The 144,179-nt window shown below is 38.8% G+C and overlaps 2 protein-coding genes across 2 annotated transcripts; both read left to right on the top strand.

Annotated features, from left to right (window-relative positions):
* Positions 1–36,781: 36,781 nt before the first annotated feature.
* Positions 36,782–105,039, top strand: LOC139722181 (cytochrome P450 3A14-like). The gene is made up of 16 exons (XM_071633497.1): positions 36,782–36,930; positions 37,818–37,955; positions 38,914–39,076; positions 78,282–78,286; positions 79,404–79,494; positions 80,164–80,216; positions 84,500–84,596; positions 87,093–87,209; positions 90,110–90,198; positions 90,948–91,096; positions 93,148–93,290; positions 93,474–93,659; positions 99,564–99,784; positions 100,705–100,842; positions 103,394–103,556; positions 104,902–105,039. Exons 1-16 carry the CDS (start codon positions 36,782–36,784, stop codon positions 104,989–104,991), a joined length of 1,992 nt encoding a protein of 663 aa, XP_071489598.1. The 3' UTR covers positions 104,992–105,039.
* A 7,370-nt stretch (positions 105,040–112,409) lies between these two features.
* LOC139722195 (cytochrome P450 3A24-like) lies at positions 112,410–132,682 on the top strand. The gene is made up of 13 exons (XM_071633511.1): positions 112,410–112,536; positions 115,428–115,518; positions 117,008–117,060; positions 117,423–117,519; positions 118,649–118,765; positions 120,657–120,745; positions 121,395–121,543; positions 122,888–123,030; positions 123,594–123,779; positions 124,669–124,889; positions 125,672–125,809; positions 130,009–130,171; positions 131,865–132,682. Exons 1-13 carry the CDS (start codon positions 112,460–112,462, stop codon positions 131,952–131,954), a joined length of 1,614 nt encoding a protein of 537 aa, XP_071489612.1. The 5' UTR covers positions 112,410–112,459; the 3' UTR covers positions 131,955–132,682.
* Positions 132,683–144,179: the final 11,497 nt, after the last annotated feature.

The following is a 144,179-nucleotide window of genomic DNA, read 5'->3' as shown; positions in this document are numbered from 1 at the left end:
CAAGTTAAGGGTAATGTTTTAAAATCACTTTAACTGTAACTGTACTGTAGCTGGTAAGCATACGTGTGCATTATCGTGTCTTGCCTTTCCAAAGATGCCCACATTTCCCACAATCAATAGACTTGGACAGTTTCTTCAATGTATGGTAAGGGTACCAGCTATCGGCAGGGTACATCGACACCCTGCGTATCATGGCTGTTTGCGTATAGAACAAAAAGGTATGCATGGGATTAAGTGCCATTTTATAGGTATGAAAACAGTAACAAAGAAATGAAAATCAAGCCAACAAAACAAACTAAACACATTTCAATTACACATCCACACAGTAACAACGCATGACTATGAAATTCACATGTATTACCTATGGAGGGAAGGGGTGCAGATCGTGAGGTACCCTTTTTCAGCCACGCAAAGAAAATGCATCGCATACACTAAAATTGCATAATTTTACAACAGAGATTTGGAATCAACAGAACGGTCACAAGATTTGAAACTGCAGTATTTACAGCTTATTTGAGGAAAAACTTTGGTGAATTTGTTTTATACTTTTGGAATAAACGAGCTGCAAATTCATAGGGTGCCGATAGGTGGTACCCTCATTCATACAATTTAAATGCCAGTGATGCAGTGGTTGGTTAATTGCTGACCCTTGACATATTGTATCAAGGGTTGAAGCAGCCATTCTTCTGGGAGGCTGTGCCAGTCCTTTGTGTTCCTCAGTAGGAAAGATGACCCTCTGTATTGTGTTCTGCAGGTAATTCAGTACGTTAATTCATGTTGGTAGCAGTACCAAATGTATATTTTCATGAATAGTTTCATTGATAGAAGCACTTGGCATTTTAGTAGCACTTACACTGTGCTGCAAAATGAGCAATTTAAGAGCAAAAATCAGATATCAAAAGTTCAGGCAATCAATTCCTGCATGTGGTGTTGGTTATGGGAGTGAAGGGCTAAGGTGCTTTTTAAAAGAGACCTGTTTATATTATATTTTCTTTGTGCTGAGTAAAAAGTTCCCCCTATTCATGTAAGGAAATAACGTTATAATGCATTGTACATGTATAAAACATCATTTGTATAACACCTCACTTGTATGAACATTATTTACCCTCAGGTAAACAGTGATTGAATCTGCTTCCCTCCTATTCAGTGAATGCGGAAAGACCATGCAAAGGAGGCTGCATCCCTGACCAGGCTTTGATGCAAGCTCACTCATTGACTGGAAAGCTGTGAGTTTCAGCTTTCAGGATTTACTGAAAGTGCATTATTCAAAAGATTGACATTCTAGGTACATTTATACCATAACCATTGTTCAGAACTTGACCTTACTCCTGTGGGAGGAAAAAACAACAACTTTATTTGGGAAGTGATGCTACATGTATTGTACTGTACCTGATAATTCTAATGACAACACAGGTACATTATTTTGTATGTCACCTAGAACTAAAGAGCGAACTTATTAAGAGTAAAATTTCTGTGAAGGCACATCTTTTAATCTTTACCCTGCCCCTTCATTCAAGGAAATGTACATGTATGTAGATTCTTCTCTTTCTTTATAATGTATATGGCAACATCCCATACATTTGACAGGTCTGACAATATGCAGCATGGACCAATCAATCATTTTAATAGTATATATTATAGTGTACCATAGGTGCCTAGGTCTAGTAATTGGCCCATACCAATTTAATCAGTTTCGGAGGACACAAAAATGCAAGTTAAATATAACTTTGAATGTAAAATTGTCTGTCACTTTTATTTTATTTATTTATTTATTTTTATTATTATTATTTTTTTTTTGGGGGGGGGTTAGTCAAAAAAAAATTGACTGAAGACAAAGTTAGAGGTACACTTCTTTGCAAAGATAGTTCTGGTTTGTAATTAAGCTACACATGGGGAAAAACAAACAAACAAACAAACAAACAAACAAACAAATAGCACCATGAAGGCCAGAATTGTGTGAATTGTTCTGTTGTGATCTGTAGCTTTCTTACAGGCCTGTACTACCTCCCCATTCCCTTCTGAAACAATTTTGCCCCCTGTTTCCAGATATCATGTTTGATTCACTCCTGCATGTGCATAGTAGATCTGCAGCTTTAAAGAATGACCTTCTGATCTTGGTCACTCTTGCTCCCAGTTTGCTGAGTTGCTAGTAAATGTATGATACAAAATTACTGGAAATATCATGTGTATAAAGGCATAAGAAAATAGTGCACATCAATATGTCTTAAAATTTTTACACTGTTTCCATATATGCCTGCCTTTTTTGTTCTTCCAGGAAGGACTGTTTTAACTACTCATATGTGGTCGACACAGAACATCCGCAGTCACAGCCCTTCATCCTTCTTATTGGAGAAAGCAAATTATACCCTCTTCAGGCACATGTATCTGCAGTTGTGGAGCACAGGCACAGTCCTCAAGGCATTGTGGGTACAGTTGATCTTGTCTTCAAGTTGATCTTCGTTCTAAATCGCAACTACTGGCCACATTGCATGGCGGTGAGACCATTTTAAAAGGGACTCCTGTACAAACAAGGAGGATTTGAAACTTTGGCATCCATCCCTTATTTTCTAAATTTGCCGAGTCAACCATAATGCAACCATTTATGTATCATCTCCACCCTACCCATATCAAGTCTGCATAATAAAACAGCATTTGCTTGAGAAGTACATACAATGTTATGGGGAAATAAGCACTGACCCATTAATTGTGATCTCCTCATAACAGTGACCATATTATTTCACAAGCCATTTGCCATTTGGATATTGTTGTATTTTGACTGTACACCTGTACCATGTATGCATGATAAGGTACCTTTATATTGATATTATTAGTGGTTAATGCTTCTCTGAAACATGTACATATATTCACTTTTCAAGGAGTTAGTTTTACTTATGATAATGTAGACAAGTATCGAATACAGTATGTGAAAAGCTGCTAATTCCAGTACACACCACACCCACACATAATGTGTACAAGTTGACAAGGGATGTATAGATCGCACCAAACTGTGACATTGCCATGGAGACTAGTTCTAAATGACCTCACCTGGCCTGAATATCTGTCAACAGTATTGTTGCTAACCATGATGATGCTTGCACCTGGTTCCAACCCAAGTTACAACGACTCTCTTGCTTTTTCAGGAGTTGACCTAGAACTTGGCATATGTGGCCACTATTACAGGTAAATGTGGCATGTAATTAATGTGTTGCCATGGTAATGAAAAAATCTATAGTAAATTTAACCAAGATATTGTGGATCAAACTACTTTCAGTCTTTATAATGTGAATGGTAATTTGAAAACACAAGATATAATTGTCTTCAACTGGCATCCTTCATGTATCACTTGAGTAGTGAAGATGTACCCCACGCAATTTCATCTATGTTCGAAAGAAGTGATCAAGTTCTTCATGATTATCATACAAGCCAGGCTATTGTGTATCACTTCGCAGTTAGAACTCAACTCAGGAGAAATGTGATAGCATAATACATGTACAGGTCCACAACACAAGAATTCTTTGCATTGCTCCCAGGTAGGCCAGTAGCCAACATACTACACGTCACTGTATTAAAAAATGTGATGAAATTCCACCTTTTCACTATGTACCTACATAGTACCTGTCACATGTTTGTATTTGACGTTGGAGTATGGATGCAATATTGTATTATGTTGCATGACAATGAGTAAAATGATTAGCAGTAGACCAAGCACTTTATAGTGTACCTGAAGCATGTTACTACAGATTTTTGAAAGCTTCAAGTTTATCTTGAAACCCAAATCTATGAATGTTGACATGGCATCGAATATTATTTTCATTACATGTATAATCTTGAATACTCGGTTTGTAACTTCCTTGCATTAAATTAGTATTTGATGTCAGATAACTCATAACAGGTCATTGCATTATATGCGTAATATGTTGCTGTTCTGTTTGCTACTTGATTTTGTTATCTGACTAGCTAAATTGAACCATGTAAGCACCTAGGTGCCCATTTTTGTTGTATTCCTTTGTTTATCCTGATTTTCTTGTGTTTGTGTTTGTAACTTCAATACATGTCCATATCATTGAAAGTCTCAAGCCTCATCCACCCTTATGTATCCGCTCTTTCTTGCTCACTTCATTGGATGAACTCTGTACTGCTCTTTTCTCTCAATCCTATTCTCTCCTATGTTTTTCCTGTCCTACGTGTACATGCGTATCAGAGTAATTGCCCCAGAGGGCAATTACCCCCTGACTAAATACTGGTTAGTGGTGAGGTAAGAGTAAAGATGAGGGTTAGGATTAGGTCAAGGGTTAGGAGTTTGGGTTAGGGTTAGGATTAGGTTCAGGATTAGGATTAGAACCAGGGGAAGGGTCCGGGGTAATTGCCCAGGGGGTAATTGCCCTAGACCCATGGCATGTACATGTAATACAAGTACTTTTTGTGTCTTATTGATTAGAAAGATTGGTCCTTATGAGGTTTGAAAGTGAAATGTAAACAACTTATTTGTTTTATGTTGTAAAGTATGTAATTCTGCTGGGAATTTGCACTGAATTAATTCTTCTTTTTTTCAGATGTAGGAGATGAGAATAATATGCTTACGATATAGAAAATTGGTCCAAGATACAAATTACATTGGTGTTAATTATCATACATGTACTTCAATCATTCTTAAAATCCAGTACCATACTACCATTACTGTATTGTTTTGACAACTCATGTCTATCCATTCAGATTTACAAAGTGGCTCATACAGTGTCAGATCTTGTGAATTTTCATTTTACATGTGAATGTGCTATATTACTTCCCTTCGCAAATGTCAACAGTATTATGTATACACTGTACTTTATTTCTGCAACAGACTGCCATATTAGATCACATCAAATGAGATTTTATGTTGGAACAATTGTCCTGAATTAGTGTCTCAAGTGCTAAATTTGACATGTGTGGTTTGTATTAGTGTATGTACATTGTTTGATGTGTATTTCGAGTGATGTTTGTCATTTACCGACATAAGTTTGTTAAAAAAAAAATTCCTGTTAACTAATGTTTTCATTCGGTGGTTAAATTTCGAAGAAAAGATTTAGTGCAAGGCCACAAAACTTGCTTAAGATAAAACCGACCTCAGTTGGCTTTTGGTAATCACTTTACCCAACAGTTGTGTGGTTCACTTGGAAATCGACTGTCTGTTAAAATGCTATCCAGATTTCTGAAAGCGTAGATTTGATGGTGTAATGCAGATGTATGAATTCGAAATCCAAACTGACATCGCGCGCGCGTGTGTGTGTGTGTAGTTTTTGTTTTTGTTTGTTTGTTTTTTCTAAGAGGATGCAAAACGGCCATTAATTTCTTCCCCAAGCATAATATAAAACACATGTTGTGGAGAGTGAAAATGCTACTCTTGTTTTTCCATAGCTGGGAGTACAGTATGTGGGCGAGTTTATTATGGGCCGTTTGTGGATTACATTATACTCTACATACGTAGATCTAGTAGGTTTGAGTAGGAGAGTGAATGGTAGGCATATTCCCTAAAACATCCCCTCACCTTTGTAACTATGACACTTCCAAAAAGAGCATGAACTGTGACAGAAATCAAATCAAACATTAACATTTCATCCATATAGAGTTCATCGGTAATAATGATAATAATAATACAGTATACATTGAATGTGCCAATTCCACATGACTAACATGCTCAAGGCGCAGTAGGAAAAGTGAGTTATGAAGTACAAAATTACACAAACATGCACATGAAAATGAATGACACAATCATGATGATCTAAATATATGTATATATATATATATATATATATATATATATATATATCATAATACCGTTATACTATTCTATGGTAAAAGATTGGAATGACAAGTATAGAAGTATGTTGCTGGTTTTTCTCTTTTTTTAAGAGCTCATCTTTCATACAGTTGACTACTTTGCCGACACCAGAAAAAAAAAAAACTAATCATTTTCTCGTTAACATGAAACAAGATAAGATATCATTACTTTGGATGCTGACTAATTTTGTATAAAAAGAAAACAAAATAAAAAAAAAACCCAATAAAACAAAAACAAGGAAAATGTGACTTTCGCAGATCATATTTGAGATATTGAGGTGTTGGATGTACACATTTTATGTACCGCCTTCTCAGTATTTATGGCAGTGGTCCGATGCAATAATTTCTGCGTGCATACCAATATCAGTAACACAAGGAATATTTTGCAGTTTCATTGAACAGTCTGTGTTGAAAGTGTTCTTTTTTTTAAGCAAAAAGTTGAAAAGCTGAGATTTCAGTACTGATTGTCCAATAGTCTTCTTGCATGTTACGCATCCTTGATTTCCTTTATTGTTTGTTTCGTTTTGGAAAAGTGATTTTGTAAATTCTCAGACCCATGGGGAATGTATTCACGGTATACATGTGCATGATAATTATGTAATTGATTACTAGTAAACTGCAGGTGCCCAAGGGCAACAATCTAATTTGCATATTACGCGCGGCAAACCGCTCCAGTGTGCACAGCGTGCCGCTGCGGCAAAGTTTAGCGGCAAACCGCCGCCGCTGCCGCTGCCGCAAAACCGCTCCAATGTGAACGGCCCTTAAACCGTCTACAGTTATGGTTTATTGAGAAAATGCAGATATCTCCTTATATTTTAGGCTTTATTGTGAAAATTTTATATGGTATAGGATTTTTTGTGATACAACAGACCTCGGCATATGCATCAAATGTAATATCTTGAAAATTTTTGAAATCACCCCTCCTAAAGGTAAACTGGACCTTTAACTTGAGTTTTTGGATGATAACTGCTCATTGACGTATCATTGAAAAAAAAGCGAAGTGTTTGAGTGTATATCATTGGTTGTTGTATATTACACCGTTAAGTTAAATCACCAAAGCTGTTTGATTCGGGTTTTGTTGAATTATTGATACACCACATATTAAGCCGGAATTATGCCACATTTGTATCATGTATTGCAGTAATCTATAATGTTCGGTGGAAATATAGAAACTAAATTGTGAAATTGTAACAGTTTCTAATAAAGTAACTGTGACAATGTTTTACAAGTAGCCCCATGAATACTTGGTGTATCGTGCAGGCCTGTTCCCGAGCCTCGGGAAACTGATGAACTATTGCGGGATTGGACTTTTGTTCCCGAAAGACATGGCCAAATTTCTCCGAGACATCACGCTGAAGGCAGTCGCCCTCCGCCAGTCATCGGCGGATACAGCTAAGGGCAATGTAATTGTTGATTATATCATATATATATATATATATATATATATATATATATATATATATCTACACCCACACACACACACACACACACACATATATATATATATATATATATATATATATATATATATATACAGCAATAATGTCACAACAGAGAAATGCATTAAATGCCAATCTTGATTTTAATGAATAATCCGAATTTTCGAGGATCCTTCCTTCATCAGGGATGACAGCTAGCTAGCTGTCATCCCTGATGAAGAGGAAGGATCCTCGAAAATTCGGATTATTCATTAAAATCAAGATTGGCATTTAATGCATTTCTCTGTTGTGACATTATTGCTATTTCTAGTACTGCCAATACGCGGAGCAACTACAATATATATATATATGTATATAATATATATATATATATATATATATATATATATATATGTATATATATATATATATATATATATATATATGTATATATATATATATATATATATATATATATATATATGTATATATATATCTATATACATGTATATATATTTTTTTCCCCAACATTGAAACATCCATCTGCCCCATTTTTTAATTTCCCCCTTCATTTTCACTGCCGTGCATGCCAATGTATTTATGCCACAATATTCTTGCTCTGTTGTCGTTAATGTCACCTTATGTAATGTTGCTGTGTATTTTTCTTTTTGGTTGTCGTTTAGCTTTTATTTTGCCTTGTTTTGTCTTATTCTGCTCAAGTGCTTGCAAATTGGTTGTGTTTTGTTTATGCCTCAAGCCCTTGAAAAAGACATGTAACAAGGTCGAAAGTTCGGCAGCAATATAAGGCAAAGTGAGGCAAATATAATCTCTCTCTCTCTCTCTGAAAAATGATGGATTTAGCGCCTTTTGGAAGCAATCTCTTCATAAATATATAAACTACTAGTGACATTTCATTATTATTGTCATTATAGGCATTATTATCATTATTATATAATTATTATTATTTTCATCATCATCATCATTTTGCAGAGAGTCGACTTCTTGCAGGTGATGGTCGAAGCCATGAATCAGGCGACCTCTGATCAACCCGTCGGAAACGATGACGGAGAGGATCTCCATGCCGATCACGAACACAAACGTGATGTTGCTTATCAGTCGAAGAAACGCACAAAGAATGCCTATCTGACGGAAAAGGAGCTGATTGGTCAAGTACGTGGTCGGATTGGGAAGGGGTAGTTTGCAGACACAAAACCTTGTCGGTCGTGAAGTAGTCTATGATAAGGCATCTCTTTCATAAACAATTCCTCCTAGATACTGTACCTACCTCAACAATGAAGCTACAGTACAGTGATACAGGGTCTATATGGGAATTAGACAGAAAGATCCGTCTATTCGGAGGAGTCTACGATTGCTTGTTTGTTTGTTTGTTTTTCACGTTATCTATCTCCTCCGTTATAGGAGGGGATCCGTGAATCCAGACGCAGTCTCCGCGGGACATATCCCCTACGACCAGATACAGACCGATCTTTCGGTCAATATGGGAATGTGCCAGAGGTACATGCAGAACATGACACAAATCGGGTGGCAGCGATAAGCGTAATGTCTCCTACACCTACCAATACTAAGAGATCTAAACACCCGGTCTCGCCGGTAGCGTGGGGATGCCCAGGGGCGTCACCAGCTTTTTTTTAAGGGGGGTGCGTTTTGACACTAAAGGGCTTTTTACACTTGTAAATTTTTGCTTAGTCCCGTACCAACGGTGGGGCTAAGGGGGGGGGGGGGGGGGCTTAGCCCCACCGTTGGTACGGGACTATCCTTAGCCCACTTTCTGTTTACACTCGTTTTTGCCAAAGTGAGCTAGCCCCACCGATAGTCCGGTACTATCTGGCCCTGCAAAATAGCAGGGTTAGCACCGCAATTGCGGTGCTAATGTTAGGGTGGGATTTCACGGAGCACGCGAACGATTTGCGAAGTACGCGAATGACCAAATCCAACATTCGGAAAAGTTTTTCTCCGAATGTTTTCCGACTATGAAGCCGAAAATTATTCTTGCGCAATTTGTGCGAAGTTTCCACAACGTATGTGCGAATGTCGTGTGTATCATTGCTAAAGTACAGCATGTTACGTACACGAAAAATGCCAACAACGAAAAGTTTTCAATAATCATAGGAGAAAATGTACCCAAGAAGAGGTGGAAGCTGTCTTGAGTTGAATTTTTTTCTTTCCTCTATTTCTCCTTTCTTTTTCTCTCATTTCTCTATCGTGTGCTTGCCTACATTTTTTTTTCCCAGGACTTATCTCCACTAGTAAAGCATTTGATCTTTCTTCCTTTCTTTTTTTGCAGTTCCTCCCACACAAAATCTCTATAATTCAAATGAAATTTTACATACTTTAGATTAATTTTAAGTGTATTCTGCAATTTTTTTTTGTATATCAAACATTTCTTTCTCTTTGCTAGTCTTTATTTTTTTTGTTACTATAACTGTTAATAATTGTTTGATGTTTAGATGTATGCTACGATTTTTATTTGTAGAAAACGTATAGGTCATACATCCCCCAAACGTGCGCTAAACGTTCGCGAGAATGTCTCAAAAGGTACGCGAACAGTTTGCGATTATATACGTCGTAAAATGATCGGAAAAACTTCGCAGATTTCGCGTAACATACGCGAGACATTCTCCAAAGTTTCGGAGTCTGTTTGGGGTTTCACGAACATTTTGCGAACATCGCGCGTGTCTTGCGAAGGTCTTGCGCATATGACGAGGCTTTGAAGACACTTTCAAGAACAATTCACGAGCAAATAAAAAAAAAATCAAATAAAAAATTTCAAACTCTTTTGAAATTCTCGCCGAAGTAAAAACGACATTCGCGAACAATTGACGACGCTTCCGAACCCTCACGTTCGTTTGGCGATCTTTTCCAGACTAAAAAACGAATGCTGGATTTTGCCATTCGCGTCCTTCGCAATTCGTTCGCGTGCTCCGTGAAATCCCACCCTTAGAAATGCGAGTGTAAAAAGGTCAGTTTTCTCCTTAGCCCCGGACAAGAGATAGTGCAGGACTAATTGAGCAGTGTAAAAAGCTGAAAAAAAAAATTGGTACGGGACTAACGATAGTCCTGGGTCAGAGAAAGTCCGGGGTTAAGAAACATAAGTGTAAAAAGCCCTTAAATGTAACGAGATTTTTTGGACAGACATTTGGAATATAGGAAGCTCTCAATCACTAGACTTTTACTGTTTTTTGAGGGAAAGCAAGCGGGGAACAGTCAGGACCACTTGTCGAAAACGGCAAGTCGCAAATCTTGCCAGAAGTAGCAAGAATTTCGCACTGCTGCCCGTTAACGATACTACCGACGATACCATTGTCACGAATGTGCGTGCTTTGTCTATGGAAAAATATTCTCCGGGAGGAGTCATTGTATATCGCTGAACAATGTGAGCAAAGTAACGGACTGTGCATTTCAAAATTCTCAACACAGTATGTTATGTAAATAATCTTCTTCCTCAATTAATTAGGCAAAAATTACCGCTGAACCTTCGGCGAAATCGTTTAAAAAGCATAGCGATGTTGAGAATTTTTTTTCGAAAACGAAACGGTCGTTTTCCGAATAGTCTTATATGCCAGTCGTCTAATGAAAATATACAACCTTGTACGTGAGTCGCTTCTTATCGCGTGTGTGGTGTGGTGTGGTATGTATGTGTGTGTGTGTGTGTGTGTGTGTGTGTACCTCCTTGGTACCACCGACCGCTACATGTAGTACACTCATCCTTGTTGTGCACTGGGTTCGCACCGAACACTCGTGTAGGGGAATACGTGTGTGATGCTTGCCTAGTCGACACGTTACAATGGGGGTGGTGCCTTACCCAGCGCTGTGCGCTGCGTGGAGGGACATTATTGTTTACCTAGTTTCCCACGTAGTATGTTGTATGTGTATGCGACAGAAATCTGGTCAAATTTGCAGTTTAAATGTAGTTTAAGACCTCATGATCACCGCACCACGTTACTTCATCACTATCAAGCTGTCAATTACCTGTCCACAACACGTGTGTACAAGTTCGGGACTGCACAGCAGGTGGCAAGCGACCATTGCACTCATTTACTGGTACATTATTCACCTACGAAGGAAATGCACCATTCCGGCTATAGCCATCGTCGTAAGAAGAGACGGAAAGTGGAATTTCTGTGGTTATTTCTGCTCCGAAATATAACAGTTATTTTGGTCGTACAAATGGCTACTTCGTATACACTATGGTATAGGGCCTAACCAAAAAAATGTCTCATATACATAAGTAGGTCCCCATCTGGACATTAGCTCGAATATAAGAAACAAAAGAGTGAAAAGAAATTCGCACTGTTAACACTAACAGCGGCAAACTTCATTGTTCGCGACTCAAATTTTCGTGGGCAGTCCCGTCATGTGATAGTTCTGTAGGCGCTTTGGTTGTCCCTATGCCAGCGATCGTGATTGGGTATTCTTACACTGTCTTGTCGCAAAAGTGCGTCGGACTGCTCAACAAATGAAACTGATTTTTATCGGCCTGTCTCAAAGAAGAAGAAGAAGAAGAAGAAGAAGAAGAAGAAGAAGAAGAAGAATCTCTGCTTTCTGAAACTGGATACTCCAAGTTCGTGAGACCTTATGGTTCCGAGATATCCCATGCAGAAGAATTGGGCATGTTGGGAGACAGCAAAATGTGGTCAAATTTAGACTACTTGCCATAGGCAAATCAAATCATATATATGTACCTTTCTGATAAAAAAAGTGGGTCACCGCTGCATATCTTAAGATAATTACATACACACATGAATAATCCCTGAAGTGCATGTACACTTTCAGATTCTTGGCACCACAATTTTGCCACTTGAATGATATAAAATTTGTGGCAGATTTTGTGGATATGCATTGAATTTTCACCCATTTTATGTGTTGATAGCTTCCTCGCGGAAGTGCAGTTTTGCAGATGACGGAAAGTTTTCTATATTCATGTATTACGTTTGTTCATTCATACCGTCATATTAAAACAGTGTAGTTCCTTCAGTTTCTGAACTGCTTTTCAGGGGAGTCCTGTATACAAATACATGATAAAACATTTGAGTATAGTAGACTTGATAAAATGTCATATACAAGTATAACACACCCGCACAAAACAATACACGCTTAAAAAGATACTAGACTGACAAAAATCAGCATAGACCATTGTAGACGAAGTGAAAAGAAAATCACACCGTAGAAATTAACTGTATAATTAGTGCCTACTGTATAATGACACACCTTAATGGGTGAGTGAGGATCGATGGAGTCTTGACAGTGCATGATAGTGAAGAAAGGTTTTTAGTTGGCATGATGAGCAAAATTGAAGTTGTTATCGGAGAAATTTAAGGCGGGACTATAGTTCCGTAATAGTTGTTAGAATGGAGGTAGTATATTCTTGGATTTTGGATTCAGCAACAATTCTGAGTATTGAATGGGATAGGGCAGGATGTTTGAGGTTGACTCAACCTGGTCGTAAATCGTGGTTTGATTGTATCCATGGTCTTTAACACGTTAAGATGACGAAATGAGGATAGATGTTGCCTGATACAGGGACGGAACAATGTGATCATTCTAGCATTTTGGGGAAACATGTATACTCAGGGGATGATGGAGGCCGGTGACTCACTATTGATGGAGGTGAAAAGTGTAGGTATAGAGGTCATTGACTGACACGGTGAAGTGACGTAATGATCATCACAGTGAATGGAAGGGCTTATAGTAGATGGCACGTGTGATGTGACCGTGGCCACCTACCTTAATTCGCCTCATTCGTGTCATTCTCGCTATATATACAGATATAGACAGTCGATGACCATTACTATCGCATTTTGGATCGGGTCGTGTTTTTCTTGTATTGATGTCTTTTCAGTCAGCTAGCTGGTCCAAAGAATAAGTGTATGTTTTTTGGTGTGTTTTTTTTTTCCAATGACGTCGTTGAAGCGGGACGCTAAAGGAAAATTCATTTTTGTTCGTCGATGCTCCAACCAATTTCATCATGTTGTTGCAGCAGGAGCTGCTATTGACCTTGAACGGGATGGCGTTTTTGTGAGTAAACTTAGTGCTGAAGTTCGCTCTGAATGGGCTAAAGAGAACAAAGACAAGGCAAAATTACTATATGGAGCTAGTACTGCCAAACGAAGAGCTAAAAGTTTTCTGATATGCAAAGTCTGCAAAGAATATTTTCAGTCTCGTTGTGACAGTGTAGCAGCAAGCGCAAAGAGTGACAATTCTCAGTCTGCCGGCCCATCAACTAGCAGCAAAAGTACTGAATCTCGTAGTAGTAGTGCCACGTCTGGGAGTACAACAGACACAGAGTCTATAACTGACAGAGACATTTCTAGCACTTCTACAAAAGGCTCTGTACTCTCTATATTGGAACAGTTAAAAGCATTTAACACCGAAGAATTGGCTGAAGTCGCCCAGTTTATAGGTCAAAGTCAACGTAATGCAGTGAAAAATGATATAAAACAACTTCCTGCCAACAGCGTTGAAGAATTGTGTGATTTAGATGTGAAGAAGTGGAACAATTCCAGGAACCCAGTCGTAACTTCGTTTTTGAAAGGCCTGTCAGACCCTAAGCATACAGTTGACAATAGTAGACAAGTGGACCTTGCTAAAGCAATTGAACACATTTATCATCTCCAGAACAAGAAAGCAGTTCTTCCGCTATCTTTGTCTGAAAATCTTGTTTCATATTCTGTTGCAAGGAGTAAGCTTGTTTGTAACACCAATGCTTCGTCGTCACCAGCAGGAAGTCACACGTATGTCACCAACTGGCTAAAGTCACAGGCTGCAGACCCTTTGCCCCCACCTGTTGGGGATGTCATTGTCGCATTTGACAATGATCAGGTCATAGGTAAAACTTACCACATTCGATCTGATAATAAAGTAAAATCTAGTGTCATTACAAGTGTTTGTTTTGCCGAAGTACAACCTGATGGAAATTTACAGTGCCAGGAAGACTTGAAAGTGGGAAAATGGCAAACAGACGATAATCTCACTGAGGCAGTTGGAGAGATAATAAACAATGAGAGCAGTTTTAATAAAGCTGTGGATTCGACCCATTACAAACAACTGTACTGTCTAATTCAAGAAAGACTGGCTATTGTGGATTCCCAGCAAGTGTTTAAAGACGAAAAATGGCAGGACCATGTAGACGATGAGGTCGCATCGAATGTGCAAAGAAAAGGCTGGAAATTGTGTTGGGATTGTGGAACCAATAACCTGAAGACAAAGAGAGTCTGCGTTTCATGTGGATCAAATTTGAATGCCGTGCCGACTGTTCCTGAGCCTGGTCCATCGTTTTCTCCGCCATCAAATAAGGCAAAGGAAAAAAAATCGTTCTGTGAAATTACATTTTCGTACCTCGATACTGAGCCTGGGAAAAAGGCTAACACAGGCAATGTAAATGTCCGTGCCGGAGAGCCTATTTTTGTGAACCCGAATTCTCATTCCAGTATCATTACAGTTTTCCGTGATATCGGACGTCAAGTGAAAATTTCCAAGTACTGTACAAATGGGCAGCGTGAATGGGTGGCCATTACCTGTGATGGGCTACCCTTCACAATAGCACAGAAGGTCCTTAAAGACACCTACACTTGCCAAATTTGCCACAAAGCAATCTATGAAAGAAAAAAGTACATCTTGCATTGCAAGGAGCATACAGAATTCGCTGAAACCTGTGATACAGACCTACCATACATCCTCGAATTTGACTGGGTCCTTCTTAAGATTGGCCATGGCCATTTTGAAATGAATATGATTAGATCATTTTTCAAATTGAACTGGGATGTGTTTGTCAAGGATCTAGCTAGATGCATGGGCTTTTGTTCTGAAAATGCACAAAAGTATGCGAAATCAGCTGCAGACCATCACAAGTCTTGGGAACTGCTCCAGATTTTATATCTGGGTTCAGTCGACGAGCTAGTCCTGTCATATGTAAGGGAGTGCAAATTAACTGGAACAAAGCCATCGGCAGAGAATTTTTTCAGGTGGAGCAGTCGAGTCCAGAATCCTCGCTTCAAGTATTTGGAAGAACAAATGCTTACCTATGCCACTGCAATCTTCAACTTGCGTCGTGGGATTCGATGTAACGACATGGCATTGGTACTTGCAGGTAAGGAGTGTTTTTGCTGTATCTTTTGGTATGGCTGTAGAAGACTAAAAAGCATTCTTTGTTTGTAGGTCATTTACCAAGGTTAATGGGTTATGAAACCTATAGTTACGCATTTGTACAGAAGTGAACTGCTTGGCTGAGGTGGCGGCTGTTTGAGCGCTCTTCTACATGTACTTGTTTATAATTTACGTGTTTGTTTATGCCACTAATAACAAAATCTGGCCCTTGGATGAACTATACATTAAATTATGCACATGTACAATAACTGAAGAAGCAATAATTGCAGCTTCAGACACAGAACCTTCTAGGTACAAGTTACGCTGGGACTGGCATATGTAAACGCGTAGGATCATGTACATCATGTCTTTACATGTACATTGTTGTACCAATGTATAAATTCTACAGTTCATAATTATAATATGATGGTCAGCTAATATTGTCAATTGTTTTTTTTTTTTTACTGAATGGCGTGGTATTGTTTAGATAACATAATAACATCCCTTTAATTCTATTGAACATCTTCACTTATAATACACAATCACACATTTTGAACAGTATGTATGTTGATGTCTCGTTGTACTTTTGTATGCTTGATTGTTTTCATTGTTTATTTGTTAACAGGAAGGGTGAAATATGCTCCAATATTTCACTGCAGAAATCATCCGAAATACCAGCAAATTGAAATGATCGAGCTGGCGAATTTCCTTGCTGCACCCCCGCTGCTTCAGAACTTCTTGTCCAATTACCAAGCCATCTCCACATCAGGTGACAAGGAGAGATCCGAGGATATGGACTTTGTTCTCGAAGCCCTGAATAAGAAGAGCAAGTCTTGGGTGCCAAAAGGGGTGCCTACCAATGCAGACTGGCAACGGATTTTTAGGAATCTCCACAAGTTTGATGAGGTAAAACACCAAACTTTTGCAAGCCATTTCATAGTTAAATACATACCATATACCCATTTGTACATGTAATCCTATAGTGTATACGTGCAACCTTCTTCTTTCACATGGCTGACGGAGAGCATGGAGAGGGTTGGGTTAGTTTCCACGCACCAAGACTACTACATGCACCACTCTGGTATGTCTGTCCGGCAGTGTCCCATGGGCCCTGGTATTGTGGCTTCTTTGGGAGAGGTAGCCTATTGGCAAGGCCTCGTGGCTGAAAAAGAGACTAACTGCGAGAGAACGGATGAACGTGAGACCGAACAGCGGCACAGTGGTGTGTGTGTGGTAGTCTTGGCGCGCGCAGACTCCTTTACGACCGACAGGGGCTTGTGCCTGCAACCTTGTATAGGGTGGGGTGGGAGTTTCATCCAGACATATAAATGGATGTACAAAATGTAGTCCTACATTGGGCTACTTGAATTGTGGCACAAAATGTATTTACTCGTGTTTCTTTTCAAAGTATGTACAAAATGTCGAGGAGAATTATTATGAGGGGATACAGTGTTTGTGTTCAGGGTAATATTTTGTGGAAAGTTTTGAGTACACTGTCTATGCCAAGAAGAACACCAAGTAGTCTTGAGTCAAGAAAAATCCTTTTATCATTTTTTGTAGCACTTCATGTATCTAATGTTCCTGCCCTAAATGGAATGTTTTGCATTTTCAAAGTTATTTTGTGTTATAATCATTCAAATGTATGTCATACATTTTTGTTCGCACAGTTGCGTTCAGCCGTCTATGGTCGCATGCGGAGAGAAGATCCGGATGCTGAGCAGTATGTTAGCTCCCACTTGGTTCGTGAGGACGAGGTTACAGCATGGAGAACTTGCCTTAGAGAGAGTCACTTCTTGGATGATCCTCTTACAGCTGATGCTTCTTTCAGGTCAGTCAGTTCCGACAAACTTGATCCTCAGCTAGTTCATCTGACAGAGCTGGGTACAAAGCGAAGGAAGCACTTTGCCAGCAAGCTCTATGGACTTCCCGTACACGGTGACAGTGTCTCTGAACCCGAACAAGTCTACATTACGGAAGCAGAACGGGAATATCACACCAACATCCGAAATCAGAAAAAAGAGGTCATTGCTGCTCGAGTACTTGCATCAATCGATGCCATTGATGATGAAGGCATCCAGACAATGCTCCTTTCGGAGTGGGAGACAATTAAGAACAGAAAAAGAGAAGACTTTATCAATTTCTTCTTACGAGTAGAAGAGGAAGTGTCACAGCAGGAACTTGCGTCAGCACAAGGTGAGGAAAGTGAGTGAAGATGACTTCTGTCATGTTTCAAGAGAGTATACGGAGTAGTTTCGTATGTACTGTATATGTTGCTATTGTTCTGTCATAAGAAAAGTTGGTCTATCATGATAGAGGAATGATCGTACATGTCTCCACGCACTCGTAAAGGAGTCATCTTCCACAGTCAGAGAATAGGGGAGCAACGATGAATGTTGTTATATTCAATGTCAGACTGTCTGTTGACTATTAATCATTGCAAAACTTCATTTGTGCATACTTCACATCCTTGGAAATTGTTCCAAAATACATTGTGTACATACCCGTTCACTGCACATTAACTGCACAAAGAAACGTACCGATATGTGGAAATTTTAAAACGGAGGATCAATCTTACATGTACCACACATACATGCATGACAGTGTGATACTCTATATACGTAGTTGATTTTTTTTTAATGAAAGCAAATTTGATATGCGTTATTTTCATCTTGTTTGTCGAGGTTGTATACAATGCAGTGTATTGGTCTATTTCGAAGTGTGAAGATGTACAACACCGTAGTGTCGTGTTGGGATCGGTTAGTATTTTGAGAGGTACACAGTAAGAATGACTTGCGACACAGTTCCCTTAAATTTTCAAGAGCACTTTATTCGAGAGGCGTTTGTGAGCGATCCTCTCTCAGATTCAAAGTCTTGTTCTCAGCATGTTTCACACCTTGTCATTCTCTTCATACATTCAATCACGAGGATTACACATTGGTTACTGGTTTGATACACAGTTGTAACACGCTATGAATTGGTGAATGGGGTGGCGTCTTCATGTTAAAGAGGGGTTTTAATTGGGCAAAACTTTGGTTGCTATAGGAACGAAGGCGGGACTAGTTTTTATAAAGGAGGTGGTATTCTTGGTTTGGGGGTTCAACAACATTCTAAGTATAACGTGAAGTAATCAATGGGAGAAGGACAGGATGTTTAGGTTTGGCTTTAGCCTGGTCGTAAATTAGATGGGGCTAGAAGTACATGTACAATGTATACTCGAGAGAATGATGATGAAGGTCGATGACTCACTGGTATTAACAGGGGTCATTGACTGGAGGAGGTGAACTGGTACATATGGGACGAGGTAGTGATAACTTTGTGTATCATTACACAACAGTAGGCCTACAAAGTCCATCGTCCTGATTTCTGCAATTGTGTATGATCTAGAGTGTGACTGGGCATTCATGTACAGTACAAGTGTACATGCATGGATATAATGCAAATACAGATGTTCATTACGTATTTGATGATTTTGTCTGTCGTATCATTTAAAAGTATATGATACTGCATAGTGAATACAATATGACAGAACAGCAATGAGAACATGATCACGCACTTTGTAAGGTTAACTTTTTTATGTAGATGTAAATTTATTCTTTACAGACATGTATGTTCATCAGATACAAAATGTAGTAAAGAAAATGCATTGTATACACGACTCTGAAGTCATCTTGAACTTATACGTCTACATTGTACATGGGTATATTCATGAGTACCGTTTGGAGAGTACGACATATTGTACGATATTATCTAGATATGCTCCAAATATGACTCAACAATTCAGCTTGTAGCTGCCTTCATGTTTGAAGGATTTTTGCCTTCTCCCACTACTTGACGATGCAGTTTGCATGATTACAACATGAAAGTGACTGAGAAAAAAGCAATCTTTTAGACAATATTATGATGTTTAGATGCATTGTGGTACCTGTAATATGTACATAATTTCCAATACACATTGTGTATTGCAGACATGCATTATTGTTGATTTATCAATGGGGTGCACACAATGTGCAAGTAAAATTAAAGTACTGTACACTAGAGTATACATATGCATGTATGTAATCAACGAACCATTTGGTGCTGTACCATTACCGCTCTCCTCAAAGTCAGCGTTATAAAGCACAACATTTGCTAGTACTTTCATAGTTATAAAAATTAGGCCTACAATGTACATCAGGGGCGGATCCAGGAATTACGTAAAGAGGGGGGGGGGGGGGGCGTGACTGATATTCCTGGTGCCACTTCCGGGTTTCATTTCATTTTGTTTTCTTTTTATTTCTTTTGTTTTTAATGAAAAATAAAGGGGGCGTGCGCCGGTTGCGCCCCCCTCTGGATCCGCCACTGTACATGACATTGTGTATACATGATGTATATTTAATTGCTTATACATGACAGTATGTATAATATATATAATATGATTTTTTCCACATCTCATCACTACTTGTGGAAAATGGAATTTGCATCGTTGTGGAAACAAAATCTATGAGAAAATTTTATACATGCATGCCTTGTACAACATGTACTCCAGTGTAAAGAGGAATGGTCATACAATGTACATAACGTTGGTCATTAGCCTGAAGACATAAAGTACATTTAAAAAGCTAAGTTCACCAAGTGCAGAAAATCAATACCATAATGAAATGATTTTTGTCTTTCACAATCTACTGTGGATTATGCATTAATTTTGTGTAATGTAAAGAAAGACCCTATTAATTTAGTTGTAACAAAAAAAAAATGACATCTGCTATACATTGTACTCTTAATACATTCATTGTAAAACATTGCGGTGGATTTGTCCATTTACATGGTTAGTACATAATATCAGTGTAGATGTAGGCCTACATCTTACACCTCACAGACATTTATTATGGATCTGTGTGAAGTTAGCCAGACTGTGCTTCGTGAATTCATACTTATTGAAGTTTCTTGAAGGTGAAGTTCTTTTTTATGTTAACTTATGTCTTCACAAGATACAAACACTATAGGGCACACATTGTACTTTGAGTGTACCAGTATTGTTTAGATTCATCAAAACAAACAAACAAACAAAACAAAACACGTATGATACACAGCTTCATGGTGTGCATTCTCTATGACAAGTCTGTCATACATGTATGTAAATGTGTACATACAGGCAGTGTTAGGTTTGATTTCACTTCAAGATCGTGTGTAGAACAGAGTATAAGAACCCTATACATCCTGCATCATGATTCAAGACTACCAAAACATTAAACTACAGCACTCCTTATGATACTTGAGATTTAAATTTCATTACACAACTAATACTGAGTTCTGACAAGAACGTGAGTTCCTCCGTAATGATGCCTCCACAGATTTTAATCCAGAGGAATTACATCCCTGTTTACAGAAAGCCTGAGAAAATTTCCTTTCCATGTACAGTACGTACAGGGTCTCGGGCAATGAGTCAATACAAATCCATACTCGGACAATTAAGTACACGATACAGCCACGACAGTATCAAACTACTTTGATATTGATATGTACAATGTTCTATTGACCATAGTGAATAATCTTACTTTTTGCGTGTTATATACCTGTGCTTGTTGTACAAAACAAACAATAAATCAATGGGTCAGATGCTACCTAATGATACAAGTTTCTAAACATCCTGCCTGTTTTCCCTGTGTTTCTTATTTTCATAGAATGTTATCAGTCTTTCGTCTAGGATGTGTTCCTTTGGTTCCCATGTGTTATATTTTCTTGGCCATTGCTTCCATTTAACAAAGTAGTGTGTGTTGCCGTCAATTACTCTGTCATCTTCAATAGCCTCGACAATGTATATGTCTTTCTTCTTTCTTTTCTTTTCAGTTGTTCGTTCCTTTTCTTCCATGGATTTGAGTGATTTGCTGGTGGTAGCTTTGTGAGGTATAACAGGAGATGCGAGAAGTGCTGTACTGTTTGGGGTGCTAGCTGTCTTTCTTTCAGGCGTATCGGAGGATGTGTGGGCTAGTGACTTGTTACGTTTGGACGTACTCCTTGGTGTTCTGCACTGGTGTATGGGGAGTGCATCTTCGGGGGTGGACTCTAGGATTGCATGCTTTGGTCCTGCGCGGGGTGTTTTTGGTGTCGACTTTTGTGGTGTATTGCCTCTGGCTACACTCTTTGGTGTAGTGCGAGGTATTCTTTGTGTTGAGGGTGTGCTTGAACTGGCAGCATGTTTTGGTGTTGTGCATGGTGTTTTTGATCTTGAATTTTTCGGTGTATTGACTCTGGATGTATTCTTTGGTGTTGTACAGGGTGTTCTTCGTGTTGACGTTGCGCTTGAGCAGGCAGCTTGCTTTGGTGATGTGCGTGGTGTTTTGGGTGTTGACGTTTGAGATATAACATTGCCTTTGTTTGCATTCTTCGATGTTGTGTGGGATGTTTTTGGAGTTGAATGAGTATTGAACCTGGCTGCACGTTTTGGTGTTGTGCGCGGTGTTCTTGGGGTTGAAATGTTGGATGTGCTGGGCTTTGATGCATGCTTTGGAGTTTTACAAGAATTTTGTAGCACTGACCTGTTTAGATCGTCATGGGTGGGCACTGGTGATATGGGCATTGCAAGTGGCATAGAATCAGTCAGGCATGATGATAAGAAGCTGTGCAAGTCCTCAGCTGTGCCGTCACTTGGAATAGAACTATTCATGTGGCTGCCCGACGTCTTCACAGGCGTCACGAATGTGATATTCTGCACAGGCTTACGATCAGTACTGCTGGACATCTTATCTAAAATGGGCTTAAACATAGCAAGAGCATTACCTGTTCCCCAATAAGTGACTTTCTGGTATTCATCCTGCACGAATAGGAATACTTCACACCCTACGATGCTCGTAAGTTCTTTGGCTTTCCCGAACAGACTCTTGGTTCGCTTACTCTTGGCTTCGCTCCTTTTCTGCTTCTCCTCTCGGAAGCACAGTCTTCTTCCCAAAACTCTGTGAGCAAAAAGAACACAAGAAAGAAGAAGGAAAATAAGGAGAAGAAGATAAAGAAGAAGAAGATGAAGAAGAAGGAGAAGAAGAAGGAGTAAAAAGTGCACAATCACCATAAGTCCTTTATTGTATACACAGAAGACAAGTCACAACTTTGATTCAATAACTGTTGATCTATCGTGCCTACATCAACGGCGAATAACACTACAGCTATGGATCATTATGAAATATCATTGCTAACAAAGCAACACCATTGCGATGCGTGGTAAACCAGCCAGTGATTATCTCTTACCTTACTTGTTCAAACATGGCTTCACATTCAAAGGAAATCTAAAACTGTGAGAGTTATCTTTTTTTGATAATTCCTTTAGACAGGTTTTGGGTGGGAGGGGACAGTGGCGTTTAGCTGTGAGGGGATCACCTTTTGCGGGGAAGGCATAATCAGCAGCTCTAGAGTTTAAATCCTACACACTGATGGCCTCTTTGCAGTTATCCGCAAAAAGTTTCTGGATGCCATTGGCATTGATTGGATGCGGGGGACTATTTATTATCTTTGCTCAGCGATACGTCTGATGCGGCGAGACTACGTTCAATGGATGCGCTGTCGTGAAGCAGTGCGTAAGAGTGCGTAGTCTCGCTGTATTAGACGTGTCGCTTAGCACAAACAATATACACTTTACAATTGTGTGTACTTATACTTACAATCTTTTCTCCTTCACTTTGGGCATCTTTTTAGCGTCTAGAGTGAACCTCTCTTGAAACCTCAAAGCGGGAAATACTGTACATTGCTGGAAAATAAAGACATGATACAATGTCATTTATTATGAAAAAAAAAAAGAATATATTATGTATTTTTTTTACTATAAATTTTACAGGGCGAAAGTGCATGCTAGCTATCGATCACCTCCACATTTTTGATACTATTCATAAATCTAAAAACAGGGATGCCAGCACATTAGAGATTAATGAATTAAGAGACGAAAGGGCAATACTATGATCTTTGATTTATATCGTTTTTAAATCTGTATCTACACTTTTAACCAAGGAGCTTCAAAACACGTGACCATGGTGACAGTAATACCAGATATACATGTATATTCAACACCACAGGAATAGTGCCATTGTTAAATTAACAACAGCGTGGTATTCAAATAGTGACAAGCTACTACACAGTGTCAAATTTTACCATGAAATGCCAGATGAATGTCAGCTAGACAACGCCATCACAAAATCGGCCTACCCCACCTCCACCCCTCCCCGTCCTGTCCGTGTGGTCTACAGAGTGAAACTACATAGTATCAGGGAGGTGGAAGTATGGTCCTAGATAGTCAGATCAGATAGTGGTTTTGTATTAGATTGAATCTCTTTGCAGTGTATATGTTCCTTTATTGGCGTACATGCACCAGGGCCTGATATATATATATATATATATATATATATATATATATATATATATATATACATATATATATATATATATAGTATATATATGTGTGTATATATATATACATATATAATATATATATATATATATATATATATATATATATATATATTTCATTCTTACATATCACAATTACAGCTTTATTTCGCTTAATGTTAACGTGGGACAATTATAATGGTCATGATGCTAAATGCAACTGCCAATGACTACAGAATTCATTGCCTAACAAAACATAAGTTGAATCGAACTACTCAGTATAGGTGTAGACCTCATACCTCCTCCTCCCCCCCCCCCCCCTTTCTGCGGTCACTGGATATGTGCAGTCCAGTCATGTCAGGCGATGATGATCATCGCACCCCCTGCAGCAGTTATAGTTAAAGGCTACAATCACTCAAAAGCGCTTCCTGATGACTTCTGTTGTTCTGAAAAGCAGGCCAGCCTATTAAAAGCTACAAACCCCATAATCAATAACTCGTGGTGCACTTTTTGGCTCTTTAATTTTCTTGATAATATAAGCGATGAATGAAAACGCTCATTGCGTACTAGCTCGTATCAAGATTGTTTAGGAATGACTCTCAGTTTCGAGTTTTGATTTCGTATGATCATTTCAGTTTGAAATATCCTCCTACTGATTTAACATCATAGTTTTCAAATGTAAGTGTATCACATGTATGAACAATTTAATCTATGTGTGATTAGCCCAACAAAATAGAACAAAAGTTAGCTTCTATATGTCAGAAATCATGCTGTCTTTAGATCAGGTGCACTATTTAATTCGGCAGCTCCAAATCCATGTGATCAGTGGTGATCCAAGCTAGTGTGTGTCTAGCAGATTCGATACGGCTTGGGCATTTGCTGTAAACAAAAAAGTCATTGGGGGGAGCTACCTTCACAGCCTACTTGCATGGTCAGCATCTGGTCAAGAGCAGTTTGTGGGGTCGTGACCCAAGTTGCTCTTCCCGCCCGCGCCTTTTTGGAGTTTCACCTTCAAGCCTACCACCGTGACCACGATGACTGAAGTGAATCGCCTAGTGTACATTAATTGCTACATTCACTGTCAAGACATTACAGTGTATTGCATGGAAGTGGTTAATGTCTTACCTGGTGTCTGGATGCTGACAATCACTGATGATGCCGCCGTGTAGGATACAGAGATGATAACTCTTTTGTTTTGTTTTGATTTGTTTCTTTTGTCCTCGGAATGATGTTGTCAGGACTCCATCGGTATAATCGGCGGGAAAGTAGGAAGCAAACTTCGCTTGTCTGCATGCGCGGGATGCATGTGGCAAACTGACTGTACTTCCTTTGTTTTACACCGAGTGTTATATAATAGGCCCTACTTCACCCTCCCTCCTCTCCCATGCATTCGCATTCCACTCTCTTGGAAGATTATGCGCGGGATGTGCACATGTGGCAGACTATAGGGAGCATTTTTGTTTGGCTGCCTTTTTGTTTTACATCTACTAGCAGTGTTTATTGGAAGGAGTACTTCACCCTCCTCTCCCATTCGCACTCACTTGCTTGGAGGATAGTGTGATGTATAACTTCGACATTGATTATAAAACTAAAAGCTTCATAACCAAGCTCGGATTACATACATGTCACTGTCAATGGGATTACACGTCACTTTTTCTGTCATTCGTTATTGTGAACGAACAATTTTTTTTTCGAGGTTCAATGTCAGAAGTACTTTATGAATGGATTGAAAAAATGTGCCGTGATTCTAGATGTGCTGTAAACCGTGTGAGAAAGGGTGGTGGTTCCATCCATTGACCTGTTGATCATAATCACATAATGGATGTTCATACACAAAGGAATCGTCCCATCATCATCGATCTCTCCCTATACTTGGAGTGTTTGGTCATCATGGATGCTAAATCAAGGTAGGAAAGTCATTATAAAGTACTTTGAATAATCCTCGTCTAATCTTACGCTATATAGTAACTGCAGACTCATTGATCATCCTACCCGATAAACGATGACGCAAACTGGTGTAACGCAGCGCACAGCGAATGGCTCAGTCAGCGTGTCAGTGAGAAAGCCCGTCGTACGTTGTTTTATAATGAAACGACTGGATTTTTGTTCCTGTTGCGCGGCGATCGCCGATAGCTAAGCGATAGTTTTGCGTCGATCGTCGCATGATCGCACAGCGCCGCCAGCGGCAGAATCCATTTACTTGCCTATAATGGCAAGATTTTCACTTGCCGAAAACGACAAGTGGTCCAGACTGGGGAAAGGGCACCGGCGCAGCTAGGATTTCATCTTGGGGGGGGGGGGGGGGGGGGGGGGTTAAGTATGCGAGGGAGCGAGCAAGGGGGGGGGTGTGGAAGTGCCTGTTGTCCCCCCCTCCTCCCACGGTTAGAACTAAAATTGCATTTTGATGCATGTTTTGCTTGTTTTATCGACTTGAATCAGTCCCACTTGTTTAAGGTATCAGTACATTTTGAAGTAAATTGTTATACAACACCAACGGCGTAGCCAGGATTTCATCTTAGGGGGGGCGGTTAGTCTGCGAAGGAGCGAAGCGACCGAGCCCGAGCGAGCGGAGCGAGCGAGGGGGGGAGGGTGTGGGAGGGGGGTGTCCCCCCTCCGACGGTAAGAACTTTTTGCATTTTGATGTTGTAAATGGTGCAATTTGATGCATGTTTTTGCGCGTTTTATCGACGTGAAACAGTCCCACTTGTTTATGGTAGCAGTTTATTTTGATGTAGATTATTATTGAACAATTTGCCTATAAAATGGTATAATTTAGATACACTTCTTGTATTAATTCTTTTCACTGAATACCACGAACGCGACTGAACCCGAGCGAGCGGAGCGAGCGAGGGGGTAGGGGAGGGTGTGGGAGGGTGGTGTCCCCCCTCCCACGGTAAGAACTTTTTTGCATTTTGATGTTGCAAATGGTGCAATTTGATGCATGTTTTTGCGCGTTTTATCGACGTGAAACAGTCCCACTTGTTTAAGGCATATAGCAGTATATTTTAGTGTAGATTATTATTGAAGAATTTGCCTATAAAATGGTATGATTTAAATACACTTCTTGTATTAAGTCTTTTCATTGAATATCATGAAGGCAACTGAACCCTAGCGAGCGGAGCGAGCGAGGGGGGAGGGGAGGGTGTGGGAGGGGGGTGTCCCCCTCCCACGGTAAGAACTTTTTGCATTTTGATGTTGTAAATGGTGCAATTTGATGCATGTTTTTGCGCGTTTTATCGACGTGAAACAGTCCCACTTGTTTAAGGTAGCAGTATATTTTAGTGTAGATTATTATGAAACAATTTGCCCATAAAATGGTGTAATTTAAACACACTTCTTGTATTAATTCTTTTCACTGAATATCATGAACGCGACTGAACCGGGCGAGCGGAGCGAGCGACGGGGAAGGGGAGGGTGTGGGAGGGGGGTGTCCCCCCTCCCACGGTAAGAACTTTTTGCATTTTGATGTTGCAAATGGTGCAATTTGATGCATGTTTTTGCGCGTTTTATCGACGTGAAACAGTCCACTTGTTTAAGGTAGCAGTATATTTTAGTGTAGATTATTATGAAACAATTTGCCCATAAAATGGTGTAATTTAAACACACTTCTTGTATTAATTCTTTTCACTGAATATCATGAACGCGACTGAACCCGGGCGAGCGGAGCGAGCGACGGGGAAGGGGAGGGTGTGGGAGGGGGGTGTCCCCCCTCCCACGGTAAGAACTTTTTGCATTTTGATGTTGTGAATGATGCAATTGATGCATGTTTTTTGCGCGTTTTATCGACGTGAAACAGTCCCACATGTTTATGGTAGCAGTTTATTTTAGTGTAGATTATTATTGAACAATTTGCCTATAAAATGGTATAATTTAGATACACTTCTTGTATTAATTCGTTTCACTGAATATCATGAACGCGACTGAACCCGAGCGAGCAGAGCGAGCGGTGGGGTAGGGGAGGGTGTTGGAGGGGGGATGTCCCCCTCCCACGGTAAGAACTTTTTGCATTTTGTTGTTGCAAATGGTGCAATTTGATGCATGTTTTTGCGCGTTTTATCGACGTGAAACAGTCCCACTTGTTTAAGGTATATAGCAGTATATTTTAGTGTAGATTATTATTGAAGAATTTGCCTATAAAATGGTGTAATTTAAACACACTTCTTGTATTAATTCTTTTCACTGAATATCATGAACGCGACTGAACCCGGGCGAGCGGAGCGAGCGAGGGGGAGGGGAGGGTGTGGGAGGGGGGTGTCCCCCCTCCCACGACGGTAAGAACTTTTTGCATTTTGATATTGCAAATGGTGCAATTTGATGCATGTTTTTGCTCGTTTTATCGACGTGAAACAGTCCCACTTGTTTAAAGTAGCAGTATATTTTAGTGTAGATTATTATGAAACAATTTGCCTTTAAAATGGTGAAATCTAAATGCACTTCTTGTATTAATTCTTTTCACTGAATATCATGAACGCGACTGAACCCGAGCGAGTGGAGCGAGCGAGGGGGGAGGGGAGGGTGTGGGAGGGGGGTGTCCCCCCTCCCACGGTGAGAACTTTTTGCATTTTGACGTTGCAAATGGTGCAATTTGATGCATGTTTTTGCGTGTTTCAACGAGTTGAAACAGTCCCACTTGTTTAAGGTTGCAGTATATTTTAGTGTAGATTATTATTGAACAATTTGCCTATAAAATGGTATAATTTAAATACACTAGTCTTCTTGTATTAATTCTTACACTGAATATCATGAACGCTGTCTGTTCAGCAATCAAGCAGAAAAAGCATGCACACGAGGGTGTAGATAGGGGCATATCCCCTGCCACACGAAGGTGATTTTGCGTTTTCAGACCTGAAATTCAGCGATCTGGTGCAAAGTTTTGGTGCAATACTTTTCATCGAATTGTTAAAATCACGGAATTTAGCTCTTATTCCAAATGTGCACCATCTGTGTGTATGTATAAAGTCTAGTGAGGTAGAGCTTAGGGGAAGGGGGATTCCCCCTCCCGCTCGCGGAGCTTATTGCGTTTTTATAATTGAAATAAAGCGATCTGGGTATAGCCACAGTCTACTTCTATGCATGGCGGGGGGGGGGGGGGGGGGGGGGCGAGCAGGGGAGAAGGCGTTGCATATGGCGAGTGTTATCTCCACCCTTCCCTTCCGATGGAGCTTTTGCCTTTTTAAGGTTGAAATTGAGATATCTCGTATACGCATATTTGATGGAATCAACATTTGGGAAATCACACACACACAAAAAAAAAAAAATGGGGGGGGGGGGCTGAGGGAGGAAAGGGTCGATTAAAAGGGGAATTCCCCTTATACATGAAGGAACCTTGAGTTTTCGGAATATAAGTGATAAGTCTTGTGCACTCAGAATTATTCATAATTTTTTGTAAATCTAAAAAGTGTACTTAGCTAGGGAAAGAGGCACAGAGGGGGAGGGTTTGGGAGGGGGATACCCCCTCCCAAGCACGAGAGATTTTGCATATTTTGAATTGAAATTCAACGATCTGGTGCACACTTTGAGTGAAATATTCCAAAAAAAAATATCTTATTTGATGAAAGGTTGCAAAGGAGACCCGCTTCATGTGCATGGCATACAGTATACACGCATTTTTTTTTTCCGCCTCCCAAATCCCCGGTCCAAATCTTAGGGGGGGCGACCGCCCCCATCGCCCCCCCCCCTGGCTACGCCAGTGTACAACACTTTGCCTATAAATGGTATAATTCAAATAAACTTCTAGTAATAATTCTTACACTGATGTCATGAACGCGACCGAGCCCGAGCAAGGGGGAGGCTGTGGGAGGGGGTTGTTCCCCTATAAATGGATTATGGCATGACGGTGTGAAACGACAAATTACGGGCAGCAATATCAGGAGAATGGCATAACGATTACATGCGAGCGAGCGGAGCGAGCGAGCTTGAAAATTTTGACATTTTACAGTCCAAAAACTGCCGTTTGTAGCCATATTTTTTTTCTGCTTTGGAAATTGGGGGGGGGGGGGGTGCATCGGCCGCACCTGCTGGCAATTACTGGCAGCAATATCAGGAGAGCATAACGATTACATGTGAGCGTGCGGAGCGAGCGAGCTTGAAAATTTTACATTTTACAGTCCAAAAACTGCCGTTCTTAGCCATATTTTTTTTTCGCGTTGGAAATTAGGGGGGGGGGGGGCGCACCGGGCGGAACTGCTGGCAATTACTGGCAGCAACATTAGGTGAATTGCAGAACGATTCAATGCGAGCGAGCGAAGAGAGCGAGCTTGAAAATTTTGACATTTTACAGTAAAAAAAAAAAAAAAACCTGCCGTTTGTAGCTATTTTTTTTTTTCGCTTTGGAAATCAAGGGGGGGGGGGGGCGCGCACCGGGCGCAACTGCTGCCTGGCAGTAACATCAGAGAAGAATTGCATAAAGATTAAATGCGAGCGAGCTTGAAAATTTTGACATTTTACAGTCCAAAAACTGTCGTTTGAAGCTATATCTTTTTTGCTTTCGAAATTAAGGGGGGCGCACTCGGGCGCAACTGCTGGCAATTACTGGCAGCAATTATATCAGGAGAATTTAATGCGAGCGAGCGGAGCGAGCGAGCTTGAAAATTGTGACATTTTACAGTCCCCAAACTGCCGTTTGTAGCTATATTTTTTCGCTTTGGAAATTAAGGGGGGGGGGGCGCACCGGGCGCAACTGCCGGCAATTAGGCTGCAGTAACTTCAGGAATGGTGCAATTTGATGCATGTTTTTGCGCGTTTTATCGACGTGAAACAGTCCCACTTGTTTAAGGCATATAGCAGTATATTTTAGTGTAGATTATTATTGAAGAATTTGCCTATAAAATGGTATGATTTAAATACACTTCTTGTATTAAGTCTTTTCATTGAATATCATGAAGGCAACTGAACCCTAGCGAGCGGAGCGAGCGAGGGGGGAGGGGAGGGTGTGGGAGGGGGGTGTCCCCCCTCCCACGGTAAGAACTTTTTGCATTTTGATGTTGTAAATGGTGCAATTTGATGCATGTTTTTGCGCGTTTTATCGACGTGAAACAGTCCCACTTGTTTAAGGTAGCAGTATATTTTAGTGTAGATTATTATGAAACAATTTGCCCATAAAATGGTGTAATTTAAACACACTTCTTGTATTAATTCTTTTCACTGAATATCATGAACGCGACTGAACCCGGGCGAGCGGAGCGAGCGACGGGGAAGGGGAGGGTGTGGGAGGGGGGTGTCCCCCCTCCCACGGTAAGAACTTTTTGCATTTTGATGTTGCAAATGGTGCAATTTGATGCATGTTTTTGCGCGTTTTATCGACGTGAAACAGTCCCACTTGTTTAAGGTAGCAGTATATTTTAGTGTAGATTATTATGAAACAATTTGCCCATAAAATGGTGTAATTTAAACACACTTCTTGTATTAATTCTTTTCACTGAATATCATGAACGCGACTGAACCCGGGCGAGCGGAGCGAGCGACGGGGAAGGGGAGGGTGTGGGAGGGGGGTGTCCCCCCTCCCACGGTAAGAACTTTTTGCATTTTGATGTTGTGAATGATGCAATTTGATGCATGTTTTTTGCGCGTTTTATCGACGTGAAACAGTCCCACATGTTTATGGTAGCAGTTTATTTTAGTGTAGATTATTATTGAACAATTTGCCTATAAAATGGTATAATTTAGATACACTTCTTGTATTAATTCGTTTCACTGAATATCATGAACGCGACTGAACCCGAGCGAGCAGAGCGAGCGGTGGGGTAGGGGAGGGTGTTGGAGGGGGGATGTCCCCCCTCCCACGGTAAGAACTTTTTGCATTTTGTTGTTGCAAATGGTGCAATTTGATGCATGTTTTTGCGCGTTTTATCGACGTGAAACAGTCCCACTTGTTTAAGGTATATAGCAGTATATTTTAGTGTAGATTATTATTGAAGAATTTGCCTATAAAATGGTGTAATTTAAACACACTTCTTGTATTAATTCTTTTCACTGAATATCATGAACGCGACTGAACCCGGGCGAGCGGAGCGAGCGAGGGGGAGGGGAGGGTGTGGGAGGGGGGTGTCCCCCCTCCCACGACGGTAAGAACTTTTTGCATTTTGATATTGCAAATGGTGCAATTTGATGCATGTTTTTGCTCGTTTTATCGACGTGAAACAGTCCCACTTGTTTAAAGTAGCAGTATATTTTAGTGTAGATTATTATGAAACAATTTGCCTTTAAAATGGTGAAATCTAAATGCACTTCTTGTATTAATTCTTTTCACTGAATATCATGAACGCGACTGAACCCGAGCGAGTGGAGCGAGCGAGGGGGGAGGGGAGGGTGTGGGAGGGGGGTGTCCCCCCTCCCACGGTGAGAACTTTTTGCATTTTGACGTTGCAAATGGTGCAATTTGATGCATGTTTTTGCGTGTTTCAACGAGTTGAAACAGTCCCACTTGTTTAAGGTTGCAGTATATTTTAGTGTAGATTATTATTGAACAATTTGCCTATAAAATGGTATAATTTAAATACACTAGTCTTCTTGTATTAATTCTTACACTGAATATCATGAACGCTGTCTGTTCAGCAATCAAGCAGAAAAAGCATGCACACGAGGGTGTAGATAGGGGCATATCCCCTGCCACACGAAGGTGATTTTGCGTTTTCAGACCTGAAATTCAGCGATCTGGTGCAAAGTTTTGGTGCAATACTTTTTCATCGAATTGTTAAAATCACGGAATTTAGCTCTTATTCCAAATGTGCACCATCTGTGTGTATGTATAAAGTCTAGTGAGGTAGAGCTTAGGGGAAGGGGGATTCCCCCTCCCGCTCGCGGAGCTTATTGCGTTTTTATAATTGAAATAAAGCGATCTGGGTATAGCCACAGTCTACTTCTATGCATGGCGGGGGGGGGGGGGGGGGGCGAGCAGGGAGAAGGCGTTGCATATGGCGAGTGTTATCTCCACCCTTCCCTTCCGATGGAGCTTTTGCCTTTTTAAGGTTGAAATTGAGATATCTCGTATACGCATATTTGATGGAATCAACATTTGGGAAATCACACACACACAAAAAAAAAAAATGGGGGGGGGGGGCTGAGGGAGGAAAGGGTCGATTAAAAGGGGGAATTCCCCTTATACATGAAGGAACCTTGAGTTTTCGGAATATAAGTGATAAGTCTTGTGCACTCAGAATTATTCATAATTTTTTGTAAATCTAAAAAGTGTACTTAGCTAGGGAAAGAGGCACAGAGGGGGAGGGTTTGGGAGGGGGATACCCCCTCCCAAGCACGAGAGATTTTGCATATTTTGAATTGAAATTCAACGATCTGGTGCACACTTTGAGTGAAATATTCCAAAAAAAAATATCTTATTTGATGAAAGGTTGCAAAGGAGACCCGCTTCATGTGCATGCATACAGTATACACGCATTTTTTTTTTTCCGCCTCCCAAATCCCCGGTCCAAATCTTAGGGGGGGCGACCGCCCCCATCGCCCCCCCCCCTGGCTACGCCAGTGTACAACACTTTGCCTATAAATGGTATAATTCAAATAAACTTCTAGTAATAATTCTTACACTGATGTCATGAACGCGACCGAGCCCGAGCAAGGGGGAGGCTGTGGGAGGGGGTTGTTCCCCCTATAAATGGATTATGGCATGACGGTGTGAAACGACAAATTACGGGCAGCAATATCAGGAGAATGGCATAACGATTACATGCGAGCGAGCGGAGCGAGCGAGCTTGAAAATTTTGACATTTTACAGTCCAAAAACTGCCGTTTGTAGCCATATTTTTTTTCTGCTTTGGAAATTGGGGGGGGGGGGGGTGCATCGGCCGCACCTGCTGGCAATTACTGGCAGCAATATCAGGAGAGCATAACGATTACATGTGAGCGTGCGGAGCGAGCGAGCTTGAAAATTTTACATTTTACAGTCCAAAAACTGCCGTTCTTAGCCATATTTTTTTTTTCGCGTTGGAAATTAGGGGGGGGGGGGGCGCACCGGGCGGAACTGCTGGCAATTACTGGCAGCAACATTAGGTGAATTGCAGAACGATTCAATGCGAGCGAGCGAAGAGAGCGAGCTTGAAAATTTTGACATTTTACAGTAAAAAAAAAAAAAAAACCTGCCGTTTGTAGCTATTTTTTTTTTTCGCTTTGGAAATCAAGGGGGGGGGGGGGCGCGCACCGGGCGCAACTGCTGCCTGGCAGTAACATCAGAGAAGAATTGCATAAAGATTAAATGCGAGCGAGCTTGAAAATTTTGACATTTTACAGTCCAAAAACTGTCGTTTGAAGCTATATCTTTTTTGCTTTCGAAATTAAGGGGGGCGCACCGGGCGCAACTGCTGGCAATTACTGGCAGCAATTATATCAGGAGAATTTAAATGCGAGCGAGCGGAGCGAGCGAGCTTGAAAATTGTGACATTTTACAGTCCCCAAACTGCCGTTTGTAGCTATATTTTTTCGCTTTGGAAATTAAGGGGGGGGGGGCGCACCGGGCGCAACTGCCGGCAATTACTGGCAGTAACTTCAGGAGAATGGCGTTACGACTAAATTTTACAGTCCAAAAACTGCCGTTTGAAGCTATATCTTTTTTTTTTTTTTGCTCTCGAAGTTAAGGGGAGGGGGTGCACCGGGCGGAACTGCTGGCAATTACTGGCAGCAATATCAGGAGAATTTTAATGCGAGCGAGCGGAGCGAGCGAGCTTGAAAATTTTGACATTTTACAGTCCAAATACTGCCGTTTGAAGCTATATTTTTTCGCTTTGGAAATTAAGGGGGGGGGGGAGGAACGCCCGGTGCGCCCCTCCCCCTGGATCCGCCACTCGTAGCCAAGGGTGTCGGTTTATGTTCATGACTGGGGGAGGTATGACCAGCGAGGTGGCGTCGAAGTGACCAAGCGGGGGAAGGATGTCCAAAATCTGCACTTTAGAGCATCTCCTAATAAATGTGCGTGTTTGATTGTGTGTGTGTTTTGCATGGAAAAGTTAGGAATTAGCCAAGGTCAAGTCTTTTCATTGGCAATGCAAGATATTTTTATATAGACTAGTATGTAAAGCAACACTGCAAAATCAATGGTCTAGCTTTGATATAACGAAGCGTATACAAGGTACAAAGGTGTAAATTCTACATCACATTGCGCAACATTGTAGCGACTCTTTTTACCGTTCGGATGTTCTGATCTAAGTACGCACTGGGCACATCCTGCTTATAATTATGCAGAATGCCAACCAGGAATCACGCTGAATCACAATCTTTTGTCGGCTCCGGGCTTTTTGAACAAAGTTTCACAATACATATACCTATTTAATAATGTTTAAAAGAAATCATAGAAAAATATCTTATTTCTTGATCACGCTTTCATTCAAAAGCAGTTTACTAACCCTTGAATTACTATTTTGGTAAGTCTTTTTTTTAACCAGAGGATGGGGGGGGGGGGGGTACCCCCGCCCCCCGTGCGCCCCCCCCCCCCCCCCTCCGTTGTACAGATTTCTAACAAAAAAGCAAGAAAATCTCTTCATCGCGGGAATTATGATTATGTGGGGTGGGGCAAATGGTGCGCTTACCTTCCAATATTTTTTTATGCATGGGGCAACAATTTTTTTTTCTTTCAAAAGCAACAAAATCTTCTAATTTCGGGAATTCTTAATTATGTGAGGGGTGAGGGGGGGGGGGGCAAAATCATAATATGCTTGCCCCTCCAATATTTTTATGGGGGCAACTTTTTTTTTCTGTCAAAAAAAAGGTAAGAAAATCTTCTTGTCTCTGGAATTATGGAGGGGGAGGGGTGGGCACAATGATATGCTTGCCCCTCCATTTCTTTTTTTTTTAATGAGGCTAAGGCTCGCTCTTGAGCTGGCAATATGGATTGGTCAGAAGTAACGTAAATAGACCCTACATACTTGTAAGTAGCACACGTACATGCAAACGTGTACGTGCTCCGTACCGTAGGGATGTACAGTACGTTCGATAAATAGTAAACACTGTATAGAATACTAGTAGATAATTATGTATAAAATCAGCGCTGCCAGAACCAGGGGTGCGAATTGTTTTTGCCCACGATATATATATATATATATATATATATATATATATATTTTTTTTTTTTTTTTTTTTTTTTTGTCCCTGGTGCAAAATTGAAGAAAAAAAAGAAAATAATAATCATTTAGCGTCCGGCGTTGAGGTCGCTGGCGAACTGAAGTTTTGTTTTTTTTTTTTTTTTTTAAGGATCTGAAGGGGGGTGCGTTCGCACCCAACGCACCCCCCCTGGTGACGCCCATGATGCCATGCAATGGGAAGCTGGCCCTACTCGGAAATTATTAGTACATGTATTCGGAAACTCCCGTGGTGAATTGTCGAGTAGAACCCGGGGCAAAGTGGACCAAGAATTTCAGTCCAGCCGAAATAAGGATTCAAATCAGAGTAAAGCAAAACATTTATACTTGGTTTAGGCCTATAATTTCACCTTAGGACTACAGCTATAAAACTTGATAGTAAGATTTTGTCTCAGATGATGGGTTATTTAAGAATCGGTATGAACCGATTTTTAAATCGAACCGATGACCTTTGGGGCAAATGCAACACTGAACGGGGAAAAACCTAAAGGTTGTCTTAATATGTGAAGACCATCATACCCCTGGTAAGTTGCAGAACTATGAACTCATACATTCTTGCATAATTTTAAAGGTCCTGTTTCCTTTAAAGCACTACTAGCTTCAAAACTATAGGGTGTCCTCATTATTGTTATTTTTTAACGTCCATGTATGTATTGTGATCTTTTCAATGTATTCTTAGACTGCACTACTCTGTATAGAAACAAATCGCTGTAACATAAATTATTTTTAAAGAATTGTATGCAATTCTCGTGAACTGTCGCATCACGTGGCCAACCCCACGACAGGGATTTATGGCGTAAAAGCAAGTAATCGATATCAAACTCAAATATTTTAATCGAGGTTAGCTGTAGTCCAACATCGCATTATCACGTTGCATTGCAAACTTTAATCTGACCGCTTGGACTAGTCATATTTTTGCTCTTACATCAACTTTCCTCCACGAAGGCAATGACGTTCTTTACGGCTGGATATGAGACTACCAACAGTTTACTTGATTTCGTCATCTATATCCTCGCAATGCATCCTGAGATTCAAGAGAAGCTGATCAGGGAAATTGATGAGATGACCCCCTCTCGCGACTCAGTCGGATACACGTCCACCTCCACCATGCGCTACCTAGATCAGGTCGTGTGTGAGACCCTGAGAATATACCCGCCTGCAACCATGTGAGTGCCCTCATCCAGGGACCCGTTGCATAAAAGTTACTATTATGGTAACTTTGCCATCAAGTGGTAACTACCATGGTAACGGCCAATCAAAATCAAGAATTCCATGGGAGTTACCATTGGATGGCAAAGTTACCATGATAACTTTTATGCAACGGGCCCCAGATCTCGATATTCGCGGTGGCCCGGTAGCCCGGTGGCCCGGGGCCACTAAAAAATTGATGCCGCACCACCAAACTTCCAAAAAGCTATCTTTTTGTTGCCCGATCGAACACTTGCGATTCAAAATGATGAATTATTGTTATATTTTTTCTTATTTCGGCCCACAGCATCGTTTTCTCGGGCCACTTCAGATTTAAAAATTTTAGTGGCCCCGACGGGCAATCATACGGGAAAAAAAGTTAGTGTCATGCTCCGCATAATCTACATACTTCCAAATATAACGGATTCTATTTTGCAAATCAATCGTATCATTTATTTCGTCTTCTCATGATGCTTTTATCGTAATAATTACCTTTACTTCCCCCCCCCCCCTCATTTCATGGTCTATAGTGGATAGTAGTCGGGACTTTTGAACAAGAGATTCTGAGTTCAGTCTCCTTCTCAGACAGCCATGTCTAGACGCAGGCCATCCTATCAGAGCTTCAATGCGAGTGAAAATAATTTTGCACTTATCTCCACCCAAATACGTCAACTATACTTTATCGATTCCGTTGGCCTCTTTGGGTGTTTGATGTGATGATATTATGATAATAAGGTTTTCGATAGCAATTCGATTGACCGAAGACAATCAAAATAGATACCCTTGTTGGCTTACAGCTAGGCCTACCGTATAAGAAGGATTATCTGTTCTGACGAGCTTCTTTCTTTTGGGCTTAATATTCCAGTCTGAGCAGGATCTGCAACGAGACGTTCACGTACAATGGCATTACCGTGGAGAAAGGCGTTAAAATCTTCATTCCCATTTACACCATACATCACGACGAGGAATACTGGCCGGATCCACAGAAGTTTGATCCTTCCAGGTATATTAACACAAATCAGGCGCTAATGAGAATGTCTTTCCAAGTGGATATTTCAAGTTCCATGGAATCAAACTACGTAGAAAAAAACTACATAAACACCATTATGCATTGTTACTCTGCATGGTTAAAATTGAATTACATAGAAATTATTTCAAATTCGGCGTCATCGTTTGATACGATATAACACAAGGTATAAGCGATTCCTCAGAGTACACAGCGTACCGACACTGGTTACCAATCGCGAGGGAGGAAGTCGAATATTTTGCATAATTCCCAACAAAGGTCGTCATGTGTCATGTGAAGTTATTCACAATATAGCGCATACCGTCAACTTGAATTTTTTCATGATAGTTCGTGGTATCACCAAGTTTAAAGAGCACGCACATTCATAATACACGACCTATATCATGTAAACATAACACCCTAGTATACAATCCGATAAGTAAGTTACTGTAGCCCAAGTGCAGAGTATGATGTGTTATGGTAAATTAGGGTCCTGTACATGATGATTGTGTGTGTGCGTGTGTATGTGTGTGTGTGGGGGGGGGGTGAATAAGTTGTCTAAGATAATGCCAAACAGAGAATGCTCGCTTGGCATACTTGGGTATGGAAAACAACTTGTATTGGTTAGCATTTATTTCCTGTGCAAACTCAACCCATCATTGTTATTGTGAATACAGTCTATACGTCGGCGCAGGTCCGCGAACTTGCCAATTTTCTAGCAAGTTGTAGCGCCTACAATGCATGAGTAACATGTCAAATATTGAGGTACGTGTAAAGGAAAGCTAAGCAACTAGAATAAACAATTGAACAGTAACTTGATCACGATTTGTTGTAATGATATTGCATTTAATGAAATCAAATGCAAGAGGCATGTACATTTTCCCATTGAGTCAGTTAAAGGGGAAGAATGTTTGTTGACCAGTACAAGACAATTTAGCGCATTTTTCCCGTACAGATTCAGCAAGGAGAATAAAGAGCGCCGCCACCCGTTGGCCTGGCTGCCATTCGGAACCGGACCCCGCCACTGCATTGGGATGAGGTTCGCTCTGATGGTGGCTAAACTAGGAATTGTCCGGGTGCTGCAGAATTATCGATTCGAAACCTGTCCCCAGACAGAGGTGAGGTTTTGTTTGTTTGTTTGTATGCTTGGTTTTCTTTAAGACGCCCGAGATTTTGAACTCCCAAGCGGAGGTTTCTGTGAACAAACACTAATCACATCGCTAGACAGTGGATATAGACGCCTGTCCGGTGCTCACGAGGTTGTCGGTTCAAATCCTCTCCGAGTATGTATGCCCATGACTTCTTTCATGTTTCTTTTGTCATTGATAGAACCAAACACTGATTAATTCGGTCCTTGTAAAGTCGAAGAATGGCAAGGAGTCAATCAGTTGCAATGTCAAAATGAATTGTATAATCACGCAATATTGTAGATTGTAAATGAAAGATGCATGATATTTATCAATTATGTTCAATATGGAGGGGTACGTAAAGAGCAGGGCTTGTGGTGTATTTTCATGTGTTGTAATTTATGTATTTACTGTTTGTGTACATGGTATAAATAAATGAAAATAAAGTTCTGCGTCGATGTGTAATATAAGACTTCGAAGTAAGAGTCATATGACACACACACACACACACATATATTATATATATAAACACTAAACAAAAAGTAAGTTCCCCCTAAAACAAACATCATTATTTCATGAATCAGGAACCTTCGAGGAAATCTGAATACAGGATCATGTAGCTGTAGTTCTCGGCTAACTTTCATATGAAATTCAGTGGATATCACTGGGTCACGCTTGAGTGAACATGACTTAAAGTCAAAATGGTCACTTTTTGAAGTTCACAAGCCCAATTTTGCAACTTTGATTTGGTGATATCTTAACAAATTTTAATTTTCCAGGATGAAAATGAATGCAACGTGTAATTTATGTGCTTCTTATCGTACTATGTGACTTATGCACAAAATTTCACGGTTGAGTGAACACGGGGTGAAAATTACCAAAATGGCCGATTTGACATGTTTCTCGTGGCAATTTCTATCAATTGAGATTAAATTCGGGTGTTGAACAGTTTTTACATACAATTCACGTAATTTCACGGTTGAATGAGCACATTAAAAACAAAGAAAAATAACAATGTAAATTGTGCAGTAAGTATTGCGATAATTTTACGCTCTGAAATCAACTGTATGATGCTTTTTTATATTGTGCTAATACCCAAACGCATATTAGTGACCACCTGACATTTCAGTCACGCTTCAATAAGCACGTGAGGCTTGACACCCTCTTTTTTAACCTACAAAATGAAAAATTGGCAGTTTGCCCATAATCTCCATGGTAAGTTCATGTGAAGAGGAGGAATTTATGCTTTAGAAAGCTAACGATGGCTTTTGCATGCAATGTGGTATATTTTACGGTTGAATGACCACATCATGAAACAATTATTATTAAAACCATCCAGCAGGTGTTGCATTGATCTTCTGCATTTGAAATCAACTGGAAAACATCTCGTTATTGCGTTTAGGACCGATATAAATGTCTCAGCGATCCTTGGCATTCCTTCAAAATTTTACACGTCAAAGGGTACATGGTGCCGGAAACCCTCCTTATAATCCATGGCTACCTTTGATTAAATATTGAAGTATTCGTGGGGAAATTGGTCTGCCTTTAATTTGATGAAATCCCCTTGTTGGAGCAGAGATGAGAAATTATGCAAATTAAATCTTCGGGCCTTTGTTCTCGCTACTGAATACTAATTTTGGCATTAAGCTCTTGATCTTTGTAAAGTCATGAAGTCATGCATTAACTGAAAGGGAAAATAAATGCAATTAATCATTGACATGGTGCCAAATTTCACTTTTGTTCAACATCAATATCCTCCCGTGCTGCACATATGCATGGAGAGCCTGGAGACAGATATTGATTGTGGTGAGAAACATGTAGTGGCCTTTATGATTGTGATGGTGATGATAGTTGCTTAAAATGTTGGTTGACTATTATGCGATCGTTATGGCAATATAACACAGATTGGGGAGCATCTGCACTCACTTTTTAGGCTCTATCCACTTACACCGCTGAACACGTCTTCAAAACCAACCAAATGTAAATCTTATGGGAATTTCAGCCACGAAAATGGTTTTGACCTGCACACTTTGCTCATCTTATGTGCTCACTGAAGCATGTCACAATGTCATTTTTTTATTGAAATGTTATTTTTTTCATTGAATTCAGAGTAATTTCCTAACATTTCAACTAAAACATAAAAAACAATGAATATTTCTTATTATTTAGGGTAAAAAAGGGTTTTCCAGCCCCACATGCTCATTGAAGCGTGACTAAAATGTCAGGTGATCACTGTACGCACAGTGGTATTAAACATAATACAAAAAACATTAAAACAATTGATTTCAGTGCGCAAAATTATCGCAATACTTACTGCACAATTCAAATTGCTATTTTTCTTTGTTTTTAATGTGCTCATTCAACCGTGAAATTACGTGAATTGTGTGTAAAAACTGTTCAACACACGAATTTAATCTCAATTGATAGAAATTACCACGAGAAACATGTCAAATCGGCCATTTTGGTAATTTTCACCCCGTGTTCACTCAACCGAAACTTTTGTGCACAAGTCACATGGTACGATAAGAAGCACATAAATTGTACGTTGCATGCATTTTTATCCTGGAAAATTGAAATTCGTTCCGATATCACCAAATCAAAGTTGCAAAAATGCGCTTGTGAACTTCAAAAAGTGACCATTTTGACTTTAAGTCATGCTCACTCAAGCGTGACCAAGTGATATCCACTGAATTTCACATGAAAGGTAGCCGAGAACTACAGCTACATGATCCTGTATTCAGATTTCCTCAGAGGTTCCCGATTCATAAATTACACAGGTTTGTTTTAGGGGGAACTTACTTTTTGTTTAGTGTTTATATATATATATATATATATATATATATATATATATATATACATATATATATATTATGTGTGTGTGTATTTCAATTGACTTATTTGAAATCATTCCTAATTTTGAATTTCTTCGTATCAATCATTGTATTACAGATACCCCCAAAGCAGGGTGAAAATGTCTTCAGGTTTCTGATTCCACGTAACGGTATCATTCTCAAAGCTGTGGCGCGCAAAGATGTTTCAGCGTAATAGCGCCACCGTCGACTTGTCAAACGCCAGGCTTGGACCAGACTAGCCCCTGACTTTTTTAAAGTATCATAATTTTCCCGAATATAATCTCCCTTATTTTTTGGTGTTTTTTTCCTGATAGGTAACATGCACACGTAAACTGCGAGGAGTGAGTTTGTCAAAAAAGAATATAATGGTGTATGAATTATTTACGATGTAAATCGTCGATAACGTTTTGCATGATATCATGATCCCTTAAGAAACAGAGAGAGAGAGAGAGAGAGAGAGAGAAAAAGACAGACGGAGAGAGAGAGAGAGAGAGAGAAAGAGAGGGTGGCGAAAGTTGGATGCTGGATGCGGAGCATATTTTGAAATTAGTAGGTAAACTTGAACATCGATTGGGGCAAATTAACTCCAACAAAAATTTCCACGACATGATTGCGGGAAACGAAATCTTCGGAAAAAAGATCGGCTAGGTTTAGATTTCTTCTTTCTTTCTTTTGTTTTCAATTATAGGACAGTCACAGAATGTGGAGAAGTGATTACTCAACATGCTCAAGAGATATTTCATCAGGGACTTTGAGATTTTCGCGACAAGGACGTTCAGAGGAAAAAAAAACACCCTGTTTTGAGCATGCGCAAAATCGCTTATCAAAAACGATCTATCTATAGCTCGCGTCGTCTGAGTTTTCTTTACGCGTTCTTGGCTGTTTTTACGTCCTCTCAATTTCACGTAGCCTGTGGAGGGTAGACTAAGCGCGTAATTCGAAATGTTGCTGTATCGCAATTAGACTCGATTCAGACACACTGAAAATATACAAGCCCAGACAGCATTGGCTAAAAGGCTATTCACGACGCAGAGAGCTACTTGGAGAATTGATCATACAGGGGCGCCATTTTATCTTTAAATAGGTTGCGTTCTCGCGTAATCTATAAAAAACTACTTTTCAGCACGACGCAGGGAGAGTTGACGTGGTCTATGCAGCACAGTCTTATCGAGACAAAGTGTTTACTCCCAGGTCGCCCTGTTTATATGCGAAGACACATTTTCATACAGCGCATACACAATAATGCTTGTGTAAGCTAATTTCGAATGATGTAATTTTAGACAAAATAGTGAATGGTCACGAGTGATATGGTACAAGATTTCTCACGAGGTGAAAGATGTAGAGGCGCTCTATTCAACGAGGCGAAGCCGGGTTGAATAGTGTTTTCAGATGGTATGCTATCATTGACTTGTAACTGAATTGACTGGAATTAGAGTACTAGGCCTACATTACGATCAATAGTTAATGTCAAGATAGTTACATACCGACAAATAATACGTCGAGACTTAATCGCCAGCAGTATTTTAGCTAATCTTGTTACAAATATTCAAAAGCTTTAAAAAAAATAATTGAGAGTTTGGGACAATTTTGATTGAAAAAAGCATGAAAACATTCAGAAAACATGCAATATTGCCCTTTTTATGCATTACTATGGGCTCAATGCAGCATTGTACTGACAAGAACACAAAATGTATCTTATACCACTAAATTCTGTATGTTAATGAGAAAATACAACTCTCTCTCTCTCTTTTTAGAAAAAGGAGATATACTGTACCTAAATTCCCCCAATGACCCGTTTTCTATGCACATCCAATAGTAATTATCATATACACTTATTTTTTGCATCCCTGCAAATCACCCCTAAATTGTATACACGGGATCTAGTTTGTGTACGGGGAGAACAAAATAACTTAGGAATAAAACGAAACCAACCATACACTTCATAATTACTTTGTAAGATTCGACTCTTGTCCGCATTAAGTTTGATTTGATTTGATTTGATTTTTGAATTTTCACAAAATAAATACGAAGTCAACAATTTCTAATGCTAATCACATTATATCCATCAGAAAAAAAATAGACATAATGATATATATACTGTAATAATAACGAAATATTGTATAGGTGAGTTAAAATCATTTCAAAATTGGAAAATCATTGATTATTCAACCGTATCAATACTAATGCAGGAGGTCGTCATCTTAAGCTGAAGCTTGAATTTGATGACGGCCTCTGGAAAAGCATGTAGCTTAAACTCCATTACTAATCATTTAATACATATTAAATTGTATAACGGAAGAGGGTAGGTACAAAGTACATTAGTGCAAAGGTTGATTTGATTTTTTGATTTTATTGTTCCACATTTCAAAACATCAAACATGATACGATAGATTGAACATAAGATTGAACATAGCGTCGTAAATTACAAAGAATACAAGAGAAGACAATTTAACAAACATGAAATGTGGGGACCTACTAAAAAGGAAAGCTTGTAATGTATAGGTCCGTGTATAATTATATGAAAGTGTTGGTCTTCTTAAACAACCTAGAAACGAAAACTATGAAGGGAAGGAAAGGGACGTAAAAGAAAAGAGCAAAAAGAGCAAAAGAAAGGAATAAAATATACGAAAGCATAGCGAAATACAAAGTAGCCACCTGTAACGCGTTTACAAGACTCCATGTCACCCGAGCAACACAGTTACGTAACTGTAAGAATGCGCAAAAACGCACATGATACATAATGATTCATTAATTCAGGAATAGCCTTGACATAAATGACTCAGTAAAAAAAAACAAAAGGCAAACATGGAATACATATGATGAACAACGAATCTGATAAAGAAGAGGGAGTTCAAATAAAATTGCATGTTGTATTATTACAGATAAGCCTGCACAAGGGATTTTTTTAGTTTACGTTTAAAATAATTCAATGACAACGATTCAGTAATGTCGGAGTCAAGGCTATTCCAGAATGTCGGACCTGTATGTACTATTGTTTTAAGTGTATGTGCAGTTTTGTTGTTTTATCATTGTTAATGCTATTAAAAATTGTGTAGATTGATTTTGATATGAAAGAAATAATACACATAATGTTTATGTATGCATATATATGTATGGACACGAGTCATGTAATGTAACATTGTGGTGGAAAGAATAAAGTGTATCTTGGCAAATATAAACTGTGTCGGCACACTGTGTTGTATTAGACATGGGACTTTTCAGAAAGTTTCAGATTTCAATTCAAAACTGATTCTGAATAAATTTCAAATCAGAACGATATAACACATCAGAAAATAAATACAATCCAAAAGAAAACAAATCAGAAAACTGTTAGACTTAGTCAACTGTCATGGAATCAAGACGAGAGTGAGCATTCATCCTACATAATATTATATAACGATAACACATGCCGTTTCATATTTGTCTTGCGGAGTGAGAATTGAGTAGAAGATACTTTAGTATTATGTGGACATTGCAGAAATTATCACTAAAACTTGGTTCACTTTGATTTTATTCACTGTTATATTTCAGGGTCATGTGTTTGTTACGTGGCATGATGTTTAGGAAGACTATTCCACAAATCAGGCCCATAGTGTCTAAATTTATGTGCCACTAACAATTTTGGAATTTTAAGATGAAAATTTCTGGCATTGCGAGTTAGGTATGAATGAACAGGCCCGTAGCCAGGATTTTTCAAGGGGGGGGGGGGGGTGCGGTCACTAAAAAAATGGACCTTCGGTACCAATACCAATGATGACACACACACACACACACACACACACACAATTATATATATATATATATATATATATTCTTTGGACGACCGAACTACAAAAGTTGTATAAGAATTTGCGCGCGAAGCGCGCCGCAAATTGTGAATTTTGACTGTTTTAATGACGTTTTAAAGTATCGAGGAAATTTGTATTTTTGTCTGTTGCATGCAATTGCGTTACGGTATTTCATCTAGGAAATAGTAAAAACTCATTTTGCCAGGAAGTTGCAAAGTTTAATTGTGTTCGAGACTCTGCGCGCGTAGCGCGCCGCAAAATTGAGAATAGTGATTTTCCTGGTGTTGTTTTAACTTTTATTTTTTCTATTGTATACCCGCGTTAGCAGGCCTGAAGCCAGGATTTTTAAAGGAAGGGGGGATTGCGTTAATTAACAAAACGGTCCTTTGATACTGTCCCGGGAGGGGTAGCGACAATTAAAAGGTGGACACCATGCTCATACATGGACTTTCAAAATGGCCCCTAAACGAGTAATGATCATATGATTTTTTTGGGCCTTAAAAACAAGTATTCCTTAAATGTTTCCTGCACCCTAAAGAAGTACTTCATCATGATTGAACAATATACCATTTTCCCAAATTTCGGCCTTTTTGATACCCTTTGATTATATACGCTCGTACATCACACTTTCCATCTAATCCGTGAGAAAAAACGACCCCTATTACGCGTTTTCTTTAGCGAGTATGGTCACGGTGTCCACCTTTCAGTTGGAGTTGTCCATCCCATTGGATGCTGTTTGGAAGATGAAACATTCACTTTACTATACAGTATATCAGCCGTTGGTATGCGAGTTTGTCAAAAACGAAAATAAATAAGAAAATTTTTAAAACAAAATGAATTGTAAATGTGAACCATTTATATTTTGCCTCCTTGTGGTGGGATATTTCCAGCATTTCCGAACTTTCAAATAATCATTTTAGATTTAATAATATTAAAGGTAGTAGATCCGATTCGCAAACATCTCCAATATCAGTCAAATGTCATATTAACCATCATGCTAAGAAGGTTTTCTTTGTGAAATTTGGAGGTCAGTGAAATTCAAAAATTAAACATCCGTTAGCCATTGGAAGAAGTTGAGTGCAAATTCAGACCTCAGGCTTAGTGCTCAGATGTTATCCTATTTGATTTGATCTGTCTTACTGTGCACACTAAGATACATACTGGAATGGTTATTTCTTATTTATTAAAGTAATTATAGTAGCATATTTGGTTACTAGCTGTCTCTAAGCATTTTCGAATTTGGGCTGCAAAGAGATCCACTACCTTTAAGTTAGAAGAGAGATAAGTAAATAATGATAAAATAAACAAACAAAAAAGAATGAGTTTCTTTTGTAATACTATCTGACAAACTTTTTACTTTACCATTTTACTTCATAGCTCAGCACTTTCCATTCTCTCTCATACCCTCTTACCCATTACATTTAAATGAAATACAACTAAAATGAGTTTGCGTGCCTGCATAATACTCTTTGGAAATTATAAGTGAGAATGTTCTTGGGTTTTGGCTCACTTTAAAATGAGAACCAATAGAACTGTCACAAAATGTATAAGTAATAATCAACAGTACATTTCCGAATTTGGCCTGCAAAGAAATCCGCTACCTGTAAGTTAGAAAAGAGATTAGTAAATAATGATAAAATAAACCACAAAAAAGAATGAGTTTCTACCGCCGTATCCAGAACAGAGCCTGAAACGGTGCAGGCTCAAGAAATCGTTTGTACTAATACGTCTTGAAGTACTGTGTGATACTGTTGACTCAGACTTCTACAAAGCTGTAAGTAAGAATTTTAACCCAATCCGGCTCATTACCTGTGTTTTTTATGAAAAAGATGAATAAAGAATGTAAATTAAATAACGACGCGTCACAATGCAGTCTAACGCTCTCACAATGTTATCATACATAGGGTTTTTCCCTGACTGTTTTTACTCCGGAGCTCTTGCAATATTCAGGCTTTTGTAATACTATCTGACAAACTTTTTACTTTGCCATTTTACTTCATAGCTCAGCATTCTCTCTCATACCCTCTTACCCATTACATTTAAATGAAATACAACTAAATTGAGTTTGCGTGCCTGCATAATACTCTTTGGAAATTATAAGTGAGAATGTTCTTAGGTTTTGGCTCACTTCAAAATGAGAACCAATCGAACTGTCACAACATGAGAAAATGTATAACTAATAGAGAACTGGAGTAAGACAGGCCTTTCATTTTGTTTCGTCTCTCCTGATCGTTCGTAAGAAATGCTAATTCATGACCACCTTTTCACAATTTGATTGGAGCATGCATTCATAATGGAAAATAGTTGACATAATAATCTATCCCCAGGCATTATCATGCCAACATGTACTTATATGTACATGTACTATATCTTTGTGAGACGTAGATATAAAATGTCTCAGGTTTTCGATTATAGTAATTTCGAGGAATTTCTTTAATTTTTATCATATGTGACCGTGCACCTCAAAACGAACATAAAGTCGCACACACTGATTTTGCGTGAGGACTGAAAATAAGTGAAGTGGGTCAACCTAACCGAACTTGACTTTTTCATATTTTCTGAAAGAGAGGGTCTTCCCTTACATTATGCTAAAATTTGGTATCATAAAATGGGCAGGAATTACTGTGTTTTTTAGCAGTTTATCTCGAACATTTTTTGGTAGAATAGTGTGGTTAGGTGTGTCTTTAGAATCCCTTTTTCATTTCTGAAAAACCTTGTCCACACTCTTCACTTTCAACTGATAACTTTTGAAAAGATAGTGTTACCGCTTTGAAAGTTGGCATTGATTATGGACAGAATGTGCTAATGAGGCATGCTTAATTTCAGTTTAATCTGATAATCCCTTCATTGTTGTTACTCTGGTGGTTTACTTCCTGTTTTTTTTTTTTTTTGTCTCATTCATCGCACAGCCAGCACGGTTTGGTAAAGATTAAGGGCTTGAATAGACACTGTACTTTAATAAGAGCCTCTTTTCTCAGTTCACACTTTTCCTGAGTTTGTGCTTTCTTTCCAATATTTAGATAGGTTAGGAGAGTCCATTTGATTTGAGTTATACATCATTTTAAAGCTTAAAGTGTGCTTTTTCAGAATATGGTCTTAACTAAAAATTCATGTCTGGCGACTTTTTGTTTGTTTTGAGGTGCAGGGTCACATTATATGTAAACTTGAGGCTATTAGATTTTCATCCACTTACCTCTGTACCTGTGAAAAAATGCAAGTGTCAACCTCAATGTCATCCACGAATCGCACGTACTCGGGCGGCCAGTGGAAAAAAAAAACACCGGTCACACGCGCCAAGGGCCATGGCATGCAGTGCCAATATAATAATAGCTCGCACAAATTGATACATAACATTTGTGTTTGTGTGCATGGGGACGATCCGATGGTTCATACAACAAAAGGGTTTCGTACAATTATTTTTAACATTGTTAAACGTACCCTTCCACATTTACGTAGCATATAATGTGTCTTTATATTTATTTGGATTGTTATCTTGAGAATTGCTAAAAACCGTTATTATGAAAAAGTGGACCTTTCAGAATTTGGGGGGGGGGGGGTGCGTACGCACCCGACGCACCCACCCCCCCCCCCCCCCCCCCTGGCTACGGGCCTGATGAATACTGTTATTAAAAGCAAAAAAAAAAATAAGATGAAGGAAGTTTTTTTATCAATACATTTAAACGTAAAAACTGCGTCTTGGCAGCTGGAAGAGCATTACTGTCAGCCACTTTTAACGTTTTCAACTTCTGAAACAATTGATCCGTATTGGCAAAATGAGATGATCCTTCACTAATGCCGACTGGTCTTTTTTTTTGTAATAACAAAATAGGATTAATTCTAGTTTTACCACAATTACCCAAAACAATAATGAAAAAAAAAATTATATTTAATACCATGGTATTACATAACAAAAACAAAGTGCTTAAAGGTAAAGTAAACTTCAGTTTAGAGATAATTCCGACACCTCTAACAGATATTAAACTTACGATATAACCTATATGAACATTCCGGCTTAAAGTTTCATCAATAACTACTCCAAAAATAGTGGAATGTTGTTTTTGTTGAATAAATAACTCATTAATCTTAATGTTTACAGGAGTAATAACCGATCTTACATTATAATGTATAAAACAAGTTTTGTACATATTCAAGGATAATTTATTACACCTAAGCCACTCAGAAACTTTCGGTAATTCAACTGATATTTGTGATTAGAATAGAAGTTATATTCGTGTTATCAGTAAATAAAATGAATGATACCAAAATGTGACGGATTAGATACATTATTTACGTACAAAAGAAAGAGGAGAGGCCCTTAACTTGAGCCTTGTTGAACTCCCCTACTAATGGAGAGGAAACACGATTCTGTGCCATTAAATGATACACATTGTTTTCTATTTGAGAGATAATCTTGAAACTATATGAAAACGTATTACCACGTATACCATTCTGATGGGATATTAGAAATCAAGTCGCATGGTTTTGCGTATCAAATGCATTGCTCAGATTTAAAAAAAATACCAATCACATGTTACTTTTTCGACATTGCATTTGAAATTTTGTCGTAAATTTGCAATAATGCTTATTCAGTAGAATGATTTTTTGCCTAAAAACCATTGATTCAAATTCAAAATATTGTGGGCATTCCAAAAAATTCTATAATCTTCAAGTATTTAGGATAAACTCGAAAGTACAGATATTGAGCGGTAAGTGCTTATATGATATACATCATCTTTCTTATAAATGGGAATAACTTTTGCATTCCTAATAAATCTGGGCATATACCCAAATGAAATAGACAGATTAATGACATAGAGAATCTGCTATAAAAACTTATTCTTTCATAACCCTGAGATTAGCGTATTGATGACTTCAGCAGGATTCATATAGGAGTTTAAAACAAGAGACCGGGGGTCTCGCGCTCACCTGAGTATCGCAAGTTTACCTTCCATGCATTCTTGCAGACTCTTACCTGAGAACATTGGAAACTTGTGGTGGGGGTAGCTTTGAGAGCTGGGGGCGTGGTGCCTATTTGCATATTCCATCACACTGGTAAAAATACCTGCCAAGTATAGAAGTAGTATAGTATGTTGGACTATGCAGTTTGGAAAATAAGAGACTTAAAGCCCTACAGATCTGCAATGAACAAACTTGAAACTACACTCATCAATGTACAAACTCACAGTAACTTTGCTTCATCACTTCTAGAGAAGAATTGTAAATATTCATTAATGTTGAGGGGAGGGGGAGAGCATGGTGAATATTAATCATGGGGTTTTCAATAAAAGAGGGAAATTCACAATTTAGGCCCCAATTTAGGCCCCTGGGGCCCCAGGTGGGGCATGGTGCCCACTTGATGGGAATGGGATTCAATCCCCCTAGGGATACCTGCCAAGTTTGGTGAAAATTCATCATGGCATTTTCAAGAAAAAGGTGAAAATGTACAATTTGGTCCCCATAAAGACCCCTCCCGACCCCCTCCCCTGGGTCACTAGGGGGCATCCCTTACCCTGATCCTCCATGAACAAACTTGAAACTACAGTCATCAATATACTAACTCATAGTACACTCACTTTTTCGAGGTCATATTTTTCATAGATTTTAATGAAAATTAATTCATTATGTACCATATAGGTAATTTAATTGGCTATCAAGTTAGTAGGTTCATACAAAAGGAAATTTTCCGCATAAGTGAACACATTCATTTTTGCCCGCCAAGACACGAAAGTAAAAGTTGCAAAATTTGACAAGTTGTCTTTCATTTGGCAATGCTCTTCAAGATAACAATGACAACAAAAGGCCAGTTTAAAACAATGAGAGACATTAATGAAATAGCATAAACAAGTTCTCGTTCTCTTTATTTCTTTATAACCTCAAACAAAAACAAAATGGGAAACTAAAAGGGTAAATTAGGAATTTTCTGTCAGCTTAAACTTTAAACGACGTAGGGAGTAATAACATTAAAAAAATTCTTAATTTTACTCTTTTTATTTAGTAAGCCAAGGATTCATGACATAGATTTAAGAACCAAATATCATTTACAATTCTCCCAATTTGAAAACAAATGGAAATTTCTACCATTTTTATTAACATTGTTTGCTCTCTTATTTCTTTTGAATTATGGCTTGTCCTAAGATTCTTCCCTTTTCTCCATTTTTTTTTTTTTTGCATTTGTTGATATTTTGGGCTTCAAAGATATTATAGAGTTAAAAGGCTCACTTTTGCAACTGAATTCATGTATCTAATATTGTGTTAAATTTGTCTTTTGTTCTAAATGTTATATGGAGGAGCACTTGCGCATGAATGACAACTTGTTCATTTATGCAATTTCTGCTTTTGTGCCTTGAAAGAGAAAAACAAAGGTGTTCGCTCATGCGTAAGGTTTTCCATTTTATTGGCCTGCTAGGCTGATAGCCAAATACATATCCTTCAATATGGAATATAACACATTAACTTTTAGCCAAATATTCTATGAGAAATATAAACTTGAAAAAGTACTTACGTTCTGTTTTGTTGAGTGTATTAAATTAGCTTTATCACTTCTGGTTCTAGAGAAGAAGATTTCTTTAAGATTCTTTAATTTTGGGGGTTTTGGGCCCCTCTAGAGGCCCCCAGGTGGGGCATGGTGTCCAGGTGGGGCATAGTGCCCATTTGAAGAAATTGAGATCCTATTCCCCTGGGGATGCTACTTGCCAAGTTTGGTGAAAATCGGTCATGACGTTGAAGATGAAGATGAAAATGTAAAATGTTTATGCACGACGCACGACGGACGACGCAAGACGGACGACCAACGCCGGACGAAGAGTGATTGCAATAGCTCACCTGAGCCTTCAGCTCAGGTGAGTTAAAAAGAGACCATTCTGGTGGTTGTGAGAGAAAATATCTGAGAAATGCATGTGATCTGTATGGGATTTTACTCGGTAATTTTGGATCAATATAACTGAAGAACGAGTTGAATGAGGAAGCATAATCAGTTACAGAATGAATTCTATTACCATGCAAAGTGAGCCCGTCCTTAGGCAAGAGATCTGCTTTATTTCCAAGAATTTCCTTGATCAGATGCCAGGTGGCGCTAGAATTAGAAGATACTTTAACTAACCGTTGAGAGTCATAAAACTTACGAGAATCACAAATTATGCTTGTCAATAATATTACGATGTTTTTTAAAATAATTTTGATGCAACGCAATCCTTACACATTTCAAATAAGATTAATAGAACTAATCTATCAAAGTTGAAGAATTATCTTTGACTCTGGTAGGTTTGTATTTATGAGAGCAAAATCCATATGAATACATCAAATGAGTAAATCTGTCAGAATTACTCTTATTAAGAAGAAAACTAAGGCTGTAATCATCCTTAAAATCAATTTGCTTATTTTCATTAGAAAGATTACTCAAAAACGTCTCAAAATTTTCTTGAAATCGGTCATATTGTGTATTCGGTGGCCTGTATGATATTACAATAATTGCATTTTTGCTTCCAGAATTATTCAACTCAATGAATAAATTTCACACTCATTTAAAACTATATCATGTTGTACTTTAAACTGCAAATGATCCGCAGCAGAGGAATGCAACCAATCCTCCTCTTCTTCCTTTTCGGTCGGCTCTGATCATTAGATTGAAGAGCGGAGAAGAGTCTGCATGTAGCTAGGTTTCACTCACACCAATTACTGGTATACAGTGACTTCACGGTACTAACAAGGTTTTCTGTATGAACTCAAAATTTCTGTTAAAACTGAAATTGGTAGTAACATCCGAAAATCTGTCATTAAATTCAATGTTAGTATAAATATTCAGTACTTCATTTTGATTCATCTAAAAAATCATAAAAATGAATGAAATCAAATTGATCAGGGTTATTCGCCATTGTGTTACAGCCAAGTTCCAGAGGTAACTGACAAAGGGCTGACGAAGAGCGGAAGAGCATCCCGTGGTGGGTTTGAGGGTGTGTGTTTGGGTGTGTGTATTTTCGCATGTTTGCTTGCGTGTGTGTATATATTGTATGTGTGTGCACACTAATCGCGAGATTGCAAGCGCAAATTAGATGCATGAGCGTGAGAAATATGATATACAACAGAAGGCACCCCCGCAAAAAACAAACAAACAATAAAAAACACGATTGTAAAAAAGCATACAAAGAATGGACGAACAGCCTCATGGAGGACACCTAACTTTGTAAGATTTCAAGAGGGTACAAAGTAAAAAAAAAAATGAAAGTAGAGAGCTTAACTACACAAATTACAAAACACCACTATCTAGTAACATGACGTGGAACGAGTTGTAAATATGAAGTTCTGATATCAAATGTCTTACGCTCGGGAAAAAGCGTGACTATAATGATAATTCTACCAACTGACCACACAGACGTCAAATGCAAATAACGAATGTCTCGCTATAACCAGAAGGGTTTGGTGCACTGATGTAGAATAAAGAAGGAAAAGGAGAAATTAGCATCAGCATGAAAATCAGACAATTCAGGGCAACAGGTTCATACTCCTGGCTCTCCAAAGAGCGCCGGGAATTCTGACCTGTGTCATGACAGTCAACACATTTCTGCCATGACTTGATAATAATTCTGCTATACTGGTCGCTGAGACGTCAAATACAAATAGCGATAGCCTTGCTACTATTCAAACAGCTGTCATTTTTCTATTGATGCACAAAAGAATTCCACAGGTGCACTTGTGCCTTTGATGATCGGGGTTCCATGCCGCCGTCTTTTTGAGCAATCTGAAGATTTATTTTAAACTCTAACATAATATCGGCTTTATTCTGCTTGTTTCAGTCTGTGTTTATATTTGTTAATTAGAATAATGTTCACGTAATGATAAAGTATATGAAAAAAAAGTAAAACCCGTTCACGATTATGTGCAAAAGTGTAAAAATGAGCTGCATGTCGTGAAAATATTTGAAACCGTACCCTCACTGCAAAGCTAATTTTATCATCTTTCCGATCACTTCCAAATAATGAAACTAATATCGTATAATTTTCGAGTATAGGTCATTATTCATTTATATGTTGGATTAGTGTAAAGTCATGTAAAGTCGACAATTTTTATTTTTATCGCATCAATTTTTGAACAATTTTTATTCGCTCGTCCCCGTGTTTGTACCTGCATGTATACCGCTGTTTTATAAGAAGGGACGGCGAAAAGTAATTACCATCATAAAGACATATCTTCCTCAGAAGGCGTTTTCACATCAGCCCGATGTTTCGAAATAGCGCGCTATTTTGCTGACTATTTTCTGCGAAAAATATCTCGAGCTTGGATTTTTATCGGGCTGATGTGAAAACGCCTCATGAGTGACTAGTCATGATGCAATAGGCGTTTTCACATCAGCCCGATGTTTCGAAATAGCGCGCTATTTTCTGACTTGGGAAATTAAAAAAAAAATATCTCGAGCTTGGATTTTTATCGGGCTGATGTGTAAACGCCTTCAGTCTCCCTATCTGTGGGGCACCTCCACTTTGGCACATACTTCAAATATTTCTGAGAGGCGGCATGAAACATGGGATCAAAGGGAATGCGATTGTTGTTACTCCATTTCTTAAACCTCCTTGGCTACACCCAAAGGCCCGAATTCACGAAGGTGGTACAAATGAAACCATGGTTTAAACCATGGACAAAAACCATGGGGCGCCAAGTGTCGCACGGAATATTTCGTTACGAAATTGTTTATTTCGTCGACAAAATAACTGTTTCGTTAACGAAATTATCATTTCGTGGACGAAATGTTCATTTAGTTACAAAATGTTGCATTTCGTTACAAAATGTTGTCATTTCGTTACAAAATAATCATTTCATCGACGAAATGACTGATTTCGTAACGAAATATTCCGTGCGGTACTTGGCGTTCCATGGTTTTTGTCCATGGTTTAGACCATGGTTTCATTTGTACCACCTTCGTGAATTCGGGCCAAAAGGGTTTGGTACCTATGAATGATGAGAAGACATGACGTATGCATCCTGAGGAGTCACTGCTAACATTGTATCATGACAGCCTACGAATGGAATGTTCATTTTATTGTTATTATTATTACCCACGCCGATGAAAATCGGCAGGGGGTTATGTAAAGGGTTCCGTATGTTTGTTTGTTTGTTTGTTTGTTTGTTTGTTTGTTTGTATGTTTGTTTGTTTGTTTGTTTGTTTGTTTGTTTGTTTGTTTGTTTGTGTACAAGATAACAAGAGAACGGGTAAACGGATTTGCACGAAATGTTCAGGGAATGTTTGGATAATGACAGGAAAGAATCGATTAGATTTTGGTGATAATCGGTTGACCCTTGCAAATTCTGTGTGACCTTGAAGTTTTGACCCCATGGTATAGTGACCATTCCGAAAATTTCCCGTTTCTCACTTTGCGATTTTCCGCTACCATACGAAAACATAAACTCCCCAACGATCCGACTTCGCTGCTCAAATGTTCGTAAGAATTCCGAAATTTACGTTTAGGCCTATTTGAGGGACTATGTCCTTCTAGATTTATGAAAGTTCGTTCTCCGTCATCATAAACTGGCCCGTATTTTGATGATTTTTCAAATTAACATTGATTGTTTTTTTCGTTGGAGGAGCATTTTGCTCGGTCGCAGTCACACTGCACGATATGCGTGCTCAATGTCAATGCGTGTGCAAGGCCGCTGAAAATGCATCGCGCTCTACACTGTTGGTGCAAAATTGCACCGGGGACGTTGCGGCGCTCGTTGGTGGCCGAATACTGGTGCAGTAGACATTTGCATTCAACCCTTGCATTGAATAATTCCCGTAGACACTAATCATAGGGGTAATTGCCTAGGGGGTACGTAAATTTTGTTTTTCTTTTTTGCTTTTGTGGATACCATCAAAGATCGTACACTCATACGACCTTTGATATTTGATGATTTTTCAAATTAACATTGATTGTTTTTTTCGTTGGAGGAGCATTTTGCTCGGTCGCAGTCACACTGCACGATATGAGTGCTCAATGTCAATGCGTGTGCAAGGCCGCTGAAAATGCATCGCGCTCTACACTGTTGGTGCAAAATTGCACCGGGGACGTTGCGGCGCTCGTTGGTGGCCGAATACTGGTGCAGTAGACATTTGCATTCAACCCTTGCATTGAATAATTCCCGTAGACACTAATCATAGGGGTAATTGCCTAGGGGTACGTAAATTTTGTTTTTCTTTTTTGCTTTTGTGGATACCATCAAAGATCGTACACTCATACGACCTTTGATATTTGATGATTTTTCAAATTAACATTGATTGTTTTTTTCGTTGGAGGAGCATTTTGCTCGGTCGCAGTCACACTGCACGATATGAGTGCTCAATGTCAATGCGTGTGCAAGGCCGCTGAAAATGCATCGCGCTCTACACTGTTGGTGCAAAATTGCACCGGGGACGTTGCGGCGCTCGTTGGTGGCCGAATACTGGTGCAGTAGACATTTGCATTCAACCCTTGCATTGAATAATTCCCGTAGACACTAATCATAGGGGTAATTGCCTAGGGGTACGTAAATTTTGTTTTTCTTTTGCGCTTTTGTGGATACCATCAAAGATCGTACACTCATACGACCTTTGATATCATCACACTCTCGGCTTGCTATAATCAAAATATCCCGCAAGAAAACGGCGTATTTCTCGATTTTTAGCGCTTTTTCCGCGACCCGTCGCGTAGACAATACTCTTAAAACTGGACTTAATTCGCGCGCGCTTGGAAAAGTTCCGATTCTGCACTTTTGACGGTGGAATTTGGGATTTTCGATGGATTTTTGGAGGAGACTTAAGGACTTTCCTGTACGTGAATGAGTGTTAATACCGTATGTGTAATGATGTGATTTGCGTGTGATGTGACTGTAGAACCAAAGATCGTACACTTCAGTGTACGATCTTTGGTAGAACTCACTGGCTGGTGATAAAGCACACTGGCAATTAAGTGGCCGAATTCTGGTAGATGACCGAATGCACATTATGTTTGCCCCGACTTGTACTTAGGCGTGGGTCTGCCGCCTTTGACGGCCCCTCTCTAGTTACATGTATTATTATTATCATTATAATTATTATCATTATTATCATTATCATTTATTATTCGTTTTTATGAACAATGCAGACATCAAATCGAATCAAATCAATAAATCAAAGTCTTCCGATTATGGAGGCATGTTTGATCATCTTCTTTTATCTGTTTTCAAGCATCACATCTTTCTCATCTATCAACTTTTCCTTACAGATAGCAACTCTCTTCTGAGTTTATTCCGAATTTCATTTTGATCTTACGGGGTTGTGTTTTATTATAATCATTTTTCACATATAATTTACAAAAATCCAATATCTGCGAAGCAGATTTCTCAGTCTTTATCAACAGCCTAGGCCCCACCGATATGTAGGCAGTAGAATCCGATGCTTCCCAACAGAGGAACCTCAATTGATCCGATTCGAAACCAAACCAAATCAAACATGCAATGTTAAAGGGACTGTGCAGTACTGGTTTAGGTGGGGATTTAGGTTTATAGCATTCCTAAAGTGGGGTAATGAGAAACCTCTTAAAAGAACTCCGTGATTGAATGAAATTTGGAATAAACCCAGAAGAGAGTTGCTATCTGTAAGGAAAAGTAGATGAAATATGAAAGAGCATGTAATTTTAAGAAGGATTCAACATTCATTTGATGAAAATTGGTTGTCAAATGGCTGAGATATCCAAAAAGTGGTAATAATGAAAGGCGACAGGCCACGCCTTTTATTAGGATCTCTTTGTTTCACCTTGTCTGTGGATATCTCAGCCATTTCAAAACCAATTTTCATCAAATAAACGTTTGATACCCCTTAGAATTGCATGCTCTTTGACATCGCAAAGAGTTGGTTCTGAATATCTTGCAAAACGTTAAAAGCTAACTACTTCCCTCAACCAGAACTGTACAGTCCCTTTAATAGGATATAAATATAAATATATATAATAATCACAATTGGATTCTTGAGTGAAGGAAGCAACCACTTGGCTGTTGGTGCACATTGCCTCTTCAAAATGCTTCGAGGCAGAGTTAGTACAGACTATATAATTATACATAAGTGGGGGCTAAAATCTAAAATCTTCGTGATCTCATATCACTAATACTAGACCAGCAATTGGTGTACTCTGCTGAATTAGATGAAGTTAATAGCCTTTGAATTTTGTCCTCATGTGTTTCAGCTATAGCATCATAGATCTTGCTGTTATATATCTGGAGTAGAACCTAAGAAAATGTTTAACTGCTTCTGGGACTTTACAACTATTCACATATACCCGACACTTGTTGGTTTACTTTGAATAAATTGTCACTCAAACCTAATTTCCCATCCTGAGGCAATGTACAATTAATTGTCTCAGCCCTTTTGTCGCTCAAAGTGCATGAATAGTTCTGAGAAACCCTTTTTTTTTTTAAACATAATAAAGGGAAGTTCGTCTCCTCCCAGTTAATTTGCCATTTCGTAATATAATACAGATTTCAAATAAATACCCTGTTGGGGTCATAAAAATAATGCAGATTAAGTTGTTCATAAAATTCATATTCACTCAGCTTGTTCTTCACTTGTATCGATGCCTTTTGTAAAGCCTTTTTTGCTGCTTTATGCCACTTCATTTCCTCTTATTACACAGTGTCTGGGAATCCATTCCAAACTTCCCAATATTCCCTTAGAATATAAGCTAGTGTAGAAACTTATATTTCTGTAACAAAGCTTTCACATGTGAATCACAAGTGAATCACTAAAGATGAATACGCCTGTATGAAGCGCTGGTAATTGATCAATCCAATACAGAGCCGCCTATTAATTTAGCTCTATAAACAGACGTGTGGTTTGGCATTCTTTTACTCTGCACATACTCATACGCTTGCACATAAAATGAGGCTACCTTTCCTTCAAGTGATTAAGAGCCATCTGCATATAAAATACGTAAGCAGTTTTGCCATGTGGTATACATCACTTCTAAAGTGGCTTGTTTTTTAAAGGCTGCGTTGTCAATCTTTCATTATTATGCACTTTACAATCGTGTGGATACACACGGAGACTTCCACATCCAGAATGGCATGTTATTAGGTTTACACACAGTTCTTTTGTAAATCTGGATGGCCTTTGTCCGAAAGATTCTCTTGAGGCTGTATTATTACATAATTCAAATTGCCAGCGATTCTTAAGCCCCTTTTCTATAGGATAGGTATTCTCAATCCTTTCAGCTTTACCGAGAATACATCTCTCGACGTAACTCTATAGGTGACCCTGCATCACAAAACCAACAAAAGGCGCCAGACACGGATTTTTAGTTAAGAACAGATTCTGAAAGAGCAGACTCTAAGCTATAAAATGATGTATAACTCAATTCAAATGGACTCCCCTAACCTACCGCAATACTGGAAAGAAAGCACACACTCTGGAAAGGGCTGAACTGAGAACTTTAATATAGGCTCTGAAGTACACGGTCTATTCAAGCCCTTGATCTTTACCAAGCTAAAGGGACAAAACGGTACTAACACAGGATGGAAACCACCGGACCAACAACAATGAAGGGATTATTAGATTAAGCTGAAATTAAAGATGTTCTATCAAAACATTCTACTCATGATTAATGCTAACTTTCAAAGTAGTAGCGTCACCCTGTCAAAAGTCATTAGACCTGAAAGTAAAGAGTGTGCAAAGGATTTCAAGAAATAAAAAACGGCCTCTAAGACATACCTGATCATTCCACACTCCCCCCCAAAAAGGTTGTAGAAAAACAGCTAAAAACACACTTTCCCATTTATATTAAGAACCTAAATTGAAGATTAATGTAAAAGAAGGATAGCTCTGCCAGAAAATATGAAAGATTCATATGAAAAATTGAACAGATTGACTTGATTGACTCAGTATCCCATATTTGGTTGTACAATTTTAGTAATATATCTCCTTTTTTGACTCTGGTAAATATTTTTATACCTCATATCCTATCATCTATATTCTCCCTGTGTTGAAGCCTTTTTATCTTGTAAAACTCTTTCCAATTCACTCGTGAGAAAAAAAGCTCGCTTAACATGCTTAAAGCCAATTGTTTGTTTGCCTGATTTGTTTTATTTATTTTTCTTCCAACACAATTTCATACATAAATCAAGCCTTTGCATTCTGAACCTGAATCACATCGATCAATTGCAAGCCTTTCTCATTCTGAACCTGAATCACATCGAATTCTTCCTCTATCTCTTTACTGTTTTTACTTTTATGTATTATCTTTCTCTATGAACTTAAAATGTTTACCAAATTCATAAGCTTTGTTTTTATTATCAACAATAGTACTTTTACCCACATACAACAGAGACATATTATGGATTTTCTTACAAGAAATACCGTTCATTCTGTTTTTCTGTACTGTCACTCTATCAAACCCAAACTACGATATTGTTTATGGAATACGCAATCAAAAGAATAAGAAAAAGAAAAAAATATCACTCAATGCTTCAGACATAGAGATCAGATCAGTGTGCTCTTTTATAGGCCGACATATTAAAGTTGGAGACTAAACGTTAGATTAAGGTCAAATTAAGGATACTGAGGTGTAACTTTACCTGAAAATACCATATCTCAGCTGTAACTTATTTAAGATGTCATAATGACCGGACATTTCCAAGAGGGTATTATACATAAAGCAGTTTCGAATACATATATGCTCTCACTATTGTACATGTATAGCTCAGATGTACACTTTTCCGTATATTTCCTGGATTGACTTTTGTTTTATGTGCTTCACATTGTTAGGTGGAGTTTCACTTCACTTCATAAATAAAGGAGCAAAATACATCCTATTATAGAGAACAGAATATGTGCTAGCTTTTAGACTGAAACATCATCAGATGGCTCATCATCAGAGGGACGGCGGCATCGAGCCTCGATCATCCAAGGCACACAAATGCACCGAAATAATTCTTTTAGTGAATCCCAAAGAAAACCTCAGAACTGTCTGAATGAGTTGGTATACTTTGAACAACTCATACAATCGACTCGCAAACTTACAAAAGAAGATGTTGCAGGGTGCCGGCTGGTGGAAGCTTTCGACCGTCGGTCTACTTCAGCTTTATTGTCTGCTGAGCAGACATCCCGCCACAGACAGCCACAACACACACAAAGAAACACATACTGCTTGTCTGCTCAGCAGACAATAATGCTGAAGAAGACCGACGGTCCGAAGCTTCCACCAGCCGGCATCCTGCAACATCTTCTGTCGTTACTTTGTCTCGATTATAATTCTTCCTAAGATGACAGAGGCGTACAGCACGAGTATCAGCATCATCTCACTATATGTATATATAAAGTCACTCTAGATATGAAGGACACTATAGGACTGACAGGAGAGAAACAAACAAACAAATATAAAACATAACAAAATACATAGAACACAGTACAGAGCGTGCTCAGGTATGTCTTGAAGGCCGCGTAATCTGATAATACCTTCATTATTGCTGCTCCAATGGTTTACAAGAGGGAGGTTGGAACCCTGTTTATATCCTGTTTTGTCCCCGTTATTGCACAGCTAGCACGGCTTGGAGCATTTGTGTAGACCCCTGGCTTGAAAGCCTCTTTTCTCAGTTCGAAATTTTTCTTAAGTATGTGCGTTCTTTATCATTGAAATACACGTAGGTTAGAAGAGTCCATTTGAATTCAGTTATGCATCGTTTTTAAAGCTTGGAGTCTGCTCTTTAGGAATCTGCTCATAACTAAATTTCTTTTTTTTTGTGGTGACTTTTAAAATGTTTTTATCGAACAATGAACAAACAATGTAACAATACATTTTATGCATATACGAATGAAAATACATAAACATGTATAGCAGCGCTGTATGGTGTCTGGTCACCATAAATCTGAAAAAAACAAACGTTTTAAAATGTAAGCTCTTACCATTTTTAGAAGCAATGGAATGTTTTAATTTGTACTTCATGCGAATAAAAGATATCAAGTGGTCAAAGAAGGTTTTATTAATTGAAATTTACAATGTATACCTGGTACATAGTAGATAACAATTTATACAGGCTATAGTTTGCCTTATCACTACAGCAAAACAGCCTTTCCAACACTGTAAAAAGTACAGTTCTTTTTAATTTAGATGAAATTAGATGTTCTAGACGTTTCCAAAGGGGATTTTGTACATAGCTTAAAGGTGATGAATAGATTCTAAATCTTGCACAAAAGTCACGTAATTGACACTGATTGACATCCCTTTCCTTGATTTTGAACAGAAAATCATTTAATTCAATGGGAATGGCTTAAGTTATGGAAGACATCGAAATAAAAAGATTTCACTTGAGTTTCACAAGAACTTCTAAAATTCTTTTATGAATCACTGACCATTTTTGACCTGTTATCTCTACACTGAGTAAATCGACAGCTAAGAGTATTTGTACAGGTTTAACAGACAGGGCTTGAACGATAGTCAGCCGGCTCAGGTTAACATTGTAGACTGTCAGTATATATAGGCCTACACACAAAATAAAATAAATCGGAGCTCCAAGGTTTATACATAATTTGTGGCGTTTAACTAAGAGACTGTTATTAATAAACTCTATGATTTTTTTAAAAATCTTATAACCTGTCAATCTTAGCAATTTTTTTCTTTAACTTTTATATTAATAAATGATGCTTATTTTGTTGACACAACGATTTCCCGGCTAATCTTTCCCGATATACCATCATACTTTGTACGGGATAGGCTACCATACAATTCTTTGACAGTTGGAAGACATAAAAAGATCACCAACTGAGTGGTCTGAGGCCACACCATTAGAAATACAACTCTCTTTAGGATTAGAAAGACAAAGCACTGAATGGAAATATATTATATTGTATATATTATATATATGTATATATATATATATATATATATATATATATATATATATAATCTTGATAGAACAAGTGGAGAATGGTAATGTCTAGTGTATTTCTTTTTATTGGGATGAAAAGAAATGCCATTACATCAATTAGGGGTGCACGTCACGAGACCGACACCCACGAGTCACACAGCCCACAAGTTATACAGCTCACAAGTCATACAGCCCACGAGTCATACAACTCACAAGTCATACAGCCCACCAGTTATACCGCCCACCAGTTCGACACTGAGTAAATTAAGCCCATGAGTTCGACATCAAGTAAAATAAGCCCACGAGTTTATATACTGCCCATGAGTTCGACATTACGCACAAAAGGCTCACGAGACCGACACTAAGCAAAGAAAGCCCACGAGACCGACACTACACTTAAAAGGCTCACGAGACCGACACTAGGCAAAAAGAGGTTCACGAGACCGACACTAGGCAAAAGAGGCTCACGAGACTGACACTAGGCAAAGAAGGTCCACGAGACCGACAGGAGGAACAGCGCCACCTATAGACCAATTAATTGTACAGGGTATCCAGATAATGACATAAAGAAGGTATAAGAGATGAAAAGGGAGAGTTGCTGGGGTATTGCCCTCCCTCACCCCCTGAACGGTTCAAGGTCTCTAATTGTGTTTGCGTATGTATTGTGAGTGTTTGTGAAAAAAAATAAACAAAATTCAGTATGAAAGTGCATGAGATGTTTCAACATTACTTTCGAAAATGCCAAAACACCCTCGTTTCCCTATATCTGCAAAGCCCATACCGGTATACCTACTTAGAAAAAAATAATAAAATGATGTGGACATTCAGATCAACCAACTAGAAAAATACCCATGTATTGAATAAAGTTCACTACAAGAAAATTATTCACAAAATGATCAATGTTGTAGTGCACACCTGCTTTATATGATATGGGAGTGGGGGCTAGTCATCTGCAAAGGTGTTGAAATAATGAAAAAAAAATCACAGAAAATAATGTAATAGTCAATTAAGGCAGCGTTAAGAATTCGGAAAAAGAAGATGCATCCATGAAAGTAAGTTTTCTATTTCACGAAAAATGTGTTGAGAAGAATAATTTTACAAATACAAGCTAATGAACTCGAGGTGAATCGCTGCGATAAAAAAGGAAATTTCGTCTGTTGAATTTCATACATTAAAGTTAAGAAGAAAATTACGAATTGAACTCTAAGCAGGCGGGTAAAAGCAGGCAGAAAGGATATCTGATAAGGCCTACTTAACTTGTGAAGCGAGAAAGAAAAGGGCCAAAAAAAAAAAATCAGGAAAGACAATTAAATATAGCATAATGGCATCTAAACTATTCTCTACTACTATTCTCTTCGGGGCTACATCCCTCAGAAAATAGTACTACTGATCGGAGTCACCTCATGCACGTATTTTCAACCAGAATCTTTCACAGCTGGTATATTTGTATGGTATACAATCCCCCCCCCCCCCCCCTTCCCCATTCTGAGGCCCACAATTTTATTTTGTCGTTTATGTCTAGCGACTTGTTGTTGGTGTTGTCATGCAGGATGGGCAAATAAAAAAAACAGAATGTAGATGGTACGACTAGACAGATAGCATTTCAGTCAGACCGCAACGCGACTGTTAATGAGCTCAAATAAAAAAAAAATTTATCGTAGGCCTAGGCGCAGGTTTTTGCGCATGTCCTTCTCAGCACCAACATTCACCAGCACTCAACAAAATCCAAGCCAAAGTTGAGCTGTCGATCAGACTCAGAGTGGAGTGTTGTTCTTGTTTGCGTGGAGATCGTAGTTGCAGTTCTGAGCCCGAGCGCGTTTACATACCATGTGCGCGCGCACACACACACACATAACTACACTGTCAGCTACATACAGTGTACTTAGTATTACTGTATGTGTACAGTACACGTTTACTGTCATTCCGCGAAAGTTCCTTCAACTCTCCACTCAGAGGGAATTAACCAATCAGGTACGCGTATTCGCGGCAAACTGAAATCTCGTCAAAAATTAATTGTACAACGTAATGATTTATTCGACAACCTGACCCGTTCAAAGAATCAATCCACACGATGTCATTATGTTTTCATTTTATACCTCTTCCATTTTTGGTCCACGTTTATTTCATTGGTCTAGTGTACTCCCTAAAAAAATGAAAAAAATGTTATGTTTTATAATTTCCTTGTTCAGTATATTTTATATGTCATAACCTTTCAAGTGGTCGAATTTCATCAAAGTGCAACTCTTCAGCTCTTTATCGATGTATAAATCATGTAGATTGCTAATGTCGTGTAGATTTACAGGGACTCTAAAAATGTGACCGTGCATCACAAAATAAACAAAAAAGTCGCACCCCCTGATTTGATGAGGAATTAAAAAAGGTGTAATGGGTCAACCAAGTCAATCTTTAGTTTTTTATATTTTCTGAAAGAGTCATTCTTCTTCTACATTATTGCTAAGTCTGGGATCATAAAATGAATGGGAAAGTGTGCTTTCGGCAGTTTTTCTACAATCCTATTTGTTGTCAAATAGTGAGATAAGGTATGTCTTGGAGGCCCCTTTTCATTTCTTGAAAATCCCTTGCACACTCTTCACTTTCAAGTCTAATAACTTTTCACAGCCTAATTCTACTGCTTTGACAGTTGGTAGTCATCATGGGCAGTATATGTTAATCAATCCAGCTTAATTTCAGCTTAATCTGATAATCCCTTCATTGTTGTTGCTCCAGTGGTTTATGTCCTGTTTTTGTCCCATTCATCGCCAGCTAGCGTGGTTTGGTAAGATTAAGCACTTGTCTAGACCCTCTACTTCAGAGCCTCTTTTCTCAGTTTACACTTTCCCAGAGTGTGTACATTCTTTACAATATTTAGGTTAGGAGAGTCCATTTGAATTGAGTTAAACACCATTTTAAAGCTTAGAGTTTGCTCTTTCAGAATGTGCCCTGAACTAAAAATCCACGTCGAACGACTTTTTGTTGGTTTTCTTCGACTTTTTGTTGGTTTTCTAATGCAGGATCACAAACGTGATCTCCCAGTTCATTAGGCCTACGTATTTATGTCCGCGAGGTCCACGCATTAGCGTACGATAAATGAGAAGGCTTTTCAGGGAGTTACGGTCTGACTGATTTTCAGGTCTCATTCTAATTGCCAACGAAACCTCGAGCAAGCCACACAACACAGAAGTTACGACCCGAGCGTAATCCTTTCCAGCATTGATATTTTTGGCTAACTATTGGTTCTTGACACTGGCTTGGCAATGAGAATTCTTACCTCCCCACTCTAGGCGAGGACATTGCGTCAGAAATAAAGCATCACACACGAAAACTAGTCTACAAGACGTAGGGCAATCCACCACTCCAGCCGGCGTACGTGCGCTTAACTCCTTACACAGTCCCAGCACTCCCCCAGCTAGCTACACGCAACAAGAGTGAAGACTTGCAGACATGGAAGTGGAATTCCTCGGCTTTTCCATGTCATTGACATGGTTTCTTGTGCTTGCAGCAGTTCTCCTGTTTGTACTGTAAGTATGAAAAGTAGTTTTTACCTCACTCTTATACTGGAAGGGTTTACATACACTCTGTACTGGTATAACTGCTGCTGAATTACCTTCCCAATAAGACTATTGTAACAGGGATGTGGGAAAAGAAACTTCTCACTTCCCTGATTGTAACGTCACGTTCTATGGCAGGCAAATCAATACAGACATAAAATTAGGTCTGTCCGGAGGAGACTTTTATCTTTTTTTTTTTTTTTTTTTTACTTTATCGGCTCTCCGGAGGAGGGGATCTGTGAGACAGACGCAGTCTGCACGGAACATATTCCCGACGACCAGATACAGACCGATCTTTCGGTCAAGCAAATCAATAACCTTTTGTTAAACCCACAACCCGCCCGCCGACGGGAATGGCGTAACCCTGCATTTCGGTGCAGGAGTAGGCAGGAGATATCTTTTCCTAAAAAAAAACCTATCCCCTTTCTCCTTCTCTGATTATCTAATTTGTGAATATAATAATAAATAAAGTAAGATTTTTTGTAAATAATTACAAGTAGTTAGGTTTTACAATTGAATTTAAATGAATATTTAAATTAATATATATTTTGGTGTAAATTGTCCACCCGGCAGAGCGCTCCATAAATTTAAAAGAGCAACAACAACAACAATAACTGTTTCAGAAATTAGGACAAGTCATCTGGACAAAATGCCTGGACGCCTGGAATGAGACTTGGCGCACATCCACACTATTTTCACGTAAATACTCGATGCTGAGTGATACATGCCATTAAAACCAAAACAACAACAACAACAACATCACGCAATTTGACTGACCAAGAGTGGACGTCTATGACGGGCTGGTTGTTGGAATTTTGTTGTTTTTCCCCCTTTTTGTGGCTAAATGGATTCAAGATTGTGGATAGAATCACTCAGAGGTAAGCAATCATTCTGGCCTATATTTGCACCCCATCTTGCACAACTAACGATTTAGTATAGACCTATACTAGAGCTGTAGATTTACACATAGATTTTGAATCTCTCGCCCTTAACTATTCAGTAGCGCCAAACCTGGCTGCCGCAAACTCCCCGGATCCATTTATGGATTCGGAAGTGGGTCTTGCGACGTGAGATGACGAATTTCAAACTGTTGTGTCTGGTCGACAAGTCCGTCTTAAAAAGAGGAAAATACGAGAAGGAAGTGTTGATGTTGAGGACCTCACAACAAGAGTGGACTCCTCTTCGGAGGATGACCATTTCGATAAATCTATGAATGGTAATGAACAGTTTGGTACACCCCGTTCTACTCCACCTGATCTGAGATTATACATATATGTCCAGTATAGACAAGAAAAAGACTTTGACAAACACAAGCCTGGATACGGTAGCCAAAGCTATCCATACCTGTTGTGGCTCTCCACCACAATTTGTTAAGCCGACGCGATCTGACGTGATCTCAGGGGCCATCTCACGATCTCACGCATGGCACCCATTTTTCTCACGCATAGGGGGAAGTATGCAATTTGGGCCTATAATAATGAGCATAGCCCAAAGGATTAAAGTGATAGTTGCAATTGAAGGTATATTTACCTTTCGTCTTTCAAAATAAGTAAAAAATAGTCTCTTAAGTATGCACCTCATCGCACCGGCCACTAAGAGCTAAAAATTGAAAACGCTCCCTACCGCGATACTGTGGGAGAGGTAAAAAAAAAAAAAACCTCCCGACCTCGCTTGCGCTCACATTCACGCGCCGATATGCCGAGTCATGAAAATCTCACTCATAATTTTTTTTTTTGAACTTGGCATCTCTGCTTCTTATTACATCGCACTTGCCAGGTCGAAATAGGACATGAAAACTTTGATATTGTTCTTATCGAAAATGGCCTTCCGCGGGGCACTAGTTTGAGTCCAATATTGTTCAATGTGATGATTTGTGACGTACTTGTGAACAGGTCGGACAATGTTTGTAATTTGTTATATGCGTATGATTGCGTTATCTGGACATCAGGAAATGACATAAGAGAAATGAGTCTCCAAATTCAAACATATTTAGATGTCTTGAATAAATGGCTCACTTCATGGCGAATAGAAATACAACTCCAGTTCTTTTCTCTCGTGGAAGAAAAGATGAACATGTTGGCCTATTTGGGGGGGGGGGGAAAATGAACTAAAATTTGCTCCTCAGCATAGATATCTAGGAGTGATATTTTACAGAAGGATGACTTGGAGACCACACTTGAAAGACGTACAGTTGTAGTTCTGCGATGTGAGAAAATGTTAGATATATTGAAAGTCCTAGTTTATACAAATTTTTGTCGAAACATACAAGAATATCATTTTTGGGCGTATACAGATCTTTAATACGCTCAATGATAGATTATGCTTGTGAGACTTATGATTCTGCTATAACGAGTGTTAAGAATGTATTAAACTCTATACAATATCAGGCTTTAACTATTTGTGCAAACGTAAAGAAAGGGACATCTCTGACCTTCACAAGTGGAATTCAGAGAAATGCCCCTAGAGTTACATACGTCGAGAGATGCTCTCGACAAGACTGAAAGCACGTATTGAGAATTATACCCCAAATCATCCTATGAAAGAAGGGCTTAAGAGTGGCTGGCAATTGAAATATGTAAAAACACCGCCTCAAAAGAACCATTCAGACAAAGGACTCAAAACTCTTTCGACCTTTTAGATTCGAACTGTGTGTAAAACCTCCGAACATGCCATTCTGGATGTGGAAGCCTCCGTGTCTATCGACACAATTAAAAGGTGTGTATCAAAGACCGACAACACAGGCTTTCAAAAACAGGCCACTTTAGAAGTGATGTATACCAAATGGCAAAACTGTTTATATATATATATATATATATATATATATATATATATATATATATATATACAGATGGCTCTAATTCACTCTTCATTTTATGTGCCAGCGTATGAATATATTCAGAGTAAAAGAATGCAGAACCAAACATCTGTTTATAGAGCTGAATTGGCGGCTATCATGTTAGCTATGTATTGGATTGATCAATTACCAGCACTTCAAACAGGGGTAGTTATTTTCAGTGATTCACTCAGTGCCCTTCAAGCCATACGATGTCAAAGAGAAGAAAGTTTTGTTACAGAAAATAGAATATTAAGTTCTGCACTAATTTATATTCTAAGGGTATATTAGTAAATTTGGAATGCATTCCTGGAAACTGGAATAACAGGGAATGAAGTGGCAGATAAAGCAGCAAAAAGGCGTTACAAAATGTTTCTTGACAAGTGAATAACAAGTTAAATAAATATGAATTTAATAAAACCTTGAAATGTGTTATATTGCAAAATGGCAGATTAAATGGGTGGAAAAAAACTTCTCCCTCAAATATGTTCAACGAAAGGTTTCTCAGACCTATTCATGCACTTTGAATGACAGAAGGGCTGAGACAATTGTACATTGCCTCATAATGGGGAACTTAGGTTTGAAAGACAATTTGTTCAAAATAAACCAACATATGTCAGGCATATGTGAATATTGTAAAGTCCCAGAAACAGTTGAACATTTCCTTAGGTTCTGCACCAGATATATAATACCCATTCATATGATGCTTTGCTGAGACCAAAAAAAAAAACAAAAAAACTCATGAGAACAGCATTCAAAGGTGATTAACTTCATCCAACTCAGTATACCAAAGAGTTCTAGCAAGACCAGTGTTTAGTGTTATACATATGTCAAAAGATCACAAAGGATTTAGATAAGTCTGTATGTTATATAGTCTACACTAACTGTGCCTCGAGGCATATTCTGAAGAGGCAATGCATGCGCACCACAGCCCAGAGATTGACTACTCAAGAACCTAATTTTGATTGTCATACATTGTATGTATTTGTACCCTATTAACATTGTTTGTTTGATTTGTTTGGCTCTGAATCGAACCAACTGACACGATTGAGGTTTCTGTGTTGGTTAGCATCGGACTCTACTGCCTGCATATCGGAGGGGCCTAGGTCGTTAATAACGGCCGAGAAGTCTGCTCGAGACAATGAGCCGGATCGGCCAGAAGATATACTTTTAAGCAGGCAAATAGACGTACGGACAGCTGACCAAGGACTCTCATTAAAATATTTTACCTTTTTGTGGGGAAAAAAATAAGAAAAGGAAAGGAAATTTATAGGGCAGTGTTTGGCGTGCATGTATTCTAAAGAGAATGCAAAACGCCACTAAACACAAAACAGCAACAACAACATGGTCGCAATTCATATTCTATTCACAATGATATCAAACAACTTTTCCCCATCAATTGCACTTGCCGTCGTGACGAAATCATCATTCATCGACTAAGGATGGGTTGTGCTCGTCTATTAATCCATAAACATCCTCCTGGCATATGCCATATCTGCAATTCTCCAGACACCATAGGGCACTACTTGCTCTACTGCTCTACTCTTTCATCATGCATAAGTCCATTGAAATTTCCTTCTATTTTGTTTATGTGCCCATTGCTGATGTGTTGGTTGTTGTCATTCAAATCATTTAAGCCTCCCTGTTAGCGCTCTTAAATTCCTCCACATCAGTACTCTTTTTCGTACCGTAAGACTTCGGAACGCGTGAACAGCTGGCTTTGTTGTACTCACCCCAGTGCTATACTGGCTGATGGTAATTCTTTTTTTTTCTTTTTTTTTTAAAGGCCGTGTCACGCCTTTCCGGGCAAGCCTTGCGTGTGACTTGTGAAGAACAATTTTTACTACCCGGAGGTCCCCGCAGACGACCCGCACATGACAGTACCTAGCACGTATCTCACTCGATCGTAGTCGCCCGGAGGTGCGCACGCAAATCTTTTTACCCGCAACCATATTTAGGCCCTGTCACACCTTTCCGGGCATGCTACGCGGGCTTGTTGTCTGCATGGTTTGTGTGGATTTTCCAGCATACCGGACAATTTCTGAGGACGGACAAGTCAGAGCATGTGTCTTACTTGCTGGACGCGTTCTACTTAAATTCTACTTGCGGGTATACTGTGTGACCTGTGTACCAGTCGCGTGGGTGCTGACAACTCAGTGAAGGAATTCCTCTGAAGGAATGGCAGAAGTCCCACAGAATATCATTATCTTGGCTGCATACGGGGACTGCGAAGTACCTGCGTTGGAGTTGCCTGCGAGGTGCTGCCGCTAAGGGCCTCCTACTGGCGTTCTGCGTGGACCTCTCCGAGCATCCTCGCGACTCACCCGGAAAAAGTTTTGGTCATGCTCAAAACTTGGCTGCGGTTAAATGGGACTTGCGTGCGCACCTCCGGGCAACTACAGGCGAGATACGCGCTAGGTACTGTCAGGTGCGGAGCAACTGTGGAGAGCCCGGGTAGAAAATTTGTTTCCCCGTAAGTCAAGCCGCAAAACTTCCTCAGATACGGTATGACAAGGCCTTGAGCATGCGCAAAACTTGTTCCGAGTGAGTCGTTGGGGTTCGCTCGCAGAGATATACGCAGAACACCAGTATAGGATACCCTCTCAAGCAACTCCAACGCAGGTACTTCTCAGTACCTGTAAGTCGCTCGTAATACAAAACGGATCGGTTTCAAAGCTCTCAGGCAAGTCACAAGGAATACACGCAAGTAGAAGATAAGTATGATAGCACGCGTCTAGTAGGTAAGAAACAAGTGCGAAACTCGCAAACATTCTTGTCCGCCCGTGGAAATTGTCCTGCGTGCTGGAAAATCTCTCTTCGCAACAAGCCCGAGTAGCTTGCCTGGAAAGGTGTGACACGGCCTTTATGTTAGTGCCTGTATGTTCACCCTTTAAGCGGGGTTCCCACTTTGGTACGATCTATTACGAACACCACGATCGGACATTCGTAACTGATCGTGGAAGTTTCGTTGAACCCGTCTGAAATTTCACGTTTGGATACGAGGTTATGCGAGTCAATACGTGTTGCTTCGCTTGGATGCGATATGGTCACGATTGGTCTATATCAAGCAATACGATCTGTCACGATCTGGTCTCCCGTTCAAATACGATCCGATAGGATTGTCCCGATTGAGTCCATGATTGGTTCCGATGTACCACTATCGTTACGATTGGGATCCCCGATTTGGTACGTGCAGCTACGTTCTGATACGTTCCAATACGAATACCGGGAACTAATGCGGGTTGTTGAGATAAGATACGATATCTTTCACGATCGGAATCAAAAGCGACCCCCATTTAAGGCGCGATTGGACCCGAATGGGAATATTATAGTCCGGCTGACGATGGATTTCATTGTTTCCTCAACTTCTGCAGAGTGATAAGGTCTACAACCATTGATGATGGCAAGGGTTGACAAGTTGAGGATGATGAGAACGTGACCTTTGCAGTTTTGCGAATGACGATTGCGTTATCATCAGATAGAAAGCATCACCTAGGCCAGCCACAACCTCAGATAGCAAAATTATTTCGCGGGGGTATTTCTACACTTGTTGACTAACTTCTGTGTGAAAAATAATGACAGTAATCTTTACAGTCATGCACGAGTGACCTAACATCCACGACGATGGTCACTTTTCAATTGTCACAAAAGTTACCTTGTGGGGTATGTGAAACATTCTGCTTCTGGTGGATGTTTCAGTGGTGTTATTATTTTATATTTCATTGTGCCATCCCCCCCCCCCTTATTCAACCTCGCGGAATACAAAATATATACGATTTGCGAGTAAAATAAGGGCAAATGTGCAAAATAAGCAGAAGGAAAGTGATAAAGTCGATCCCGATCAACACGATTAAGAAGCACGATTAGACAAGATTTTCTGCGTTTTGATACAATCCAAGACAATCTGATGCGATGATCACGATCAAAAATTAATCGCGTTAATCGTAGAAAATTTTTGAACCGTCCAAAAATTTTCTACGATTAACGCGATTGCCACGATTAACCTCAAGATCTGATACAATCCAATACGATCTGGTAAGATCACCACGATTGCTTCACGATTAAGACCACGATGTCAATCGTGGCGCCAATCGTGATAGTGGGAACCCCGCTTTAGGCTTCCCATGTCTCTTCCGAGGACTCGCATGCCGAGTTTTTTTTTTCCAGGATTATTCAATTCGTATTATTACACCATATTGTCAACATTGCTAAATCGACTGTTCTTACGTCTGCAGAATGTGGTTGTCTGGAAATCATTGATAAGCAAGTTTGCACATGCTCAGATCCGGTTTGTTTGTTGTTGTTTTTTTTTTCTTTCTCTGAATGTCTGCGTCACGAAAATCTAAAGTTCCCTAATATATGATAGGGATACTTACTGGTGGTATTTGTTATAGAGGATAGTACGAAGGAAAATCTCTGTTCTGTATTCAAGTCAAATCTTATAAGAGTGACACAAGATGAGTGGAACAAAAACCTTCATTGCAATTAACCAAATGAATACGAAGTTAAAGGAATTTTTAAAGTTGAACATACTTCTGTGAAATGAAACTACTGATCAAAAACACAACTTTGGCATTAAAATGATGAACGACTCAATAGGTAAAGTTTATCACAATTGTAATTAAACCTCAGAAACTACATATCTATGGCTGATGCTGTATCTGTGTAATTAATATATTTCTTTCTATTCTTTGTAAGCATTTAATGAGGGAATGTTAAAAATAAAAAACAATTATATGAGCTCTCCCTTGGTCATTTCATTCTGTTTGTTCCTGTCGCAAAATTTTACCAGCCTCTTATTAATTGCTAAATCTATATCAAACCGAAATCGTAAATTGGCTCCACATTTCACAAGATGAAAGTTTCCTGTTTCACTCTCAAATGTGCATTTTTTTCTTTTATATTTCTTTGTGAATCTGTGCAGCATCAATAAATACACCTAGTTTCATCTACACTGTTTTCCCAGTTATATGAGATGCAATAATATTCAGAGTTACCAATTTGCTAACAAGAGCATAGTTTCTGCAGCAAAATTCCAAGGATCTTGGTGGGTCTAATATGATGGCACGATGTATACAAAAGTTTATCTACAGTTTCCATCATGTGCCACAGGTTAAAGTCCCCTGCCAGCATTTGCAGTTGAAAAACAAAACAAAACAAAACTAACAGTTTCAGTGCCTCGGCATAGTTATACACTGTGAGTAGGGATAAAGATAACCAACATGAAAATGTTATTCAGTATAATCGTTGTTAAGTGTTGTTGAATATACAAAATGTGAGCAATTTAATTTTATCAAAAACCGTTTCCGGAATAAACCATCTCCAAGACAGTTTATTGAGAAAACTAGAGATATCTCTTTATATTTGCAGCTTTATTGCTAAATTTTTGTATGGTACGGCGTCTTGTGATACAAATTACTGAACTATACCTATGCATTACATGTGCTAATGCATACATTTTTTTTATTTAATCACTGCTCTCAATGTTAAATAGTGGCTTTAATAAGAGACAATAATACTCAGGAAAGACTGCTGGAAGTACTGCCTAAAATCCCAGCAGAAAATTTGAAGAATGAAAAGGAAAAGAGTCCACTACACCAAGAAACAAACACAAAAGCTGCCAAGAAGTCCAGATGAAATGCTGAATTCCACAGCCAAAATAATCATCCCCATGCCAAAATAAAGATATACCATGAGAAGTTAAGATGCTCAATGTTCTACATCAACAATGATTTTAATCAAATGTACCATGTATCATCTTGACACATAAAAAGAACATGAAAAAATGTGAATGTGTTGGACTGAGAATATGGCTTATCTGAATTGCACAAATTTAAGATTAAAGTATGTGTGTTAAATCACGAATACATGAATTGAAAAATAAAAAAGAATGATTTTTGCCACTCTTATACAAAAACTAAAACAACCATAAATAACCTACAGCCCTTAAAGGCACACATCTGGTTTGTGGGATTATTAGATGATGGGCACATTCGAATCCGTTGGATGTGTTTGCAGGCACAAAATAATGAGGGGCTCGTTATTCATTTTATATAAGATAAGAGGGAGGGGATTTTTAGTAATACACAGCCTCAGAGTAATATGATAAGAGTAGGTTCTCTTCAAAGAGAAATTTGGCTGATTTTAGACCAAAATGAGTGCATTAGTAATTGATATACGATGTAAGTTGATCATGTGGAATGGCAAATGTGAAAATAAACTGTTCGGATTTGCTAAAGGCCACCCAAGAACCCTAAAATATACCAACACAGATGTACATTGTATTATGTAAAGGACTAGTGTTATTATCTTTTTTTTTAACCATCTTTTACCGTATGGGGAAAAATTCATTTGTTTGGTCTCAAGCATTTTCCTTTATACCAGGGAGGTGACACCTCCCTGTTTATACCCATTCTCATGTCTACCTACCTTGCTGCTTTGTGAAAGTTAGAAGAAAGGAGAACAAGATGGGGGAAATTTCAAATATTTTCCAGCTGCCCCAAACAATGGCTCTAACTTCAATAAAATGTAGTAACATTATTGTCAATAGAGAATAAAGTGATGTCGGCAGAAGATAAAGAAATACATGGCGTAGGCCTGTTATCTCAATGCTCCATATTCCCTTGTTGTCAGATAATAGCAAACTTTAGATCTATGACAAGAAGTGAATGCTAAGACGATGCTATTAGGCAAAAAAATGGTGTTCTGCACATGCGCGCGAGAGCTGCTTTCATTGTCCACGCAGGAAGCTGTGTCGTCTTAGCGTTTGGATGGCAGATCTAAACTCGCTAATACATTTAACAACACTCATGTGTCATTTCATACAACGGTTTAGGAGTTGTATTTCAAACATAAATTCCCATTAAACAGCCAAACATTTTTTTTTTAAATGTTGAATTACAAATGGGTTGACTGCAAAATGATTCTGGAATGACAATAAATGACATATCCAAATAATAGGCAAAATGGGAAAAGATACTGTCTATTCATGCGGGTATATCACGAGAGGAGAATGTGGACCATCCAAACCCTCTGACTTAAAGGGATCGTACAGTTTTGGTTGAGATCTAATTTCGGGTTTCTAACATTTTTTTTTTTTGGGGGGGGTGAAATAATGAGAAACCTCTTTTGGAATATGAAAGAGCGTGTACATTTATTTGATGAAAATTGGTTTTAAAATGGCTGAGATATCTAAAAAGAGCAATTCTAATAAAGTGTGGGAACCACACTTTATCACGAACGCTTTGATTTACTTTGTTTTTTGGATGTTTCAGTGATTCCAAACCCGATTTTCATCAATTAAACTTTAGAATTCCTCATAAAATGGTATCCTTCGTGTTATATCATAAGTGTTTTCTTGGTATCTCGCAAAAAGTTAAAAGCCCAATTCTCATCTCCACCAATACTGTACCATCCCTTTAATCTGGCTGAAGTCATAAAGATGAGGAAAATGAAATGACCATCCTGCATCACTAGAGCAGATACTGTATACGCCATATATTTCATGGCGTTTTCATTTTCATGAGATGTTCAAGTGTAGTAATATCCTTGTAATCAACAACTTGGCAAAATGTTGCCTTGGAGTAAAACAGAAATGCAAAGCATAATACAAGGTAGAGAAAATACATCTGATGGTTAGTTTCCTCTTGAGATGGGATAATACGTATTTCTCAATCCCTCTTTCCTGTGGCTCTCTATTGCAAATTTAACTGCTTTCAAGATACTGTTATACAAGTCTTGAACGCTCCAAACAATCTCATCGGGACTACCACATGACTATCGCGTGAATTTGAATGCACGAGTAGGAATTGCAATGTTTGCATTTGGAAATTGAACGCCCAATGTGAATTTGATTGGACGAAAACGAAATAGAACGCCCATAAATAAAACTGATCGCTCGGATTCTGAATTTGATTACCCGAATATTTTCGCGTGCGTGCGCTATGTGAATTTGAATGCACATTAATGAAATGGAATGACAAAAGTTTGAAATTGACCGGAAAACCTACTTGCTGGGTCGCTTTTCAAAAGAATTCACATACCTGTGGTCTTGTAGTATCATGGCTGTTCGTTTTATTTTTTTTTTCTGTGGGTTTTTTACGCAAGGTCTATGCATGCTAACCGTGATGTTACATCTTACATTGGTTGTTATACATTTGCATATTTCACTCAGACATGTTACTGTTTGCCTCCGATGTCTACATTTTCATTTAAAAAGTTAGAAATCAATGAATCACAGCAGTACAAAATCAAATAAGTCAAGGCCATATTATAGACTCGGTGTTACAATGCATGTTTTAAATTTCCAAAACGTTGATTTTTGTGTTGATTGCGCAGCTCGTGTAAGTCTAAATTTGATTATGTTAGTTTATGTTGTGATTAAAGGAGAACTTCGGATGATTTTCAGACTTTTGCCAAATTGGTTATACTAGATGCAGAGTTGCAGATTTTATATAGAGTAGGATAAAGAATACGAATGTTTTAAAATTTATAACAAATCAGGCGTTTTCACATCAGCCTGATTATAATCCAAGCTCGAGATATTTTTTTTTTTTTGCGATCGCAAATTAGCGCGCTATTTCATTTCCTATTCACATCAACCCGAAGAGAATTAGCCCGAAATTTTTTCGAGCTAATTCGACAGCTGAGCATGCGCAAACAGTGTCGGGTATACCAGTAGAGCGCACGCTTTCGGGTCACACACGCTAGGCATGATGGGATTTCTTGAGGCGATTTCACATTATCAAATAGCGCGCTAGTTCGCTATGTTATCCCGCTATTTCAGAAATTTCCCGAGTTGGACTTGATACAATTTCCCGAGTTGGACTCGAGAAATTTTCTCGATCAGAGCGATACAATTAGCGCGTTAATTTGTGTTGACATTATCAAATAGCACGCTATTTCGTGATCGGGTCAATTTCCCAAGTAAGAAAATAGCGCGCTATTTCGAAACATCGGGCTGATGTGAAAACGCGTAGTGATCAAGGTTGATGAGACAACAGCCTCACAAGCATTAGGCCTACTGAGTGCTTATGGAAGGAAGAAATTCTACACAGACGAACTCGTTTAAACAGTGGTATTGTATTACATTGTATTATATTTCTATAGTACTGGAATAAATGGGATTCCTATGTCATTATCTTTGTTCAGTGTACTTTATTTCGGATTGTCAGACGATTGGTTTAACAGCTAAAAAAACACAGTAATTTTCACAAATCTATTGGGGCCTATATATGGCACTACCGATAATGTGCTGCATATTGTGAAAGTAGGAAAAGCGCCTGGGATTCCATTTGAAGATGCTGTTGTTTCAATGCTAAGCATCAGAAAATACAAAGTACATTCATATCCAAGTCTTTCCTTCCCTTTCTTTTTTTAATTTTTAGTAGTATGTAATGATCATTATACATTATGACGTCATTTGAGGCATGTTTTGGACTGTAATTCTTTCCCGTTTAGACATGACTCATGGAGCCATACATACTGGTGGCGGAAAGGTGTGATCTACGAGCCGGCCTTACCCATCGTGGGTAACACCGTATTATTTATGGTACATCCAATTACTAAACTCCTCAAAAAAAGTTCTGCAAGTCCAATTTGATGTATTGTATTTCTCTTAAAACTACATCATTTCACTCAAATGTGACATCATAAGAAAGCCTGATTAATTTTCTTCACAACGACAAATGACTTGTTTACATTATGCATTCCTGGAATGCACGGTATGACTTAGTACTGTATGAGGAAAGGTCAAGTAATGTGAAATGTTGCAAAATGGAGCAAACATGTTGTGTCAAAAGTATAGTTCCCATTTGCCTTGTCGTTTCAGGGATGGAATGTTCTTGAAAAGAATGCATTGTGAGATTATCATTAGATTCCAGGCTTCATCCATGAATTAAAAGCTACAGTAGTATCACAAAGGTTGTCCAAAAAGTCATCTAATGTCTAGGAAATTGGAGTTTTTGAAAGTGCTCTCATTACAGCATTGCTTATTCCTGTGCCTTTTTTCATCAAAACTGTACAATATCAATAGCAGAATCTTTAGATATTATTACAATATAGTGTATATCAAGTATTACTCTTTCGTTCATTTTGTTGCGTTATGGATAGCCTTCTTGTTTATGTAAATTCCAAATCATTTCAACAGCAACAAAAATACAAGAACCTTCGTGCAAACTTTGAATTTATCGGAAAACTGGCCTGATTTTGTTCTTCGCAGGGTCTTCGTAAGACATTGGACATCTTGAGGGCAAAACACGGTCGAGTATATGGGTAAGTATCATGATTAACGTGAACAGTTAGTCAGAGCCCCATTGTGAATCAGTTTTTCCGATGAGGATAATGATTTTGACGATTGTTTAACTATTTTACATTGAACTAGTAATACACTGATGCTGCAGTATACTAGGTTCCTACTACTTGTCTATAGAACTGCTACTACTACAACAAGTATTAACCATGATAGTAGGAGTAATAATGATAATAATAATACTAATAATGATAATAATAATAATGATGATGATAATAATAATAATAATAATAATAATGATAATAATAATGATAATAATATTGATAATAATAATAGGTTTTCACGGTTAATTTCATACTTTCCTCATTCCAATTCATGAATTGTGTGCATTCACATTCACACAACACACGCACTCGAAAATTTTCGGTCATTCAAATTCAAAATCCGAGCGATCAACTTCATTTATGGGAGTTCTATTTCGTTTTCGTCAAATCAAATTCATGCTTGGGCGTTCAAGTTCCATATGCGAGCATTGCATTTCCTACGGCGTGCATCCAAATTCACGCGATAGTCATGTGATAGTCCCGAAGAGCTTGATTGGAGCGTTCAGTTTCATTTTAGGGGATGAAGTTCCTGCATTGTGTAATCGATTTAACGAGGAAATTGAGTATTGACTCCTTTTTTTTAAAGAAAGGAGAAAGGCATACACAACTCATAAAGGTTTAGGTATAATGTAATTATGATTGCGTAAAGGTTCTACTTTGTTCTGTGTTTACGTATTCTTTTTTTTTCATCCAAACAACACATCGGAATAATTACACTATATGCAAGCCTTCAGGAAGGAGAGATCAAGATAAGTCAAATGAATTGAATACATTTTTTTTTTTTGCCATTGTTGGTAGTGATGTGGTTGCAAATATTCCAAGTGTTCATGACACTCTACAAGATTCTGACAATGTGTATGAACCGGTTGATTCGTTCTCATTGCAACTTGTCACTTATGAAGAGGAGTTTAAAGTAATTCGTGGTATACGAAGAATAAGAAATTATCAGGACTTGATGGTATTTATATATATATGTTGAAAATAGCTGCTGTTATAGCCTGTTATAGCGTCTCCTAAACTACCGTCCCATTTTTATTTTGTGTCCTTATTCTAAAATCATTGAAAAAATCGTTCATAAGCAACTATTCCGTTATATAAGATCGGGCTTTAGAGAAAGCAGTGGACTACCACTTCATTGTTAAAAGTGACGAATGACTGGTTACACGCTATTGACAGAGCCAAGTTCACTGGGGCGGTTTTCATTGACATGAAAAAGGTGCTTGACACCGTGGAGCATTGCACTATGATAAAGAAGCTATACTCAATTGGTGTTTCCGATATGAAAGCCTTCCCTGGTTTGAGAATTACTTGTTTGGTCGACAAATATGTACATACTTTTGTAATGCAATGTCGAATCCCCAGGAAGTATGTTACGGAGTATCACAATGCAGATGCACTTTATGATTCTGCTCTTAAGAAGTATACTGATCGATTTCAGAAATTACAGAACAGAGCGGGGAGAATGATCCTGAGTTTCAGCGCTCCCTATTTATTGGAGCGGTTTGACTTTGTATCTCATCAATATCCTTTATGCTCTTATGGAAGGCTATCGTTGTCAAAGCCTTGAGTAGATTATTGTAAACGCGTGTTCGCCTATCGTGAGGCATCCATGTACAACAATGTTCCCTTCGATATATCCCCACCATCATGTAATTCTTTTTAGAGAGCAATACATAATTATGTTCTACACTGGATGTTATAATTTGTGATCAGGTATCCCTGTTTTATGTTAATGATTATGTTATATGGGGAGGGCTGTGGGTAGGGGGGGGGGTATATTTGGCAGTCGGGATGGGAGGGGTAACATTTTCCAAAGTTTTTTGTAATGTTGTTGTAGTTGATGTCCTGATGTTTCGATATTTTGTTCGTATGATATTATCATAATATGTAAGTGAGTGTGTGTATAATTAGTTTCATTGTATGGAGTTTAAATTAATGTGATTATTTAATTCATTGTATGGAGTTTAAATTAATTTGATTATTTAATCTAATCATATTCCTTGATGATACTGCGTGCTGACAACCGTATACGCCCCAACACTAACCACAATAACAATGCATTGAGTTTAAAAACAAACGGACGCACAATGAATACACAAAGTCCCGCAAAAGTAAACCAATAAGGTAGCAAAAACAAAACAAAACAAAACAGCAACAACAAACAAGATGTTATCAGCTTCAATGTGGTTGTATAGTCATTTTTTTTTCCGAAGGTGCCAGTCAACCTTCCCTATTATGCTCGTCTGTAGGCCTTAACAGTGCCTAAAATATGCCTGTATATACCTTCTCGTGAAGCCCGAGTTCAAATTATAGAATTAACAGATAGATGTATACTGCAAAATAAATAATCTTCATCATAAATCCCAATATATTTAAAGCTAAATGAGATACGCATACACGGCCCCAAAGTAACTATATAAATTCATGACTTCTTTTAAATTGAATGCAGTTATTTGGAACATGGTTGCCTATTCACGAATTTGAATGACCGACGAGATTCCATCTCCAGCTCGTGATGAATTTGAATGCTCATTGCTAAAATGGGTGCTCCTATCGTAAATTTGAATGCTCCTATCTTAAATTTGAATGCTCCTATCTCAAATTTGAATGCTTCCATAGTGAATTTGAATGCTCCGATAGTGAATTCGAATGACCGGATTTGAATTTGATTGCTGATTCAGTGCTGCGAGCGCGGAATGCGTGAAATCGAATGCTCGGAACCCAAAAATCGAGGAGGGGAATGATGGCCTGTACAATCATCCCACCCCTGAAATATGAACAAAAAATGGTAGAAGCAGAAATGTGATTGTATCAATTTCGTCATATTGTATGACGTTCTTACGCCCACCTTCAGAAAGCTAACAGAGCTCAACAGTATTCTATCTTTTAGGATATGTATACATACATTTCTTAAGCTCTCACTCGCTTCGGTCGCTTCTCTCGCGTTGGAAGGGGATAACCCCTCCCACACCCTCCCAAGTTTGGTCCTTTTCCAAGAGACATAGTATACTTTTAGATTGACAGACTTCCAAAAGTGTTGCATCTAAAAAGATTTCCATCTGAATTCTAAAAATGCACAGGCTTCTTCGTAGTATGCAGGGGCGTCAACCCTGGAGGACGGGGGTGGGGAGGGGGCAAACATCATTGTCAACTTTTACCCAAATCCCGAAATTAGTGTGCACCAGATCGCTTAATTTCTGGTCTGAAAATCTTCCTCGTGTGGGAGTGGGAATACCCCACCCCCCCCCCCCCTCCCCGCTCACATAGATATTCCAACTCCAAGTCCACCCCCCCCCCCCCGTATCCCAATCGTGGAAAACGGATCGACACCCCTGTCCTTCTCATAACGATCTCTCTTTCTGTCTCTCCGGTCTCTCGCACATATTATGTTAAAACGAAATGATGCCCCTGGGGATGATTGTTTTAACTGACTTAGAGAAAGAAAATTGAGAAACACAATAGCTAGAAGGAAATATATTTACTACATTATTGCATTCAAAGAAATGCATATCCATATCACCATTTTTAGAGATTTCATTTGCGCATTATGCTCCGGGCGACGCTATTATACGTTTTTGAAACGGGGGGGGGGGGGGGGGGGGATGTCAAAATTGTCCGTCAACAAAAAAAAAGAAAAAAAAAACCAAACAAACAAACAAAAGAAAAGAGAGAAAAAAATCCTTCATATTTTTTAGGTATGATTTTCCGCCGAAAGTCGGCTAACAAGCGAAAACAAAACAAAAGAAAGAACAAAAAGTCTTCGTAGTTTTGCTGCCACTTCCCTTCCACCTAATATTTTACGCAAAAAAGGTGAGGGACGCAAGCATTCCAGCCCTGTAAAGTGTATGTGTGTGTGTGTGTGTGTGGGGGGGGGGGGCAGCCACCACCAAGCTTCTCTCCCCTCCCCTCCCCTCCAGCCCCACCCCCGCCCTGTTGCGCCGGTCCTGTTATAGGCTTGTAATCGTGACTGTGACTATGGCCGATCACCCCCCCCCCCCCACCCTCCTTGATACGGATTCACGCCGTTGGAACTTGAATGCAAAAGTATGAAATTGATCGGGAAATTCTATAATAATGATTAGAGGAATTGAAAGAGTGTGATGTAAGATGTAAGAAAGATGACTTACAATAAAAGAAGCACCGGCTTCCATCATACATGGTACATGGTCACGAAATCAATATTGTCAAATTCATTCATATAGGATATTTAGCTTTGCCACTCCAATGTTGGTCGTTGGGGAGTTGGACCTGTTGCGACACATCTTGGTGAAGAATTTTAGTAATTTCCACAACAGACCGGTGAGTTCAATTAGTTTTCTTTTTCATTTTGATTTGTTCTTTTCTATTTATTAGTTTCTACATTATCATTGCATACATATCAAACACACATTGTTGAAAGCATAATATGCATAACATATTATCAATACATACGTTGTTTACAATGTTGTATAACTAAAGGTTTCGGACATTGTGGACCTATGTCACAGATGATAATAGATGCACGCCACATGGACGTAAGACTACTTCAGACGATTTATATTGCTACGCTTTTAGATACAATGCAAGTCGTTGTGTTTTTTTTTCCAATTCATTAATTTCACAACAAAATAAATCAGAAATCATAGCATAAGCATATTTACATCAGAGAGGGAAAATATAAACGATAGTCAACAAATAGAGATTTTGCATACTTACTTAATTCCTAATTATGTTTAGATGGGAAAAGAAAACTTAGAGGTCCACCAAAAAAAAGTATTAATGCTTTTGAATTATAAACCACTAAAAAGTTTTTCTTTTCAAAAATACTTACTGTAATTACAACTACATAACACAAAAATAATTAGTGGAACAAACAACAGAGAGACAACAACATGACATGACTAAACTGAGGGGGGGGGGGGGTACCATAGAAAGGAATGGGGCAAAATCAGATTAGAGGGAAAAAGGGAAGAAAGAGAAAGAATGCCTACACGCTGAACAAGAGAAACGGACAAAGTGTCTGTACAAAGTGCCTATACAATTTTGTGTGGTCGCAGTGTGATGCCAGAATGACTATGGATTTTTTCTCTTGTTTTCGATAAGTATACTGATGTATGTTTTGCCCATTTACTCCTTTTCTCTGTCTTTTAAGGCTTTCGTATGACGACAGTCTCCTGCATTCACACTCCTAATACAGGCGCCATTATTCAGTCAGATCACTTGTTTCACTATATCCCGAGTGGTTCCCAATTGATGTGTTTTCTTATTCTTTCCTTCAATCTGCATATATACACGTATATCTCAATCGTGTGGTTTATACACACTGTATGTTTCATTGTCTTGAAAAAAAAAAGAGAATGACTGTGTTTCATTTGTAATGTACGTTCAATGCAGAAAATTCCTAATGAATTCATGTAAATTGAATTGAAAAAAGAGGGGATTAAGGAAATGCTTCGGACAGCTGGTGACTGCTCGCAGCTGTGCAAAAAAAAAATATTCAAATGAGATGCCGTATTTCATTGCGTAGTAATAGCGTTTTTCATTGCATAATGATGAATTTAATGACTCTTTGCCATAACCATATAGGTAATGAAAATTGATATCTCAGCGAGATTTCGACAACTCATTTCAAATTACGCTTAAAAGAGTATAATGATGGAGATTTTTTTCTTTTTTATATTTGAACTCCACAATTTAGGGCCGGTGTATATATATGTATGCTGAGCTAATAAGGTTCTCAGGAGGGGTAAATGACACTCATTCGACCACCTATTGGGATAATCATGAAAATATTGATTTCTTGGAAACATTGAATTAAAAATACTGGGAAGGGACATTTGTGTTGTATTTTAACATGAACTGACCCAGCTGAAAAAGAAACAAATCTTTAAATCTTCAAATTTTATATTCAGTAAATAGTGAATCTGAATAGGAACGTGGTGAAATCCTAAAAATGATACAAAGTATTTTTTTTTCTGCAGTAACAATAATTCATCAAATAAAATTTGTTAGGCGCTACTCCATAATTATTAGAAAAGGTAGTATTAAAGAAAAATACAAAGTTAGCAAAGAAGACGACGGAATACCAATATCATGTGACATTATTTTACTTATGTTAATGTTATGAGGCCTCCACGAAAATTTATTATCTACTCTGATACCGAGAAACTTTATGTGGGAAACTCGTTATAATCGAGTGTCATCAGAAATAAGATCTGTACTTAATATTTCTATGGAATTGCTAAAAATCATATACTTCGTTTTCTGAAGATTGAGTGATAAATCATTTGCTCTTAGCCATTGAGCATGTTCAGTCACGCTTTTCAATTCAGAGATGACGGTGTCTACGAGAGTAACTGGGTTATGATGGGAAAAGAAAACATTGGAATCATCATCAAGTATAAATGAGAGTTTGTCAGATGATCTGCAAAAGTCATTGATATAATCAATAACAAGTAAAGGTCCTAATAAACTACCATGAGGGACGCCACATTTAATAGATTTGAGACTTGAGTTATTCTCGTTCGAGATACGTATTGTTTTCGGTTTTGCAATGTAACCAAGCAATTAATGTAACCAAGCAACATAATAAAAGCTGTGTGACGTAAAGGATGAAACGTAGAGGATGCAATGTAAAGGATGTTGTGCCGATGTGAGACCTTATATAGTGAGTTGACAATAACAATAACACGTCGTTTAGAAAGGAATTGATGGATGAAAGTGATGATAATCTGTTTCTAGGAATACACTGATTGTTCATGTCAATGTTAACTTTTGATACGTGCAATATACAATCGGCACGAATCTTGTCCCCAGATGGTAAGGCGGAACAACGAAGAGCTCAAACATGGCCTCGCGGCTTTGCGGGATGAGCGTTGGAGAGAGGTGCGAAACGTCCTCACTCCAACCTTTAGTGCCTCCAAGATGAAGCTTGTAAGTGTGACCAGCTTCCATATACCGTGTAGTTAAAAGAGTTGACTCCACGAGCTAAACACCCATGAGTAATACGGCCTACGAGATGGACACTAAGAAAATGTCTAGAAGATAGCAGCCAAAGAGCTACACCGTCAAGTAAAACAGGCCCACTAGCTTGACACCGATTAAAACAGGCCCGTGAGCTCGACCTATACAGGCAAATGAAGGTCCACGATCTCGTTGCGTACATCAAGGCTCGTAATGTAAAGTTGAGTGTGTGGGCCTTTTTTATTTACTAATAGTTTCAGAGCTTGTGAGGCACGTTTGCCTAAAATGTCAAACTCATGGCCTTATTTGCCGACTGTCTAGCCCATGGACCGTATAGTTCGTGGGCCTATTTAAATGATGTCAATCTCGTGGGTCTTGTTCGCTTAGTGTCTAGTTCGTTGGCTGTATATAACTCGTTGGAAGTATGATTCTTAGGCTGTTGATGACCCGTGGTTGTCCAACTCATGACGTTGACCATAGAATTAAAAATCTTGTAGATTGAGAACACCATGGTGTCCGAAACCTGGCTCGGCTCGGATATGTTCGATATTCCCCGTAATATACGTTTTCCCGCCCAATTTTCATTCGATTTGCATTCGAATTGATGAAAAGACGGTCAAATTCAAGCGAAATTGGTCACTGCCGTACTCTCACTTTTCGTTTCATCTTTTTTTTTTTTTTTTAGAGAGAGAGAGAGAATTCAATTTCGTTTATGTCATTCCTATTGACAGTAGCGGATCCAGCACTTTAAAAAAAAATGAATCATTTTTTTTTTTTTTTTTTGCATTGATTTCCGATTTCCTCAATTGTGTTCTAATAATGTTGCTTCTTTCGCTCAATCCACATTGCTCTTTGGGTTATGGTTGCCTTTAAGGACGTTCCCCAGTTAAAATGAAGTTCATGTCATTTTCTTCAAACTTCCCATACCGTAACTCTGACCCATCCGAAGCCTAAACATGCAAATAAAACCACAGATTCGTGTGCTTGTTTTTCTTCTACAGGAAAAAAAATCTTATGCTATACTTTCAAAACCCACGTCATTTTCATAAAACTTGACCAAATCGCAGAAGAAGGATTACTAAATGCATCTAAATTGTTAAAATGGGTGGTTAATGTGCTCGTTTCTGTCCTAAAAAATCTGTGCTAGCAGCGCTCCCATGCGGCAGAAATCATTGTAAGACCACAAATTAATTTTGGTCACAAACCTATCAAGGGATGCTCTGATTAGATGGGGTCAAGAATCTCAGGCTGTACATTCAAAGCCAATGTCATTTTCACGAAACCTTACGAAATTGTAGGAAAATGCTTACTTATTGCAGAAAAAAGCAACAAAATATGGGGGGGGGGGGGGTTCGTAGGCTACACTGGCGCTGGCAGCACCCCCATATTACAGAAATTATCGTAGGACCCAAAATTTGGCTATAAACCCATCCTTATGGGTACCCTCATTAAGTGGGGTTCATAAATCTCATGTTGTACATTCAAAACCAATGTAATTTTTATGAAAATTGACCAAATTACAGGAAAAGGAACTACTAGATGCAGAAAAATTGTAAAAATGGGTGGTTTGTGTGCTCGTTTCTGTGCTAGCAGCGCCCCCATGCGGCAAGAATCATTGTATAGACCCCAAGATTTGGTCATAAACCTATTCATTGATGCCCTGATCGGGTGAGGTTCATGGATGCCATGCTGTACATTCAAAACCCCTGTCATTGTCATGAAACTTGGTCAGATTGTAGAAGAAGGGTCACTTAATGCAGAATAATTGAAAGAATTGTGGTGTTTGTGCTCTCGTTTGTGCTAGCAGTGCCTCCATGCGACAGAAATCATCATCAGTGTGGAAAACTCCACACTGACATATTTGTTTGTTTGTTTAACCCACTTCCCGTAACTGTGCAAAAAAGTGATAATGGAGGAAGATGACGAAATATACGAAATGGGAGTTTTGACATTAGTCTGCCCTTCAAAGGTAAACACATAGCGTTGACTGTAGATTGCATTCGTTGGTTGATGCAGTGGATGGTACAGTGTATGTTGTAAACTATGGCGATGTACTACATTGAGTAACCTCTCCCCTCCCCCCATAAAAAAATATATTATTTGAATCTCCTTTTGTTGCACTAAATTTGTAATAAAAATTAATAGCTGAATGGTAAAAGTCCTAAATACATGTCTAGTAATACTTTCGTGACCTTGTATTTTGTAACCAACGATTGAAAAAAAAAGTTTTAATTCATAATGACAAGTTTAGATTTGTCCCTGTGCCTGGTTCGGTAATCCTGTATAGGGGCACGGTGTCTTCGTGACCCCTCACCTACTATAACCTTTAATGTTTAATGGATCCCCCCCCCCCCCCCCCCGCTTGATGGATCCAAAACCCGAAACTGAAGCATTTTCTTTTACGTCATTGCAGAACGCGTATGTCAACCTCCAGTTATCACAGCTTGAAGTCCAAGTTCGTTGACCTTATATGCTAAAAGATGAAAAATCCTTCAAAAATCAAAACAAAAAAGAATAAAATTCCCGGAGCACTACCACAATTAAACGAAGTATCCCTTGTGTCAATATCGACTTTTTATGCAAGTTTTATTTTAATCCGTAATCAACTTTTTAAGTTATTTTGCAAACAGACAACCAACTCCGATGATCCCTTAACCTCCTCCTCCCTTGGCGGAAGTAACAAACAAACCAACGGTAATGAAAGCATATTACCTCCTCCCTTGGCGAAGTTTACCAACAAACAAACCAACCAACAAACCAACGCAGATAAAAACATAACATCCTCCATTAGTGGAGGTAAAAAAAAAACACGAATAAATGAAATAAATAAAAGTACACTGAACATGAGTAGATCACACTTGTACTTGCAGATGTCATCGCTCGTCAATGAGACTGCAGACAAAATGGTTCTCAACATTGGAAACAAGCAGAAGAAGAAAGGATTCATCGAATGCCAAGAGTAAGATGACTTCTATTCAATCCGTCCCTGCAATTTAAATTTTCCCCTGCAAATCATTATTCTTTTTTTTTTAATATCAGGTTTTGCAGATCAACTAATGCGATTTCATTATTTCGTCTGACCAGGCACAACGGAAAGCGAACTTGAATGATTAGATAAAGCTAAATTACAATTTGTTCAGATTTTTATTGTCTATTTCGAAAGGAAGATTTGCTGTGCCTTTGATTTTGCGTAGATTTATGAATCTGTAGTAAGAATTTAACTGCGCGATGATGTTCGGTACCCGATTTACGTTTGTGATACATGATGGCCGCAGGCATACATGCATGTACATATCGATGACGTATTTGGAACTTATGGAATCACAGTGGCGGATCAATGCGATTTGATTTTTGTAAAACAAAAACAAAACAAAACATAAAAAAGATCAAGAAAAATAGGGGGCATGCACCCGCTCCCCTTTTAATTTTGTAAATGCATCTCCTCTTAAAGGAATCCCTGGATCCGCCCCTGGGACCAAGTAGTTGCATGGTAATTACATTTGATGAGAAAACATGTGAAGTTAAAAAAGAATTGTGATATAACTTGGAGCGTATCAATCTGCATACGCAAAATTTCAATTGTTGAGAGTCCAACGAGCCGTTGCTGTTGCGTTCGTTCATCTCGAACTAAGCATTATTATGGCAGCCTTGTTGCTCGCAAGAAGATGTGACAAACGTATTTATCATTCTGAAATAACCTTTTTAAAGCATTTTCGGTGCCTTTGTAATGGATACCATCGGAAGCTGTGCATTTGGGCTCAACATCGACTCCCAGGCGAACCCGGACGATCCTTTCGTTGCTCATGCAAAACGTGCCTTCAAACTCGACTTTCAGACCTTTTTGTCTAGCATCCAGGGTACGTAGACAAATCTAGCTCTTTCACTTCTCCTATCGATATAGATCGAGCCGAACAAATCGATCCGACCAAGATCGATCTGACCAAGCAGCTAATCCGCGATTACTTCGGTGTCCAACGCTTCCGGTGAATGTATTGTAGATGTGCTGGCCACAACTATTATTTACCATGCTTTCACCTATACGCATGCGCGGAAGCGACACCGTGCAATGACAGATATTGTCGGATCGGTCTATGATATAATTTGAAAGAGAAATTTATGTAAATCTGTGAGTTAATGGATTTACCATTCTCAATATTTCTCGACTTCTGACTAACGTTTATTTGAATTGAGTTCTGATATGGTAACTGTACATAAAAATCATTACGGAAAAAAGGAAAATTTTTAGAGTGCTTGACTGGTTATCATTCATTGTTGTAATACATTAAAGGCAGCAAATTTGTTTGATCGAGTTTTTGAACCAATTTAGAACCAGAACCAGTTTAGGACGTTAAGGGCGTCAATATTCTGTATAACAAAATAGGAAAAGCAGAGGGTCTGGAAGCCAGACTAGTTCATGATGAAATCGGGGTCCCCCCCCCCCCCCCTTTGGACCCAGGGGAGGGGGGGGGGGGGAGTGGGAGGGATCCTAATGAGGGTCTTTTATTGGATTTTCATTTCCTTCTTGAAAACCCCATGACTGATTTTAACCAAACTTGGCGGGTAGCATGCTTAATGGAATGAGATCTCAAATTGTTCAAATGGGCGCCAAGTCCCACCTCGGGCCCAAGGGGATCCAAACTCCCCCAAATTCAGTAATCTTCTAAAGAAAAAAAGATATCCAGAACCAGATCCGATGAAACTAAGCTAGAAATATGAGTTTAAGTATTAATTACTGTAGTTTTGAGTTTTTTTATGGCGGAATTACGGGTACCCCCTTCCCACCCCGGACCAAGGGGACGGGGTGGGAGGCTCCGGGTCCTAGTGAGTCCTAAATTGTACATTTTCATCTTCTTTATCGAAAACAACATAATGGATTTTCACCAAACCTGGTAAGTATCGAGGAGGGTAGAATCTCAATGTGCTCGAATGGTCACCATGCTCATCTTTGGTGGCCCAGGGGCCCAAACCTTCTAAATTAAGGAATATTGAATAAAATTCTTCTATAGAATAAAAAAGGGTAGAGATTTAAGTCTTTGTTTGTTTCAAAACTGCACAGTCCAACTTTCTACATGTAAGTAGGCCCTATACTAGTGTACTTCACAGGTATTTTTTCCGATGTGATGGGATATGCAAATGGACACCATATCCCTATCGGTATCAAAGCTGCCCCCTCCCCAAGTTTTCAATTTCCTCAGGTAAGAGTCTGCAAGATTGCGTATAAGGTGAACTTGCAATATCCAGGTGAGCACGATACCCCACGGTGCCTTGCTTGTGAAAATATTCTTTATAGTGTGCTTGCTAAATGTAAGTAAGAAAAAAAATACAAGTACCATCAAAAAATGTCTTAAGTATATTATTGTATTTCAGAATGTCGTATGTATTCCTTATTCTTATGACGTTTGGTTTTCATTGTTGTTTTTCAGTGAAATTTGTCCGCGACACTAGTGCAAGCATGAACATTTGTTATTAACTGATTTTAATTGCAAACACTCAAATAGAATCATGCTTTTATGAAATATGACTGTAATCACAATTAGCGTGTAATCGTATATGAATTCACTTTTTTTCAAAGCATTTTTTTTTTACATGCATGTACATACTTATGCGTAACTTCGGAACCTCGTGCCCGGGGGTCGCAAATTTTGTGTCAAAAGATGCGGGAGACTTGAAAAAAAAAGTCGTGAACTATCACGGCGATGCTTTCTTGCGATAGCGACGTACCGCGCGGAATGCCGCGCCTATATAGTTAGGGTTAAACAGCATCATAAGCCGGATTTATGCCGCATCTGTATTATAATGTTGGATGGAAGAGAAACGGAATTAAAGTGAAACTTAACAAGCTCTAATTAAGCCATCTTGACAATTTTTACTAGAAACCTCACTGAATACTTTTACCGTTACCGCGCAGGATTATTCCCGAACCTCGGGAAACTGTTGAACTACTTTGGGATTGGACTGCTCATCCCTGATGACGTTGTCAAATTTTTCCGAGAGGTCACGGTGAAGACAGTCGCCCTCCGCCAGCCATCTGCCTATACAGTCAAGGATAAGGTAATTGTTGGTTTATATAGGCCTATATATTATGTATATAGAGATACATTATGATATTATATGTATTAATATTATCATTAGTATTATTAATTATTATTGTTATTATCATCATCATTATTACTATAAATGTCACCATCATTATCATAATCGCCATCATTACCTTTTTTGCTGTCAATTTTGCAGAGAGTCGACTTTTTGCAGTTGATTGTCGACGCCACGAATCAGACAACCTCGGAGCCACCCGTCGGCGGGGAAAACGATGACGAAGAGGATCTCCACACCGATCACGAGCGCAAAAACGACGTTGGTTATCACTCGAAGAAACTCACAAAAAATGTTGAGTTGACGGAAATAGAACTGATTGGTCAAGTACGTGTTCCAATGGGAAATTGGGTGGGGTAGAATTTGACACAGATCGAGTGTCAGTGACAAGTTTAATTCCACTAACCTACCAGCACAAAGAGATTAAAGACAGGCAAAGAAAGACCTCCGATCAAGTAGTCTATGTCGTAGGTCCATGGTCGAACGGTTTCGATGAGCATCGATTGCACGTTGGTTGACAAACAATTCTATTCTAATACAGCATGTCGAAAAAAAATTACAACGGGACCCTCCGCAATGATAACTTTAAAAATAGTGAATCAATCCAAAAACAATTTCAGGGTACGAAACTATAACTCATTGCCCACATCTTACAGAAAATCCCATTCGATTTGATTCAATGGTCAAAGAGAAATGAGGAATTTTGTAGAGCATGTCAAGAATCTCTTCCCTCCAAGTTCTGTCTATTGTGTTCACACGCAAGAGCATCCAAGTGCTAAACTTGGAAGAATCAGAATCTTGACATGCTTTACAAAAATCCACTTTTCTCTGTGACCGCTTAACCAGATTACATGGGGTTTTCCGCAAAATAGGGCTAAGATGTAATATTCTAAGACTCTGCAGTAACATTTAGACAGTTTTATCTTATTTGGTGTTATCAATGCAAAAATCTGATTGTATTTTTTTTTTTGGGGGGGGGGGGGGACATACTGTACAGTATGCGAAAATCTGACTGCAATTTTTGGGGGACATACGGTACATAACATGTCTGCAAATTCCGGGGTTTTTTTGGTGAGTGTGTTCTTTTTTAATGTACCCCTGTGGGTAGCAAATGTAGATCAATTTATGTCGTAAATTGAGGAATGTTCGCGTGCATTTTAATTTGCGAATTTTGAGAGAACCAAGATTCGCGAAATTAGAATGCACGTGAAAGTTCCTGTCTACACTAAAGTGAACGTTAAAGGCAACTCGTGAAAAATTTCATGCCACGAAAAAGGCGTCGGCTCCAATTCGCGAAAATTTCATGCCGCCAAAATATCGTATTTTAAGCGGGGTTCCCACTATCGTGCGATCCGTTACGAACGTCACGATTGCCCATTTATAACTGATCATGGAAGTTTCGTTCAACTCATGTGAAACTTCGCGTTCGGAGACGAGGTGATGCGAGTCGATACGAGTTGGTGCGCTTTGATACGATATGGTCACGATTGGTCTATTTCAAGCAATACGATCTGCCACGATCTGGTTTCCCGCTAAAATACGATACAATACGATTATCCCGATCGACTTGACGATTGGGTCCCGGTCTCACACAATCATAACGATCATGGTTCATGACGATCATTGTTCATAACTACAATGGTTCTCAAGTTATCTTTCAAACAGAAAACAATGTGTCCAGGTTAAAGATTCTCAATCTACCCTTGCACCAATTTCAATAGGGGTCCCCCAGGGAAGTATTTTGGGACCTCTTCTCTTTTTGATCTTTGTCAATGACCTTCCGAGAGTCTCAAAGCCACTCACAATGATACTTTACGCGGATGATACCACCATTTTTTTTTTGCAGATACAAACTAAGATAGACTTTTGTCTGTAGCAAATACCGAGTTAGAAAAGGTTTCAAACTGGTTTCAAGCTAATAAATTGCAACTCAATGTATCAAAGACCCTAAGTACAATTATGTTGTATAACATGAAGAAAAAGCTGCCTCTGCTGATGTAAAACCGAAACTCAATAACGATGATATTTCACAGGTTGACAATGTCAATTTCCTCAGCTTAATTATTGATCAGAAATTATCCTGGACCAGTCATATACAATATATTTCGCGTAAGATAAGCATGAATATTGGTGTTCAGCATGAGCTACGACTATGTTACCATTAAATGCCCTGCCGCATGCACTGTACAACACCACTATAATTGATTATTACCTTACCATAACTACTGTAACCTCATATGGGGTCGTGCATCTGCCTACTTTTTAAAGAGACTAGTGGTGTTACAGAAACAGGTTATTCGTCTTTGCACTGGCTCACATTATCGTGCGCATACACATGATCTATTTCGACGCCTCGGCGTCTTATCTCTGTCTGATTTGGTTTTGTACAAGACTGGAATTTTTATGTATAAGTTCATTCACAATACACTTCCATCTGTTTTTATGGATTATTTCAAACATTGTAATGAAATTCACTCAAAAAACACATACGGCATCAATTCAATATTTATCCATTCTGTTTCCGAACAACTCGTGCCCAAGCACAGTCGATAAGGTTTCATGGATCTAATATTTGGAACTCCGGAATTCCGGAAAATCTTAAAAAGCTGCCTCTGAACAATTTCAAGAAAAAAATTCGATATGCTCTTTCCTTCTCCTCATTTTAGTCAAAATAGGAAATTTGAATTGCATTTTTTTTATCATGTATTTTACATGAGCTGCAATCGGTAATGTCTTCTCGTACTATTTACACGTATTTTTATAGTCTCGTTCTATACCTCATTCTGTTTTGTTTGCCTTGCTTCATGTGATGTTATTTGTTTTGTTTTGTCCTCTGTCTTAGTATGTTTTATTCTCTCCATGTTCCCTTGATGTTATTGGTAATTTCTGTTAATTTCAATATTGTGCTTGTTTTAATATGCTTCATTCTCTCTGTGCTCCTTTTATCATTTCATATTTTAATGTTTAAATTGCAATATGTGTATGATTTGTTTTCAAGGGTACATTCTATTTTAACAAGCCTCTGGCTTTCTCAGAACTGTACCTGCTACATTTTGTAAACATTTTATATTGAAACGATTTTTATTACTGAATAAATGTATGAATTGAAATTGAATTGAATTGAAAATTGAAATCATGGTTCCTGATCTGTTACGTGCAGACACGTCCGGATACGTTCTAGGACGATCATCATGAACCAATGCGCTCTGTTGCGATAGGATACGATATCTTTGGCAATCGGCATCGGGAGCAAAGCCGATTTTGAGCCACGATTGGATCCTGAAGGGTATAATTAATACAGCCCCACTGACCATGGATTTCACTTCATTTCATATTTCGGACTTCGACGGACTTAACATCCCAACCAGCAGACACTGAAAATGACGGAACTTGAGGAAGACAACGTAACACTTGCAGTGTTACTTTTTGCTTACATCACCGCCAAGGAGGAGGAAGATGAGCAGTAAGACCAGCCACAATCCCAACCACGAAAGGCCAGGAGAGGGAATGAGACAACATTTTGATCAGTTCTCCAGTCTTCTAGACAGCCCAAGTCATCCCTCCCTCCCATTTTCCTATATGTTACGTGTGTTGTACGAGGACTGCATGCAAATCAAGCAATGCTTAAGCTGTATCCCTTCTGCATCGCATTCATTGCATCGCTGATATGTTTTGTTGTGCATTGTTAAGGCAATGAAGAAACTTACTTTGTTAACAATTAATGTTTATATATATATTTAAGTATGACACCAACAATGTATATAATACAAGTGTATGTATCTGCATGAGCAATGATATAATGGAGGAACCAATAAATTAAATTAAAAAAAAAATCAGTTGAGTCTAGAATACGATCATCCAGTAGCTTTCCAAAACTGCAAAAGTACATTTAGGCATTGTTTTCTTCAAAAATCCATTTGGAGCAATTCTTTTTATATTATTGGGTAATTTTGTTGTTAAACACATACTGTTTGATTCTCATTATTCCATATACATTAACACTTCAGAATGTATACTAGTATTTCAAAGTAGCTGATGGTTATGAATGGACGAAAAGCACCAACACTAGCCTTGTCTTAGAAAAGAACTGTGTTAAAGTATGAATATTGGGACGCTTAAAAGTGTTATGTCCAAAAGTTGTCATGTCCATAACGCTTATAATGTCCGTAATGCTACATTTGTGAACCTGTAGAGTAAATACTGAATCTGTTGTACACAGGTATCAATCTACAACTTACACATGACCGGAACACTCATTTCAGAAGAAAATTTCCTTTACCTAATACATGTATTGCAATTCAACATTTTTGAACATATCGGCATGGAGATAAATAATCATGTCCAAAAATGTAATGTCTGTCATGACAAACATTTTGTGTAATATCTACCAAATGATTTATGGCACTGATCAAATTCGGATTGTAAGCACTTCAAGATGACCGCTTTAGAATAAACCATGAATGGGCTCGTGGTGATTATGCCGAGTTATTGAAATAAGCTTACACAGACTCAGGGAAGATTTTCGGTATGCAATGTTTGTAACGCTGGAACTGCCCAAATAGAGCTGTTTCTTTCACGTATATTGTCAAGTACATTTTCATGTGAATTTCAGTGAATAATTTTTAGGTAAAAATAAAAATGATGATAAGTACACAGTTCTCCGGAGGTTACCCTGTCCTCACTGCCTAGTCTTGAGCAGACCGATCCTGGGCGTGAGGAAGTCTGAGATCCTGGATGTGATATAGTCGAGGGTGGTGGCGTTGGAGTCCTGCCAGAGGTAGAAGCAGAGGCTAGTATGGAGGTTTGGCTGGTCGAGGGGTTTGATCCTGTTCCATTGGGACTTGCTGTCGTTGCTGCAGTAAAGGATGCCACATTTATGGGTCAATATGAGGAATCAAAAAAGAAAGTTTCTCCCACACCCACTTCTCTGTGCTGTTCAGCTCAGCAGTAACATCTTCTTCAGCCAGCAAATCGTAGTCCGCAGGCTTGTGTACCACACTTTAAGGCACCCCACAGTAGTGTTCATCTTGGCTGCCTGTGCAGCACAGGGATCATCTTTCTGGCTGACATTTTTTTTTGATCCCCCAAGGCATTTGCTGTAGAGAACCTCATTTCCCATGAGGAACTCGATAATTTCTTCTTATTTTTCTTAACTAAATGAAGTTGTCATCTTAGAACTCAGAACTGGGTAGGGGTAGTCTCTCCATCTTCCTCGATCTGCCACCTCATGTGCCAGCTGTGACGGAATTGATTCAGGTTCAGGGCGTGGCAGGGGTTCCCTACCCTTACCTTTCTTGCCTCTGAAGCCTTCGGGTGGCATGCCGAAGACTGTTCAGATTACTAAGAATATAGACAGAGCACGTTGAAAGACACGTGTGCGCTGTACAAGTATAGAGTGCCTATTACGAAAACTCGTAACAGATTTTGAGCATAAATGAAACAACAAAGCAAAAACGTGACTACTCGTATTAACTCGCATCTACTAGTATCAAGTTGTATCTTCTCGTTAAACCTCATTCGTATCTGATCGTGAACAATGGGATGCGTCAGACAATCGTAGATCGTGGCAGATCGCAAGACATTGCAGCTCATCTCAACATGTCGTGATGTTTATCCTTTACAAGATTGATTGCGATAACCACGATTAAATGTCAAGATTAGATTTGATCTTTTGCGCTGTGTTAAGATCTGCTACGATCTGATGCGACGACCACGATTGGGAATCAATCGCGCTAATCGCGGAAAATTTTTGAACCGTCCAAAACTTTTCTACGATTGCCGCGATTACTGCGATTGACTTCAAGATCTGATATGATCTGACAAGATCACGACGAGTACTCCACAATTAAGACCACGAATTGAATCGTAACGCCAATCGTGATAGTGGGAATCCCGCTTTACTGTATTCTGGTCACTCTTTTCTCCCCTATGGGTCCATAACATAATCATGATGCTTGTGGTTTCCATCCTTACCTTATCTTAGCGTCATTATCGTAATATTCGGGATAATGCCTGATAAACAATCAATAGTGCCCGATGCTCATGTTAAGAATATTATACAAGCATGTGGTCATGTGACTACATGCCTTCATGCCGTCCGCTATGTAGCTCCACGCCGAATTATGCATTCTAATGAAAATAATGGTTGCTCTAGTCCTTGCGTCGCAAACTTTAATTTGACCGCTTAGGCTAGTCGTATTTTTGCTCTTTCATCCACTATCTTCCTCGAAGGCAATAACGTTCTTTACGGCTGGACATGAGACTACCAACACCACGCTTGGCTTTGTCTTTTATTTCCTCGCGATGTATCCTGAGATTCAAGAGAAGCTGATCAGGGAAATTGATGAGATGACGCCCTCTCGGGACTCAGTCGGATACACGTCCGCCTCCACAATGCCCTACCTGGATCAGGTCGTATGTGAGACCATGAGATTCTACCCGCCTTCAGTCTTGTGAGTGCCCCAACCCAAAGCTCGGCATTAGTGGTGGCCTGAACTTGTGGCCCGAGGCTGCTAAATTTTGATGCCGGGCTGCTAAACTTCAAAACAAAAAAAGCGCTATAGTCTATGGTTATACAGGGGCGGATCCAGGAATTCCTTAAAGAGGGGGCGCCTTTACAAAATCAAAGGGGAAGGGGCGCACGCACCCCTCCCCTCATTTTTTCATTGTAATTCTTTTGATTTCACAAATGAAAATAAAGGGGGCGTGCCCGATGCGCTCTTCCTGGAACGCCACTGTTATATCTTTTACGTGGTGGCCCAATCGGACACTTACGATTCAAAAATGGATAATTATGATTTCGTTCACTTCGGCCCACTACATTTCTATTTCAGGCCACCAAAATTTTGGCCCCAACTGTACACCTTTTAGCGAGGAGTTAGTGTGGAGTCCTGTCTTTCCTATTAGGTTCTACATATTTTTACAAATAATTAATTTCATCCCCAAAGCAATCATGTTATTAGTCATCATTTTAACTCGTGTTGCTTATTGTATTATAATTATAATCATTTTCATTCGAGGACTGTGGTCTAGTGGGGAACAGTTGTCGGGCCTGTTGAACAAGAGATTCCTAGTCCAGTTTCCTTTTCAGACGACCGCGTACCAAGAAGCAGGCCTTCCTATCAGAGGTGTAATGCGAGCGAAGAATAATTTTGCACTTCTCTCAACCCAAATGATTATTTCAACCCTTTCACTGATTCCTGTTCCTCTTCAGGTTTTTGATTTGATAATTACAGTGATTCAATTTTTTTTTCCAATAGCAATTCGCTTTATCAAAGACAATAAAATAGCCTTTGATGGTGTATAGCTATACAGTATGATAGGGATTGTCCGTTCCTGAGAAGCTTCTGTCTTGTCTACTTAATTATTTCAGGATCACCAGGTCCTGCACCGACACGTTCACTCACAATGGCCTTACCGTGGAGAAAGGCATTCCGATCCTCATCCCCGTTTACGCCATACATCACGACGAGGAATACTGGCCGGATCCAGAGAAGTTTGATCCTTCCAGGTATGAAGACATTTAGACGCTAATAAGACTGTCTTTCCAAGCGAATATCTCAAGTTAAATGGAATCAAAACTACACAAATATCGTCATACATTATCACCCATGCTTAAAATTGAATTTCATAGAATAACGATCAGAAATGGTAGATTTCAGCTTCGAATTAGGCGTCGTCGCTTGGTGAGATAACACAAGGTCACGTTAGGCTAAGAGTATTCCTCAGATTACACAGCGTACCGACAGCGACCGATCGTGAGGGAGAAAGTCGTATATCGAAGTAGTAATAGACACTTTCTGTAGTCCCATATGATTCAAGTTCGAAGGTGATGCAATGCGTGCCGGAAAATATTTCTCTGCCATTTTTACGTAGTTTGGCTGAGCAGAACTTGAGCTATCTACTTGAATACAACACTTCATTAGAGCCACAAATAATGCAAACTTCAATCAACGTGAACGTATTAAACATTCGTTCCCATGCTTTGCATTTATCGCGGCTCATAGAACAAGGGCAACAATTTATGCACGTGGATTACCCCACATACGACTGGAATGTACCCAGTGATTCATCAGAAGGGTTAAAACATGCATTGGAGGGAGTCAGAGCTACCAAGTCTCACGCATTCTGCGTGAGACTCAAGCATTTAGGGTCCGTCTCACGATCTCACGCATGGCGCCCATTATTCTCAAGCATCGGGCGATGTCTGCAACTTGGGCCTATAATAATGAGCACAGCTCAAAGGATTAAAGTGATAGTTGCAATTGAAGGTATATATTTCCCTTTTGTCTTTCAAAATAGGTGAAAAAATATAGCCTGTAAGTACGCACCTGATCGCACCATTAAGAGCTAAAAATTGAAAAAGTTCCCTAACGGGCCGTGGGAGGGGGAAAAACCCCTCCCACACCCTCGCTCGCGCGCATGTTCGCGCGCCGAGATGCCGAGTCATGAAAATCTCACTCCTAAAAATTTTTTGAACTTGGCATCCCTGGGGAGTGTATGGCCCCGTTTACAGTGCGGGGCTGGGCCGAGCCGCGGCCGAGCCCAGCCTCAATTGCGGGGCCGGCGATACGTTTTTACATTCTAGGACCCCGTTTACAGTGCGGGGCTGGGCCGAGCCGCGGCCGAGCCCGGCCTCAATTGCGGGGCCGAGCCCCGCAATTTGGCCATTTACACTGCCGGGCTCGGCCGCGCTTTTAATTCAAACCTTTCAGTATTTTGTCGTAGTGGCGCTCTGCATGTGAACAAACGCAATTTGGTATAGTCTGGTTTCCAGACCCTTTGCCGACTGGTGTCCGTGGCGACGACAGGACAAAGCCACCTTAAACTATACTAGTTTTCGGCGTTGAGGGGGTTAATATCCTGAATAACGAAATAGTACGGGCAGAGGGTTTGGAAGCCAGACTAAATTTGGCCGCGCATTTGGCCCAGTTTGCGTTTAAACTGAGAAATAAGGCCGGGCTGGGCCGCGGCTCGGCCGCGGCCGAGACCACCTCCAGAGAGTGGCCAAATGCGCGGCCAATTTTGGCCCAGCATTTGGCCTTTTGCGCGTTTACACTGAAATGAAGGCGGGCTCGGCCGCGGCCAAGCCGCGGCCGTGCCCCGCACTGTAAACGGGGTCTAAGGCACGTATCAAGGAGCTTCAAGCTCCTTGCACGTATCCAGCGTTCTGCCATTTACTATTACAGTATCTTACTGCCTGATGAATATTCATGATGAAGCGGGACGGGTGCCCAACTATAGTGCTTACCTAAACAAACGCAATTTGGTATAGTCTGGTTTTCAGACCCTTTGCCAACTGGATTCCGTGGCGACGAAGTCGCCGTTCTGCCTTCTGGCAAAGGCCTTTGCCGAAGGAAAATTCCTTTGCAGGACAAAGCCACCTTAAACTATACTAGTTTTCGGCGTTGAGGGGGTTAACATCCTGAATAACGAAATAGTACGAGCAGAGGGTTTGGAAGCCAGACTAAATTGGCCGCGCATTTGGCCCAGTTTGCGTTTAAACTGAGAAAAGGCCAGGCTCGTAATCTGTAATCTGAGAGTGCATTCCGGGATAACAAGCTGATAAGTAAGCTGCTGTAGCCGAAATGCAGAGTATGATACATGGTGTGTGTCAGTGTGTGTGTTTTGGGGGGAGGGGTGGGGGGGGGGGGGGGTGTCTAAACTAATGCCAAGCTGAGCCTGCTTGCCTGGGTATGGAAAGCAACTTGTATTGGTTTGCGTTGATTTCCTATGCAAACTTAACCCATCCGATCATTGTGAATACCCAATCTATACGTCAGCGCAGGTAATTATCCGCGCACTTGCCAAGTTTCCAGCAAATTGTAGAGCTCACTATGGATGAATAGCATGCCAAAAACTGAGGTTCGTGTAAAGAAAAGCTGAACGACTAAAATTTTACCATTTGTTCATGATTTGTTGTAATGATATTGCATTTGATTAAATCAAAGTGCAGGATGCATGTAAAATTTTTCCATTGAATCAGTAAAAAAATCCAAACAAACAAACAAACAAAAAACAAAAAACCAGTAAAACAAAATTAAACGCATTCTCCCGTGTAGATTCAGCAAGGAGAATAAAGAGCGCCACCACCCGTTTGCCTGGCTGCCATTCGGAGCCGGACCCCACAACTGCATCGGACTGAGGTTCGCTCTGATGGAGACTAAAATGGCCATCGTCCGGGTGCTGCAGGAGTATCGATTCGAAACCTGTCCCCAGACAGAGGTGAGGTTTTGTTTGTTTGTTTGTTAGATTTTGAACATCAAAAGCAGAGGTTTCTGTGAACAACACTGATCACCTCTAAAGACAGTGGATGAGACGCCTGTCCGGTGCTCAGGAGTCGAAGTCAGGATTTAAGTCGAAGAAGGGCAAGGCGTCAATCAGTTGCAATGTCAAAATTATAGTATAGTCACACAATATTGTAGGTTGTAAAGCAAAGATGCATTATAATTATTAAATAAGGTTCAATATGGAGGAGAAGCTAAAGAGCAGGGCTTGTGAAATATTTTCATGTGTTGTAATTTATGAACTCACTATATGCACCATGTGTAGGCGTACATGGTATATAAATGAATGTATGATATGAACATAATGTATATTAATATAGATATACTATAATAGATCATGAAAGTTCTGCGTCAGTGTGTATGTACATAATATGTACATACACATATGACTCTCACTTCCAATTATATTATAATTAGAAGTGAGAGTCATATGATATAATATATGTTGTATACATAACCTACACATATATTTTAGGTGTATATATATATATATATATATATTTATTTATTTATCTATCTATCTATTGCAATTCTTTATCCAGAGTAGCCTGATCAGCATGAAATATATAAACAGTATAAAATATTACATTTCAAAACAATGTAAAGTAATCACACACATCAAATATTTAAATAGAATAATATCATACAATCATACAGATTCAAAATAGACTAGCTGCCGGTCTTCCTCAGGGCTCTGTTTTCGTAAAAATCCATGAAACATGAACAACAACATCAACAATAAGAAAACAATTTGTTTAAAAATAGATAATTGTGGCAGATCAGCAACGGGACACGTAATACAGTCAAATATAAAAATGAAGTGAACGCACATGTCCAAACATCTGGAAATACGATAAAGCAAAATAACATCTAGAAGGAGGAGAGGAAATGATTCAATACCTCCTATTAGGCGGTTGCAACTCATCCCGCTGTTCTACCGCGAGTTAATGTGTGTTATACATGTGTAAACAGGGGTCCCATTAATTATCAGGACAATGCTTTTAATTGCCCTCAACACAATTTAGAATCAGTTCATTCAATCATGCAACATCTGCTCCTTACAGAGATAATATATATAATATATATTATATGTATATATATGTGTATATATATATATATATATATATATATATATATATATATAATTATATATATTACGTGTGTGTGTGTGTGTGTGTGTGTGTATGCGTGTGTGTGTGTATGTTTGTGAGTGTGTATTGCAGTTGACGTATTTGCAAGCATTCCTAATTTTGAATTTCTCCGTGTCAATCATTGTATTACAGATACCCCCAAAGCTGGGTGCAAATGTCTTTCTGTCTCCACCTAACGGTGTCACTCTCAAAGCCGTGGCGCGCAAAGATGTTTCAGCGTAATAGCGCCAGCATCGACCTGTCAAACGCCAGGCTTGGACTAGACTATGGGCCTGACCTTATTATCATATAATCATAATCATCCGGATATCCTCATTTGTTGGTGTTGGGTTATTTTGGGTTTTTTGGGTTTTTTCCTGAAGGGTAACATACACACGTTCACTGCGAGGAATGAGTGTGTTCAAAAATGAAAATGGAATATTGTATGATTTATTTACGATGTAAATCGTCGATATCGTTTTACATGATCATTATCATGATCCCTTGAGAAACAACGAGAGAAAGAAAGGGAGAGAGAGAGGAGCGAAAGTAGGATGTTGGATGCGAAGGATATTTTGAAAATACTTGGACGTCGCTTAAATGGGGCAAACTCGAACAAAACTTTCCATGGCATGATTGTGGTGACCGAAATCTTCGGAAAAAAAAAAATCGGTTAGATTTAAATTTCTTCTTTCTTTTTTTTTTTTTTTTTTGGTTCTCAATTAGGATATCCAACAGAATGTGGAGAAGTGAATACTCAACGTTCTCGAGAGATTTTATAAGAAGTGTAAGACGTTCGTAAAGAGAACGTTTAGAGGATGAAATAAAAACCTGTTTTGAGCGCCTGTATTATGTTAGAGCCCGCGTCGCCTGAGTTTTCACTACGCGCTCTGGGCTGTTCTTACGTCCGCTCAATTTACAGCGTAGCGTTTGGATAAGGCCAACGCTGCTTTGACCGTTTGAAGGTAGACTATTGAAGCATGTATTTCGTGTTCGTTCCTGCACCGCAATTAGACTCGATCCAGACGCACAAGGTAATATAAAGACCAATTAGTCAGCATTGGCTAAAGGCTATTCACGACGCAGAGAGCTACTTGATGCACTGATCATGTGGGGCCCATTTCATTTTTGATAGGTTGCGTTCTCGCGTAATCTATAAAACGCAACTTTTCAGCACGACGCAGGGATCGAGAGAGGAGAACGTCCAACGCAGTCGTTGCAAATCTTACGCCTCGACATACAGTCAGAACGACGCGATTTATGTAGCACAGACTTATCGAGACAAAGTGCTTTCTCCCAGGTCGCCCTGTTTATGCTAAGAAAAATTATAATTAAAGCAAATACACAGACTAATGCTTGTGTAAGCTAATTTCGAATGGCGTGATTTTACACAAAAAAGTGAATGGTCACGAGTGCGAGGGTACAAGATTTCGCAACGAGGTGAAAGATAGAGGTGCTATATATTCAACTCGGCTTCGCCTCGTTGAATCGGAAGAAAGTGATCGATCCGCTAATCGATCCGCACAATCCGCTAATATCGAGCAGTGCTTACAGTGTTCATTCAGATTTTGTTTTCAAATGTTATGCTATCATTGTCTTATAACTGAATTGACTGATCAATAGTTAATGTCAAAATAGTTATCTACCCACAAATAATACGTCGAGACTTATTCGCCAGCAGTATTTTAGTGAATCTACTTTATTCACTATAAAGCTTTGCCATGAATGACATCTTATCATCCGAAGTTTTCTCTTTATATACGAAACTACTCTGATTGTTAATATATATTTGTATTTGAATTTCGATTATAGAAATGAAAGACAGATACAAGCTCTTTAGTTACCAGATTGCGAATAAAATGGAATATCATTAGTGAGAAATTGAAATTAATAGATATATCTATCATAACGATTAAAGTATCGCTTTTTTTTCCCTGTCTGCCAAGTTTAGTTGAAGACAGTGTTGGGAAAATGCTCACTGATACTAATGGATTGACAATTCCTTCATTAATTTGGATCTTTTTCTTTCTTCACATAAGTGTTTGTGGCTGCCCACTACTTTCCTGCATATGAGCTTCCTTTGGATACATGGGATCTTTTTTGTTTTTCCTTTTTTGGTACGTGGGGAAAAAACAATAAAGAAATAAAACCACACCAGCAAAATAACCACATAATTATTTTGTAAGATACGGCTCTTGTCAGCATCAAGTTTGATTTGATTTGATTTGATTTGATTGATTTCTGCATTTTTCATAAAGTATATACAACGTTACGTATAATTTTCCAATACAAATCACAATATATCCAACACAAAATGAATATTAGTCAATCGTAATGCACCAATGATGATATATTCCATAGGTGAGTTATAATCATAAAAATATTCAATCGAATTCATAAAAACAAAATGCAGGAGACCGTCATCTTTGAGCTGAAGCTTGAATTTGATGACGGCCTTTGGTAAAGCATATCGCTTATACTCTATTACAAATCATATCAATTTGTATAACAGAGTAGGGTAGGTACAAAATGATCAGTGCGAAGGTGAGTTAGGATGCAAGTGTATATGTGCAGGCTATTATCATTTTTAATGCTATTTTTTTACATCTGTGTAGATTGACTTTCATATAGATATTGATTCTTATTCAAATACTGGTAATATACATAATGTTCATGTATGCATATATATAGACACGAGTCATGTAATGTAACATTGTGGTGGAAGTAATAAAATGTATCTCGGCAAATATAAACTGTGTCCGCAAACTTCTTTTTTTTAGAGACATTGGACCTTTCAGAATTTCAGATTTCAATTCAAAACTCAGTTATGATTAAATTTCAGTTCAAAATAATATAACACATCAGAAAATAAAGATAATCCAATAGACAAAAAAAATCAGAAAAGTCGAAGATTTATAGTCAACTTTCATGGAACAGCAACGAGAATCAGCACTCACCCTACATATAAAACGATAATAAATGTCACTTAATATTTGCCTTGAGTGAGAACTGACTAGAAGAAGATATCTTAATCCCCTTTTCTTTGCTCATTTTCCACTAATAAAATACCTTTTTTTTGTCCTCAATCTGAGGGACTTTATTTAAGTCAATTATTCAGAATCACGCATATTAAGTCAATACGAGCATAAAACACTTGTAGTCGTAGTTCAATATACATCAAATGAAAAATCTATATGTAACGGATTTTATCATCGATTGCTCGAATACTTCTTTTTTTTTCTTGGAGATGTCATTACAATATAACAGAAACTCATATTTGAATTCTTTTACAATAAATGATGCAGTAAAACGCTGGTTTCTGTATTCTTCCATGATATATACCTTATAAATTGCATATTTCATGAAATTAATTATTGCATTATTCAAGAAATAATCCTTCTCACAAATTTCATACCCGATTACTATGATTTTCTCATCTATGATGATATTTTTTCTTGAACATTCAAAAATAAGGTCACTGATCCTTGCCCAGATGTTTCTTATTCTCTGACAGTATAACAAATTATGCATTACGGATTCATAATAACTTATATCAATTTCTGGTCAGCTTTTGTATTCTGTTTGCATTTGTTACATACTCAAAAAAGCTGCATCACTTCGGTGATCCCTCGCATTTATCCCCAAGTTGAATTATCCATCAGGTTTATGCTAGATTTAAGAGTGTGTCAAACACATGTGTCACTCATAAACACACTGCTTTCTGACCATTTGAGCATTGAGAATTTAGGGTTTCTGGGACGAACACTAAATTAGGGCTTTCTAAAGCTCAGTCGGTAGAGCACCGGGCTAGCAATCCGGAGGTCTGGGGTTGGAATCCCGATGGAATCCCCTTTTTAATTGATCATTCTTCCACTAATAGAAAATATTTTGATACAATTAGGAAGACGATTCCACAATTCAGATCGATAATTTATAGATTTATGTTCTACTAACACTATTGGATTAGTAAGAGGAAAGTTTATGACATTGCGAGTTCGGTATGAATGAATACTGTTATCGAAAGCAAATATATATATATATATATATATATATATATATATATATATATATCAAAAGATGAAGAAAGTTGATTATTGAAATATAAAATCATAAAAACTACAACTTGAAGAACATTAATATCAGCCTCTTTCAACGTTTTCAAATCATGAAACAATGGATCCGTATATTAACAGAATAAGATGATCCCATACAAATGCGACCTGCTCTTTTTTTTGTAATAATAAAATAGGAATAAATTTAGTTTTACCACAATTAGTCCAAACAAAGTTAAATAAAACTAACCCCAACCCTAAACCAAGTATTAACCTCGTAAACAATAATCATCAGCAGCAGTATAAAAATGTAGCACATGCGTACAAATCAACACTAAAACTATCACTGATCAACACCCCCATCCAACACTGAGGGAGCCAACTCAACCAATAATTTGTAGTTTGTATGCTGTTACCATGGCAACACAATTTCTGAGAGAATGAAGTTTACACAACTAAATATCGTCGCCTGTGCCAAATGCCAAATCAAGTACTCAAAACCTGAGTGAGTTAGCTGAAATCACATTATCGCATGACTTTCATTCAAAATATGCTGTTAGCATGGCAACACATTTTCGAACAATTTGAATGATAAAAAATAAATTTTGCATATCTAGGTAATATATTGGTCACAGGTACCAAATCTAAAGCCAGATGCTCAAAAAAAAAAACACTTAGAGAGTAAGCTGAACCAAAATTTTTATATAACTTTCATTCAAAGTATTCTGTTACCATGGCAACACATCGTTCAACAATGGCGAAAAATAAAGTTTGCACGTCTTCGTACTATAGCGGTCACAACTTCAAACCAAATGCTCAAAGACTGAGAGAGTTAACTGCTTTCACAGAATTTTTATACGATTTTCAATCAAGATATGTTGCCACTGTGCAACACGTTGTTCAACAATGACAGAAGAATAAATTTGCTTATGTATGTATGTACTAAAGTGGTCATGTACCAAATTTCAAGCCAAATGCTCAAAAACTCAGGGAATTAGCTGAATCCACTGTAATTTTATACAAGTCTTTATTCAAAATATGTCGTTACCATAGCAATACATTGTTCAACAATAACAAAAAAATATTAGCCGGGTTAGATGAGGTTCGCCTGAGGAACTCCCTTGGTAAAATACACCTCATTCACTTCACTTCACTTCAATTCAGTTCAATTTTTTTATTTTCCAGAAAGAAAAGAATGCAGTATGCCAAGTGGAATATATGTGTCAATTCAACTTTCATCCATTTGGGAAGGACGGATCATTGAACACAATACCAAATATGTGCACGAATGGTATTCTTAGCACACAAAAAAAAGAATAAAGAAGAAGGACAACGTACACTTTGCCAGTTAGAGAATAAACATCACATTTTGTTTTAAATTTAGGAGACTGTAATTTTATGTCTGAATCAGAAACCACGTGTAATTTTTGAATAAACTATGTGAAACCACTGTCTCCTCTTCAGGACCTCTGCGTAAATGAGGTAACAGGAAAAAAACTATCAAATTTCACAGCAGAAATTTCTTCTGTGTGCGTCGTGGAACTTGATATTTTATTTGTAAAGGAAACCGCAGCCCAGATTGAAAATTTTCAAGCGAAAACATTAATAGTAATACAACACATTACTGAAAACTTGAGGAAAAAATGGGACAATTGGTTAGAAAATTATGACTCTTTAAAATTTTGATGCCGTAATCGCTGCATAAGGAGACTACTACACTTCATGACGTCATTATGGACTGTAATACTAATATATATATATATATATGAGGAGAGTTCAAAAGATTTCCATTCCTCTATAAGCCATACCAACCACGCCAACACAAACAGAGACACTTTTTTTTTTCCTGCGGGGTGCCCTGGATTGATATCATCCCCCATATTTTGCCAAGATACTTATTGAAAGACTCAGAAAGAAAAAGAAATGATCCTGAAAATAAAAACTATAGCGACTGATGCTACTGCATGTGTGTCATCATAATTCTTACTGCCGAGTGACTGTAATTCATGTACACGGTATACAATGTAATATGTCCGTTTGGGCATGCCTCCTGCCTGCAGGATGAGGGCGTTATTGTTTATGGAATACGCAGGGGATAAAGTTCATTGAATGCTGCGCACATGGCTCGATCAGATCAAGGTGTGCTTCAAAGGCATACGTTGTACATAACAAGTTCGTGACTCGAGTAGGTTTAGGTAAAAGGTTGCTATAAAGGTCTAACTTTGGCTGAAAATGGCATATCTCAGCTGTGACCATAATCGTTTTTTCTTAATATCATAATGACCGGACAGTTTGAAGATTAATCGGTTTTCCAGGAGGGTTACAGTTTCGAATACACGCATATATACTCCCACAATAATTATACAGCTCAGATGTACACTTTTGCGCATATTTCCTCGACAGGACTCACTTTTATATACTCCATATCGTTATGTGAAATTTCACTTCATTTCATAAATAGATAGCGAGCAAAATATGCGTACTAGCTTTGTTAGCGTTCATCAGATGGCTCGATCAGTAAGACAACGGCATCAATAAATCTCGATCATAAAAGGCGCAGATGCACGTGTAAAATTCTTTTGAGCATCTAAAGAAAATTTACAGCCGTTTCAATTATTGTATCACCAACTGGAACTCAAATTCTTACCAGGAAGGTGTGCGATACCTCCTTTCCCGGACCCATAACGATTTAATGAGTTCAGGGAATGAGCCTAGATTCCGGAGGTGAGGCCGGGGTATCAATACCTCCTCGGTTAGATTCATTTCATCTCAGTTCAGTTCAATTCAATTTGATTTAACTCACTTCACTTCAATTCAATTAAGCTCACTCCAATACAATTAATTTCATTTAACTGCCCCAGAACATTTATGATATATGACAACATTAATGATCAATAAGTACACAATAGTTGTATAAGATAAAATTTGGAGCTAATTAACGAATGAAAAGCAAGTATACAGTTTCAGACCAATTTTTTTTTTTAATGTTGCATTATCCAACTCTGAGGGGAAAAAAATGAGGAGTCCACGAAAGAGCAGTTTGTGTATTGTGGACAACTATTACAATCGGCCCATAAACTTACAAAAGAAAAAAAATATAAAGTTACTCTGGACAAATACATAACGGAATACAGGACAGAAACAAACAGACATACATAAAACAAAACATAATGCAAATAAAAAATCACAGCAATTTAACATAGTATGACTGTGTAATAAGTATAAAGAACGGCTGCTATCGAGGAATCGGAACAGGTATGATCACGAAAACGGTTGCTTGAATATATCTGGTGATTCAGTGTAACTGTAAAACTGCGTTGATAATGCATTCCCTTATCTGGGGATAATGGTATTAATTCATTATAAATGGATTAATGAGAAACACGGCCTTGGATGGTACGACTGAACTTGATCTCCTAATTGCCGACGCAACCTCTGACAAATATTGCTACACGTACACCACAGGAGTAATGGCCCGGCGCATTGTTATTTGACAATTTGCTCCAGGCAAGGACAATCGCATACAAACTGGTCTACGGGAACGAGGGCAAAGTACAAATACTGTATCTGTCACACGAGCTGGTGCGCAGTAGTGAACCCCTTCACAGTCCCAGCACTTTCCTGGCTACATACGACAACAGTGAGAAAGACTTGACGACATGGAGGTGGAATTCCTTGGCTTTTCCATGTCGTTGACATGGTTTCTTGTCCTCGCAGCTGTTCTCCTGTTTGTGTTGTAAGTATGGAAACTAGTTCCTTATGTGTTCTAGGTTACATACACTTTGTACTAGATACAAAACAGATGGTAGCGTAGGCCTATAACTGCTACTGCAGTAACCTCCAACAAGACTAGATCTATTTGTTGTAACGTCAGGTACGAGGGTAGGCAAATCAATAAACTTTCCTACTTGGCGGCACTGTGCAATGAACGTTGTCGTTGTGTGAGATTTCCGTGTGTGAGTATCGCCTCGCTGCGGCTCACAAATGGGAAATTTCGTGTACAGGTGAACACAAGATTATCAGCTGTAAAAACGGGGGGGGGGGGGGGGGTACGTGTTGCACCTACATGAGTCTCATGTAACATGCTGTAGGTGTGTAAGGTGGATTCCACCTCATCGCTGTATCTCTATGAACCTTAATAACCTTGACAGAATTAAACATTACACCTAGCTGTCTTATCACACTGGGTCCTAATATTCGTGATAAGTCGCCATACGAAAGTCTGCAGTATTAACCTCAGAATGACCATCAAAGTTGCTCATAAAGGTATATTTTGCTAAATCCATTTCACGAAGTCTCTCAATACTGTGTCTACGAGAGAAAAGCTCTCATACTGAGTATTATAAGACTTCCATGAAATAGGTGACAGCTGTATTTGGATTTCGTTCAAGCGTATATGGCACGATTGTTACTGGTTGATACCGTTTGGTGACTATTGTTGCTAGTCACCTGGGGCGAACCACGAAGAATCGGCATTCGCCCGTTTTCTTGTGTAGTTCGTGGGGGGGGGGGGGGGGGACTATTTCACCTTATACTCTTTGCGATAAATTAATGAAGTGGAATCTTTAAAGGAAGAGAGTGACAGTGGAATTTCTCAGAAATATGTGTAAAAGAGTACAGTATTCAAACCCTGGCCATTGTTCGGGACCATTGGGTGTTAACCACAAACATACTCCCATACACACCAATTGACCCCTCTGTGCCAAAATTACAAAGTTTTGTACATAGGCAAAATCTGAAACCTATCCTAAAAATAAATCTTGAATTTGATGAAACTGATTTATTGGTTTCAGTTTCAAATTACCTCCAACGAAATTGTACATTATTCTGCTGTCAGTGTTATCTGATATATATTTTTTGAATTATTCAGAAGTGGGAATTGTTTTTTGCAACACCTAGTACGACCTAGTACTAATGTTGCTGCTTTCACTCGCTCCACATTGCTCTTAGGGTTTTGGTTTCTTTTAACGTGCATGAATCGTGGCAAACTCAAACATGGGCTCTCCATTAGTCAAGTCCGATGGACAGAGTTGTTTGGTCATTACCCTTCTTCTATTCATAGGAGAGTAAGAGAGGAATTCAATAAAATTAGACTTTCTATCATAGAGCATGTCTGAAAATATCTGTTATGTTCCTTTAGATTCGAGAATTCAAGGGATGTGCAGTTAGCGTGTTTGAGATGAAATGAATTACGGCGGTGGTGGTGATGATGTTTCCGCCAGACTACTTTTAGAATCTAATATCTTTCCGTTCCCCCTCAAAAACAAGCCAAACAATGAACAAATAAACCAAAAAATAAGAAAAAATTGAAGGAGACAAAGTGTAGCTTAGCCCGACACGTAAACCTTGCAAAACCAATAAAGACACTCCGAATAAGTAGCGATAGATATTGGGTTATTATAAAGCAGTAATTTACCTTAAAAAACCAATAGGGATTTTTACTACACGTTGTATAAAAAGACATATGAGCCGAGTTTGAGTCGGAATATGGCCCCAGAATTTTACGTTTGATTAATGATCCACGATAGACCCCTACGGGCGTTCACGTGTAATAACGATATAAATAGTTTATCACATCTTCTCTTGCGCATGCCGCAACGGGGATTAGTTTACAGCTGTACAGTTGTTAAGCCGGATGGATCAAATCTTAATCCCCTCATACGCAAAAAAGTGTTTTTTTTTTCCCATGTCAGACTATCAATTTACGAAGGTTTAATTTCATATATGTAAATACATATATAGGCCTATTCTTATTATATTCATTTTATCATTTTTATTATTATTATTATTGTTATTATTATTATTATTATTATCATTATGATTATTTTCATTATTATTATAATTGGAATCGCTTTGCAAAAGAACTCACGTACCTCCAACCTGTGCGTTTTATTTGTTTTTTCTTCTGTCGGTTTTCTACGCAAGGTCTTGGCATGCTATCCGTGATGTCTTACATTGGTAATTTACCTCATGACGTTGACAGTTATATATTTCCCTCAGACATAATACTTTTTGCCTAGATGTTGTCTACATTCTCATTTCAAAAGTTAGAAATCAATCAGTCAATCAGATCAAATCCAAGTCAAATAAGTCAAGGTCGTATTATAGACTGGGTGTTGCAATACATATGTTAATTTTGTGTTCACTGCGCAGCTCGCGTAAGTCTGGAGAATGGAAAATGTTAATTCATGTTGTGGTTAAAGGAGAAATCCGGATGATTTTTAGACTATTGCATTTCAGCATCGATAAATTGGTTATAGGCCTACTGGATGCAGAGTTACTGGTTTTATGTATATTTGGATAAGGAATAAGAATTTTCCGTTTTGTTCAGTGTATTTTTTTTTTGTTTCTCAGAATATTTGTTTATCTGCCAAAGAGCCACAATAAATGGCACAGCACTATCGATTTATGAATTACATGAAGTGAAATAAGGAACAATCGTCTGTGATTCCTCTTCGAGATGCTGTGTCATACCGCTGAACATCAGAAATTTACAAGTACGTTCATAGTGTAGTCTATGCAGCTCTATTTTTTTCTTTGTGATATGTAATGTATATTATTATCTTACAGGTCATGTGACTCATGTTAACATGTTAACAATTTGGACTGTAATTCTTTCCCGTTTAGACATGACTCATGGAGCCATACTTACTGGTGGCGCAAGGGCGTGATCTACGAGCCGGCCTTACCAATCTTGGGTAGCATCTCATTCCGCATGGTACATCCAAATACTTGATATTATGTTATCCGTCGATCATTCTCACCTGCATTTTATTGTGTGAATATCGAGCTTTAGTTCTGTGACTCAAAAGCTAAGACGACGCCTCTTAGGAATAAAAAATGATGTTCCGCACATACGCGAGATTTCCAGCAGTTTCCGTTTTATCGCCATCACTTGGTCTGATATCAGATGGTCTACTTCCTAGTTCGTCCAACACCACTACGGCTACTCTCATTTCGTTTACTATCAATTTCATCTATGCCCGTTTGGTCTAATCCTCACTTATAGTCCAATGCCCAGTTTGGCTGATTATCGTTTCGTCAAACACTCTTAAAACATCCGAGTCAGAACTGACCCGGAACCGGGACCGTTGGGGTCATACACCGTTCCGGGTCAGAAATGACTTAGAATTTGGTCATGAAGACCCCAAATGGGGTCATCCTGATCCAATTCATGACTCTGAATGGGTCATATCTGAGCCCATTCCTTGTCATTTTTGACCCGGAACGGTGTGTGACCCCAACGGACCCGGTTCCGGGTCAGTTCTGACTCGGATGTTTTAAGAGTGAATGACCAGATGGTCTAATTGCATGTTTGTGGGGTTTTGTCAAATTTGTCCCCCAATTTGGTCTAATAAACTGAGGGTATTATACGAAATGGGCATAAACTATCTGGAGTTCAACCTTACCAATTGGTAATGAGGCTAAGTTAGTGGCAAACATCTGTGCGGAATAAATCAGTCGAACTCTATCAAATATCGTTCCCAGTGAAAGATCGATTTAGTGAAACAGGTCACAAGAGTTCCCAGGATGGTATAATCCCGGAATTGAGATCGGTCTTGGGTTGGATCGATTTCCCATGTTAGTGAAACAGGCCCATGAATGATCCGTCAATATTAACACCTGGGAAAGCATCCATTTCATTTTATTATTTATTTATTTATTATTATTTTTTTTTGCATTGAATGTGTATAGTAACAAACTCTTTCTATCTGACATTGTGAAATATCACTTTTACTGTCAAATGGATGTGCAGGCAACCAGCATCTATAATGATTGCATGAATAATCATTACATTACACATGCTTATTTTCCCATCCAGTGTATTTAAAAACCAACAGGCCTGTTAGTACGAATTACCTTTTTTCTCTGCTCATGCGCAAAGTTGAACTCCGAAATTGTTTATTAAAAGACTGGAGGGGTGGGGGTGAATGCACTTCTTCTTTTGGCAACAAGAAAGCCAAGAGAAAAACTGCGTTATTTAGGATATTTGAAACAATCGAAGCCCATTATAATCAATATGGGTGTTCCGGGGCGTCTTCCCCTATGTTTTCCCTGTAATGATGCGTTCCATCAATTCCCTCAATCAGTTGTTGCTTTGTCGAGCTATGTATTTTTAGGCAAAACAAAACAATCTAAATAATTATAAAAACAGTACCGCCCACTTCTAATTTATCCGAAAACTGGCCTGACTTTGTTCTTCGCAGGGTGTTCCTAAGGTATTTAACGTCTTGCGGGCGAAACACGGTCGAGTATATGGGTACGTATCATGATTAACTTGAACAGTGCCGATTATGATAATGATTATGACAATAATTTGACTATAATAGTAATACTGACGCTGCAGCATACTATCGTTCCTATAATAGTCCCTGCTGCTACTATACTGTAACAACTATTAACTATATTTTAATATTAACCATAATAGTAGGAATAATGATACGAATGATGATGATGATAAAAATGATAATAAGAATAGTAATGATAACGAAATGATAATGACTAGAAGAATTAAAAGAGTAAGATGTAAGATGTAAGAAAGATGGCTTACAATCTACGGCACCAGCTTTCTTCAAACATGTTGTCATGGTCACGAGTACAATACGGTCAATTTCGTTATAGGATGTTCAACTTTGCCATTCCCGTCTTGGTCGTTGGGGAGGTGGACATGCTGCGACACATCATGGTGAAGAATTTCAGTAATTTCCACAACAGAGTGGTTAGTAGATTTGATTTGTTTGATTTATTGGTTTTTTGCATTATCATGCAATAAATAGGCCTACACATACATTGTTGATATCATAGTATGTAAAATTATTCATACATACGTTGCTTACAATGTTGTATAACAGAAGTGCATTCGCGATGAACAATACAGAACTACCATCTTGATTGAATTTTGCTTGCAGCCCTTATATTATACATATTACGATTACATACAAGAAAAATAGTATGTCTTCACTTATTGCGTATCTTTTGCCGAAGAGTATCAAAGTGTGATGTCATAGCGTAGCCATTCGCAATGGACTTTGGATCTATAACAACACCTCCTTTAAATCTCTCAACCTTACCTTAAAGGAATACATCAGGTAGGCCCTATATCAATGATTTGATTTATATAACAAGGGAAATTTGCTGACTCGAGGAGATTTCTAAAATCTTTGCAAAATTGCTTTTCTTGACCTTATGCACCGCTCATCTTTCATAATAGGGATGAAGAAGAGTAATTACCATCAAAAAGATGTAATATTCACATTATTAGGCTATTATGGTGGCCGGAAGGAGCAAACTTTGCTTCCGACGAGTAACCGATGAGCAAACATTCTGTGCGGGAATGGGTAAAGTTCAATTTTCGTTATGCTTGTGTGTGTTCATCACAAATCAGAAACAAGTATGAACATGAAACGTTTCTTTGTGATATGTATTTTATGATCAAAATACATGATATGAATATCATGTACGTGTAACGTATACTCTATAACTTCTAACATGGAGGCTTAGTTCCGATGGAAGAAAAAGCATTTGCTCCGGACGAGCTCTAAAGTAACTTTATACCTCCCGTTGTCGGACATTATGGACCTCTGTCACAGATGATAATAGATGCGCGCCACATGGACGTAAGACTACTTATGACTATTTACATAACCAAGCAACGAAAAGAATGCTGTAGCGATGTGAGTAGGCCTACATTAACATGTGTTGACATTATTGCAAACGTTAGAAATTAAAATAGATGAAGATGAGGATAATCTGTTTCAATTAATATACTGTTTGTTTAATGCCAAAGTTCACTTATTTGATATGTGCGATATACAATGATATACCATCTGCACTAATTTTGTCCCCAGAGATTCCCGCAGAACAACGAAGAGCTCCAGCATGGCATCGCGGCCCTGGAGGATGAGCGTTGGAGAGAGGTGCGAAACGTCCTCACTCCAACCTTTAGTGCCTCCAAGATGAAGCTTGTAAGTATGACCAGCTTCAATGTACAGTATGTCCCACCCCCCCCCCCCAAAAAAAAAAAGATAAAAAAGATTAAAGACTACAATTCGATATCCGCAGTGATAACTTTCAGTATGATCAAACTGTCTGAATGCTATTTCAGTATCTAAACTTAATGCCAAAAAAAACAAACATCTAATTTGATTAAGGAGTCACAGAAAAGTGTGGATCATTGTAAAGCATGATTGTCATGGGTCTCTTTCTTCCAAGTTTAGCACTCGGATGCTCTTACAGTGGAAAGAACTTGGAGGGAAGGGATTACTGACATGCTCTACAAAGATCCTCATTTGTCTGTGACCACTGAAGCAAATCGGATGGGGTTTTCTGTAGGATGTTGGTTATAGTTTCATACGCTGAAATTGTATTTGGATTGATTCACTATTGTTAAAGTTATCGTTGCGGAGGGTCTCGTTTTATTTCATTTCATTTATTTACTTATCTTTTTATTTCTTTATTTTTATTATTTTTTTTTGGGGGGGGGGGTGGGTGGGAATACGGTATAGTTAAAAGGGATGACCTCGTGAGCTTGACACCCACGAGTCATAGGCCCGCGAGCTCTAAGTTGAGAAAAGGTCCACGAGTCATGCAGCCAATGAGCTTTTCCACACCGAGTAAACTAATTAAACCGAGTAAACTACACACCGAATGAACTAGTTAAACACCGAATAAACCAGGCCTATGATCTAGACACTAAGGCATATTAGGCTCGTAAGCTCGACCTTTAGCAAATAGAGGCCCACAATCTCAACACAAAGCAAAAACGCCCATGAGCTCGATGCTATACGTACATCAAGCTTCGTAATGTAATGTCGAGCTCGTGGGCTTTTTTTTCCCCTTGTGTCTAGCAATGGACCGTGCAGGGAGTTAATGTCGCTCTCATGGGTCTTATTGTGCGCTTTAGTGTCTAGCTCGTGGGCTGTAAGTCTAGTGGGATGTGTGACTCTTGGGCTGTGTGACCCGTGGGTGTCGAGCTCATGACATGGACCATGATAGTTAAAGATCCGGTAGCGGGAGGATAATGTGGTGTCCAAAGGCTCGCTCGGCTCGTAACGAATTGTGTACAGCTTTTTCACTGATCTCGTTTAAGTACACACACAGCCGAGGATTCTCGACTGATGGAGTCGACTGATGAACGTGTACATTTCGATGCACTTTTCGCTGACACATGGCTGACGGGCGCTATTCGTGTTTTTTTTTAATGTCCCTCCCCCGCCCAGTGAGCAGCGAAATGGATATTGATTCAATCGCACCACCAATGTTTCCTAAACTACAAGATCTTTAAAGTAGAATGAAACCCACATATAAAATAAATGTGGATTGCATGAATGCAATGATACCAAAGTAGAATACGTCCGCGAAGTTTAAGGGAATAAGTTTAAGGATAATACATTGAAAGGTTATGAAATTTTTAGACTTACAGTGCAGCAATCGCTGGATGAGGAGACTACTATTAGTCTACGTCACATAGCTGTGAGGAAATGACTGTATTAAAGGGAATACAATGTACAAGTGGAATGCCACAAAATTTCAATTTCATGAAAATGTTACATTCCCTCAACGTTATTGATAGAAGTTTTATATCAAGGACAATATCATTCTGATACCCTCTGATAAGAGATAAGTCAAGTGCTCTTCCACTGTGCTAGAAAAAATAAAATATATTGAGTTTGGTGTTCCATTCACCTCTTGAGATTAATACAGTTCAACACTGAATCCCGGAAAGCTCGATTTGCAGTTCTGTAAGGGCAATCCTCGATATCTTATATCTATCTTTGTTAACAAATATTTTGTATTTGCATCATTATTTGTTTTCTGGTTGCCAAGTACATGAGTAGATCACACTTTTACTTGCAGATGTCCTCGCTCGTCAATGAGAGCGCAGACAAAATGGTTCTCAACATTGCAGCCAAGCAGAAGAAGAACGGATTCATCGAATGCCAAGAGTAAGATGACTTCTAACTTATTCTTACCTGCAAAACCGTGATGTAAATACAACGTATTCGTCTCAGGTTTTGCACATCAACTAATGCGATTTCATTTCTCCTTCCAAGGCTCAAGGAAAGCGAGCTTGAATTAAATGATTTAAGAAATGTATAAAGTGCAATATGTTAAGATTTTTATTTTTCTATTTCAAAGGGAAGATTTGCTGAGCATTTGACTTTACGTACCTTTGGAAGTAATGAATTTGAAGTTACAAAGTGTTCACTGCACGATAATTATCGGTAGGCCTATACCTAATGTACGTTTTTAGCGCATGATAGCCGCAAGGTATCCATGCATGCACGTATAAATGACATAGTTTCGCACTTATCGGACCAAGTAATTCCATGTTAACCACATTTGATAAGAAAACATGTGAAGTGAAAAAGAATTGTGATAGAACTTATACGTATCAATTTTCATATGTTTTGTGTGTGAAAAAAAAAAAATTGCCGAGAGCCCAAACAGCCGTCGCCACGGCAAACGTATTAGTTCGTTTATTTCGGACAAGACATTCCATGGCAACCTTGTTTTACGATATTAACTTTCCTCTCACAAGGCGGGATGGCAAACGTATTGATATCTTTTTTTTTTCTTTTTTCTTTTTTGAAGAATTTTCGGAGCCTTTGTGATGGATACCATCGGGAGCTGTGCTTTCGGGCTCAACATAGACTCCCAGGCGAACCCGAACGATCCGTTCGTTGCTCACGCAAAACGTGCCTTCAGAATCAACTTTCAAACCTTTTTGGCTTTCATCCAGGGTACGTAGAAACGCCGTCAACATCTTCTTCCTGCACTCTTAAAACATCCGAGTCAGAACTGACCCGGAACTGGGTCCGTTGGGGTCACACACCGTTCCGGGTCAGAAATGACAAGGAATGGGGTCAGATATGACCCATTCAGAGTCATGAATTGGGTCAGGGTGACCCCATTCGGGGTCTTCATGACCAGATTCCAAGTCATTTTTGACCCGGAACGATGTGTGACCCCAACGGACCCAGTTCCGGGTCAGTCCTAACTCGGATGTTTTAAGAGTGTGTTAATATTAATTACCTATTAAGGTCGACCCGACCAGGGAGCTAATCGCTGAACTCTATATATTATAGAGTTCAGTGGAGCTATATGTATAATCCGCCATTGCTGCGATGTCCAATGCGCGCGTGTGTGTGTGGTGAATGCATGATAGTTGCGATCGCCTCGCGCTGGCCACAGTATCTAGATTATGCATTCACCTTATACGCGTGCGTGGAAGCGACTACGCAGTAATGGCGGACTGTGTCAGATCGGTCTATATCATAATTATAAATGTGAAATTAAAAATTTATGAAAATCTATGAGTTAAAGGGATGGTATAGTATTGGTGGGGATCGATGAAAATTGGGCTTTAAACTTTTTGAGATACAGATGTACCAAGAAACCACTTACGAAATAAAACAGAACATACCCATCTAAGAGGAAGTCAAATTTTATTGAATGGAAATCGGTTTTGGAATGGCTGAGACATCCACAAACAAAGTAAAACAATGTGATTCTAATAAATGTTGGGTCCCACCTTTTATTAGGATTGCTCTATTTTGGATATCTCAGCCATTTCAAAACCAGTTCATCAAATAAACGTTGAATCCCTCTTGGAATTACACGCTCTTTCATATTTCATATTTGGTTTCTCATTATCTCACCGAAAATGTTAGAAACCTGAAGTTACTTCTCACCCTAAACTGTACAATCTCTTTAACGGATATACAATTCTCAATACTTCCAAACTTTTGGCTGATGTTTATTTAAATTGAGTTCTGGGATGGTAACTGCTCATAATATTATTATGGAAAAGAAATTAAGTGCTTGAGTATGTAATATTCGTTGTTGTAATACATCAGAGTCAGCAAAGCTCCTAGGTTGAAGTTTTGTTTCAATTTAATCACCATAATGTTAAACAAAGTCAATTTAAGCCGGAATTATGCCAAATTTCTATTATGTATCGCCGAAATCTATAATGGTTGGTGGAAATATAGAAATTGAATAGTTTAAAATTGTAACAGTTTCTAATAAAGCAATTGTGACGATATATTACTAGTAACCGCATGAATACTTGGTGTACCGTGCAGGCCTGTTCCCGAACCTCGGGAGACTATTGAACTACTGCGGGATTGGACTGTTCTTCCCGAAAGACGTTGTCAAATTTTTCCGAGACATTACGCTAAAGACAGTCGCCCTACGCCAGTCATCGGCGCATACAGCTAAAGACAAGGTAATTGTTGATATAGAATTTTATAATTACATATATAAACACACACACATATATATATACATATATATATATATATACACTTAAATATATTATATATATGTGTGTGTGTGTGTGTTTTATAGTAAAAATATGATAATGATAAATAATAATTAAGGATAATGATAATAACGGGCGTTTTTACGGAAATGGGTGTTTTTCATTCATCTACACCAATGACTAATTAAAATTCATTATCCGTTAGGCCTATACACCGTGCTATTTGAATTATCTCGAAAGTCATGTTCATGATGAATTGTCCTAGGCTTCTTTAAAACATTGTAATACATGTACTGCTACTACTACAACCACTACTAAAATAATGATAATGGTAATAATAATAATAGTAATGGTAATAATAATAGTAGTAATAGTAGTAGTAGTAATAATAATAATAATAAAAATAATAACAATAATATTCTTATTATTATTATTAGTACTATTACTATTATCATCATCATCATCATCGTCACTATTATAGTGTTATTATTATTATGGTCATCGTTATTATCATGATCATGTTACAGAAAGTCGACTTCTTGCAGTTGATGGTCGACGCCAAGAATCAGACGACCTCGGATCAACCCGTCGACGGCGGAATCGATGACGGAGAGGATCTCCATGCCGATCACGAGCGCGAACACGATGTTGCTTTTCACTCGAAGAAACTCGCAAAGAATGTTCAGCTGACGGAAATGGAGCTGATTGGTCAAGTACGTGTTCGGAGGGGAAAGGGGTATAGTTTGCAGACACAAACCCTTGTCGGTCGTAAAGTAGTCTATGCCATAGCATCTCTTTCATAATTACCTCTACTGTAGCTACTTCAACAGAGAAGCTACAGTACAGTATACAGGGTCTATTATGGGACAGTGCCAGAGGGGCATGTAGAATTTCACACAAATCGGGTGTCAGCGACAAGCGTAATGTCTCCTATAACTACCAATGCAAAGAGATCTAAACACCCGGTCTCGCCGGTAGCGTGGGGATACCATGCAATGGGAAGCTGGCCCGACTCGGATATATTGGTATTCGGAAACCCTCGTAGCCAGGGCAAAGCGGACCAAACATTTCAGTCCAGCCGAAACACGAATTTAAATCAGAGGGAAGTAAAACATTATTTTATTCTATTTTATTTTTTATTTTTTCAGTTTACACTTTCACCTTAGGCCTACATCAAAAAAAAGTGACTGTAAGATTATGTCTCGATGTGTTATTTGAGAATAAGTATGGAAATTCTATTTTGCCGTCGACCTTCGGGGCAAATAAAACCTAGAGGTTGTCTTCAATGTGAATACCATCATACCCCTGGTAATTTGAAGAACTATGGCCTCATTATTACATTCTTGCATAATTTTGTAATCTTATTGTAATCTTTCCAATGTATTCCTCGACTGTATACTCTGCATAAAAACAAATCGTTGTAACATATTTTCAAAGACAGTGATTTATGACGTAATAAGCAAGTAATCGAGATCAAACTCAAATCCCTTAATCGAGGCTTGCTGTAGTCCAACATCACGGTATATCTTTGCCTCGCAAACTGCAATCTGACCGCTTAGAATGGTAATATTTTTGCTCTTTTATCCACTATCCTCCACGAAGGCAATAACATTCTTTACGGCTGGATATGAGACTACCAACACCTTGCTTGGATTCGTCTTCTACTTCCTCTCGAGGCACTCTGAAATTCAGGAGAAGCTGATCAGGGAAATTGATGAGATGACGCCCTCTCGGGACTCAGTTGGATACACGTCCATCTCCACCATGTCCTACTTAGATCAGGTCGTGTGTGAGACCCTGAGATTCTACCCGCCTGCAACCATGTGAGTGCATGCCCTCATCCAGAGCTCAATATCAGCGGTGGCCCGGTGGCCCGGTGGCCGGCGGCCACAAAAAAAAAAATAATAATAATAAAAATAGTTTAAAAAAAACTGTGCTGCACCACCAAACTTCCAATAAGGCTATCTTTTGGTGGCCCCATCGGACACTTGCGATTCAAAATAGGTTGTTATAATTATCTTCTTTTATTTCGGCCCACAACATTTCTTTTTCGGGCTACCAAAATTTCCGATTTAAAAATTTAAGGGGCCACAACGGACCACCATATGAAAAAAGGTTAATGTCAAGCTCTGCCTTATCTACTGCATATATTATACTTACAGATAAAAAGAATTCAATTTTCCAAATCAATCGTATCATTCATGTCATCTTCTCGTGATGCTTATATCGTAAAATAATGTCAGTCACCTTTACTTTTCCCCCCTCTCATTTCATGGTCTGGTGGATAGTAGTCGGGCCTCTTGAACAAGAGATTCTGAGTTCAGTCTCCTGCTCAGTCGACCTTACCTATATAGAAGCAGGTATTCTATCAGAGCTGCAATGCGATTATTCTGTACTTATCTCCACCCAGATATGTCAACTAGTTTATTGATTCCGTGGGCCTCTTCAGGTGTTTGATGTGATAATTTTATGATAATAAAGTTTTTCAGTAGCAATTCGACTGATCAAAGACAATCAAATAGCCCTTGATGGCGTACAGCTGTTGTAGGCCTGCCGTATAAGAGGGCCTATCTGTTCTGACGATCTTTTCGTCTTAATATTCTAGTCTGAGCAGGGCCTGCAACGAGACGTTCACGCACAATGGCATTACCGTGGAGAAAGGCACTCAAGTCTTCATCCCCGTTTACACCATACATCACGACGAGGAATACTGGCCGGATCCAGAGAAGTTTGATCCTTCCAGGTATGAACACAAATCAGGCGCTAATGAGACTTTCCAAGCGGATATCTCAAGTTACTACGTCAAAACTACACAAACATCGCTGTGCACCACTCAAGGTTAACATTAAAATTAACATAGAATGGCGATCAGAAATAATTATTGTAGATTTCAGCTTCAAATTAGGCGTCGTCGCTTGGTACGATAACACAATGTCACGTTAGGCTAAGAGTATTCCTCAGAGAGTACACAGCGTACCGACAGCGACCGATCGTGAGGGAGAAAGTCGAATATCGAAATAGTAATAGACACTTTCTGTAGTCCCATATGATTCAAATTCACGAAAGTGATGCAATGCATGGCGGAAAATATTTCTCTGCAATTTTTACGCAGTTTGGCTGAGCAGAACTTACATTACATATCCTACTTACATACGAAATTACATTGGAGCCACAGATAATGCAAACTCCAATCAACATGACTGTAGGCCTTCGTTCCCCTACTTTGCATTCATTGCGGGTCTTCGAACAAGGCTGAGGATTATACACATGGGTTACTAGTATCCTACAGACGACTGGAACATCAAGACCAAAATGGGGAACCGAACTGTCCATCCAAAGAGTTGAAGAATGCATTGGAGGGAGGTATACGTCTCGAGATGAAGCAAAGGGACGTACAATCTCCCTGATATAGCGTTTCACAACTGAAAGATCGAACATTTTCCATTCGTCATATGTCATGTTAAGTTAGTCTGTAGTATTATTAGATACGTATATACCGTCAACTTGAATTTCCCGTGATAGCCAGTTCGCGGTATCACCAACAAGCCCCGACCTAGAACGCACTATATGTGGTGAAATTTTGATAAGTAAGTTAATGAACATCATTGCGACGAAATACTGATATGAAGTCCATGCGGGCTAACTATGCATTGTTGGGGAATGGGTAAATGGTCAAGAATAATTCCAAACAGAGCATGCACGCCTGTGTATGGAAAGCAATTTGTATTGGTTTTCATTAATTTCCTGTACAAACTCAACCCATCATTATCATTGTGAATACACGATCTATACGTCGGCGCCGATATCATACTAGGGACTTTTCGATTTTGTGGACGTGGCCGCCTTTCTTGTACAAGAGCGGTTACAAATTGCTGCAGTTGCTGCACTCGTCACGTCCGCAGTGTTCGATTTTCAGTGCGCGCCGCTCATGCTAGGAGTCCACTGGGCCGGCGCCAGTTGGTGCCAGTTCGCGCCAAAGATTATGTGATTGGCGCGTAGTGGCTCGCTGTGGCGCCGAATTAATGTTCGCTCGGAATGTATGTCGCCAAGTGGAATTAACTGGGTGTCATATGGCGTGCGCCAAATGCCACCTGCCTTGCTTCAAAATGGTGCGCCAGTTCGCGCCATTACACGGCTATTTGATTCCAAATTTCACCATGTTGGCGCCATTTGCGCCGATGGTCGGCTACATTGCGCCACTTAGTGATTAGTTTGTGCCAAACGGTCGCAAAATTGGTTTAAACTTGCCGCCACTTTGCGCTACTTGCGCCACTTTGCGCTACTTGCCGACTATATAAATATCAGCCATCGACTACCTGGTTCAGAACCTCCTCAGCTGCTGTATGAACAAATTCTCTACTATTATTTACAATTTCGATATGTCCGAGGCTTTTGATAATGTTGGAGTGATGATACTGCTCCATCAGAAGATCATGAGAGATGTTGAGGTGGCCACTTCCTATCAACTTATGGTGGCCAATCCTGAAAAAGAAGAGCCTCGTAAGAAGAAAAGGAAACACAAGTGGTGGTTTAGACTCATGCTCCACCCTCAGCTGAGGGCCGAACGTGGACAGTACCATACCCTCATGAATGAGCTGAGGGAGAATGACAAGAGGAAGTTCAAGAACTACACCAGGTTGTCCCCAGAGATGTTTGATGAGCTGTTGATCAGGCTTACACTCCATCTGCAGAAGAAGGACACCCACTTCAGGAAGGCCACTCCCCCTGGTCTCAAGTTGTGCGTCTTCCTGCGCCATCTCGCCACTGGGGCCACCTATGCCGAGCTGGGTTACAGCTTCCGAGTGGGCAAGGAAACCATCAAGAAGTTTGTCCCTGACGTAGCCAGAGCGATAGCTATGGATGAGTATGCTGCAGAAGTCATCTCCCTCCCCACAACCAATGAAGGCTGGCTTGAGGTTGCAGGTGACTTTGAAGTCAGATGGAATCTTCCTCGCTGTCTGGGAGCCTTGGATGGAAAGCACATCCGTATTCAGAAGCCCAAGAACTCAGGCAGCCTTTACTTCAACTACAAGCAGTTCTTCTCGGTTGTCCTAATGGCTCTCGTAGATTCAAAGTACCAGTTCGTGTGGATCGATGTGGGTGGGGTTGGCCATCAATCTGATGTCCAGATCTACAACAACAGTGAACTGGGGTGGAAGGTCTGGAGCAACATCTTGGACAGGGGTAGCAGGTCTTGGAGCGGAGTCTCTATCAGCTTGAGCCAGCGCCACCACGCGAAGATCTTCATCCTCTTCGTCATCTTTGCTGCTTGCAGGGGGCCTGGAGCTCAATTTGAGGTTCTTGGGTTGGGGGTCCTTCTTCTTGGACTGCTCAAATTTGTCATTCTTCCCCTTGCTACTGCCTTTGTTGCCTTTTGGGGCATCTTCTTTGAAAATTATGTGAAATCTTGTAGAAATTGTGAAGGAAAAACTGCGTCTACAGAGGTGTTGTCGAGTCGAATACTGAAAGTTGTGTGAGAAAGTCCTGCGATGCAGTCATGCTTCCATAGGCGGCAAGTGGCGCCGAATGGCGGAAACAAAGTGGTATTTGGCGGAAACCAAGTGGTATTTGGCGGAAACCAAGTGGTATTTGGCGCGAAATAGTCTCCAATCAGGTGCCGTTTGGCTCGCGCCACTGTTGATTTGGAGCGCTTTGGCGCGGACTATCCGCCTTTCCCCCTTTTCAGACGCATGCCATTTTATACCAAAACTCGATAACGAAACGACGTATAAAGAATCATCGTATAACCGACAGACCGTTCAGACATTAATTTCGACCGTTCTGGGAAACGTCGTATAGATGTGCAGTTTCCCACTACGCATGCTGTTATAGTCATGAGTGACAGCTGTGGGGTCACCTTTCGTGCGCGCTCCCATTAAGCCCCGCCCAGTTATACCGTTCTATGGTCGCCATACGTTCAGACGGACATGGAATGCTGATTCGTTATCGAGTTCTAGTTCGAAACGATGCTCTGACCGTCGTTTCGCTATACGTCGTTTCGTTATACGTCGTTTCGTTAGTCAGCGTTCAGACGTATAAAATCATCGTATAGCTATACCGTTTTGGTATAGCTATACCGTTCTAGTATAAATTTTTTGCGTCTGAATGCCCTGTTTGTAGCGCCAAGTGGCGCCACGTGGCGCAAAATCTCATTGGCGCAACGTGGCGCGCGCCATAACATTCCAGTGGATTCCAATAGGCGGATTGTTTGCGACATTTGGTGCCACTTGGTGGACACTTCGCGCTGAAAGTGGCGCGACGAAGATTTCAAACATTTTGAAATTTTCTTGCCGCCAAACTCAATTTTTGCCGCCGTTACGGGCCACCGCGCGCCAGTTGGGAGGCAGTTTAAGCCACTGCACGCCACTAAGCACCTTATTGGCGACACTAGGCGCCACAGCAAATTGCATTGGCGCGAACTGGCGCGAACTGGCGCCGGCCCAGTGGACTCTTAGCATCACGACGTACTGCTATGACGTCATGGCCCTGTCCCCTCCAGTGGGCTGGCGATTGGTACGCCAAGCGATGACTTCACTCACGTGCTGAATCTTGGTGGCCGTGAAATCCGTGAAAGACGCGTTCGCGAGTCTGGCGTTGGACGTGCTGGAGAGCCTGGAGCATGCGCAGTTCCTTAAAATGACGTCATTACCTCGACGGCCTCGTTCAGGAGGTAAAATCGAAAAGTCCCTGTACATGTACTAGTATTATCCGTGCACTAGCTAAGATTCTAGCAAGCTGTAGCGCCTGTTATCAAAAACCATGCCAAAAAACCTGTATATCAATTTGTTCGCGATTTGTTGTAATATACACGTATAAAATTGCATATTTTCACGTAAAACTGCAAGATGCATGTACATTGTATTATTTTTCTAGTGAATCAGCAAAAATTGTTAGAAAATTTTTAACTAGTAAAACAAAAATTAAGCGCATTCTCCCGTATAGATTCAGCAAGGAGAATAAAGAGCACCGCCACCCGCTTGCCTGGTTGCCATTCGGAGCCGGACCTCACAACTGCATCGGGCTGAGGTTCGCTCTGATGGAGGCTAAAATAGCCATCGTCCGGGTGCTGCAGAATTATCGATTCGAAACCTGTCCCCAGACAGAGGTGAGGTCTTTTTCGTTTGTTTGTTTGTTTGTTTGTTTGTTTGTTTAAGATGCCCGAAATTTTGAACTCCCAAATTGGAGATTTCAGTGAACAAACACTGATCACTTTATACACAATTTTCTTATACATGAACATTGTATTTCGTTGTTTCATAATTATTTAGTAGTGCCATTTCCATATTAGATTACTAGTATACAGTGTATTGTAAGAACTTACCTGTTTGAGTTAGTATATAGGAAGACCTCCTCCTCACCTTCTTTTCCCATTCGCAGCATATGGAAAAACAAAGAATAAATAAAAACGTGGGAAAAACGTCAGCGTGGGGAAACTGACATATCTGCCAATAAATTAGAAACTTTAATAATCCCATAAGGCAAAATAGACAAATGAGTAGAGAAAAAAAAAATACGTGAGTGAATCGAATCAGTTGAACGTCTAAATGAATATGAATCAATGAAACGTTTCTGTATTGTCATAAACGGCGAAGTCATGAAATCATCTCATCCAATGTCTTTATTTTCTGTTTTGTTCAATAATCTTACTTCAACGACCTCCTTTCTCAAGAACTAAAACAAAGCAACTCTCCTACAAAAAGCAAACAAAAAAAAAAATCAACAAGATAAAGTCGTCTAAGGAATTTTGTAAATGTTTTCAGTGTGCCGTACAGCGGTCAAGGCCGAAAACAAACAAACACAAACAAACAGCTGAAATGGATTGACTATTCTACGATTTATTTTAAGTTATTTTTCTTTTCCTTGGAATACTTAGACAGTAAGATTAATTTTCATTCGCCATATTCTCAGCTCTTCTATGCTGACGACCACAGTACCGATTGTTTTTGTCTTTCTAAAGCACGTTGTTATACGAAAATGTTATAATTTATATGTATATATTCATTTTTTTCTCCAAAAAAGTCATTATAAAAGTACAAAACGCTCTAAAGAACAATATGCATATCATAATTATGTCACCATATAGTTTAATCACACAATAATGATAGATTGTAAAGCAAAGATGCATGATATTTACTAAATGATTTACTAAACTCTACTAAATAAAAGTATTAAATGTTGAAAATGGAAGGGGAAGAGATTAAAAGCAGGCTTGTGGTGTATAGACCCTATATATATATATATATATATATATATATATATATATATATATGCTTGGTGATTCTATCCTTCTATGAAGAGTGCTCGATATCCTCAAAGGAAGAGCTTTAGACAGAAGTGTTGGAACAAGTTCACTCGGTTGACAGCAGGTTCATCCGTATTTTATTGCTACTCGGAGTTTTATGCCACCTTCATTTAGGGGCAATCATCAGGCAATGATGATTGCCCCTAAATGAAGGTGGCATGAAACTCCGAGTAGCAATGAAATACGGATGAACCTGCTGTCAACCGAATGAACTTGTTCCAACACTTATATATATATATATATATATATATATATATATAGGGTCTATACACAAGAGAGAAGAAACCAGCTGCTTATTTTTGTTCATACTAATTTCATGATATCGAATGGAATTCAAATACAGAATATTGTAAAACAAAAATTGTGTGTGTGTGTTTGTGTGTGTGTCTATCTATCTATCTATCTATCTATCTATCTGTGTCTATCTATCTATCTCAATACTGACGGAGAATCATTCCTAATTTTTAAGTCCTCCATGTCAAACATTATATTACAGATACCCCCAAAGTTGGGCGACAATGGATTCCTGTCTCCACCTAACGGTGTCACTCTCACAGCCGCGGCGCGCAAAGATGTTTCAGCGTAATAGCGCCACCATCGACCTGTCAAACGCCAGACTTGGACCAGACTAGGCCCTGACTTTTTAAGTACAGTGTATCATAATCATAATCACCCGAATATAATCTCCGTCATTTGTTGTTGTTGGGTTTGTTTGTTTTTTCCCGAAGGGTAAGCATGCGTCCACGCGTAAACTACGAGGAATGAGTGTTTCAAGAATAGATTGATGTATGATTTATTTACGATGTAAAGCGTCCATATCGTACATGGCATGGTCCCTTGAAAGAGGGAGAGAGACAGAGAGAGAGACAGAGAGAGAGAGGGATGGATGTTTACAAATTATAAAAATGTTAAAAAATTAGGACAATCAACAGAATGTAGAGAAGTAGGCTTATAGTTTGCTCAACGTTCTCGAGAGGAATTTTATTATATCATGTCAGAACGACGTGATTTATACAGCCCAGATTTTTATCGAGACAAAGCGTTTACTACCCAGTCGTTTATGCGAAGACAATTTTACATAAGGCAAAAATACGCAAAATTTGTTGCTTAAGCTACTTACCTCCGCCAAGGCAGGAGGTTATGTTTTCATCGGCGTTTGTTTGTTTGTTTGTTTGTTTGTCTGTTTGCCCGTGTGCAAGATAACTCAAAAAGTTGTAAACGTATTTGGATAAAACTTTATAGCAGGGCTCGACACTAACGGTGGCCCGATAGCCCGGGGCCACCAAAAATGAAAGTCGGGCCACCAAATCTCAAAAAAGGGCCACCAAATTTTTTTGAAAAGTGTCATTTATATGTGTTAAGATGTTGCAACCCATGTGCCTGTCAATAAATATCTATACTTAGTCTCACCATTCAGCAGTTAAATTTGTTTAAAGGATGGATGAAAAGGACTGAATGAGTGCCTGAGAGTGAGTGTTGCGAGTTTGATGAGGTTTCTTTATGGGTAGATAATGTCCAGCTTCTAATTATTACTATGATAAAACATAAATATTTGACTAATCAAAAAAAGCAGGAATCTTAATGTTTGTTATTGTTTTTTGGGGGGCCACCAAAATTTTCTCTCGGGCCACCAAAAATTTGAAATTGATGATTTTGGTGGCCCCATCGGGCCATCAAATAAAAAAGTTAGTGTCGAGCCCTGTTTATAGGCCCGATGTAAATATAGAAATTTCCATTATAGAAATGAGAAATACAGAAAAGAGCTCTTTCATATGCAGGTTGCTTATAAAAAGGTGAGGATTTAGAGTAACATTGATCTGAAATAAAAAAAGATAGTGAATATTTTGTATATTATAACGATGAAAGTATGCGATATCGCTTTTTTTTTTCTGTAGCCACGCTATATATTGTTGACAACAGTGTTTGGACCGTGCTCACTGATACTATGAAATTGACAATTCCTGTGGATGGAGTGATTTTTCTGCTTTCTTTACATAACCTGTTTTGTGTATGTGGCTCTCAACTTCTTTTCTACTCCTGAGCTTCCGCTGCATACATTCACTGTAAAAAACATCGGTGTTAGATTTAACACCTGGGTGTTAAATCTAACACCGATCAAGCTTAAATAGAGGACCACACCCACAGGTGTAGAAAATGTATTGTGACGGTGTTAAAAAGTGTTCATCTGGCACTTCGTGGTGTTAATTTGACACTGTGGCTGGTGATATTTTTGACACTGCGCTGGAGTTAATTCATTAATGACACCGCATTGTGTTGATTTGATATTGGTGGTGTTAATTTCAATCGTGTAACACCCGTCCTGCTTCAATAGGAGATAACACCAACTTGTGTTATTGTGGTGTAAATGTGTTTACACATTTTTTCAAAAATCTAGTACTGTATCGGAAAATTCTTCATCGTCCTGTTCAGAATTAACAAGAAATTTAGTAACTAAGAAACTACTAGTATTAAAAAACAATTTTATATTTTGAAATGACACCCGAAGGTGTTAATCTAACACCATGAATGAGCACCGGAAATTTAACACCAGCTCGGTGTTTCATATTTAACACCGGACTTTTTGCAGTGTTGAATCAACATTGAATCTTTGTACGAGGAGAGAATGTAACACAGGAATAAAACCAAACCAAAAATAACCACATATCCAGTAAAATGCTGCTCTTATGTCCATCTTAGTGTTCTAATAAAGTGTCCAAACATCGGTTCCACTTTACCAACAAATTATCCGTCCCCATCGTCTTGTTATATGACTGTATTCTAGATTATTATCGTTATGATAAGGAGTATAATTATTCATGTGCAGTATATATGAGTGGTAATGCGACCAGAAAGATGTTGTGGAGTCAGGTTTGCAGCAACATGAACTGAGGAATGCCATATAGATTTAATGATGGACTCGTAATATTAAAGGGGATGGCTAGTAACTGATCAGTGGGAATCAGTGGGAATGCTGGGGGATGATTGTTCCAATCCTTGTAGGATTCATTTAAGAGTGCATTGTATATCTATTGTTGCGTGAAAATTGTTTGCTTCAGAATGGTCTCAGTAATGTGCACTTTAATGCCCCGTCACTGTACAGGCATGCTAAACTGGAAACATTAAAGGGTGTGTACCGTTCTGGTCGAGGTGAGGATTTAGCTTTTAACGTTTTGCGAGATATTCAGAAACCACTCTATGAGATGTCAAAGAGCATGCAGTTCCAAGGGGTATCAAAAGTTTATCCGATGAAAATCGGTTTTGAAATGGCTGAGATATCAAAAAAACAAGGTGAAACAAAGAGATCCTAATAAAGTTGTGGCATGTCGCCTTTTATTATTAGCACTTTTTGGGATATCTCAGCCATTTGAAAACCAATTTTCATCAAATAAACGTTGAATCCTTTTTAAAATTACATGCTCTTTCATATTTTATAAGAGGCTTTTCATTATCTCACTTAGGAATGAATGTTCAAAACATGAATCAACACCTCAACCAGTTCTGCAATGAATATGAGACCATTCTGAAGCAAATAATTTTCACAAACAATAGATATATAATGTACTCTTAAATGAATCCCACAAGGATTGGAACAATCATCCCCCAATATTCCCACTGATTCCCACTGATCTGTTACTTGCCATTCCCTTTAAGTATATACAGATGTTATATCACTGTCTGTTGTTGAATGTACAATATATATATATATATATATATATATATATATATACATATATATATATATATACATATGTGTGTGTGTAATGTATTAGTGTTTAACGTTATACCGACAAATGATTGCTATTACTTATACGTAAGAAAGACAAGACAAGTTTGGAATCATCCCATTGTTGCAGCTTTTAATGAAATGATGAGATAAAAATATATATTCAAACATGGTGAACAATATACGACGATTTTAAAACAGGTGTCATTCAAATCATTTTGAATTCAACAAGTACATGTATTTACAACTTCAAAAAGCATTGAAATGTCCAAACACTGTAATTGGGTGTCAAAGAGTCAAACATACGCAACATTTCGCCACCTCAACAATACATCAAGACAACTCGTCAGTAACACCAACAACAAACTATACTCGGGACAGGTATGTTGTATATGGGATTGAAGGTTGGGGCACACCGACAAAGCCGGCTGCTTAAGACACTGAAGTTATCCGTCATAATGAAGACGTTTGCTTTATCATCAAGCATAATATTTGGATGCATTCTAACCGATTTGCAATGGATGCCAGATTGGACCACAGAGGTCCAGAGCTGACTAGCGAGAACGACGAGTTGGGACGGTGGGATGGAACGTTCCAAAAGCGAGCCGTGCTAGAACGGACAGTTCGCTGAAGTTTACCACGATGGACCCAGGCCTCTCGATGTAGTCCAGGGTCCCGTTTCATAAAACTTGCTATCAGTAACAACTACCATATTTCTATGACAAATTTGCTCTCAGCCAATCAGATGCAAGGATTTCAGTAGCTTGTAGCAACTATAGCAACTTGTTATTGATAACAAATTTAATGAAACGGGGCCCAGATCGTGTCAGCTGGTACGGAGCCGAGGAACAAAAATGGGTCTGATCCCAACAGTATACCAGAGCGTACGATGCCGCGTGGAGTCATTAGGCTACGTCGTTAGGTTGGAGGGATAGATCTAGACACATAATTTTACAGAAAGAATTATGGCTAACTTCTGTGTTAGTTTAGCATATCTTAGCGAAAATTATTTCATTTGACTTTCATCAAAATGTGTTATCCTCAAGTGATGTAATTTCTTACCAAATTATGAATCTGTTCTGGTAAGCAATATTAAAACAAATCATTTCCCACAGATAAAAAGTATCGTATACGTGTTAAGTTTACATTCCAGTAAGTAGGGCCTATACGGTAATTTTCAATTCAAGCATCTTGATTACCTAATCAATCTCATATTACTCGGATCAAAATGGAAAGTGATTACAAAAGTAAATGAAATATCACATTGTTGCCCAACTATTATAAAGAATTGTTGATGGGAGAGAACGCTTTCTGAACCATTCCACCCAATCACATAACAGACACGCCTTGGCAAGGCTGGCTTTCGCTTTCTGTAGTTCCACGACTGCGTTGACTCGTGTTGGCGCAGTGAAAAAAAATAGCAACCACAGTTTAACCGGCTAATATTTTGACATTTTCCAGTCCTGTTATACATGCTTGCACGTCTTGCAGACAGATTGGCTGACGTCGGGACAACAAATGCTTCCAAATGTGATTCAATTAATTTAAGTGTATGACTATGTATGCATGTTACAGTTCGTAATTCCGAAGGTTCGTTAATCCGAAAATGTGATAAGGTTTGTTATTCCGAAGGTTCATTAGTTGAAATCCGAAAATGAAATAAGGTTCGTAATTCCGAAGGTTCGTTAATCCGAAAATGACACAAAGCTCGTTATTTCGAAGGTTCATTACGGACCCTATTTCATTTCGGATCAACGAACCTATTGGTCCCTCTTAAATTGGGGTTTAAACGCGAGGATCTAAAACCCTGAGTCATGACCGATATGCGCTCTAACACTAGCACTTCAGAATGTCACGGAAACCATTTCTGAAGCTACCATGTGGGTACGCGACCAAACCACAGGGTGGCTAGATCCCAGAAATAATCTGCTTTTCCTTCATTCCAGGCATGGAGAAGAGAAACTATCAAATTAAATGCACTTTATTGAATGAAAAATACCTTTATCAAAAATAACTGCCAAAGTACTAGTACTGCCACTATTGTAACTAATTACCGCGTAATTGTAATTATATTGTTTATCCACCTTCCTACCAGTATACACCATTTTGTTACCATGGTTACATATACTTACGTGACTATGTAAAGTGCATCGTTTTAGTCAACGTAGAACTTTCTACACACGATGAGCAACGGGGGACATATTAACCTCAAACGTCAATAATTATATATTCTTGGAACTCATTCGATTCGATTTTAAAGCAGTCCTACATCGTTTTCTTAAAGGGCATTCCAGACGATTTTCATAATATCACATCATGTAGTACATAAATCGACAGCTCCATGTATAGATTTGTGGAATGTATTGTGGTCCTTGAGCAGAGAAAGCGATACTTTGAAAAACCTTAAAAACAATTTACAGTGAACAGTGACAATGACATGGGAGGCTCACATATTTTAGAAAGGTAGCAGTGTAATTCCATTACAATACTGTTGTTTAACAAGTTCACCTGTGTATAATGTATGCATGCCTTCTTCTTTTGTTCTGTTTTCTCGAGTCCCAACTCATGCATTCTTATGGTGAGGCTGCCATGTCACCATCCTTGTTCATTGTATTGTTATACATTTTGAAAACACTCTTATTCTTCTTCCCAATCACTATAAATTCTGAAACACGATACTCAGGATTACTAATTCATACTTGTAAGTTCAAATGTAAAAGTCTGAAAATCATCCGGAGGTCTCCTTTGAAAAACGTAAAACCTTCAACAAATTCAGTAAACTGCGATATATGAATTCACAACGCTTTGACACAACGACTAAAATTTGAAAAGCGGTATTCGATACCATGAACATGGAATGATATTACACAATGTAAATGATTGAAAAAATTACATTACACAATCATTGCAATACACAGAAAAGTTAGAACCTGAAGTAAAATGCTATACAATTCATACTGCATTGCGTAGTCCCACGTATATGGGCGTATATGTATAAGTAAATGTATTCTTCATTAATGTATTTTGAAATTTCTTGGAGGGTCCTGTACAGTACAAGTAACTTTTTGTTTTCAGTGAGTCCCTCTTTTTCCGCTGAACATGTATGAAGCTTATACCATTCATTGTTATGGGATTTTGCTTTTAAAGAATAATTGCCAACTGATTTCACTCTAATCATCACAACATTTCCATTCGTATTCTGTTGACAATTGGTTGGATTTTGAATTGAATTGAATTGAACTGAAATAAAGTAGAACAAGTAATCTCGAAACAGTATAATATCTGCAGGTTTAAGTTATATGATGGTAAAATACAACAACTATTAAACGTTAAACGAAAAATCAAACGTTGTGAATCGAAAGCGACTGAAAACAAAATAACTCATAGAAAAACGATTTACAAGGACAGGGGTATAATGCAGGGATAGCATTTACAATCTTTATACGGTCTTCTGCAGTTTTGCAATCACGATTTTGAAATCGGAGGCAGTCCATATTTGATCATGATTTGAATAGCATTTCATTATCGCATATACAAGTTCTGGCGCATTATCTAAAGGGTGAAACGTCATGTTACCTTTAATTCTAACTTAACCAACATTGCGGTTCTTTTCAACTCTCCTGCAATGACATACACCCTGTGAGCAGCGAAGATTCGACTCTTAAAGGGGAAATCCAATGCAAATATAAGTTATTCTGATAAAAAAGAGTAAAATATACGAGTTCAAGGTATAAGTTTGTTCGAAATGGATGAAAAATAAGGAATTCTGACATTTTGAAGTTTCGCTATTTTGGAAGGAAACAGTTCTTGAACAGTCAATATGAATATGCAAGTGGCAAAGTGATCATGTCATTCCCTCACGACTTACCATTATTTTATAGTTTGTACATAAAATTTTCAAATTTCCAGTTTTCATTCAAACGCAATAATGCCCGAGGCTGAAATCCTCGTATATCTAACTGATCACTATTCTGAAGATATTCAACCAGGAATAACGTCATGTTTCAGAATTCAATGACAGAAGCATTGAATTTTCGTCATTTTCTTGTACACGATCAATGGAAAATTGTGAGGGTATGAAATGGTTAGCTCGCTTATTTGCATGTTCATATCCACTGTACAAGAACTGTTTTGTAGAAATTAGCAAAACTGCAAAATGTCATAACTTCCTTATTTTTCATCCGATTTCAGTCAAATTTTTACCGTTGAAGTCGTAAGATTATACTCTTTTTTTGATTAGACTAACTTATATTTGGACTGGATTTTCTCTTTAAATGAGAGGGTATGGGTCAATATTGATTTAAAAAAATATATGACTGTGAACAAAAAAAGAAAGAAACGATATGAGTGGTTATACACACCATGTTCAGAATACAAAACGCAACATACCATAAAGTCCTTTGAAGATACAAAATTACCACTTTTATGTACAATAAATATATATTTATACAGAGACTTTCAACACCAACTTTCAGCGTCTTCAGTTTACAGAAATGCATGACAAATAATTACATGAAGTTACATCTGTTACTTCTTCACTCTGTCTCTTCTCTCGCTCTCTCTCTCTCTCTCTCTTTCTCTCTTTCTCTTATCGCTATCTTCTATGTCTCTCTTCATCTGTCTTTTCTGTATAAGTCTTCAAATTTCTCTCCTCTCTCTCTCTCTCTCCATAGCTCCTAACCTCTTTCTATAACGTTTCGACTCCAATATTAAGTTTACTACAGGTAAATACCTATATAGCTATATGATGGCGGTAATACTATGCTTCCGGCCGATCAATTTTCTTACTACTGATTGATTATGATATACAGGCAACTATGTTAATGTTAGAGTATTAAAAAAGGTCAATAGGTCATCTACGCATTTATAATTATATAGACCATGTGACAAACGGACATTAAGACGTGCTTTTACCTAATAAAAGGGGATAATGTACTGCAGAAAAAAACTGAAATGAGCGACCTAAACATCACAAGCATTTACTAATCTATATCACAGATCTACATTTTCTATACCTATCCTCACAACCATCACAATCAACCACGGCATTATGAACATCGGCAGTTACTGTAGATGTAGAATAAGTAGACGAAGTGGCAGTAGAATTAGCTGTGTAGATAGATTTGATGTATTTCGTGGTATAGTGGTAGCATCCGTAGTAGTAGTATGTAGGAGTTTAAATAATGGTTGTAGTAGTGAAATTTGCTGTGGGTATTGTCGCACAAGAAGTATCCGCAATAATAGTGGTGGTGGTGGTAGAAGGAGTAGTAGTAGAAGTAGTAGTCGTCGTCGTAGCAGTAGTAGTAATAGTAGTAGTAGTAGTAGTAGTAGTAGTAGTACCAGTGAAGCAGTATAGTAGTAGACAAAGTAGTAAGAGATATTTTGCACATTGGTAGGACCGGATAAAGTCGAGAGGTCCAACAGGATGTTACTCTGCACATGCTGCAAGTTTCTCGGGTCAGAGTATTATAAAGGTATACAATTTTGTTAATGCTCTTTTTGTGACACAGCAAGCCTTAAACTTCTAGAAATTGGAAATATTCGCAGTCGTTCTCCCCTGAAAACAAATAGTAGTTGAAGCTGAGTACAAATAGCAGTATATGTGACGCCAGTAGCAGTACTGCAGAAAAGTTGCACTGGAGTTGTTCTAGAGAGAAGACGTGAAAGAACAAAGTAGGAGTGGTAGTAGTGGCGCATGCGCAGTAGTTCAAGTTGAAGTGAAAAAAAAAATCACCACATTCCACCTTTAGCACAGCGATACTATATTGTACATGGATGTGCAGTTTTGCGAGAGTGGTTAGAAGAGGGTGGTACAATAGAGCCCTTTTTACACCTGTGTTTGTTAACCCCGGACTTTCTCTGACCCAGGACTATCGTTAGTCCCGTACCAATTTTTTCAGCTTTTTACACTGGCCAATTAGTCCCGTACTATCTCTTGTCCGGGGCTAAGGAGAAAACTGACCTTTTTACACGCGTATTTCTTAGCCCCGGACTTTCCAAACCACATGAATATTCATGATTACGCTGTGTACTGTACACGTACACGCACGCACCGGCAGTATTTGATTACCTCGTTTCTGATTGGTCAGTGAGGGTCGGACTTCGTCTCCGTCGCTTAGCCCAGGATTATTTTTTCGTTCTGTTTACACTCACTTGCTTGGCACCGCAATTGAGGTGCTAGCCCCGCAATTGCGGTGCTAACCCTGCTATTTTGCAGGGCCAGATAGTACCGGACTATCGGTGGGGCTAGCCCACTTTGGCAAAAACGAGTGTAAACAGAAAGTGGGCTAAGGATAGTCCCGTACCAACGGTGGGGCTAAGCCCCCCCCCCCCCCCCCCCTCAGCCCCACCGTTGGTACGGGACTAAGCAAAAATGTACAAGTGTAAAAAGCCCTTAGGTCACTGATATTGTGAGCATAACAATCAATCTTTCTTGTGTTCTTTTTTTCTTCTTTGAAGGTCGTTGCTGTAAACGACCCGATGCATGATTTTTGAAAGACTGCTTTGCTGCTGCTGATCTAAAAAAAAAAGGGGGGGCTGTGGTTGAGGAATGGTGTATTAAGACCTTGGCTTTAAAGGCACAACTTTCCATTTGCAGATGAAGCAAAAACCCAGCATTAGTGCTTCAAAATAGTTCTAAAATGTGAGGTAGGAATAGAAACAACCAATGTAAAAATTTGAACGAGTTTAATTGATGTTAAGTATTGTTAAATATACAAAATGTGAACAATAGTTATACTAAAAATGTTTCCAGACTAAACCGTCTACAGTTATAGTTTAATGAGAAAAATAGTGATATCTCCTTATATTTTAGGCTTTATTGCAAAACTTTTATATGGTAGGATGTTTTGTGATACAACTGACCTACACATAGGCATCAAAAGGGATATCTTGAACATTTTTTTTTAATTACTGCTCCCAAAGGTAAATAGGACCTTTAAGTGATTAAGATTGCTGAAAGTGAACGAACAGTCCTGTAGCTATCATGAGTGTGTCTTTTTTTTTTCTTTTTCAACTCCGTCATTACTATCGCAACTTATTACTCGGTATTACAACGTTTTCAAATGGTATTACATGTAGGCCTCCTGTTAAACTGGTTAAATTAATGAGTAAACTGTCTACCGTGCTTTAAGGCAGTGCTGGTGGCTGTTGTAAGGGATAACGTTCGTTATTCAAAAGGTTTGTTATTCCGAAACGCACATATTTCATATACCTATTTGCATATCGTTAATCCGAACATTTGTGGCGTTATTCCGAAGTTTCGTTAATTTGAAAATTACATAACGTTCGTTTTTCGAAGATTCATTGTTCCGAAAATGAAAGATGTTTCGTTATCATTAATCTGAAAACGAATTAAGATTCGTTAATCCGAAAATGAAAAAAAAAAGCGAATACTGACAAACCCTCGGAATTACGAACCTCATTCCATTTTCGAATTAACGAACCTTCAAAATAACCAACCTTTTTTTTTTTAATTTCATACTAACGAACCTTCGGAATAACAAACTGTGAACACAAGTGGGCGTTTCACTTCGAGGGGCGTGGTTACTAGTCGGATGTGGCAAAGTCTTACATTGACAGCATTACTGAACGCCGTGGCACTATAGTAGTAGAAGAAGTAGCAACATCAGTGGTCGTCGTCGTCGTCGTCGTCGTCGAAGTAGTAGTAGTAGTAGAAGTAGAAGTAGTAGAAGTCCTAGTTGTATAGAGGTCATAATCACAGTAACTGCAGCAAATTTGTATAATTTGTAAAAATTGCAGATGGCAACACAATTGTGGTACCTACCACCATTGATAATATTTTGTATAGAACGAGTAAAGTACAAATAGATGTTATGGTGTTTGACAAAATGTTGTAGTAACAGCTTTAGGATAATTGTACTTGTAGTTCTCAGTGTCATTTCATTATTTTCATTAATCAGATTATTCGCATTGCCGATATTCCATCTTTAATCACTATAATTATGTATTTTATTTGTCGTTATAGCAGTGCGATATCGTACGATAAAGAAGACACAGAATGTGGCAGCCGAGACAACATGACTTGAAGAGGTACAGTGGTGGTGGTGGTGGTGTTGGCAGTGGTAGCGCAGTGGTAGTGGTGGCAAAAGCAATGGCAACAAGACTGGTGGCAGTAGTGATGAAAATAATGGCGGTGGTAGAAAAATAAAGTAAGTATATTCAATGTATGTACACTTTCGCTATATTACGTGCCATTGAAACACATTACATCTCTTTTCCCAACCACAAACCCGGTAACAAAGTATTAGTAATGTACATAATGTAATGTTCTTTCAAAGTTCAACTTTGAAGCATAATGTCTGTACTGTGCGCGATATACGTCAAAGACACCAATGTTGAGTGATAACTCGTGATCATTACAAACATACTATACATTTATATTGTAATAAACACACATTACTACCAATGCTTTTATGACATTATAGTTCAAATGTAGATTACGGAGCAAAATTTAATAAAAACGGATCTCCTTTTCTCGTCTCATTGTCGTTTATTTCTCCTTCTCCTTCTTCTTTTTTCCAATATGATCTAGGGAGAAATATCGAAACTTGAGCAAATTATGATGTAAAAGTACGTTTACAAGTGATGGAAGATCATCAACCCAAAGTATCTTTTTAATATCAGGTGATGATTTCATCTCTTCACTCTTAAAGTGTTGTTTAGAGAGAAAGTGGAGTAACTGGAGTTAAAGGGGGATTCCAGACAATTTATATAATATCACATCATGACAGGTAGTTCATAAATAAATAGTGGCATGTACAGATTTTTGAAATTTATTATGGTCCTATATCAGATAAAGCGATACTCTGAAAAATTCAAAACATAATACACTAAACAAGGATGACGACAGAGAAGGCTCACATATTCCAGCTATGAGCAATGTAATTTCATTACAATACCACGAGACAACTTGCTTTACATGTTCACCTGTGTAGGTTGTTCTGCTTCCTTGAGAACCCAATCATGCCTTCTTTAAATTAGATGAAACTCTGTACCCAGTACACACTAAAAAATAAAGGTTCAAATTCGCACCCTATTTGCCCCTATAGCAGCACCCTGGGGTGC

Source organism: Diadema antillarum, unplaced genomic scaffold (assembly GCF_040938485.1).
Source record: "Diadema antillarum isolate AM-2024a unplaced genomic scaffold, OU_Dant_1.0 scf00000160, whole genome shotgun sequence".
NCBI classification, from domain to species: domain Eukaryota; kingdom Metazoa; phylum Echinodermata; class Echinoidea; order Diadematoida; family Diadematidae; genus Diadema; species Diadema antillarum.
This window is presented reverse-complemented; position numbering and strand designations above follow the sequence as displayed.

Excerpts from the sequence above, each read along its gene's own strand:
- LOC139722181 (XM_071633497.1), top strand. The coding sequence starts at position 36,782 with ATGCATCCTGAGATTCAAGAGAAGCTGATCAGGGAAATTGATGAGATG. Across the intron at positions 90,199-90,947 it reads GGATTCATCGAATGCCAAGA|CATTTTCGGTGCCTTTGTAA; the intron begins GTAAGATGACTT and ends ACCTTTTTAAAG. Across the intron at positions 93,291-93,473 it reads CCTATACAGTCAAGGATAAG|AGAGTCGACTTTTTGCAGTT; the intron begins GTAATTGTTGGT and ends TCAATTTTGCAG.
- LOC139722195 (XM_071633511.1), top strand. The coding sequence starts at position 112,460 with ATGGAGGTGGAATTCCTTGGCTTTTCCATGTCGTTGACATGGTTTCTT. Across the intron at positions 115,519-117,007 it reads GTAGCATCTCATTCCGCATG|GGTGTTCCTAAGGTATTTAA; the intron begins GTACATCCAAAT and ends TGTTCTTCGCAG. Across the intron at positions 117,520-118,648 it reads GTAATTTCCACAACAGAGTG|AGATTCCCGCAGAACAACGA; the intron begins GTTAGTAGATTT and ends TTTTGTCCCCAG.